The 144179-nt window shown below is 43.5% G+C and overlaps 2 protein-coding genes across 3 annotated transcripts; both read left to right on the top strand.

Annotated features, from left to right (window-relative positions):
• Positions 1-78089: 78089 nt before the first annotated feature.
• On the top strand, positions 78090-83532 carry ATP5MC3 (ATP synthase membrane subunit c locus 3). The gene is made up of 4 exons (XM_056861301.1): positions 78090-78138; positions 80150-80227; positions 80939-81135; positions 83287-83532. Exons 1-4 carry the CDS (start codon positions 78097-78099, stop codon positions 83399-83401), a joined length of 432 nt encoding a protein of 143 aa, XP_056717279.1. The 5' UTR covers positions 78090-78096; the 3' UTR covers positions 83402-83532.
• An 11470-nt stretch (positions 83533-95002) lies between these two features.
• ATF2 (activating transcription factor 2) lies at positions 95003-139428 on the top strand. 2 transcript variants are annotated; one of them, XM_056861083.1, is made up of 13 exons: positions 95003-95079; positions 107730-107801; positions 108124-108193; positions 109317-109413; positions 111053-111171; positions 111725-111853; positions 113455-113633; positions 114262-114376; positions 116279-116365; positions 125281-125430; positions 128646-128852; positions 131249-131354; positions 139050-139428. In XM_056861083.1, exons 3-13 carry the CDS (start codon positions 108146-108148, stop codon positions 139274-139276), a joined length of 1464 nt encoding a protein of 487 aa, XP_056717061.1. In that variant the 5' UTR covers positions 95003-95079; positions 107730-107801; positions 108124-108145; the 3' UTR covers positions 139277-139428. The 2 variants fall into 2 exon arrangements, with proteins under 2 accessions (XP_056717061.1, XP_056717062.1); XM_056861084.1 differs by lacking the exon at positions 109317-109413.
• Positions 139429-144179: the final 4751 nt, after the last annotated feature.

Here is a 144179-nt window from a genome sequence, read left to right as displayed (position 1 = left end):
ACGCAGATGCATCTTCCCCATACATGCCAAAAACCACCTAAAGTTGTGATAAAAACAGCCATTGAACATAGAGAGGGAGGGAGGGTCCACTGTTTCCAGGATGCAAAGCCATGCGGCTGGGAGAGAGGGCCTTCAATGGGCAAAGGGGGCAGGTTAAAAGAAAAATAGAATAAACACATACAGTATGTATGTGTGTTAAGTGCTGTCAAGTTGCTTCCGACTCATGGCGACCCTATGAATCAAAGTCCTCCAAAATGTCCTATCTTTGACAGCCTTGCTCAGATCTTGCCAATTGAGGGCTGTGGCTTCCTTTATGGAGTCAATCCATCTCTTGTTGGGTCTTCCTCTTTTCCTGATGCCCTGAACTTTTCCTAGCATGACTGTCTTTTCCAGTGACTCTTGTCGTCTCATAATGTGACCAAACTACGATAGCCTCAGTTTAGTCATTTTAGCTTCTAGGATCAGTTCAGGCTTGATTTGATCTAGAACCCAGTGATTTGTGTTTTTGGCAGTCCACGGTATCCGTAACACTTTCCTCCACTACCACATTTCAAAGGAATCTACTTTCTTCCTATCAGCTTTCTTCAATGTCCAGCTTTCACACCAATACATAGTAATAGGGAATACGATGGCATGAATTAACTTAATCTTGGTGGCCAGTGACACATCCATATAATCCATATTAAACTATAAATACTAGAGGATAAAGTATAGGTGCAATAGCTTGGAGAAGTAATATTGATAGCTTAATAGTTTAATATAGACGTTTAAGAAAGTTAAGTAAGGTATACTATGAAGTTTTGTTATCTTACTACTTAAGGTGGATTATATAACTTAAAGGTTAAACGCTTGTGTAACAGAATATAAGAGAAAATATTGATAATATTATAATATCGTAGTATTGAAAGTAAGGTAGTAGTAAAAACCGCCTGAACAGTAGGTCAACTTAGGAGAAAGTAAGACACATTTGTTATGTTACGTCTTATGTAGTTAGTATGTATGTTAAAATGTATGTTTTGTTTTATTGTGTATGTTAAGTGTAAATTTAAAATAAAAATTATAATTAAAAAAGTGATAGTATTTTTTAATATGAAAAAAATAAATACACTCCTTTGTTGCAGCAATGCAAAAACCCACAACAGGAGTCATTTTTATGTCGAGCCAACCAAAAATTAGAACATCGCTTGGAATGTCAAAACCTTTTTTTTTTTAACAATCCCACCACCAGTTTCCCTTTAATTGTTTCAAAAATCCTGCAGTCGGTCTGAATGAGGCCACATTCGGACGGAGGGGGAAGATCTTGTCTCAGAATGTTCCGCCCCTGCGCCTCTCATATTTAGCCAATATTTTCCATGAAGCATCAAGCAATCTCTTTGTGGCAATCGGTGCTTGGATCCAAATATTTATGCGGCATAAGCTGAGCTGCCAGTTCAGTAAGGCATTGTTCTGCCAAATGAAGCTTTGCAGCTGTGATGATAGAAGGGAAGTGCTTTTTAACTGGGAAGGCACAATCTGTGAGAGATATTGCCGTCGCTGGCATGCAGATTTGCAGTGGGTTCCGTGCCACCAGTATTCTCTGCTTATTGCTTCATCTAATGCTGAGTAGGTCTTTATCATGTACAGCACTGATCCAAGATGAAATTCTCTATCCATTTCCTTATGTGCATAAAGCCAGCATGGTGTAGTGGTTAAGAGCGTTGGTTTGGAGCGGTGGACTCCGATCTGGAGAACTGGGTTTGATTCCCCACTCCTCCACATGAGTGGCAGAGGCTAATCTGGTGAACTGGATTTGTTTCCCCACACCGACACATGAAGCCAGCTGGGTGACCTTGGGCTAGTCACAGCTCTGTTAGAGCTCTCTCAGCCCCACCTACCTCACAGGGTGTCTGTTGTAGGGAAAGGAAGGTGATTGTAAACCAGTTTGATTCTTCCTTAAGTAGTAGAGAAAGTCGGCATATAAAAACCAACTCTTCTTCTTTCATCTCTGATGTTGAGACCTGGACCCCTTTTGTGAGACATAGTATAAAAATAAACAAAAAACACAACACCTGAGACAGTAGTTTTAAGTTCAGTTCAGTTTATTTACAGTCATTTGACAAGCAAATATCAGTACAAAATTGCAATTTTAAAACCCCAACTGAGGAACTCTATCTTACTGGCTACATAACAGAACTTTGCCACTAAGAGATAAAAGCATCTTTTATCTTCTAATAAAAAATTAACAATATAATCATCCAAAAGGCTAAGAGACATGGTAGTTTTAAGGGATCTGGAAGTGGTTCAAGGGGATGTAAATATTTTAATAAACAATTAAACTGCTTCAGTTCTACCTGCAGGCACAATAGGGGCCAAACTTGGTATGGTGGAAGAAATTGTGTTTTCTTTTAATGCAGGTCCACTCCGGACATTCATACCTGAGGGGGTGGAATCCAGTTTGAAGAGAAAGGGGATCGCGTGGGTAAGGGGTCCTGAGCTTTCCCCCTGCTTCCTGCAGTCTGTTCCCTGGCATCACTCCAACACTTGAAATGAGCCCAGCTGGGACAAATGTCTTCAGTAGAGGGCTTCCTGGTGATTAAGTAGAAAGAGCCACTTGCACACATTCAGCCATGTGGTAAATCATGGATGATTTAAACAAACAAACCTGTGCTTGTAATATCCGAAGTCTTCTCCTTCTCCTTCAGGGTATCCTCCTGGGATGAAATATGTGTGGCCGTTTATGCATGGGAGTTTTACCTGAGGTTCGTTGCTCGCTGGACCCACACTTTCCTGTTGGGAATCTATGCACCAGTAGTCTCCAAGCTCAAATCAAGTTCCCGCCCCTTTAAATGCTGCTTTGTAACTGGCTTACTTTGTAGAGCTTACTGTGAGAGAAAATTGCCCCCCAAAAACCCAACTGCTGCATAAAAAAGCATTTTAAGAACAACAAAACAACAACAACAGAGCAATCTGAAAGAGGGAAAGAGAGAAATTCAAGCCTCCGTTTTAAAAAGGCTTTCTTCTACTCAGAAAGAGCTCTGAGGAAGCAGGAAGCATTTGAATCCCTGCCTTTTTACACGCTGCTTTGTAATTGGCTGTGAGAGAAACCAAGCTTGCATGCCCCGCACTTGTTTTATGCGTGGGGATTTCACCCGGGCTGAGCTCAGGGGAAAAGGAAGAATTGGGTTAACAGGGGAATGGGAAGACCCGGGATTTGTGACAGCTGGCAGTGAGGTCATCTCTAATGGATGGAAAACTCATGCATAACTCCAAGGAACAACTGAGACAGTCCGGGGGAAAAAGTGAGTGAAAGTACCCATGCATAAATTACCTGTTTCAGACTGGATTCACATAGGCTTAATATTGTATACCAACTGGGGTGTCTATTGAAGCCCAGGAAGATTCCTTCCCTCTGTTGTCTGCAGACCTACTTAAACTGGAGAGAGAAGGAAAGGGTAAAACCTAAGACAGCCTTTGAAGCAGGCACAGATAGGAGGGTGGGAAGATGGAGCAGAACAATACAATCCCCTGGGGAAGGAAAGACAGCAAAGGCATTTAAACAAATAATTGCCAGAGGGCATTGGTACGTGTGGGACACTAACCACGCACTGTGCAAGGAGAATGTGCAAAGCGACTCCCTGTGAGGGGAGGAGGGCTCAGCATACCCCCTCAATGTGTCCCAGTTGCTTGTGAAATCATGCCCTCCTGTCTCTCATGCTGTCTGCATGGCCAGCATTTAAGCAGCATTTATCTGCTCCTTATTCGATAGTATCTTTCCCACAAATGGTTGAAGACAGTTTGAAAGAAGGATGTCTTTTCATGTTGCGTACACTCTGATCACTTTTGCACAGGGTTGGCATCAGTGTACCCTGTGTGCAACTGCTGGGGCCCTGGGATTCTGGAAGAGGTCACTGCCACCGACTAACCTCACATGTTCACCCCCTGCCCGCTTGCTTGTGAGCGTTCCACCACCTGTGCTCCTGACTGTACGCTCTTCTCCACACTGCTGGGAAAAGATGTGCAGCTGACCCACAATGGTTCCACTAGTGGCGGGCACAATAGTGGCACTCGCTGCTGCATGCAACACGCAGCACCATCAGGGAAAGGACTATGGGAAGTGTATAGGGTTGCCAGCCTCCAGGTGGTTACTACAAAGAAACAGCACTAATGGTTTAAAGGACAAAAATAAAGTGTTACTAGATCTATATATATATTAATCAGAATTATTTATACAATTGATTTTAGTTACATGGATCCAAGATCCAACAACAGGATACAAAATACACAGTTAACAAGAATTTCAATTGCAAAAAAATTGCAGAATAATTATACAATTGTATTTGTGCATGTAAAAGTTCATTATACCAAAGATGCCACTGGATTCCAAAAAAGATGGGTTTCCGGTATTTCTCTACCCATTTCACCTATTCAGGCTTCATCAATCCACGAAATCCTTGGGTGGCTGCAGGACAAGGTGCTCATCCAACAAATGATAGCATATTTAACTGATTTAAATGGACCTCATTGTAAGTGGTGGCTGGAGATCTCCCGCTATTACAACTGATCTCCAGCTGGTAGAGATCAGTTCACCTGGAGAAAATGGCCGCTTTGGTGATTGGACTCTATGACATTGAAGGCCCTCCCCTCCCCAAACCTCACTTTCCAAACCTCCGCCCCTGAAATCTCCAGGTCTTTCCCAACCCAGAGCTGGCAACCCTAGAAGTGCATGTAGTTGTGAGCATGGGCAGTGGGAAGGCTGATGAGTGGGCAGGGGGAGGATGCACAGACAGGTGGGGCCCCATGGGAAGTGAGTAAGGTTGTCAACCTCCAGGTAGTAGCTGGAGATTTCTCGCTATTACAACTGATCTCCAGCCGATAGAGATCAGTTCACCTGGAGAAAATGGCCACTTTGGCAATTGGACTCTATGGCATTGAAGTCCCTCCCCAAACCCCACCCTCCTCAGGCTCTGCCCCAAAATCTCTAGGTATTTCCCAACCCTAGAAGGGAGGCACAAGCAGGGGCCCTGGAAGATGGCAGAGGAGGAGAATGGGGCCTCTGGGGCCCCCAGAATCTCTGAATCCAGCCCTGATTTTAATCTCTGGAAAGATAGGGTGGGGTGTACTGTTTTGTATTGACCAGAGCAGTGGTCCCCAACCTGACACCTATGGGCTCAATTTTTTTCCCTGGCACCCACTTGCCTCATCCCTCAAACACCTCTTCTCTAAAGCAAAAAGTCAATCCTGGCTTTCCTCTGCCTAAGTTGAAAAACCCAAAGGGCACTACCTTTGGGTCTGCAGGAAGCCCCCATTTAGAACAGCTGCCTCCATCCTGGGAGGAAGTTTGGCTTGAAACCTCCAACTTTTTGTACTGAACCTCTGTAGCAGCCATTTTGTGATTGCTCTTGCCTCCCATGGATGCGATTTTGTGTCGGCACACGCTAATCTGACTCAGAATTCCTAAAGCGCCCACAGGCTTAAAGTGGTTGGGGACAAATACACGTGCACACGCGCACACACAACACAACCTGCATGAGAACTTCTCTGAAGCCACTTTCAGTTCCCCTAAAAGCGGATGTCAGTCTTCAGCCATGGCGCTGCGTGGCCGAACCAAGAACCTGAGAAATTCCTGGGCAGCTGTGCCTGTCTGCTACTACCAGTACTTTCATTTGCCTGTGAAAATGTGCACCGAACAAACACTCAGACAGCCTCATGCCGCATTATGCAGCTTGAAATGAACGGGGTGGGCCCATAGGAGCTCTGCAGTATTAAAGATCAGTAACTACAAATGGCCCTTCATAATTTTTTTAAAAAAAACTTTCTGTACTGTTTTGCTTTCCCCGGCAGCCGAACAGGCTGGCCCAGACGGTCTGCAGCTCATCAGGGAGACATTGCTTTAAGCGGAGGTGAGTGTTAGGCTGCTCCTTCTATTATATTCCCTTTGATCCGTGGATATTTGTTTCTCTGATCCATGTGCTCTGTAGAAACGGGTTTTTATCTCCAGCTCTTAGCTGCTGCTTCAAGAAATTAGTAACTCGTCAAATAAGAAAATGCTATTAAAAATAAAAACAGTTTTCTTTACAAACCGTCGTCTAGTTTTATCGGCGGTGTAATTTTAGTAGCGATAAAGCTAACATAAATGTAGATTAATATGTCTTAGCTACTGATAGTTATAAAATGGTATTGAGGAAAAAATATATTTTTCCATAAACTGTTCTTAAGATAAGAACAGAGGCCAGATTTCCTATCGTGCCCTATCAAAATACAGTCCATATGCCCAACAGCTGCAAGATATCTTGGGGTGGATTCTACTGACATTCCCTGCCTTTCCTCTGTGAACCCTACACAGACAAAAAGCCATGTAGGTCTGGGGCTGCAGTGAGGAGGGGAACCAGGCAAAGCCATCCCTCCTCTCTAGGGTTGCCAACCTCCAGGTACTAGCTGGAGATCTCCTGCTATTACAACTGATCTCCAGCCGATAGAGATCAGTTCACCTGGAGAAAATGGCTGCTTTGGCAATTGGACTCGATGGCATTGAATTCCCTCCCCTCCCCAAACCCTACCCTCCTCGGGCTCCACCCCAAAAATCTCCAGGTATTTCCCAACGCAGAGCTGGCAACCCTATTCCTCCCTCTTCTGTCAGCACTATGTCTGTAGGATCCAACCCCTTCCGCTAAGCTCCCTTCCACTAAGTAAGGAGTCTTGCGCTAGAAGTAGTCTTGTCTGGCAAAGCAAGACTCCTTCCTCTAGAACAAGAATTCTTGCTTTACAGAAAAGAATCATGGGTTCCAACCCACAACGTCCTGACCCATGGAAAATCCTTCCCCTTTGCCCTCATTAAGCAAGTTAAGGCCTTGAATTGTGAACTGGGATGTCTGTGGTTCGAATTTCAATTCAGTGACTGAGAAGATAAAAACATTATTTAAAAACTTAACACTGAAACCATACACGATAGCAACAGAAAAATTAAGCCACTAAAAAACATCTTGCAGTCCCAATACCCCTCCGGCACCCTGTCTCCAGGCCCTTACTAATAAATAAGCACTACTCTTGTTCCTAGGGTTGCCTCTTTGCCACTGGCAGGAGGTTTTGGGGGCAGAGCCTGAGGAGGGTTGGGTTGGGAGAGGGGAGGGGAGGGGAGGGACTTCAACACCATAGAGTCCAATTGCCAAAGCAGCCATTTTCTCCTGGTGAACTGATCTCTGTCGGCTGGAGATCAGTTGTAATAGCAAGTGCTCCCCAGCTAGTACCTGGAGGTTGGCAACCCTACTTGTTTCTTAAGGACAGACGAGATCAGAGCTACTGAGAGTCACCATGGGTCCCAGACAAAGATTTCCTTTAGGTACTTCTCATACCACATCCCTACCCCCCAACCCTGTTTTCAGATATACACATCTGATTAGAACAGGTATACTGCTACTGAGCCCGTGTGACATGTTACCTAGTTCCTTGACCTAAACCCCCAGAGTTTGGCACCCCTGTTTGCCTCATCTTGGCAGCCCTGGGAGAGGCATACAGTGTCATACTTCCTCTGTACCAGGCCATTCTTCTTTCTGCAGGGCCATCTCATGACACATGGCACAAGCAACCTGGGGACTGACATGATGATGGTGTCAGTAACCTTGGGACTGACATGAAGATGGTGTCAGCACTTTCTCAAGGATTGCCAGCTCTGGGTTGGAAAATTCCTGGAGACTTGGTGGTGGAGCCCAGGGAGGGCAGGGTTCAGGGAAGGACCTCAATAGGTTATGACACCATGAAGTCTACCTTGCAAAGCAGCTATCTGATCTCCGTAGTCTGGAAATTATAATTCTGGGAGATGTTCAGGCCTCACCTGGAGGTTGGCAACCCTAACTGTGCCTCTGCCTTCTCTGCAGTTCCACATGTCCCTTGCTATCCAGCTGCCATCTTCCTCTGGCTGTAATTGGAGAGCTATCTTGAGAAAAAGCCACCCCACCTCTAAGAATCATAGTAGGGCACAGCTTTCAGAAGATAGCTAAGTGTCTCTATGATTAGGGGCAGGGAGACAAAAACATAGGGTTGCCTACCTGCAGCTGGTAGCTGGAGATGTCCCGCTATTACAACTGATCTGCATAGGGTTGACAGACCCCGCCGGGGGTGGGAGATTCCCTGCTTTGGACCCCCTCCTCCCATGCCATCCAGCTGGCCGGCAGGGGTCTTACCAGGCTTAAAATGAGGCCTAGGCCTTGATGGCGTCCAGAAGTGACATCATCACACAGGTGATGACAAAGGAGATGCTCTGGTATTTGGACAAAACTCTATGGTAAAAACAGCTTCTACCATAGAGTTTTGGGCTCAATACCAGAGCATCTCCCTCATCATCACCTGCATGATGTCGACACTTCTGGAAGTGTCGTCATCATGCAGGCAACAACAAGGTGTTGTTGCCTGCATTTTAAACTTGGTAAGATCCCCCTCCCCCTCCCCCACCGGTACCTGACTTCTACCTGACATCTGGAAACTAAGGGCACTTTCACACAGCCCAAATAATGCACTTCCAATCCACTTTCACTGCACCTTAACGATGGTTTGCAAGTGGATTTTGCCAGTGCATTATTTGGGCTGTGTGAAAGTGCCCTAATAAGATTCCCAAGCACTGCGGGGTTGGAATCATTACACTTGGAGACCCACTGCAGGGGAAACAGAACCCTCCACTACTGTTTCAGCTTGAGAAAATGCCATGGGATGGAAGGCTGAAGCCACTCCTCACTACCACCCCTCACCACACTCATGAGCTGAATCCAGCATCATAGACTTGGGAACATGAGTTCCCTGATGATGTTTGACATGAGTCAGATCAGGGGAGCCCTGACCCAACTCATGTCATACGTATTGTCTAGTTGAGCCCTAATACAAGAAAAAGGTGTGAGGAAATATTACCAATACTTTGCAAGCAAGTTGCTACTCTCATTGAATACAGTCCCTTAGATCACTGGAGAAATACTGTCAATGATAGCAGGTACTTGTTGGAAAATTCAAGAGCTAATAAGCGCATTGCAAGTGGATTTTATACTGTCAGTTCTGCAGTGAGTGTACTGTACTGTGGTGTGGAGATTTTCTTTGTGTAAACAGCCCTAGACTGACAGCAGAAAATGCATGAGTATTGATTGACACGGTTAAAGCTAAGCTTCAAGTAAAGGTCAATTTCAATATGTCATGTACAGAGTTTTGTGGGCTCTTGTTTCTAAAAGAGGCTACAAAGGAGCATTCAGTCAGATAAAAAAGTATTTTCAGGGAAGTCGCACAAAGGCATATTCTGATACAGACGTATGATGATGAATCAACTCTGAACAATAAACGCTCTCGGAGAGGGATGATGGCTTGCGAATTACTTTGGCAAGCATTCCTTCTTATTACAGGGGCTTGGATCTTTCCAGCAGAGGTCGTAACTACGAGCATTTCTTCCCCCACAATGGATATCGGCATCTCAAGACATGGGACATAATGAAGAGAATAATCCTAAACGGGTCTATTCAGTGCCCTGCTCAGGTCAATCCGGTAGGATACTCCCTGGAAAATGTTCTTAGACTTGCAGTAGAAAGGTGTTAAAGGGCTGCATTTCTCAATTTGCACATCTCTGATGTGAAACAGTTGAACAGGGTATGACAGTTCCATAGGATGAAACAGAAAGGCAGCAGGGATAAACGGATGCAGCTTGGCCCTAAACACCTTTATGCAAACGACACACAATGTTGAGGACATGTGATATTGAGGATCCTTGAGCATGTTGTTCACCTCTATAAAAGGGCTGCAGGAGGGCCAATATGGATCACGGTCATAGGAATGTAAGTCTTCCCCAATTCTATTTCCCTGATCCAAAATGCCTCCCACTAGCTGCTTTAAGGTACAGTTGAAGTAAAAGTCGGCCTGTCTTTATGGCACCTAAGATTCTTAATTTCCCATTGGAACATCCATCAGATATGCAGGGAAGATCACACAACACCTGGCACTCAGCTGGGAAAGGGACACAGATATTCTTTACACTTTGACATCCACAAAAGAATGTCATCAAACAATCAATCAGGAGATTACTAAAACAAGCTGATGCATTCAGACAGAACACCAAAATATCTCTGTTTACACTTCAAACATCTCTATTGCTACTTATCAGTTTCTGTTTGATCAGGACCCAGATAAAGCAAAAAAGATTCCTTGTTTATGGTAATTTTACACTTGCCAGGTCATTTTTATAGCACCTTAGGGACAGTTTTGGGGTATAAAGAGAGTTTCTTTTTGGACCAACGGATGTGTGTTTTCCTGGATCCAAACAGTATACCCTTCCACTTGCATGTGTGTGGATGCATGGAAGTTGCATCCACCCACCCCCCTGCAACTCTATCCAAACTTCCATCCTTTTCCTCCATGGCTCTTGTATGAATTGTGTATGTTAACCTGTGTGCTTGCAATTATTGTTTTTATAGTAAAACCATCTATTTGATTAATAATAGTCTCTTTATTGGAGAGTTTATCCTCAAGTCTATCCCAGTATACATAGGCCTCTGTGGTAGAGCCTCTGTGCAGGGACGCTTCCCCGCGGTCACCCTGCTGACTGCTTTGGGGCTTCCTTTTCATTATGCATGCCTTTTCCTCCTGCCAGAGGTCGCCTCACTCTCCCCATGGGTTTTACCTGCATTTTCAAGATTCTGGCTAAAACAGCATCTGGAAAACATGGGCAAAACGTGCAGGGAGAGTGAGGTGACCTCTGACGGGCAGGAAAGGCATGCATAATCAAAAGGAAGTCGGCGGGGTGACCACAGGGAAACGTCCTGCATAAAAGGCCATAGACCAAAAGGATCCCCTGTTGCCCTCCTCTTGCTTGCCTGTTGTCTCCAGAACTATTCCACAATTCTAATTGGAGACTAAACCATCTAGGTTGATCCTAGATGCAGCTAGATGCAGCTCAAACAATTCTGCTTTTTATTTTTTTGTTTATTTGTTAATCTTCTATTCCGCCCTTCCCAGCAAGGACGGGCTCAGGGCAGCTTGTACAGCATTAATTTCAACACCAACAAATACACTAAAATTACAATAAAATAATGTTTAAAATGCTTATAAATGATTTTGCATCCAAGGAACACAATATACCTGGAACTTTTCCTGCAAGGGCTCTATTGCTTTTGTTCCCATCTTGCTCCCTTTAATTTAAATAATGCTAAGAAAAGTTGAAGGTAATGGTTAAAGAGGACAATCTAACATGAGATGGATTGACTCAGTAAAGGAAGCCACGGCCCTCAGTTTGCAAGACCTGAGCAAGGCTGTTAATAAGTGGATGTTTTGGAAGTCATTAATTCATAGAGTTGCGGTAAGTCAGAAGTGACTTGATGTCACTTAACACACACACAACCAATTGCTTGTGCCCAAAGTTAAAAACTTCCCATTGATTTGTGTTGCTTCATCAAATGTTTGCTTTGACTTAAGTCTATATTCTCACTTAGCCAGATATGCTGATCACTCATTTTGTTTATTTATTTCAGTTGTTTTATACTGCTTTTCTCCCCAAAGATGGCTTACAAAATATGAAAAACAATTAAAGTGATTGAACTGGGGGTGGGGGGAGGTATAAAACAGACAATACCATACCCTGGGCTGATCCTTTCCGCTAACTAGCAATGCACTCCTAAGCAGAGTTATATCCCTCTAAACCCATTGAAGGCTTGGAAGGGTATAACTCTGCTTAGAAGTATACTGTTAACGTCTCAGGCTGTGAGCAGAGGGCTAAAAGACAAGGACCTCCAAGGGGAGGGGCCGTGGCTCAGTGGTAGAGCCTCTGCTTGACATGCAGAAGGTGCTGGATTCAATCCTGGCATTTCCAGTTAAAAGGCCCAGGCAATAGGTGATGCAAAAGACCTCTGCGTGAAACCCTGGAGAGCCACTGCCAGTCTGAATAGACAATACTGACTTTGATGGACCAGTGACCTGATTCACTGTAAGGCAGCTTCATGGGTGTTCATGCGACCCAAAGTTTTTTGGCTCATACCCCAAGCTCAACAATACTGACTTTTTTTTTTTTGCTGTCAAGTCACAGCTGATTTATGGCAACCTCACAGGGTTTTCAAGGCAAGCGATGTTCAGAGGTTGTTTGCCATTGCCTGCCTCTGCATCATGCTCCTGGTATTCCTTGGAGGTCTCCCATCCAAATACTTGCCAAGGTCGAGACTGAGAGTGTGTGACTGGCCCCCAAGGTCACCCAGCAAGTTTCCATGGCAGAGTGGGGATTTGAGCCTGGGTTTCCCAGATCCTAGTCCAACGCTTGAACCACTACACCATGCTGGCTCTCAATACTGACCATGCCCGGGTTTAAATACTTGCAAACAGAGGAGGAATAGAAGCTCAACCCAATCTCATTCAGCTACTGAGTGTTGCGGATACCCTGGAATGCCAAACAAAACAACAAATCAGTGGGTTTTAGATCAAATCAAGCCTGAACTGAACCTAGAAGCTAAAATGACTAAACTGAGGCTATCATACATTATGAGAAGACAAGAGTCACTGGAAAAGACAATCATGCTAGGAAAAGTGGAAGGCAGCAGGAAAAGAGGAAGACCCAACAAGAGATGGATTGACTCTATAAAGGAAGCCACCGCCCTCAATTTGCAAGATCTGAGCAAGGCTGTTAAGGATGGGACACTCTGGAGGACATTGATTCATCAGGTCGCCATGAGTCGGAAACGACTTGACAGCACTTAACACACACACACATGTCTAAACAAGTATATTTTACGAATGGCTATAAACGAATAAATGCAGGCAAAATTCCAGTGATGGGTGTCCTTATGAAAAAGCCTAAGAACTCCTGTGGTGAGAGTATATAAATCCAAAGTAACTATTAGATGCTTAGGAGCTTGATGAAAATGAATACACCAACGGTGGTTTCACCACCTGTAACCTGCACGTTACATTTTGTACCTTTGACAGAACCCTCTGTTTTCACTCCTTCTCTGCATGCACGAATCAGCTAGAAACCCCTGCTTGCAATCTGTCTCGCTAATATTAAAGACGGTGCTCACAGCCCTCAGTGCCTGTACACATTTTAATTACATTCCTTTTTGCGATGGTATTTTGTAAACATTTTTAATGCATCATCATTAATATGCCGAGGAAAGGAATCTATTTCTGTCAGGAAAAGAGGAAATAAATCTTCACTATCTCTTTGGTCCACTAGTTTACATTAAGAATATAACACCTTTCCTCAAAAGCTGTAGGAGACATATGCTCCCATTATTACCTTCCATGATTCATTGCTGACTCTGGAACGAACATCCTATTCAACTTACTGTCTGGTGACGGTCCTTCCAATTAACACTGAAATTTCAAGGAATCCATTATTATTTTGCAAGTGGTCTCCAGTTAGGGCCCTTGCCTGTAGATGGGTGCAGCAGAAAAGAAGAGGAAACTATAATCAACCAGCGAAAATCTCATGAAGAGAAAAATGGAAGCATTGTTCCAATCCAATTAAGAGGTTTACTTTGCTTGCAGCAGGAAATGAAACCATCTTGCAGACATTCCCAGAAGTCAGTGCAGACAATCTGATCTTTCTCTCTCACACACACGCACACTCACATTCACAGCCCATTCCTGAGCTGAGGCCTACAGAGACGGTGGGGAAGAGGCGCAGCGATGCCTCTTCCCAAGCCGTTTCCCCAACCCTGGGGGTTACCGCACTTGTATTCCCAGCGATGTATTAAGAGTCTGAAAATGTTATAAAAAATACGCACTTTCTATGTATTCCCATTGATGTATTAAGAGCTTGAAAACATTATAAAAAATACTGTTCGCACTTTGTTTGACCCCTTTAGCTGTGAAGACATCTTCCAACCATTTATAAGCCGTGGTATCCAAAAACCCTTTTAAAGCGATGTTTTTTACAACATTTTTAAACTCTTAATACCTCGCTGGGAATACAAAGTGCAGTAACCCCTGCAGTTAAACAAAAAAAAGCCGTTTTGCGGGTTTTTTTGTTTAACTGGGGCTTTTCGCCCCATTGAAAACAGTGAGGCTGTTCCAGCCGCCGGCGCAAGTGGCCGAAAGGGGATAGGAGCCACCTAACCGGCAACTCCTCCCCCCAGGCCGCCCCTGGAACGCCCCCCTGCGCCCGCATGGGCTCTCCACGCCGTTGCGGGTACCACGGAGAGGCCGCACCGGCAGAGGGGGGAGGCGCAGTTCCACGGCAATCGGTCGCTGCCAGGACTGACCTGGCTGCCGGCATGAATGCGTGTAATTGCGTGATTACACGCATTTACGCCGGCGGCCAGGTCACACCGCCTCCTATAGACTTTCATCCCCATCCTCAGTAATGGGCTGTCAGTCTTCCTTTGCATTGCTCATAGTTTGTTCTACATTCACCCTTACAGCTCATACAGTGGGCCCAAATTTCTCCTTCAATGTTTCTTGGTATTTTCCAGTCTGATCTTCCTGTGCCTCTCCAGAGGAAGCAGACATATTCCTATGTACTCAGCAGCTTTTGAAGTTGCCCCTTCTACACATTTCACAGCTTGCTAAATGAACACCCAAGTACTATTTATTGATCACAATCTAACAAAATGCAGTCTCACCTAAATCACATTGGATTGAGATTTGCCCCCTGTGGTTTACTTCTGATTATGCATGCTTAGGGTCGCACTGCTTAGCTAGTCTATTTAGTTAGGCTGATTGTCATTATTGCATGCCAGTAGAGCATGAGTCTTGCCCTTAGAATTATAATGGTAATACCAATCTTCAAATGGTATGGAAGGATTTGACACTTCTTGATGAGCTCCAGTAATAATATACAAGCAGATAAATGTATTAGGAAATTAGGTTTATTTACATTTAGAATAACAAGTTCAAAAACACTTCTTAAATTCGTTATGAGTTAAACCAATTTATGCCAAATTTTAATAACCAGAACTACTTTTAAGATCTTGATGTTATTACAGTATATATTCTATTACAGTTTGAAACTTTTCTAGTTTTTAAACAAGACTAGAAGTAATAAGAGTCACTGAGAAGACAAGAGTCACTGGAAAAGACAATCATGCTAGGAAATGTTGAGGGCAGCAGGAGAAGAGGAAGACCCAGCAAGAGATGGATTGACTCTATAAAGGAAGCCACGGCCCTCAATTTGTATGACCTGAGCAAGGCTGTTAAAGATAGGACGTTTTGGAGAACGTTGATTCATAGGGTCACCATGAGTCGGAAGCGACTAGATGGCATTTAACACACACAGAGAAGTAATAATAAAGTTAATTGTGGCAAGAATTTTAGAAATGCTTCTAAGTCACTAAGCCATGATTTTTATTTTTATTTTTGCCATTGTATCATCAGCAACAGGACAGGATTTGTGGTTGGCATAGGACACTTCTATTTTATTAGAATTGCGCATATTCTCTCTGTTTTATGCTTCGTGGGCATATCAGTGCTGGGGAATATTTTTTGTTGTAAAAGTTGCCCTGTTGTCAAAAGTCGCCAAAGTTTGCTAAATGGAATCTTTTTCACATTGTTGTTGTTGATGATGATGGTGATAACAACAATAACAATAACAATATCAAATCAAATTCAAATACCTTTATTGGCATAGTAAATAACGAGATCTTTACCTAGCCTTTCTGCCCCCATAGGGCCACCAAGACAGCTAACAAATTAAAACATACAAGGTAATATCACATATCACATCTTAAAAGCCGTTCCAACCAACACACAAATAATCATTAGAACAAGTTAATACCAGAGCTTAAAATATATACAAAAGATAAAAGCAACAGCTAAAGCATTGGTTAGGAAGGAGGGATTTAACCTCCAAAGAATTCAAGGACTGAACCTTGTCACAAACCCGCCCTGGTTCTGTGTGTTCTCACTTGCATGTTGTGTGTTCGCCTGCATGTAAACACGTGTTCCTCTTCAAGCTACCAAGATATAAAACCCAGCCTATCATGTAACCAGTGCTTTGGAGAGCCCTGGTAAGACTGCCTCTGAGTAAGTTCAAAGGGCAGTTCTTTCCAATGACTAGCTCCCCCCAGGCACACATGTTCTTAGCGTGTAAGAGCAGTCTCCGTAAGTGGGCAGGATTTGAATCACAGTCTGCTTTCTTAAATAAAGAAGCTTTTTTTTTTTACTAAAGATTAAACTGGAGCGCATACATAGAAAATAGCTGTCATGTCTAGCAGATACAGATCTAAGTTCAAGAACACAAACATGAGTCCAGCTAAGCTACAATACAAGGCAATTAGATGGAACAAACACATCCCTAAACTCCCTACTGCCCCTTTGCAGAGGTGTTTGGGTCCCAGCAAATATCATAGCATCTGGATGAAGTATTTGAACCAAGAACAAAGGAAGAATCAGGAGGCTGAAGTTGGTTCCTTATTCCCAGTTCGTTCCCTATTCCCAGTTCCTTATTCACATTTCCTAGTTCCTGAATGATTTTGCGGACATTACAAAAGCTCTACACCCCAAGATATGGATTGGACCACCACATATGATACACCCCCACATTCAGGGGACCGTGCCCTTCGAGATGGCGCATGCTGGGTCCTGGTCCAAAGTTCGGTTCTTGTGCCAGCGGCTCCCAAGTGGGGTGCCCCCAGGACAGATGCCCATACAGGCACTGCACCCCAAAATAATCTTTGGACCACCCCAAATGACACATCCCCACACTCCAGAGACTGTCCCCTCCAAGAAGACATGCAGCGGTGCCCGGTCCAAACACTGGTTCTGGTGCCATTGGCTTGTTTTTGGGTCCCCCCCCCCAGAAACCTGTATTGCCAAGAGGTTTTGAATAAGGAACTGGAGCTCTGCACCCCAAAATATGAATTGGACCACCACATATCATACACCCTCACATTCAGGGGACTGTGCCCTTCGAGATGACATATGCTGGGTTCTGGTCCAAAGTCCGGGTCTTGTGCCAGCGGCTCCCAAGTGAGGTGCCCCCAGGGCCAAGGCACATGCAGACCCTGCACCCCAAAATAATCTCTGGACCACCCCAAATGACACATCCCCACACTCCAGAGACTGTCCCCTCCAAGAAGACATACAGCGGTGCCCGGTCCAAACACTGGTTCTGGTGCCATTGGCTTGTTTTTGGGTTCCCCCCCCAGAAACCTGTATTGCAAAGAGGTTTTGAATAAGGAACTGGAGCTCTGCACCCCAAAATATGAATTGGACCACCACATATCATACACCCCCACATTCAGGGGACTGTGCCCTTCGAGATGACATATGCTGGGTTCTGGTCCAAAGTCCGGGTCTTGTGCCAGCGGCTCCCAAGTGAGGTGCCCCCAGGGCCAAGGCACATGCAGACCGTGCACCCCAAAATAATCTCTGGACCACCCCAAATGACACATCCCCACACTCCAGAGACTGTCCCCTCCAAGAAGACATACAGCGGTGCCCGGTCCAAACACTGGTTCTGGTGCCATTGGCTTGTTTTTGGGTCCCCCCCCCAGAAACCTGTATTGCAAAGAGGTTTTGAATAAGGAACTGGAGCTCTGCACCCCAAAATATGGATTGGACCACCACATATCATACACCCCCACATTCAGGGGACCGTGCCCTTCGAGATGGCGCATGCTGGGTCCTGGTCCAAAGTTCGGTTCTTGTGCCAGCGGCTCCCAAGTGGGGTGCCCCCAGGACAGATGCCCATACAGGCACTGCACCCCAAAATAATCTTTGGACCACCCCAAATGACACATCCCCACACTCCAGAGACTGTCCCCTCCAAGAAGACATGCAGCGGTGCCCGGTCCAAACACTGGTTCTGGTGCCATTGGCTTGTTTTTGGGTTCCCCCCCCAGAAACCTGTATTGCAAAGAGGTTTTGAATAAGGAACTGGAGCTCTGCACCCCAAAATATGAATTGGACCACCACATATCATACACCCCCACATTCAGGGGACTGTGCCCTTCGAGATGACATATGCTGGGTTCTGGTCCAAAGTCCGGGTCTTGTGCCAGCGGCTCCCAAGTGAGGTGCCCCCAGGGCCAAAGCACATGCAGACCCTGCACCCCAAAATAATCTCTGGACCACCCCAAATGACACATCCCCACACTCCAGAGACTGTCCCCTCCAAGAAGACATACAGCGGTGCCCGGTCCAAACACTGGTTCTGGTGCCATTGGCTTGTTTTTGCCCCCCCCCCAGAAACCTGTATTGCAAAGAGGTTTTGAATAAGGAACTGGAGCTCTGCACCCCAAAATATGGATTGGACCACCACATATCATACACCCCCACATTCAGGGGACCGTGCCCTTCGAGATGGCGCATGCTGGGTCCTGGTCCAAAGTTCGGTTCTTGTGCCAGCGGCTCCCAAGTGGGGTGCCCCCAGGACAGATGCCCATACAGGCACTGCACCCCAAAATAATCTTTGGACCACCCCAAATGATACATCACCACACTCCAGAGACTGTCTCCTCCAAGAAGACATACAGCGGTGCCCGGTCCAAACACTGGTTCTGGTGCCATTGGCTTGTTTTTGGGCCCCCCCCCCAGAAACCTGTATTGCAAAGAGGTTTTGAATAAGGAACTGGAGCTCTGCACCCCAAAATATGGATTGGACCACCACATATCATACACCCCCACATTCAGGGGACCGTGCCCTTCGAGATGGCGCATGCTGGGTCCTGGTCCAAAGTTCGGTTCTTGTGCCAGCGGCTCCCAAGTGGGGTGCCCCCAGGACAGATGCCCATACAGGCACTGCACCCCAAAATAATCTTTGGACCACCCCAAATGATACATCACCACACTCCAGAGACTGTCCCCTCCAAGAAGACATACAGCGGTGCCTGGTCCAAACACCGGTTCTGGTGCCATTGGCTTCTTTTTGGGTGCCCCCCCCCCGAATCCTGTGTTGCAAAGAAGTTTTGTACAGGGAACTACTGTCCCCTGCAAAAGGACATACAGTGTTGCTTGGTCCACACACTGGTTCTGGTATCACCTGTTTCTATTTGTGGTGGCCCCTGAAAATCCTGTATTGTGAAGAAATGTTTGTGACATTTGTGAGCCTTCTGCACCCCAAAATTAAGTTTTGAGCACCACATATCATACACCACACATCATACATTCAGGGTACTGTGCTCTTCAAGGGGGTTTGTGCTGGGTCCTGGTTCAAAGGCCATTTGTTCTGCCATCTGCTCCTAAGTGTGGTGGCTCCAGGACAAATGAGTAGTTATCAGCTCCCTTAGCATTTGTGTTAAAGGCCCACTTGCAGGTCACTTTATAACTGACAGCCGTTACCTAAGTAATTAAAATTCTATTCAGGGATCTTGGAATCATTCCTTCTTCCTGGGAAAACTCTCCCCAAAACCATTTCACTCATCTGGAAATGTATAGCGAATACTTAACAGTACTTTTTCCGAATAATCTGGGTATTGTGCCTCTCTATTTCTATCACCTTTCCTTTCTAACTAAATGTTCAAAGGTAATATAAAAGCAATCAGTTCATTGTCCCAAGGTTGTGTTAGAACATTTACAAACAGGTGTATGTATGTGTGTGTGTGTGTGTGTGTGTATATATATTGCTGATTCCCCCAAATTAAGAGGAGACCCATCTAACTGGTGTAACACTGTCATTGTCTGCGGTTTGTTAAAATGCCTTGGAAATCCAGACACAATGATCCTGCCTTTGAGGACAAAATCATAAATGCATTCTTGGAAGAGTATCCTTTGCTACAGAGACAAGGCTATCGAAAGAACACTTCCATCTGGGGAAGGATAGCAAGTAAGTTACATTCAAATACTATACAATTCAGGAAATGGCTGTATAATTTTTGGCATGAAGACAGAAGGGGACTAAGAACTAAAACCATTCTAAAGATTCAAGAGGCGGAAACATCTCGTTTTTTAAAGAAGCCTGAAGTTTCACACTCTTCTGTGCAGTGTGATAAATGCAAAGACTGGTTTCCTACAATTAACAGAAGCCATGAATCTATAGTTAATGTTGCACAGCAAAAACCATGGCTTTGTCCCATCTGTGAGGACACCAAAAACAGTATACTTAGCAATGATAACCTATCTGAAGATAATACTGTTGACCTTCATGATGATCAGCTATCTATTTCTGGAGACAATGAGATGAGTCTCAGCAATGGAGAGGTGGTGGTTAGAAATTCTACCTTGCAGCAGATGCTTTCTACAGAGCTACCTGTTTCCACTTCTGGGGAATTTAGAGCTTCATGTTTACCAACCTTTACAATCACTTTGTGTATAAGTGAATGGAGGAAGATATACTTCAACACATCACAATCTGGATTACAGGCTGGTTGGGCAACTGTGTTGGGGAGGAAAATTCAGGAGTACAATAAATTTTGTGTGTTCACTTTCACATACAACCGCATTAAAAGCAAGAATTCTAGGAAAATAAATGCTCCATTTTGGTATGGCAAAGCAAAATGTAAATTTAACGGGTGCATTATGCTATACATGAGTATTAAGAATAGGCCTCAAAAGGAAGCAAATTCTGTTAGAATCAATATCAATGTGAAAGGAGAAATCTGTCACAAAATTGGCCACGAATACAAAAGACACACACGGCTTCCAGAAAGAATTAAACTAAGAAAAGAACTTAAAGGAGATACTCCAAGTCAGCTGAGGATTAGGCTCATCAATCGTTGTGATCCTAATGCATTAATTGCAGGCAACCACAATGAAATAAGGACTTCTTCAGTACTCCAAAAAATTTCTAGTGAAGGTAATCTTGATGGGCGGACAGACTGCAACATTTTCCAAGACTGCATTAACATACAAGGGAAACAGGATGCTGCTGAACATTTTGTTTATAAAACGGGTCATTCATATGTTCAGTACATTGCTGTATCACCTTTTGCATTACACATGTGTATGGAAGTGCAACTTCACCTGCTGTCAGATCTTCAGAGAGTAGGTTTATGTGAGCTATACCTTGATGCCACAGGATCTGTTGTAAAGAGGCAACCTGCAATTAAACACCAAATTTTATACTATGCCTTGTGCACCAGAGTACCCTCAGACTCATCATGTATACTTCCAGTAGCGGAGATGCTTACCTCAGACCAGAGCACTCCTACTATTTCTCACTGGCTGGCATTACTTTCACGTGATGCATTTCGAATCACGGGACGCCATCTGAAGCCTCAGAAAATAGAATGTGACCATAGCTGGGCTTTAATACATGCTGTCACAGAGGTTTTCAATCATGTGACACCACTTCAGTACCTCTTCATGTGTTATGAAGTCTGTGTTAATGATAGAACAATCAATTTCACAGTAGTACATATCTGTGCAGCGCATATGATAAAACTTATAGTTGGACATGTTAGTAAGTTAAAGCTTTCAAGAGATGTGAGGAATGTTTTCCTATACTCATTTGCACTGCTTCAAAATGGAACAACCATACAAGAATGTGGTGAACTTATTAAATGCCTCGCCATTATTTTTGGTACTAAATACGTTACAGAGGCTTGTAGGGTGGCAGTCAGCACTGTAAAAGAGGCTTTGAAAAACCAAACAATATCAGTAAGTGATCAAGACTCCCATTTGAAAGATGATATCATGGAGACACCGTTGGACTCTATATATCAGGCATCACCATTTGCCAAATTAATTCCACAAGATAACTTTGAAGATGAGGTGCTGAACAGTGCTTTACAGCCCAACGTCTACTACAATACTGAACTTAAGAAACTGCTCTCTAAATACACTCGGACACTGCCATTATGGAGTGGAATTATGCTGCAGGCTAAGCAGTGCCCCCAAACCAGAGACAGTAATTCTACTGCTGAAAATTGGTTCAGAATTGTTAAGAATCAAGTTCTGAATGCCAAGCTTCATCGAAGACCAGCAGAATTTGTTGAGATCATGAAAGATACTATCCAGGGAAAACTACGTGTGGCTGCAATAGGCATCTTCAAGGAAAGCAATCAAAAGAAGCAATTTAAAAAAGGAAGGCCCTCAAAGAACACAGAAAAAATCAAAGATATTCCACATCCATTGACTCTGGAAGAAACTTGGAGCAAACGCCCACAATCAACAGCCAAGAAAGTTCCAAAATACTACAGAGCTCCACCGGTGTCCCTGCACAAAGAAAAAAATGGAGATTCTGACTGTCCTCCTTGGAATGGAACAGCTCGATTACAGAGGAGAAAGATAGTCCTCACAAACACTTGCACCATTGACAATCTTCTGTACATCATTCATATGAGCATGGAACAATACCCACAACTGAAAAAAGAGATCCAGGCATTGCAGAACACTGTGGAAACAGCCAACATTCTTCTCAGAGTAAATGATGCCTTTCAGGAAAAGAAATGGAGTACAGGGAAAATTGAATGGCTGTTGCAATTCGAGAGGTTCAAGGGAAAGAGTTTATGGGACTGCTATGGAACTGAAGAAGAGATGGTGATCTCACAGCTTTCCTACTTCTTGCTTACCATTCAGTACTCCACCTGTGACAACAAAGATTGCTCAAAAAAGGAACATCATGTTACGTCTGCAGAGATGGTTGTGTGGTGAGTATGCATTGCTCGAACGTCAACCAATCTATGAAGTTATGTATGTGATGTCTTGTATCATCATTATTGGTCAGTAAAGTTCTTTTATTGGTTTTATTATTGTGAACATAGTTTGAATGATGCCAAGGAAGTCCAGGAGGCACTAAATTTATTTGATGAACCATCTTCTTTGCCATGTCCCATGCACTTTGTTGTGAAAAAAATGACCATCAATGAACAGAATGCTTGGCTCACATGTCCCCAAGGTAGCAGGTAAGTGTTATATTGTCTATGATGTATTTGTGATTTGACTAATTCAGTCAGATCTTACAGCACATGTGGAAGTCACACAAATATAGATGACAGCACATTGTTCAATCTTTCATCCCTATGGAGGGCAGGTTTTGCAATTTAAATTGGGTTGCAAACCAAACAGAAAAAATGGATTTTCTAGATGTTGGTATGTAACCAGGCCAATTATTTCATTTGTGTATGTAATGTTTTTTCTTGAGATGGGGGAGGGGGGGCTACGTGACAAGGCCAAGTAATCCCCATTTCCCAAACTTGAAATTAGGGTGTGTGTGTGTGCAGCAGTAGGTCTGATCAAGAGTTAAAATGTAGAAAGTGACTTTAAAAATGAAGGATTTATTTTGTCAACTTTATGTTATGAAACTGTGATAAGGACATCATCTGATGACTGAAATCATTCTGATATACTCAAAGCACCCTTTCAATGTCCATTTCAGAATCACTATAAAAAGCTGCGGAGGCACACGCCAATTGGGCTCTCGTTTATTTGCCAATGGACCACCATGTATGCTGCTTATTACTGTTGCAGTCAAAACTCCATACAGAAATACAGACCAATTTGACCCACGGAACTTCCCAGCTGAGATCTCAGTGCTTAGCATTATGTATGTCGCAAGCTCAATTTTCAACTTTAAACACATTATTATGCTTCATTGTAATTGAATATCTATGAAGTAAAAAACCTGATGTCTTCTTTAAATTGTAAGGTAGTCCCCTGTGCAAGCACCGGGTCATTACTAACCCATGGGGTGATGTCACATCCCAGCATTTACTAGGCAGACTTTGTAAATGGGGTGGTATGCCATAGCCTTCACCAGTCATGTACACTTCACCACCAGCAAACTGGGTACTCATTTTGCCCACCTCAGAAGGTTGTACTGCTGAGTCAAACTTGGGTCGGCTACCTGGACCCGACTTCTGTCAGGATCAAACTCAGGTAGTGAGCAGAGCTAGGACTGCAGTACTGCAGCTTACCACTCTGCACCACAGGGCTCCTGATGTGCTTTCTACTTGCTCATAAAGTCAACAGGAAAAAAATTAGACTGCATTCCTCCCATCTCCCCACCCCAACAGTGCAACACATTAACAACTGTATATAATAAACAATTATGTTTTCTCTTGTCCAGATACAAAGTTGTTGGCATAACTTATAACACAGGACAACATTTTGTTTGCTTCCATAAATTTGGAATGAAGGGCCACTGGCATCTATATGATGGACTGAAGGAACTACAGAGCTCAGGACATGGCAACATAGAGGCTACAGAAGCTGTCTTCAGCAATTTTCTCAAACGACATCCATTTCCCAACCACATTGTTGCTATACGTCAGTCGTGCACCTAATGTTCCTTGCCTCACCTGGAGAATAGACTCACATTTCCAGGGACAGTCAATAAAAAGCATCTGAAACAAGTATGCAGTTCCATTTTTGTATGATTTATAATTTCATGGTCCATATACACTAGGATCACAGTTAGCTGTATTGTCAACTTCCTTGGCATCAGGGCCATCAGTGGCCAAGGGCATGTAAATATATTTTCTTGTTCCTTAAACATAAGGGTGTAGCCTCCTTGGTGCATTCAAAGTTAGCTCCCAAGAAAAGTCCCTTACAGTTTCTTATTCAGATTTTCCATGGCTTTGGACAAGGACAAAGCATATGCCCTCTCGGATGCCAGAAGCGGTGTTTGGACCGGGCACCGCTGTATGTCTTCTTGGAGGGGACAGTCTCTGGAGTGTGGGGATGTGTCATTTGGGGTGGTCCAAAGATTATTTTGGGGTGCAGGGTCTGCATGTGCCTTGGTCCTGGGGGCACCTCACTTGGGAGCCGCTGGCACAAGAACCGGACTTTCGACCAGGACCCAGCATGTGCCATCTCGAAGGGCACAGTCCCCTGAATGTGGGGGTGTATGATATGGGGTGGTCCAATCCATATTCTGGGGTGCAGAGCTCCAGTTCCTTATTCAAAACCTCTTTGCAATACAGGTTTCTGGGGGGGGGGACCCAAAAAGAAGCCAATGGCACCAGAACCAGTGTTTGGACCGGGCACCGCTGTATGTCTTCTTGGAGGGGACAGTCTCTGGAGTGTGGGGATATGTCATTTGGGGTGGTCCAAAGATTATTTTGGGGTGCAGGGTCTGTATGGGCATCTGTCCTGGGGGCACCCCACTTGGGAGCCGCTGGCACAAGAACTGAACTTTGGACCAGGACCCAGCATGTGCCATCTCGAAGGGCACAGTCCCCTGAATGTGGGGGTGTATGATATGTGGTGGTCCAATCCATATTTTGGGGTGCAGAGCTCCAGTTCCTTATTCAAAACCTCTTTGCAATACAGGTTTCTGGGGGGGGGACCCAAAAAGAAGCCAATGGCACCAGAACCAGTGTTTGGACCGGGCACCTCTGTATGTCTTCTTGGAGGGGACAGTCTCTGGAGTGTGGGGATGTGTCATTTGGGGTGGTCCAAAGATTATTTTGGGGTGCAGTGCCTGTATGGGCATCTGTCCTGGGGGCACCCCACTTGGGAGCCGCTGGCACAAGAACCGAACTTTGGACCAGGACCCAGCATGCGCCATCTCGAAGGGCACGGTCCCCTGAATGTGGGGGTGTATGATATGTGGTGGTCCAATCCATATTTTGGGGTGCAGAGCTCCAGTTCCTTATTCAAAACCTCTTTGCAATACAGGTTTCTGGGGGGGGCCCAAAAACAAGCCAATGGCACCAGAACCAGTGTTTGGACCGGGCACCGCTGCATGTCTTCTTGGAGGGGACAGTCTCTGGAGTGTGGGGATGTGTCATTTGGGGTGGTCCAAAGATTATTTTGGGGTGCAGTGCCTGTATGGGCATCTGTCCTGGGGGCACCCCACTTGGGAGCCGCTGGCACAAGAACCGAACTTTGGACCAGGACCCAGCATGCGCCATCTCGAAGGGCACGGTCCCCTGAATGTGGGGGTGTATGATATGTGGTGGTCCAATCCATATTTTGGGGTGCAGAGCTCCAGTTCCTTATTCAAAACCTCTTTGCAATACAGGTTTCTGGGGGGGGGGCAAAAACAAGCCAATGGCACCAGAACCAGTGTTTGGACCGGGCACCGCTGTATGTCTTCTTGGAGGGGACAGTCTCTGGAGTGTGGGGATGTGTCATTTGGGGTGGTCCAAAGATTATTTTGGGGTGCAGTGCCTGTATGGGCATCTGTCCTGGGGGCACCCCACTTGGGAGCCGCTGGCACAAGAACCGAACTTTGGACCAGGACCCAGCATGCGCCATCTCGAAGGGCACGGTCCCCTGAACGTGGGGGTGTATGATATGTGGTGGTCCAATCCATATTTTGGGGTGCAGAGCTCCAGTTCCTTATTCAAAACCTCTTTGCAATACAGGTTTCTGGGGGGGGCCCCAAAAACAAGCCAATGGCACCAGAACCAGTGTTTGGACCGGGCACCTCTGTATGTCTTCTTGGAGGGGACAGTCTCTGGAGTGTGGGGATGTGTCATTTGGGGTGGTCCAGAGATTATTTTGGGGTGCAGGGTCTGCATGTGCCTTTGCTCTGGGGGCACCTCACTTGGGAGCCGCTGGCACAAGACCCGGACTTTGGACCAGAACCCAGCATATGTCATCTCGAAGGGCACAGTCCCCTGAATGTGGGGGTGTATGATATGTGGTGGTCCAATTCATATTTTGGGGTGCAGAGCTCCAGTTCCTTATTCAAAACCTCTTTGCAATACAGGTTTCTGGGGGGGGGAACCCAAAAACAAGCCAATGGCACCAGAACCAGTGTTTCGACCGGGCACCGCTGCATGTCTTCTTGGAGGGGACAGTCTCTGGAGTGTGGGGATGTGTCATTTGGGGTGGTCCAAAGATTATTTTGGGGTGCAGTGCCTGTATGGGCATCTGTCCTGGGGGCACCCCTCTTGGGAGCCGCTGGCACAAGAACCGAACTTTGGACCAGGACCCAGCATGCGCCATCTCGAAGGGCACGGTCCCCTGAATGTGGGGGTGTATCATATGTGGTGGTCCAATCCATATCTTGGGGTGTAGAGCTTTTGTAATGTCCGCAAAATCATTCAGGAACTAGGAAATGTGAATAAGGAACTGGGAATAGGGAACGAACTGGGAATAAGGAACCAACTTCAGCCTCCTGGAAGAATCCACCTTTTAAACCTTTCTACCTACTTTGGTGACCCCCCCCCAATCCAGAGTTGGGACTCCTACCCCTCGTGGGAGATACTCCAAGCTCTCCCAATCCAGTTACATGGCACTAGCCCTCCTCTTCCCACACCTTTGGGTTTTTATGACCGGCATTCATCTTCTCTGTTTGACATGCAGGCCTTTTCCCCCCAGTGGCAACCCAATTCCTGTTTTTCCTGACTCTCCCTAGATTATTTTATTGTATTCCTCTCACATGGAAATAAACAGTTGCTATGGTTTCGGGGTCTACACACACAACAAACCTATGTTTAAATTTAGCTCTTTTTATTGAAACCTTAGAAGGTGCCCTTAATTACTTCTAGATGTTGTAAGCTAGACATCCTCTTCCTTTACCCATGAACAGAGGAATTGCTTGGCATTTTCCTAATAATAGCAGTGAGAGAGGGATTTTGTTATTGAAGAAAAGTTATGGTTACTTGGAGTTTTTGCATGAAATTCCAGCTGTTGAAGGCTCTCATAACTCGAGTCAGCATTTTTCACATAGAGAGTTTATATGATTCTTTCTCTGTATTGATTTCTTGCATCTCAGCTGGTTCAGTGTAATTTTTTAAGATTCAGGGAAAACCTTAGCTTCTGCCTCTGTCAGCCTCTTGAAGGACAGGCAGAGTACCTATTGCCAAGGGGAGATAAAGTTCAGATATTGCCCCCCCCCCAATTTGTAATGCCCTGTCTGCCTGCCAGCCCAAAGAAGCAAAATATTTCCTTGGTTCTTACAGGGAACACAGGTCTGCAGGTTCTAACTGTAATGGGAGGCAAGTCATAACCTCTGTGTTTCTGCCACGTCTGCTTGCCAGCTGTGACAGATAAGGGGTTAGTCTGCAGCAAGAGCTGACAGACCAAGAGTGGGCAGAGCCAGAAAGCTGACACTCTGAGAGACAGAAAGCATTTGAAGTTTGGGACCCAGCCTGGATAGAAGGCTGTGAAAGTAGTCGAAGCTTGGGACCCAGCCTGGATAGGAGGCTGTGAAAGTAGTCAAAGCGTTGGGACCAGCCAGAGAAGGCTGTGATAGATTGGAAGCTTGGTAGTGAGACTGAGCGGAAGCCAGACTGTACTCTGTGAACCTGAGGGGTTCTGTTAAAGCCAAAGCTATTGACACACACAACCTGTGGGAGTGACAGGAGTGAGAACTGGGTTAGAGAGGGCCCATTCTCAAGTCACGAAGGGGAATTAGTCTCTGAGGTAGAGCTATTCCAGTAGCAGGGAGGTGTGGAGGATTACAGCCACTGGTGTGGGGTAATCAGAGAGAACTGGAAGAGGGATTTTGGATATTTCCCCAAACGTCTGTGAGTTCTCTGAGGAGGGAAAGGAACTCAGACTTCCTTCGCTCCTGTGAGCTAGGCTGGGGACAGAGTCTGAGAGTCTGAATCTGAGTAAGCGTGAAACTAAGAACTGAAGGAACTTGAGTGAGGAAAACATCTAGGCTATCTCTCTGAAGTAATCTTGTGTAGATAAACCTGACTTTGAGTTTTCCCTCCAATTTCTGCCTTTTCCTTGAAAATCAATCTCTGTGAGTTCTGCTCAATAAACATCCCTGTTTTGTCTGTTTAAGTTAAAAAGCCTCTTATGTCATATTTCTCTCTGAGGTAAATACTGGTGTGGGACTGTAGGAGAAGGAAAATAATCTCCTCTCAAATATACTCTGGCCAACGCTTTTCCCTCAGCATATACAGACGGGCTGAGAGAGTGGGATATTGAAGTGGTTGAAAGGTGGGGTGCGTCATACCAGCAGATGCAAAAAAAATATATAGTCTTAAATAATGAAATAGCTCTGGCAATCAAGCTACATGCCAACCTATTCTCAGAGAGCCTACCTCAAACCAGGTATGATTATCATTTGGGAGTATCCTGTTTGATACGAGCTTTTCTAGTTGGATGGCATTCCTATCATCAGTCATTGGCTGGTGCTGAGTCACTTTTTCTCCTTGCTGCCTCAGCCCTTCCCACCTCCTGCTGGCCTTCAAATCAAAACCAGATGAACCAGCAAAATAACCATTGTATCGGGAAAGTTTCCAGCACCTCCCAAATGTTGGAAATAATTTTTCTTGGGCTAGGCACCTTTCCAACTGCACATCTGTAAGCAAGATATTCTGGCAGCTGAAATTTTAACTTCCATTAAAAAAAAAATCCTGCTCATACAAGGAAATTGTATGCATTCTATTGAATTGCTCATTAAGAGGCAAATTTGCTCCCGCCTTCAATGTTCTGCTCCATTAATGCAAAAGCAATCTCATGACAGACAAGTAAATAAATCAATAATATCCCATTTCATTTCTGTCTGTTGTATATACTAACCAATGAAGGGGCAGGATTTCTGTATTTCCCTGCCATGCCAGTTTTAACTGCTGTGTTACTCCAGCTGACCATAGCTACATTATTCTTTGCTTGTGGTTGGGCAGTGGGCTCATGGTTACATTTATTTCCCTGGCTGTTAGGTAGGCATTGCTTTTGTTAGCTTGAATACAAATTTGTGGGCACAAGTCATTTTTTTAATTATTATTATTCAGGACAGCTTGGTGTGTACTTTGCATTTATTTTTCCTGACTTGAGAACAAAGTGATGGGGACTTTAATTCCCTTAAAAACATTGAAGTTATACACAAATAGTTATTTGCTCTTAATTCAAAAAGATTTGTGCATTTTGCACTGGCTGAAGATACATTACATGCGCCCACGCCTGCTGTCATGTGCTATTAAGCTCAATCAATGCAACTTTTCTGGCTAAGGCTCCAAGTGATTTTTGTGTGTGTGTGTGATACTGTTGACAATGTCTTGAAACTGAGCCTTGGGTTTAAGCAAGAGTTTTGATGTTTTGCAGGTTGTGTTAAGGGATCACTCTAGATTCTGGACACGAGCAAAATTATTCACAAGACCATTGAAGCCTATGGAAGTTCCCGGGGGGGGGGGATCAAATCCTATTGAATTCAGCACACGAAACATTGCTCTAATTGTCCTTCTATGTACTACATTTTTATACCGCCCTTCCTCCAAGGAGTTCAGGGTGGCGTTCCCCCTTTCCCTCTTTCTCTGTGAAATTGGCTGTGATCATTATTCAGTTAAATATACGCACCAGATATATGCAAACCAACATTCATAGTCTAATATGTGCAGAATTCAGCACGTGGTACAGTTCCATACATAGCTGAGCAGGGTTGGCCATGGTGAGTACTTGGATGGGAGACTGCCAAGGAAGACTGGGTTTGCTATGTAGAGGAAGCAATTTGTGCATTTTGCACTGGCTGAAGATACATTACACGAGCCCATGCCTGCATGGTGTTGCAAAACACCTCTGCTCATCTCATGCCTGGAATGCCCCATGGAAGGAGTCACCATGAGTCAGTTGTGACTCGATAGCATGTTTTTCTTCCACATGTACACATGAACACATGAAGCTGCCTTATACTAAATCAGACCATTGGTCCATCAAAGTCCATATTGTCTACTCAGACCAGCAACGGCTCTCCAGGGTCTCAGACAGAGGTCTTTCACATCACCTACTTGCCTAACCCCTTCAACTGGAGATGGTGGGGATTAAACCTGGTACTTTCTGCATGCCAAGCAGATGCTCTACCACTGAGCCATAGCCCCTCCCCTTAAGTCAATATTGTCTACTCAGACCGGCAGCAGCTCTCCAGGGTCTCAGACAGAGGTTTTTCACATCACCTACTTGCCTAATCCTTTCAACTGGAGATGCCGGGGATTAGGGCTGTCAATTCGGTTCGGTCCGAACTGAAAATCAACCGAATTTCCCCTGATTCGGTGATTTTCTGTTCGGACGGATCCGAACTCAAAACTGGCGGGCAACCGGGGGGGCCGAATTCAGCGAGTTCGTGAGTTCGTGAATAAATTCGGCAAATTCGGCCCCCCTTCAGGGGAGCCCGCTGGAGAGGCGCGGGCTCAGTTTAAAGGGCAGCCCACACCTTTCAGCGGGCTCCGGCCGGGAGGCACATATCAGTTTAAAGGGCAGCCCGCGCCTCTCCAGCGGAGCCCGCTGAAGGGGGGCGGGCTGTCCTTTAAACTGATCTGCGCCTCCCAGCTGGGAGGCTCAGATCAGTTTAAAGGTCCCCCGCGCGCCTTCAGGGAATCCCTCTGAAGGCGCTCTGGGGCCGAATTTTCCCCTGAACTCCGGATCCCCCCGAATTACCGGGGATCCGAAGCGGGGGAGTTCGGACTTCGGCACGTACCGAACCCACAAGGGTCAAATTCGGCCGAATCCGAACTGTACCAATTTTTTTTTTTTGACAGCCCTACCGGGGATTGAACCTGGGACCTTCTGCACACCAAGCAGATACTCTACCACTGAGCCACAGCCCCTCTCCAATGTAACCACTTTGAAAACCAGTGGATGGACACACAGAACAGTGTAAAAGGTTGGCAGTCCACTTATGAGCTGGAATGTCATGAAAGATACTGAGGATGCAAAAATGTGCTGTGGATAGGGGGAGGGAAAATGTGCTTGGGAGTAGTTGGCAGGAGCACCAGTCATTGGAATAACCCTGTCATTGGATATCCCGCATGTGCACTTGGCTGAAATGTCCAACAATCAGCAACCAATTGTTTACATTCTCATATCACTCAAAATGACAAATCAGTTATATTAGCCTCATGGGATTGGCCAGTGCCAATCACTGTTAACAGTTTAGCTGATTCTCGCTCAATATCTAAAATACCTTAGTTTTTTTTTCCAGGAAAATAGTGACATTGCGTTTTTTTTATTGTGATTATGGAATATTTCAACTATTGGTCATATAAAACCCTCTTTTTCTTTCTCCTCCTGCCAAACCAATACACAATGGTGTTTATGAAACACTGACGTGATCCCCAAACATCAACCTTCACAGTTAGGATAATGTTATTTCCTGTCCTAATGGCTTAATAAACCTGATGCTGTTTTCCTGCAAGTCCCATAAACCACCAGAGCCTATTTGAACCAATGTGGGGCTGGACAAGGTAGAATCTAATAGAGGGGTCAAGTTGGGTTTATTGTTTTCTATCCCTGCCCATTTTTGACTGGGTTCTTCTTCTCAGTTTGACAAATGGGGTTATGGGAGGGGCTCAGCTGTGGCTCAGAGGCAAAGCATCTGCTTTATACACAGAAGGTCCCTGGTTTAAACCAGCGCATCTCCAGTAAAAAGGACTAGGTGATGTGAAAGGTCTTCATCTGAAACCGTGGAGACTGTCAGTCACAGCAGACACTACTGACCTTGGTAGACCAATGGTATAGGCTTGCCACCTCATCTGGGGCCTGAAGTTCTCTCAGAATTACAAATGATATACAGAGTACAGTGATGGAGGAAATGACAGCTTTGGATGGTGGACTCTATGGTATCACATCCCTGCTGATCTCCTCAAACTCTGTCCTCCCCACACACCACCCCTATATATCCATAGGGTTGACAACCTCCAGGTGGTGGCTGGAGATCTCCCACTATTACAACTGACCTCCAGGCGACAGAGATCAGCTCCCCTGGAGAAAATGGCCACTTTGGCAATTGGACTTTATGGCACTGAAGTCTCTCCCCTCTCCAAACCCCGCCCTCCTCAGGCTCCATCCCCCAAATCTCCAATTTCCCAAGCTGGAGCTGGCAACCCTATGAGGGGTATAAGGCAGTTTGCTTCATGTGCTCAGTGTGGAGTTCTACAATAAAACTTCAGCCTGTTCTTCCCCCAAAATCTGTGATTTTTTGTTGGAGTCCTGCCCCTTAATGTGCTCAACTATAGGAATACATATAAACAGAGAGACCTAATTTTTTTTTTTTTTGGTCAGTTCTTGTAGGTTATCCGGGTTGTGTGACCGTGGTCTTGGTATTTTCTTTCCTGACGTTTCGCCAGCAGCTGTGGCAGGCATCTTCAGAGGAGTAACACTGAAGGACAGTGTCTCCAATTTCCCAAGCTGGAGCTGGCAACCCTATGAGTGGTATAAGGCAGTATCTTCAGTGTTACTCCTCTGAAGATGCCTGCCACAGCTGCTGGCGAAACATCAGGAAAGAAAATACGAAGACCACGGTCACACAACCCGAATAACCTACAAGAACCAATGAACTCTGACCATGAAAGCCTTCGACAATATTAATTTTTTTATTTTTTTATTTTTTTGTTAATTAATGTGCTATATATATATAATTTGACATTTTAATAATTTGACATGTTAATGTTACCATAAAGGTACCATAAATGGAGCTCAAGATGCCGCCAAGACAGCCACTTCCTGGAACAATACTGCACGGTAAATGATGAAAATGAGAAGGAAATGTGTTCACAGCAGGAAAAAAGGCACTTAAGATTTACCAGAGAATGTCAGAATTTTCTGACATTTCTATCTGCCCTCCTAAAATCTTAATAATCAGGAGATGTTAACACACAATAAGTGTGTTTTTTATAGAGAAGAAAATTGACCGTGGGAAGGTAGACATAACAAAGAATCCTGTATTTATTTATTCATATGTAAAACATTGGAAAATGGAGTGTACAGGTAAAGGAAAGTAAAACCTGGCCCCCAACCATGGCCATCTTCTGGGCATGGAGTACGGGTCACTGGGGGTCTGGGGGAGGAGGTAGTTTGGAATTTCCTGAATTGTGCAGGGGGTTGGACTAGATGACCTTGGTGGTCCCTTCCAACTCTATGATTCTATGATTCTACATTGCCCTCCATTGCTTTAAGCATTTTTCTCCAAGTCCGTCCACAATACTATGAGTGAACCAGAGTGGAATAAAGACACTTAAAATGACAGAGCCCATAGAGATAAGGCAGAGTTGATCCCCTTTACCCATCATTGCATCTTCTGTTAAACATAGACATTTCCCTCCCTTTATACACTTAGGAGTATAAAGTGTATAAAGTATATATACGCTCTGTACACTTACGAGAGAATTTCAGAAGAAAATCAACTTGTGTTTCATAGATTACAGCAAAGCTTTTGACTGTGTGGATCACGAAAAGCTATGGCTGGTTTTAAAGGAAATGGGTGTGCCACTACATCTGATCGTTTTGATGAGCAACGTGTACTCTGGACAAGAGGCCACAGTTAGAACAGAATATGGAGAAACGGAATGGTTTCCAATTGGCAAAGGTGTCAGACAAGGATGTATTTTGTCTCCCTATCTCTTCAATCTATATGCAGAACATATAATTAGGAAAGCTTGATTAGATTTAGATGAAGGTGGAGTGAAAATTGGAGGGAGGAACATTAATAATTTGAGATATGCTGACAACACTCATGGCAGAAAATAGTGAAGATTTGAAACGACTACTGCTGAAAGTTAAAAGAGAAAGTGCCAAAGCAGGATTTGATCATCAAGAAAACAAAAGTAATAACTACAGGAGAATTACACAACTTTAAGGAAATTGAAATTGTTCAAGACTTTCTATTCCTTGGCTCCACCATCAACCAAAAGGGAGACTGCAGCCAAGAAATCAGAAGGAGATTGAGACTGGGAAGGGCAGCCATGAAGGAGCTAGAAAATATTTTGAAGTGTAAGGATGTGTCACTGGCCACCAAGACTAGATTAATTCATGTCATCGTATTCCCTATTACTATGTATGGGTTTGAAAGCTGGACAGTGAAGAAAGCTGATAGGAAGAAAATAGATTCCTTTGAAAAGTGGTGAAGGAGGAGAGTGTTACGGATTCTGTGGACTGCCAAAAAAACAAACCAGTGGGTTATAGATCAAACCAAGCCTGAACTGACCCTAGAAGCTAAAATGACTAAACCGAGGCTATCGTATTTTGGTCACGTCATGAGATGACAAGAGTCACTAGAGAAGACAGTAATGCTAGGAAAAGTTGAGGGCAGCAGGAAAAGAGGAAGACCCAACAAGAGATGGATTGACTCAATAAAGGAAGCCACAGCCTTCAATTTGCAAGATCTGAGCAAGGCTGTCAAAGACAGGACATTTTGGAGGACTTTCATTCATAGGGTCGCCATGAGTCGGAAGCGACTTGACGGCACTTAACACACACATACACTTAGGGTTGCCAGGTCCCTCTTTGCCACTGGTGGGAGGTTTTTGGGGCGGAGCTTTAGGAGGGCTGGGTTTGGGGATGGGAGGGATTTCAATGCCATAGACTCCAATTGCCAAAGTGGCCATTTTCTCCAGGAGAACTAATCTCTATTGCCTGGAGATCAGTTGTAATAGCAGAAGATCTCCAGCTAGTACCTGGAGATTGGCAATCCTATATACACTCCATGCTTTTCACATGAACAGGAAAATCTCTGGATCCTCCAATCATGTCATTTGACACTCTATTGACAAGTCCATACATCTACATCAGTAATGCTGATTCTATGGCCTTAGGCAGATCATGAGAGGGAGGGCACCTTGGCCATCTTCTGGGCATGAAGTATGGGCATGAAGTATGGGTCACTGGAGGTGTGGTGGGGAGGTAGTTCGGAATTTCCTGCATTGTGCAAGGGGTTGGACTAGATGACCCTGGTGGTCCCTTCCAACTCTATGATTCTATGATTCCACTTATTTGTTCCATGTGACTATATGTGCATGTTATGTGGCCTAGTGTAGAAACACTGGGTTGGATCCAAAGAACCACAAATGGAATAAAGCTCATTGAGTGGGACGTCCTCGCCTTCACCCTCCTGGGAGTCGAGGGATAGCAGGGGGCCATCAGCCAAAACCATGTCTCCTTCCTCCACCAACAGAAGGGCTGTTATGCAGACAGAATGGCATCTCTGGGTCAAACCTGTTAATTATGCGGTATGCAGAGACGGTTACAGCGAACCCTCTGATCACAGTGGCTGGAACATATGCAACCGTTACAACAGAAGGGCTCTTGGCCATCTTCGTGTGCCTTAATAGATGGCGGCGAATGGAGAAAACAGATGGGGCAGAAACAGAACCCTGAACGATGCATGGCTACACTCTGAAGATAACAATTCGTTGTGGGACCTAGATAGGGCTATTCCTGCAGGAATATTTGGCTTTCTGGCAACCGTGAAATGCTGCTGTAGTGAGGATGTATAGCAACCAGCTATACTGCTGTGGATGAGGTACAATGCTAAAAGAAGCCTTTTACAGAGTATTTGATTTCCTTTACCGAATCCTGATCTTAAGAACTGATCCTCCTTATTGCCAGAATCTTGTTTATCGTCTACATTTATGTGTCGTCTTTCTAATAAATAATATTCACTGGCGACTTACGAATGACGAAACCCAACAACCTATAAACTCATCTTAAGATCTTCCGTGTACCTTTCCCAGTCTATTATTACAAGAAGATTTTATTAGTGGGAGGAGTGGAAAAACCGGGGATTATAAATAATTCACTGTCAGACCTTTTCTTCTGGCTGCCTTTCAGACCACCCACATTCCAGAGGCAACGATCCTTGCAACGCTGAATGTTTAGCAAATTCAAAGAGCACCTGCATTTATTCTTTCTCACCCTGGGCCTTACAGGATTGCTGTGAGCAGATTTCCAAGTGCCATTCTCACGGTGCATAAATATCATGCATATGCCCATTATGTCGTAGAAGGCTTTCCGGGGAAGACTGCCCTTAGCTGCATCGCTTTCTTCGTTATCAGTCAAGCAAGTGACAGAATCCCAGCATATCCACCATCTATATTTCCTTAATGTGCCTTATACCAAGGTCTTTCCACAATGATATTAAATATTAATTCTGCATAGGTTTAATCCCAAACTGGAGCAGGCAGCCTTAAGGTTAATAGTCCTTTTAATTAAGGGATAAGTCAGTTATTGAACAGAGCAGCTAATCACAGAAGGATTACCCGTGAAAATGAACATAGTCTGTGCAATTAGTCTGATAATTAAGACTTAAGTACTGGATGGAGATCAAAGTGCTGGTAATCTGCAATAAAGTTCCTCGAGTTGTAAGGATTTTCAAAATGTTAGCTCATGCTTTATTGCACCTTCCATTTATTGCGTGCCCAGGATAGCAGCAAACACACTCTCCCCGGTGGATGTCAGCATGCCTAACCGCAACAGCTGTTACCACATAAGCCTGGTGTTTCTCACAATATGATTACTCTGTCAACGACGGCCATAAAAGATGGCATCTGTATTCATCAAACAGAGTTATCAATAAATGTAAAGCCATACAACAATTAGAGATCTCCAAGGAAGAACAAAAATCCAACCGGGGGAGAAAAAAATTAGCCAACTACAGGATTTAATTACCAAGATTGTTAATCAATGGAATGCCTTCATAGCTTTTAATTAATTTTTTAAAATTTTTGGACAGAATATTGAGGGAATCCGAAAGGCTTTTGTTTCCATTTCAGGATGTTAGTCTCCCCCCCTCCCACCCCCAAGAGTTGCACTGCCAAAAGATTGGTGGCATCTGCAATCGGCCGCCCGCCCAAGGGAACCCTTCAGGTCTGTAATTGCATTTTGTCACCTACAGAGGGTGTTCAGAATCCTTGTTAAAAATAAAGGAAATAGTTAGGAGACATCTCACCGTAGCCATTACTATTGTGCAAATTACCGGGTAGAGCAATCCAGAATCTGTCAGGAAAGGTTAGTGAGAAAGAGTGTCGGGAAATCAACCATTCAGCAATTCATCATGGCCTAAACACCGGCGCTTTAAAGAAGGCATTGTTTTACAAAGCCAGCAACCGCTATCTTTTAAAATATATGTATTATTATTTTTACAGCCGTGTATCAAGATAACAAGGAGAGGGGGCTTTCTTATCGAAGGAATAATGATGGAAAACACTGATAATCCTATCACTCAGATTTGCTGGCTAAGTGGAATGAGAATGCATTTGTTCAGAATGAGAAGAGTCTCCAGATATATTATGGTTGCCTGGGTTGTAGTTTTACAATCCCTCCCTCCCCGCAGTCCTAAACCTATTACCTGGGAGTGTTTTCCACTGATTTCAGATAACAGCCATGATCCATGGAAACATATTTAGGTATGCAGCTTACTAGCGTATGGACTCTGGGGGGACTTTGCATGCAGGATACCAGGGGGTTGTTGGGTGCTGCCGGCTCTGGGCTCACTATCTAAGCACTGGGTTTGCAAGAGGATGGTGTGTGGTACATTTTCCCAGGCAGTAATGCTTTTACTGCCAGTGTGGCATAATGGTTAAGAGCAGTGGTTTGGAGCAGTGGAGTCTGATCTGGAGAACCGGGTTTGATTCCCCTCTCCTCCACATGAGCGGTGGAGGCTAATCTGGTGAACTGGATTGGTTTCCCCACTCCTACACAAAAAGCCATCTGGGTGACATTGGGCAAGTTACAGCTCTGTTAGAGCTCTCTCAGCCCCACCTACCTCACAGGGTGCCTTTTGGGGGGAGAAGAAGGGAAGGTGATTGTAAGCCGGTTTGAGTCTCCCTTAAGTGGTAGAGAAAGACCGCATATAAAAACCAACTCTTCTTCTTTTAAAAATATGCAACCAGAGACAGATTGTGATATTCAAAAAGAACATTTATCCGGTTCAAAAATCCATGGGCATCCAACATGCAGACCCCAGGGTGTAGCCTGCCTGAGATTTTTAGCAAAAAAGTTTTTTGAGCAGTTTAATTCCACCAGAATTACATCATGAAACTGGGGCATTGTGAAGAATTTCTGAGAAAAGGAATATGGATACAAATAAAGGCTCCAATGCACTTAACTCACATTTGAGTCATGTCCAGTACTTGTATGCCAAGCATGCACCCTCTTGACTCTCACATTCAGTGATGATGCTGTGCTATCGGAGTTATATTATAAAAACGTATTATTATAGTGCCTTATTCTTTAGTCTTTGCTCACATGGCATTTCTAACTCATCATTCCTGTCCCAAGAAGCCACATAATACCCCCTGAGCTGAATATTAATCCTTGCTATACCATTGTATTGTATGCAAAGTGCTTTGTCAAAGTGATCTCACTTGTTCTCACTAAACCACTTATGTAGCTGATTGGCCAATATGTACAATGCAAACTGAGGCTCCGTGTAAAACTGGACTACAATTTCCATATTTTTTTTGCCGTCAAGTCACAACTGATTTATGACGACCCCTTAGGGTTTTCTTTGGTGCCATATTGTGAAATCCTAAACAGAGTTATACCTTTCTAAGCCAACAGTCTTTGGTGTAGATGTGTGTAACTCTCTTTGGATTGCACTGTTTATAACTTTGATAAGTCACAATGGTGATTCCCACCTAACTGAAGATGACACAGTGAATGGAATGGCATTGGAATGCCACATGGCTATTCATATTAGGTTACATGAGTCATGAGGGGATCAATCCTAAGCGGGTCTGCTGAAATTATGTCCCAGGGAAATGTTATTAAGATTGAAAACAAAATACTTTAATGGATCTTGTTTTATTCCTTCCTGAACGTACTATTTTGGAACTGAGCTGAGAAGACTAGGGTGGGAAGAACAAAAATGCATTCATTACTCATGTGCAAAATACACAGAGTCCAATCAGACAGATCATCTATGATGATTCCTTTCCTTTATCCCTGAGAAGCTCTTTGATTCATTGTTCTTGAGCAGTATAGTTTTAAATCTATTGTTTGGGGGATATAAGGACTGAGGTATGATGATTCAGAATGTGAGGCAAGATGGATTTTGTAGAACTACAAGCATAGAGTTTTCTTACAGAAATCTAAGAAGCAATCAAGTTACTGAAACAGTCCATCAGCATTAAAAGCTCAGAGGAAGAATGCATGTCTTTATTTCATAGAGTCCTACTAAAACAGTGAGAAGGAGAGTTAACAGCGCATTCATGAAATGAGCCGGTGGCCTGACCCAAAGACCTTAGGAGGCCGACGAAGGCCTCCGCCAGTGCAGGGGCCCACACCGCCAGCGCCCGGAAGGCGCACGCCAGCATGAGTGGCCCCAGCGCCGGCGTGCAGGCCTGGCCGCCAGTCCCCGGCCACTGCCACAGCCACGCTGCAGCGAGCCGGAAGGCGTTCCAGCACCCCAGGAGGTGTTCCCGGGGCATAACGGCACCCCAGGAGGCATTCCCGGGGTGTAACAGCGCTGGCCAGGGGCGGGGCTGACGTTAGTTGGCCTCCTGAGCCGTTTCGGCTCAGGAACGCCCCTTTTTGTTTTTGTCAAGATGCGACAGCTTTTTGCTAGGGTTGCACGGATTTTTTGCGCCTGGTGGTGCCGAAACCTCCTTAGGAGGCAACGCCGCTAGTTTGCCTCCTAAGCCTGGTTAATGCATAGTTAAATTGTGGAATTCCCTTCCCCAGGACATGGTGATGACTGCCAGCTTGGAAGGCTTTAAGACAGGAGTGGACATATTCATGGAGGATAAGGCTATCTATGGCTTCTAGTCAAAATGAATACTAGTCATGATGCTATCCTATTATATTAGGTGCTTTGGAACACGGGCAGGACAATGATGCTGCAGTCGTCTTGTTTGTGGGCTTCCTGGAGACACCTGATTGGGCCACTGTGTGAACAGACTGCTGGACTTGATGGGCTTTGGTCTGCTCCATCATGGCTTTTCTTATGTTCTTATGTTCTTATCTAAAAAGGCATGACTGTGGATCCACAGAGGCCTACCACTCAAAGTCAGTTTATATCAGTTGATTTGTCTATGCGAGTAGGTGGCCTTATTTTTTCTATATTACGGTATATTCTTTGTTTTATGATCTCCTTAGATTGTAAAGAATTGTCAGAGTCTATCATGACAAACTGGCATCGTTGTCTTGCATTCATTTACTTCAGGAATACTTTAGGTCTGTTCCATTACAATATTTCTTTCCATTGGGTGTGCTTTGGGTAGGATTCCTAGGAAATATATTGTTTTAGACATTCAAATGAGCTAGTGTTTTGTTCAGAGGGACTTGTAATGACTGACATTTCTGCCCTTCTTTCCCCCCTATAAGAAGACTCTCCTTCCTCACTGTAACGGGAAACAAGAGAGGAAAGTGAGCTAATAAAAATGGGAAGGGAATCAAGAAGATTCTATTTCCAGAGTTCCTTTAAAGCTGTGACAGGAAACGGTAACTAATAATTAGCTGAGCAGAGATTTGAAGCAAAGTCTCCTCTCAGATGCAACCCCAACATTCTTGTCATTGGAACAATTAAAAGAAAATACCAACCAAGCATTTCATATTAATCAAAAATGGCACACAGACTTATGAAATATACAAAATCAATTATAGATATAGTTGTAATCTGGATATGCTTCCAATATAATTCTCAACCCATTTACACCAAGGCAATATTAGTGATTTCAGTGTGGGATTGCTCTGGAATAATTGCTTTGAGAATTGTGCTCCTCATTGCTTATTTGCTATGTTGAAAGGTACCTAGTACCATTGATTTGACGGAATTGTGATGCACTGCTTTCTGAGGGTATAAAAAACAATCTTATTTGGTGATAGTAAAATAAATCACATTTATGATTAGATTTCAAGCATGCAGAAAAATCCAGTCAGCCACTTCCAATGCAGAAGTTTAAAAATGGTTTCCAAAATTATATCTACATATATTTTAATCCACAGGAGGATAGATTAACAAAATGCTACCTCCACGACATTTGGGATGAGAATCTATCTTGTTGAAAAGCTAAAAATTCTCAATCCATCAATTAAATGTGGATTCAGGGCACCATCTCATATATCCTTGTCAAATAAATTATGTCTTACATCAAAGACCACACAGATTCCTGCTTAACAAAACAGGGAAATGTCTGAATGCATCATAACTGTGAAATATGAAAGAGAACAAAATTAGACAGCCAATAAAACTGAGGATTTGTTAGTCAGCTAAAAGCTACCTTAGAAATGATACCAGTGGCAATCAGGACTTATGATTAAAGGGATTTTTAAAAAAATCTGCCACAGTTTTGCTGTACGTTGAACAATTTTAAAAGAAAATGACAAAGCCCAAGTTAAATGAATGACAAGATTATTGAAAGCCAAAAAGAATAGCCACAAATTGGTTGTTTCAAATCGGTATCACTACATACACCCTTCCATTTATCACAACTTTGGTCCACTTCCTAACCTTCATGACCCTAAGTCTTTCTGGCTTCCAACTCTTTTGATTAAGTTACCCCCAAATTTCACATCCACAAAATGTTCCTGCTGTCCATTGGAATGTGTTCCAGTCCCATCTGTTTGGTTGGGGGTTCTACTTTCTGTTTGGTTGGGGATTCTACTTTCCCCAAGTCCCTCTCTTCTTTCCTTCAGTCATATGTTTCCACTGTTAAATCTTCATCCTACTCCCTGATCTTCAACCCACAGCTAGCATGTCCTTCCTTTCTTCCATCGCTCACCTCTGGAATTCTTTGCCTTCTGAACTACCTTCTTCTCACTCAGTTTCTTAGCCAACAGAGAGGTTTTTTTGCTCAGAATGCTTTCCTCAGCTCCCCACATACTTTTTATTAGCACATACTTTTTCTATCCCATTGGTCCTTATGATGTTTTCCCTCAGGAGGGTAAGAGTTAGCTGGAAGCACTGGACAATGTGGCAAGCCTAACACAACAAATGTCAGATCAGAGAATCTAAACCAATGTCAAACCAGGAATCCTTCAAGTCAAACCAATTTAGTGAGCTCTGTTGCAAGCACAGCAAATGTCAAATGTTGAATTAAAGGATCCAATGCAACCTCAAACTTAATGCAAAGTAACTTAAGCAGAGGACATAAGAAATTCACAGTTTCTCCTGGGACCATACAATTTTAACCAAAATAAGATCCATTGGTGTTTCTTCGGAGGATTTGGTTCTAACTACTGAAGCCCACATTTTTAAAGTTATTAAACAACTTATTGTTGAAGGCTTTCATGGTCAGAGTTCATTGGTTCTTGTAGGTTGTCCGGGCTGTGTAACCGTGGTCTTGGTATTTTCTTTCCTGACATTTCGCCCGCAGCTGTGGCAGGCATCTTCAGAGGAGTAACACTGAAGGACAGTGTCTCTCAGTGTCAAGTGTGTAGGAAGAGTCACCATAGTGTTTAGGAAGAGTCACCTACACACTTTACACTGAGAGATACTGTCCTTCAGTGTTACTCCTCTGAAGTTGCCTGCCACAGCTGTGGGCAAAACGTCAGGAAAGAAAATACCAAGACCACGGTTACACAGCCCGGACAACCTACAAGAACCAATTATTAAACAACATTTCTTAGATATGGAGTTTCAAAATATGCATCCAATCCAACCTTATGTTTGCTCTTCTGCAATGTTGAGCCTTAAGAATAATTTTGGCAGTACTCCCCATTATTTTTATAATCTGAATATCCCTATCCTTCGTAGAGTATTCTCTCTTGCTAGAGTTAATGCTTTTCCATCAAAGATGCTTCGTGGAAGGTACCATCAAATTCCCAAACAGGAACGGATTTGTCCTTGTGGTTCCAACTCCCTAGATACAATTGAACATATAATGTTTGATTGTTCTTTATATGAAATATCCCATGGGAAATGGTAAAAACCTGGTTATATTCCAAACGTCACTCGTCTAATAAAATAAAATGTCAATTTTTATTGAATGATTCAATTCCAGAGATTACTGAGGATGTTGCCAATTTTTTAGCAGATGTGCTGAGAGAGCAAAATCTTGGAAGTTCTGATCTTTGATCATATTGTTCCTTATTTTATCTACTTTTAAATTATTGTTATTAAGTTTTATGATCCCATTCTTTTGTAATAATTGTTATGCCATTAAAGGTCTATGATGATGATGATGAACTTAAGCAGAGGACACAATGTGGCAAGACCAACAAAACAACCTCAAAAGACAGAATCCAAGCCAAACCAACATGGCAAACTGATACCAAGCCCTGGCAAGAAGACACGTGGTAAAATTAAAAAAACAATAGTCCTGGGAACCTTAAAATGCTGGGTCCCAATATTCCTCATTAACCCCAAATATTTGTGGGATTTTTTGAGACCCATTTCGCAGTATCCCGAAAAATTCTGGATACCATACGAACAATCGAATATATCTGGAAAATATCAATAAGGTGTTTTTCGGATATGCATTAGGCCTGGAAAAATCCAAATACACATGCCTATTGTACGGTGACTAATCTAAAGAATCCATTCAGATTATCCACCTGAATCCATCCATGTGTCTTAATTATGATTTGGTCCACTTTCAGTCCTATTTTTGAGCTGTATCCATCATATACTCCCCATTACAACAAGTGTATATTTAGGATCTTTGTATATTAAAATTTCAGCTCGTTTAGGGATGTGGTTGTGCATGATGCTGAATCCAGTACAGCTGGGCATTTTGCAGCTGCTAAATAAGAGCACAACATGTGCAAGAAATTGTATAAACATTTTATTTGCTCATTCATAATCTTGGATGCTTCCTAGCCTTGCCTGATAAATGTCAAGATTTAGTGGTAACTAATGGAAATGTAGGCGAAACTGGATCATTTATTCAGTATTTTAGATACTTCTGGTAAATATCAGAAAATAATGTGTTTTTCTTTTCTTTTTTTTAAATACCAGAACTATTGATAAACATTAACACTGCTGATAAATTTGAGTAGCCAATGTTGTCCAAGTTTCTGGTATTATGTATACAGTAACATCTTTTCAGCCCAGCTAATTTGTAGTAGAGAGTTTTGATGTTACTAGAACATGTATGTTTCTTTGTGTGCTGTCTGACTTGATAAAGGCCAAATAATTTTTGCTAGCATATCAGCCCAAATGACTCTATAATATTATGGTTTGTGATTCTTTGCAGATGAGTTGCCATGCTATTCTGTTGTATCAAAACCTGAAAGCTTTTTGTACAGCTTTCAAAGCCAGAACTGGAAATTACAGATAGTGCATGTCATCTGCTGAAAGAAGCAGTCCTGCATCTCTGATCTTCCTAAACACTACAGACACCATACCGTGTGCCATCATTGTTCAGATGCAAAATTACTCAAAACCCTGCTAGTTTTGAATGATACACATCTTTAAAACAAGCAGAGGAGATGTTGGATTTGGCACAAAACAACACAATGAGTTCAAACTTTGAATACTTTTTTTGGCGATATTTGCAACATCTGTGCTTCCAAATAAATTTTCTGCTTACAGTGGTTTGTTTTTCATATGTGTATATACATAAATATTCATCAATTGCATGGATTACATATGGCACCGAGTCATCATGTGCAGGTCATAAGTCACTTAAGGAGGAGGAGGAGGAGGAGGAACAAGAACAAGAACAGATTCCCTTCATGGGAAAGATTTGGAAGAATTTAAAACGACATGGTCAAAGGCCTTTGCATATTGGGATAAAATGGTGAAAATGAATTTTACTAATATAGTGAACGAGTTATAGATGCAATGTAGAAATTTGAATTGTTTGTTAATTTTTTTAACTTTAAAATGCTTAGACACTTCTCTGGAAGTCTACCACTGGTGATGGGACACTTGTTAAGGTGGGTGGTGGGTTTTTAAGATACCTCGACTATTTTCATTTTATTATATAAAGAAGTTTTAATTTGTATACTGTCGGTATCGGTTTGTATTTTTCTTTTCTGTTTAGTTTTACGTTATAAAAATAATAAAAATATTTATATAAAAAAAAGTCACTTAAGGAAGAAGAAGAAGAAGAAGAGTTGGTTTTTATATGCCGTCTTTCTCTTCCTTTTAAGGAAAATCAAACCAGCTTTCTCCTTCCCTTCCTCTCCCCACAACAGACACCTTATGAGGTAGGTGGGACTGAGTGAGTTCAGAGAACTGTGACTAGCCCAAGGGCACACAGCTGGCTTCATGTGTAGGAGTGGGGAAACCAAGCCAGTTCACCACATTAGAGTCCGAGGAGGAGTGGGTAATCAAACCCGATTCTCCAGATTAGAGTCCACTGCTCCTAACCACTACACCACACTGCCTCCCTCTTAAAACTCCCTCTTAAATTACATGTGCTTTTGCACCTGTACAGCTGATGTCATCCTTTACCATGCTGGTGCATGATCAGAATGTACGAGATTGAACTACAATCCCACAGTGTTGGATAAATATTTTACAATGGACAGCAACTCAAGCAGACTGGCAAAACAAACTACAGTATTAGAGAGACAAGCCACGTGGTTTTCTTTCCTCCACCACCTCCAGCTGGATTGAGACAACCCAGTAAATCACCGTTTTGTGAATTTTGTCTTTGGGGTCTTTAGGCTGATGGGGAGAATGGACAGCATGGTGTTAATACACATGTTCAGAGACGACAGTCAAGGAAATATGTGAAGCAATGTGAAAACATGGAGGAGATATTTTTGAGATATCATTTAGGGATTATTTGACAAGTTTGAAAAAACGCACCCTTTTTGTAATGTTGGAGGGTGCTGATTGCAATTTGAGATTAAACTGAGAGCTAAACAAAGGAGTAATCTTTCCTCTTCAGTGGAACTGAGAGGTTCTTGACACCTTACAAGGAAGTTGGAATGGAGGGTTTGCAGATAACAAAGGAAGGTTTCTCTGAGGGTTCCTGCCCATTGTTGACTGGAGTATTGTTTTTCAGACACCACACCACAATTTCTTTTTAAGTTATTTTTTATTATATAATAATAGAAACAGCACAAACATCTAGAAAATACAGGAAACATAATACAGATTAATAACATACAAGTGTTAAGTATTAATAACCTAACTGACAGCCTATTCCTCAAATACGTCAGCAGCCCAACCCAAAGGCCTTAGGAGGCCGACGGCCTCCACCGGTGCAAGGGCCCACACCGCCGGCACCCAGAAGGCGCACGTCAGCGTTAGTGGCCCCAGAGCCGGTGTGCAGGCCCGGACGCCTGTCCCTGGCTGCTGCCGCAGCCTCCCACCAATATCCGGCCGCTGGCACAGACTGCGGCGGCGAGCCGGGAGGCGTTCCGCCGCCCCGAGAGATGTTCCCGGGGTGTAATGGCCCTGGCCGGGGGGCGGGGACAACGTTAGTCGGCCTCCTGAGTCATTTCGGCTCAGGATTGCCCCCTTTTTGTTTTGCAGAGATACGCCAGCAAAAAGCTATGAGGGTTGCACGGGTTTTTTGCGCCGGGCGGAGGTTTCGGCACCGCTGGGTTACCTCCTAAGCCCAGCGCAGGCATTCCTTTCAGGAATGCGCTGTGAGTTTGCTACAAAATATACTTTTAACCTAAAATATTATAACTACTTTCATACATTCATTTACTCTGAACAACCTTTACATAACTTAACATCACTCCCAGTACGTTTTAAGATAGTTTAATATTTCTAAAAAAAACAAAAAACCCTTATATAGTCTGTCTTTCTATGTTTAACTCTGATCCTATATGTTGTTAGATTCTTTTAACTTTAACTAATTTATGAAATATTATTTATTGCATAGAACACATAGATTACTCGCACAATTATAACTAATTCAATCAGTTTAACCATCTCTTAATTATACTGGTTAACATCTAATTTCTACATACAACATAATATTATTCTTGATTACGTTTATTCTTATTAACAATTATTTGCCATAGGAAATCATGTTCTCTCCATATGGATGTGCCCTCACCCCCAGGGCACTGCACCACAATTTGTGTGCCGGAATCCGGCTCCAAATAATTCCTGCATCTTCTGTCCTTTTGCGGTTGTGATGTAGTTTGGAGGTGGTATGAGTAGTATTCACATGGCATATCAGTGTGGGTTCATATCCCCATTGTGCAGTTTTGAGCATAGATATGTTCCGCAAGTTGTAAAAAATGCTGTATGTCACTTGCATATTTTCTTATGCATATGATGCTTTCTGGATCCGTACAAATATGTTCGTCTGGATTAATCACTCATCATGGTGATTAATCCACCAAGTTTTTATTGTAGAGGGTGTTATCCTGTTACTCAGTAGTCTCATTTGTGGTTTCTTCGCCCATTTTAACAGGAAGGCTGTTTACCAGATACTTCACCGTAATTCATATGATGGAATAAAAAAGGTAAAGGTAAAGGTCCCCTGTGCAGGCACCTGGTCATTCCTGACCCATGGGGTGACGTCACATCCCAACGTTTACTAGGCAGACTTTGTTTACGGGGTGGTTTGCCAGTGCCTTCCCCAGTCATCTTCCCTTTACCCTTAGCAAGCTGGGTACTCATTTTACGGACCTCAGAAGGATGGAAGGCTTGAGCCAGCTACCTGAAACCAACTTCCGTTGGGATCGAACTCAGGTCGTGAGCAGAGCTTGGACTGAAGTACTGCAGCTTACCACTCTGCACCATGGGGCTCCTGATGGAATAAGGCTCCAAGATATTATCCACGTTCCACAAATGATTAACTAAGAAAACAGGAGAGACAATGCTCAGATCCATGCCAAAGGAGCTCTTTTACAGTGTAATATGCAATGCAAACAACTATGCTATATAAATAGGGAGTATGGGCAGTTATTTAAGAACATAAGAAAAGCCATGCTGGATCAGACCAAGGTCCATCAAGTCCAGAAGTCTGTTCACACAGTGGCCCAACCAGGTGCCTCGAGGAAGCCCACAAACAAGACGACTGCAGCAGCATTGTCCTGCCTGTGTTCCACAGCACCTAACGTATTAGGCATGCTCCTCTCATCCTGGAGATTTGCAGTGTCATTACCAAATGTGGGTATTGAGGCTAAGAACTGTAAAAATACACACTTCCAATTCACCTGGAGGAAGATGCATGAGTTTCATTTGCCTCGATACCACAAAAAATGTGCAAGCCACTACCAAATCCTCTGTTGCCACTCCTTTTAACTTTCTCCGTTTTCAGTCATTACTGTTTTGGTGCTCATCCTTTGCATAAGGGTGAGTAAACATGGTTGTCATTTTGTCTGAATAGCTCATATTTCCCAGCTTCAATACCTGTGATCAAAAGCTCAGGTAACTTGAGGGTACACGTCGAAGCTGGGAAAAGCAACTCATTGCCCTCCTCTCGCCAAATGGTGACCACACATAGCAGGGGGATCGCCGGTGGTGCAGTCTCACCTTATGTGTGATTTGACTGCCAAACCTGTTACAACCCAAAAAGACTTTTGCAAAACTATCCTTAGGATCCGTCTGTTACAGGCCGCAGAATGTGACATAATTAGGACTCCTGCCTGAGGTGAAAAGCTACGGCCCCATGAAACTCTCATCCACTCGGAGTTTTTCCAGCTGAGCTGGACTAGTGGAACAATAAACCAGCAATTAAAAGACTCCGTTTTAAAATATACATTGCATGTCCACCCCCACCCCCACCCCCCTAGTTCTGCTATGGCAAAGGTTAAGTGGATTATGTGGAGATAATTCACTCAGCTCCAGAGAGAAAAGTGCTGACTGCCTTCGTTTGTCGCAGTATTCGCCTCAGTTTTCACTAACTGATAGACTTCAGATGAGAAGGGAATCCCACTGCAGCAGTGGAAACAGTGAAATAATTTTCAGATGGTGGGATGTGTAGGAAAGGCCGGAGAGAGAGCCTGAAAATTACTCCCGGGGGACATTGCATTATGATTTATATAAGGCTGAAGCCACAGAGCAATTGTTGGATGCCTGGCTCCCTCAGGGATATTTCAAGACCTTTCCTTAAATATTTAGCTTTCTTTCTTTTTTTCCCCCCTCTAGCCCTTTCTCTAAGAAAAAGTGAGAAGAAACATGCAGGAAATCTTCTACCCAATGACCTTCTTTCTTCCAGTATTCTGTCCAACGAATTCAAAGAAACCAAATACATGGCAAGCAATAGGTACGCCTATTTTTAATTTATTTCATTTATTATGAATGTTTATAGACCGTCTTTCTACCCCCGTGGGTCCTCAAGGCAAAGAAACAGTAGATTAAAACAGAAAACATTTCAAATAAAACAATCACAGAACATCTAAAACATACCATCCACAAAGCACAGGGAGTATAAACATTAAATAAAATTAAGTTTTATTAATATGTAATGAAATTAAATTTAAACATGTTAGGCTGCTTGGATTAAAACGCTGGCTCTTCTCCACTGATTCACACCCACCCACTGTGTAATGTTTATTCTGCTTGCCCCAAGATGTCTGGAATCGAGCCTGGAAATAGGCAATTTCTAGTTTCCATTTGGGTTATAATTTTGAATTTTGAACTGGAAGTAGAATGCTAATTCTTATATAAACATTTTTACATGTCATGCATATAAGGGCAAACTGGATCTACCATTAGATCCAGGGAATAAAGAGTAGTGTTATTAAAGGAATGTCAGGAGAGAGAGAGAGAGATATACATGTTATATACCGGTACATGTTATATATAATATGTTATATGTGTGTGTGTGTAAAGTGCTGTCAAGTCGCAGCCGATTTATGGCAACCCCTTTTGGGGTTTTCATGGCAAGAGACTAAGAGTGGTGGTTTGCCAGTGCCTTCCTCTGCACAGCAACCCTGGTATTCCTTGGTGGTCTCTCATACAAATACTAACCAGGGCTGACCCTGCTTAGCTTCTGAGATCTGATGAGATACACACACACACACACACACACACACATACACACACACATATATATACACACACACATACACACACACACACACACACACACACACACACACACACATATATATATATATATATATATATATATATATATATATATATATATATATATATATATATATATATATAAAACATGCTCAGGTTTTATCACACTGTGCTAAACTAAATCAGAACCCCCTTTGCACCTCTAGTTGTGTGGCAACACCTACACGGTGTTTCCAATTAACTTTGTACATTTTTAATCAGTGACAAATGTTTTTTTTGGGGGGGTTGTGTTTTTTTTTGGTAAATTCAATTTATCTTTTACTGCAGTCCTCATAAAACGTCTTGCAACATTCCGGAACTTTGCAAGCGTTTTTAACTTGCTACTGACATAATGCAGCTGTTCGACCTACAACAAAGGCTCGGGTTTATGGGCGGCCTGAATTAGGATGTTGGTTAATCAATTAAAGTCCAAGAAGAGAGGGGAAAAGATCATCCCACCCACCCCTCTGACTCTATTGACCAGCATGCAAAAAAACCAAAAGTGTGCCAAAGCGCATTGGGACATTAGATATTAAACTGTTTAGTAATGTCAAGAAAGCCGCTGTTTATTTGAGCATCTTATATGAGACAGTTAGGTAAGTGAAAAGGTCAAGCACGTTTCATTAATAAATCTACCCCACAATTTGTTTTCCTTTTTAATCAAATTCAAATGCATCCTTTTAAAGAACCAAGTGATTAGATCATAAATCTGGATGTCCTTGAAGATGATGAAAGAAATACTCATCTGTAAAGCAATCATCACGGCTGCCTGTTCTATCATCTGCACATTTTTTCAGGTGCAAAGAAAATGGCTTAATTGCCAGCCACTTTCTGTATTTCCCAGGGAATATACACAGAATATCTTGTTTGTGCTTAGGGAAAAAAAGGATGGAATGTGGATCTTGAGATACAACATGTGTTCAACTGTGAGGGTTTTTTAAAACTGTCGCTCTGCAATAATGCATAGATTAATCGGAATTTAATCCATGAATTCCCTAATCACAACACACACACACACAAATCAACATGGTTCTGAGTTGGTGCTGTCCTTCACGAGAGCTACCTAGCCCATCAAGGGAAGATTTTTTTTTCTTCTCTACAAGTTAAAAGAATTGCCTGTTATTTACTCAAGAGAAACCATTATTTGCTGTAACGGTTGAATTAATTGATTTGCCTGTTAAAAGCCAGAGAGTTAATGGACTGTCACCCACAAGCCCAAGGAAGTGTTCTGTCCCATTTTCCTGGAACAGCATGACACTGTAATTTGTAACAAAGCGCTCTGCCCCCAGGAAAGGGACCTAGACCTCTGCATAGATAGATCTGTGCCATAAGATTTAGACTGGGACAGCAAAACCACCCCCCAAAATCACCTTCTAATTGTTAGAGACAAAAAGTTTTTAAAACAAAAAACAAAAAAACTCAGAGATGCTTATAAATGAAAAGGGATCATTTTATTACATACATATCTATTTAGTGCCAGTAGTGAACCTGGCACTTTAGAAAGTGGCAAAAGGGCATGATCCATTTTTGAGACTTCCATGGGCCCAAATAAAGGTAAAGGTCCCCTGTGCAAGCACCGGGTCATTCCTGACCCATGGGGTGATGTCACATCCCGACATTTACTAGGCAGACTTTGTTTACGGGGTGGTTTGCCAGTGCCTTCCCCAGTAATCTTCCCTTTACCCCCAGTAGTAATAGCAGAACTCCAGTTAGTACCTGGAGGTTGGCAACCCTAATACAAACCTTATCACAAACATGAAAAACATCTCTCATTAGCTAAGCCAGTAGGCAAGAATAGTCACACCTTTTCTGAAGGAACTACACATTCCATGTTTTTGTTTTTTAGCTACATTTATTTATTTATTTATTTACTTATTTATTAAAACATATCCCACCTTTCCTCATGACTCAAGATGGCTTACCAATCACAAATTAAAAACATACAGAATAAAATACTGCCGTCCCCCAAAATATCTATAATCTGTACCACATTAAAAGCCCTGACAAATAGAATAGCCTGGCAGCACTCTCAAAAATATCTGGAGATGTCATCCCCCTCATATCCTCAGAGAGCCTGTTCCACAAAGGAGGTGGTACAGTGCAAAAGGAACGAGTCGTGATGGATGCCACAAAGGTAACTTAAGTTGGAGAACAGCCAGTAGGTGAACTGGATTTGTGTCCCCACTCCTACACATGAAGCCAGATGGGTGACCATGGGCTAGTCACACTCTCTCAGCCCCACCTACCTCACAGGGGGTTTGTTGTGGGGAGGGGAAGGGAAGGTGATTGTAAGCTGGTTTGATTCTTCCTTAAGTGGTGGAGAAAGTCGGCATATAAAAACCAACTCTTCTTCTTCTTCTAGGTGACAGCTTGAGATCTGTAGTTGGCACATGGGGACATATGGAAAGAGGTGGTCTTTTAGATATGTGGGTCCTAGGCCTGTCCTGGATGGGCCAGGTTAGCCCGATTTTGTCAAATCTCGGAAACTAACTAGGGCCGACCCTGGTTAGAATTTGTTTGGGAGACCACTAAGGAAGTCCAAGGTTGCTATTTAGAGGCAAGCAATGGCAACATACTTCTGTTCTTCTCTTGCCTTGAAAACCCTACATGGTTGCCATAAGTCAGCTGCGACTTGACAGCACTCCCCACCTCCATCAGACCCCAAAGGGTTTTAAAGGTCATAACCAGCACCTTGAATTGAACAGAACAAGTGCAGTGGAAAGTTTTATGGTGCACCACAGACTGAAGCAATCATCTTATGTCCATGCACAGCCATAATCAAAGCCAGCTAGCTGCAAAGCCATTATCTTTCTTTAGACAAATGCATACTAGAAAACTCTTCACTTCATTTTGCCCTCCTCCAGGTAGTTGTGGAAACAGATCCTAACAGCTTGGTAGCAATGCCAGAGGGGTAGCCATGCTAGTCTCTCGGAATCCCTCGCAGCCGTTAACCGCCTTCAAGCATCAAGCCATTCAAAAGCCTAGAGAGAATATCACATTGCATATCCAAAGAACATTTGTTTATTTGTTTGTGTGTTTGTTTGTAACATTTTTGTCCCACCTTTCTGCCTCTTCAGGGCCACCAAGGTGGCTAACAATGAAAACAACCATCATAAAACCATCATAAAACCATCGTAAAACCAACTAAAAACCAGTAAGGCATGAAAGAGAGACAGAATGAGGCAGCTCCATAATTTTGGTGCCATGACAGAAAAGCCCCCTTTTTCGGGTGCCACCCATCTCAGAGAGCAGGGGCACCCAAAGGAGATCTTCTGAGAATGACAGTATTGGATGGGTAGGTTTGTATGGAAGTAGGCACTGGCAAACCACCCCGGAAACGTCGGGATGTGACATCACCCCATGGGTCAGGAATGACCCAGTGCTTGCACTGGGGACCTTTACCTTTACCTTTAGGCAACAACATTCTTGCATCAACAACATGAAGACCTTTTATGCCTAATAATAATTTTTCCCGTTAACAAAACAATTTATCAAGCATACATCTTTGTCATAGGAACCTTCTGCAGCCCTTAATACAGGTTTTAATGACAGTAAACTCCAAAATGCAAGCGTAATTAAAGGGGCATATCCAGGGTCTATTAGTCACTCTCTATCCATAATTGAAGTTTATAAACTTTGCTTTTATTTGCCTTGCTATAGTTTCTACAGCTTTTTACCCATAAACACAAATATTAACCATAAAACATTCAAGGAGCCATTTGGGAACAGCATGTGGAGAAGATGAAAAGAAACAATTCCCGGCTCTCTCCAGGGAAAGATCAAATGGTTAGTTACTTAAGTAAATGTGACCTAAATGGGGAACTCTTAGCCTGAGGGGAGGTTGGAGAATGGGACACCTATGCTATATTTAACACCTCGGCGGTTGCACTCTAAAATGTTTCAAACACATTTTCCGCCATTATGAGGTGAAGAAAACACAAATTAACAGCTGCTGAGTTCTGAATCCTGGAATTAAAAAAAAGAGAGAGCAGTAGCATAATTAATGCAAGCGTTTAAGAACTGTGTTTAAGAAACAGGAAGGAGATCATGAGGTCATTCCGCATGCACACAAACAGCGCCATGGTTTGGAAGCCGATATGTAGACTGATACACACCGTCCAATTAAGTGCTGGGATTTGGATTTCAGCCAGTTTAAGGAACTGTAACGCTATTGTAATCGCTTCAGGCTAATCGTCTGCCTCCAGTCTTTAAAATCAATCTTAGTCCTTCAGTGTAACAGCATTGTGGGTCAGATTGATGGTAAAAAAAAATGTCTGTCTTTATTCACAGATCCTTTAAAAATATATGCACATATGAATTAGCAAAAGCAAAATTCTGTTTGCAGGAAGGAGAGAGTGGTCATGCTTTTGGTGAGGCAATGTAGTCCAGGAGCATTAGAGAAACTGGCTGTACGAATGGAGCAAGTTTGTGTGAGCAGTTTTTACCGAAATGGTGAGCAGAGCGAGCCGTACAGACCACAGAGCGAGGGGGGTGGGGTTTCAGCCAATCGTTGTTCGGGAGGGTCCCACAATCCTCAGCAGTAGATTGGGGTGGGATGGCAGCAGACTGGTGGGAAAGCAGCAAAATCCATTTTTTTGGGATCTCAGACCATTGGGGAGTCTCGATTCCAGCCCATTACCTCTGCATTTTATTCATTTTGCTGTATTTTAACCTCTTACTGTGTTTTGCTGGATCTTTATTGATTGTTAATGGCATTTTATTGTGTTTTCAATGGTTTGGGTGACTTTTTAGCTGAAAGGTGATCAGTAAATTCACTAACTGGTAGAGTAACTCTTGTTTCTCCGTTTCCAGTTTGATTTAAGAAATCTATTTGCCTGTGACTGATTTGCCTGCTGGGCAGGGCCAGCGCTGTTTGAGCATAATTGTTTTTTTTAAGCGGTGCAGTATAGTGGACGGTGGTTGCCGTGACTGGTAGTGCATCCGGTAAAAGTGATATTGCAAGGCACTACTATGCTCTATTGACATGTTCTATTGAGCATTGCCTCATGGTAGCATTATAAACATCATTTGCACATGCTGTCAATGTACCCAGTTTGCTGTTTGTGCATGGGAACTTGTGCATCAGAACCTGTTGCAAGTACTTGATAGAACAAGGAATCTGAACTGAATTCAGAAATGTTTCCTTTTCCTTATTTTTCCAAAGAGTTGCATTTAAGAACTGTGTTTCAAATTTCTGTTTAATCCATACAAGTTATGTCTGGGTGTTAAACAGAATGGAACGTGCCTTATACTTCCTAACCATGGGCTAATTCCCTTTTTTTTTTTAAAGGTGAAAGTATCAGAATAGTAGGATTCATAAGTTGAATCCTTAGAGCTCCCTCTACTGGTAGTGAGTGAGAAAACTACAACGGAAAGCTTACTCACAAACGAGCTTTAAAGGCTAATTTAAAACCAAAGCATTTCCCATTCAGCTATCAATCTGAGCATATATTAGGAGAGACAGATCTACATTAGTAAAACAACAGATGTGTAAGGCTTCCTTAACATAATAGCAAAAATATCTGTCACTTGAGAGCTGGTTTTCGGGGGTTTTGGTTTGTTTTTGGTGGAACTGGGTCATTTAACAAAGGCTACACTAATGGGGTACCCAGCTTGCTGTGGGGTAAAGTGTAGACGACTGGGGAAGGCAATGGGCCTGTAAACCACCCTGTAAACATAGCCTGCCTAGTAAACGTTGTAATGTGATGTAACCTCGTGGGTCAGTAATGACCCGGTGCTTGCACAGGGGACTACCTTTACCTTTTGTACACTACTGGAAAAGTAGACCTGAGATTGTGCCAAAAGAGGAGTCCACAACAAACTCAGTCCCCTGCACCTTGCATGTCCCATCCAAAGGAAGGACATGAGATTTTCCCCTTCCCACTGCAGAACCTCACACTGTCACCCACATGGTCCCTTTGACACCTCAGGAGCAGATGGGGTCTTCTGAATTGCTTTGGGAAGGGGGAGTATGATAGGCCCACTCTGCAATCAAAGTGATTTTAATGCACTGATTAAGTGATATTGTCATGTCTTTGTAATCTTCTCACTGATTGACTTGTAATCTGCCTTGAGTCCCGGTGAGAAAGGAGGACTAAAATCATTATCATCATCCGCAATCTTCCACTTTTTTTTGCCAAGTCACATTGGACTTATAGTGACCCCTGGTGGCAAGAGACATTCGGAGGTGGTTTGCCATTGCCTTCCTCCATGTCATGCCCCTGGTATTCCTTGGAGATCTCCCATCCAAATACTTGCCAGGGTCGACCTTGCTTAGCTTCTGAGATGTGACGAGATCAGGCTAGCCTGGAGCATCCAGGTCAGGGCAATCTCCCACTACTCTTCCTGCAAACCCAGCAGTTGTATTTGTGAGTGTGGTGTGGCTGTCTATTGAATGGTGCCTGCAATATCTCTGTGAAGTCCCTCCCTGTTCTTCTGCTTTTGCAGCATGATGAAGAACCAGTGTGGTGTAGTGGTTAAAAGCAGTGGTTTGGAGCGGTGGACTCTAATTTGGAGAACCGGGTTTGATTCCCCACTCCTCCACATGTACGGCGAAGGCTAATCTGGTGAACTGGGTTGGTTTCCCCACTTCTCCACATGAAGCCAGATGGGTGACCTTGGGCTAGTCACAGCTCTCTCAGTCCCACCTACCTCACAGGGTGTCTGTTGTGGGAAGGGGAAGGGAAGGTGATTGTAAGCCAGTTTGATTCTTCCTTAAGAGGTAGCAAAAGTCGGCATATTATAAAAAACAACCTCTGAGGGGAGGGGGTGTGGCTCAGTGGTAGAGCATCTGCTTGGCATGCAGAAGGTCCCAGGTTCCATCCCTGGCATCTCCAGTTAAAGGGACAAGGCAAGTAGGTGTTGTGAAAGACCTCTGCCTGAGACCCTGGAGAGCCGCTACCAGTCTGAATAGACAACACTGACTTTGATGGACCAAGGGTCTGATTCAGTATAAGGCAGCTTCATGTGTTCATGATCTGAAAAGTAATCCTGAACATTTTCCTGAAATGGTGTTAGGAATTTGCCTCCTACCTGCCCAGACACTTCACTTGCATTAGGATTCTTTCTGACACACGGAAATTAACCTTAGGGCCTCTTGGACTGACAAGGATTCTGGTAAAGTGACAGGCCCGATTTAGAACATGCACTGACCTCCGTTCTTAACAGCTTGCATAAATATGTTTGGGGAAGAAACATTTGAAAACCAGATTGTTTTTGTTTTACATCAAAGGTGCAAAGGGTGAAATAGGTGGAGGGGGTGAAAGAAGGGGAGACATTTCATTAATATTCTTATTTGTTTTGTGCACTGCTTTCAGCCAGACAGATACCTGATCATGTGGAATGCTGATAGATTTAACTGCAGCATCAACAAAATTACTTTTCTAACACTGCCAGCCTTTGGAGAGTTACTCCAGTGACAGTCTAATCCGACTGAATACAATGGACTTAGACTGGGGTATCTCTGCATAGGACTGCATAGTAAGTGCCCAAAGATTACAGTGTTTGTCCCTTTTTCACTTTTGTCTTCTAATACATTGTTTTGTTTTTCTTTTACATTCAGTTTATGGCCCATGGTTCACTTCCCAGGTCAAAAAGAATCACATGGAGTATTTCTTCATTTTAAAAATATGTCATTTTAATGTTTGTGAAATTACTGCAATTTCTGGCCAAAATTGTTTTTTGGATCTACTGCTAATACTAGGATAATGTATAAAGTTCACATCTGAGAATCCTTCTGTTCTACTGGTACTTTAAGGTGAAGAGAAGCTATGTTCCTTTTTCATTGTAAGTGAAAGAGAGTTAGCATTTCTGACTGTAACAATACAAGTTGTGGTCAGAGATTTGTAAAGCACTATGGGTAAATAATTATGCCTTCTGGTTCAAGGTTTCGGGAAGGATTTGGTCACTCTGTGCTGCTAATGAGAGTCAGCATGGTGTAGTGGTTAAGAGCGGTGGTTTGGAGCGGTGGGCTCTAATCTTGAGAACCTGGTTTGATTCCCCACTCCTCCACATGAGTGGCGGAGGCTAATCTGGATGTTCCCATGTGGACAAAATAATAAATTGTGAATGATTACTATAGTACAAGGATAGCATAAAATCCTGTGATGTGTGAGGGGCAGCCAAAGAGAGGATCATCTGATTCTTACTTCTTTAGTAAACTTTACATTGGATCATTTATACCCGGGGTGTCAAACATAAGGCCCAAGGGCCAGATCTGGCCCCTTGAGAGCGATTATCCGGCCTGCGAGCCAGCTGTGGCAGCCACACACACCCCAGTTACTTGGGCTGGCAAGGCATGGCCCGGGCCGACCAAGTGACATTTATGTCACATCCAGCCCTCGTAACAATTGAGTTTGACACCCCTGACTTACACTTTTACAGCCTATTCAAAGGGTTCAAAACATTTTGCATACTTTAGCTTAGTAATCTTTACAACAGCAGCGTTATTATCTGCTTAGGCCAGCATCGTTACTCTATATAGTGCAAATTGGGGAGCTGAGGCTGAGAGTCAGTAGTGTGGCTAAGTTCCTCTAGTAAATTTATAGCTTGGGTAAGATTTGAATAGAGAAATTCCTGCTTTGCAGCTATCACTACATAACACCTGCTTGTGAGAATCTTCAGGTAATGGCTTGAATCCCACCAATAATTTATGTGGGCACAAGGGAGGGACGATTTTCTCCAATCCTCCCTCTTGTGGGAGACCTCTGATTACCTCCTCAAGCTATTCATGGGTAGCCCTCATGCCAAAGAAGCAGCATTTGGGGGCTGCCATGGGGGGGGAATTGGCTAAAATCATCCCTCTCCCACAGAAGTTCTAGGTGGAATCCAAGCCACTATCTGGTAGCCATCATACATTTTTAGATCATCACTGACATTCCCTCTTTAAATGTACAAAGCAGCAAATCGCTTGATAATGCTGGCTCAGTATCTGGACTGTGTTAGCGTAAATGTGGGTTGAGCTTATGCTTCTTTGTGTTGACTTATGTGCCCTGTACAAGTCCTCTTGAGATCCCTGTACAAGTCTTCTTGTGATCAAGGTACACTCATTTAGAAGTCATATCTTTTAAATGTTACAGTAGCATGGTAGGAGCCTCTTTTCTGTGGGTTAAGGTTGCCAGGCAGGTCCCTCTCCACCACCAGTGGAGGTTTTGGTGGTGGATCCTGAGGAAGGCAGCATTTAGGGAGGGGAAGGGCTTCAATACCATAGAGTCCAATTGCCAAAGCAGTCATTTTCTCCAGGGGAACTGATCTCGATTGGCTGGAGAACGGTTGTAATTGCAGGAGACCTCCAGCTAGTACCTGGAGGTTGTGTAACCCTAAGGAAATAATCTCAGTACACTGCCACAAATTGTTCTCTCTTAAATATATATTTTTTCTCAAGTGTTTCCTTCTCCAAGTATCCCCACAATACTGCCTACTTTGGAGTAAAGGACGTTGCTGCCGGCGTTTGGATTTTCCCGAGGGGTTCTCATCAATGTTAAAAGATTCTGATAAGTGATATGTATAGTGGAGTTTCATGGTAAAATTAACTGTATTTAGAACTTATAATTTTGTTGTTGTACATGTTGTTATAATAAGTTAAAAATTTAAAGAGGATACTTGGAGAAGGAAACACTTGAGGAAAAAAATATATATTTAAGAGAGAACAATTTGTGGCAGTGTACTGAGATTATTTCCTTAGGGTTACACAATTATAAATCAGTACACCTTCTTTATATAGCTAGTACCTGGAGGTTGGCAACCCTACTGTGGGTCCATCCTGCAGGGTACCTCTCGTGTTTAAATCACCTAAACCAGCCATTGTGTGGAGAACCTTAACACAAAATCACCACTCCGAATCCTAGCTGGGTGAAGTTTTAATGTTAAAGGACTCATGGGCCTGGTTTGCCTGTGTGGCTGCAGGAATTTCCAACTCTGGCTTGAGGAATTACTGGAGAAGGCACAGTTTAGGGACAGAAAAGAGCTCAGCATTAGGGTTTCCAGGTCCCTCTTTGCCACCGTAGGGAGGTTTTGGGGGCAGAGCCTAAGAAGGGAGGGGTTTTGGGAAGGGAGGGACTTCATAGACTCCAATTTCCAAAGCGGCCATTTTATCGAGGGGAACTGACCTCTATTGGCTGGAGATCAGTTGTAATAGCAGGAGATCTCCAGCTAGTACCTGGGGGTTGGCAACCCTAGCTGCCATAGGTTTCACCCTCCAAATTTGCCGTTTCCTCCAGGGGGACTGATCAGGGGAGTCTGGAAATCAGTTGTGATTCCTGGAAAACTCCAGGCCCCATCTGGGGATAAGCAGGCTTAGGTTGCCGGCGCTGAAACCATAACAGCCCTGATGGGGAATGAATCCCCAGAAAAGCAGCCCTTATGTCACAGCTGGCACGTTTAAAAAGGGAACCACTATTGTTGAGCAAATTCCCTTCAGGTCAATTTATAACCAGCATGGTAATAATCGTGAGCTTTCCGAGTGAGCATTTCACGAAGAGGAAAAAATTACCTTGCGTTAGGAAGACCTCTCCAAAAACGTTAGCTCGTGCCCATTGTCTAAACTGTGTGTAAAGCTGAAACACCAGTACAACTTCGGCAAATGTAAAGTACAATGCAATTTTTAGATGTTTGCAACTATTGCATGGTGATAGCCAGGCGCTCCAGTCCGCAGGCCTAGAGGTGCATCGGTGCACATACACAGAACCCCCACACATAAAAGATCCCCTTTTGAACAGATTTCTCCACTGAAGCAAATAACAACAAGTATTATTATTATTATTATTTTGATTCAGCAGAGGAAGCAAATCCACAGGCACAAAGGAATATGTGTGGGGATCTGCATCCTTCAGTTAAATGAATGGGGCAGCCCCTAAAAAAGGAACACTGGTTGTTCATCAAAAGATTCCGTGCTTGTAAGAAGTCACTGGATCTGAGTGATAGAATACAAAGCTTGAAATCTGGATGTGATCTCAGGTTTTTTTTTAGCTTTACCCTTTGTGTAACCTTCCAAATTGATAGTTATGAGTGACACACACTGTGGGTTTATCCAATGAAAAACAAAGTGCCCCATTCATCAGAATCAGCTCCTCGGGATAATGGTAGCATAATTTACATTTTTATAATGTGAATGGCTGACGTCTCATATCTGCTGCATGTGTGTATATTAAAAGCTCTATTTTTCTCCAAACTCCAGCCTGTTGTTAACCCAAGAGCTGACAAATGATATTTCCTGGTCTTCCCCCCCTTTTTGTAATGCAATAGGGAAGCCTTTTGAAAATATATATTTAGAAAAATGAATCATACATAGCATCGCTGTACAGATAATTCAATATGTGTGATACAGACTAGTCCCAGAAATAGCTTTGGGGTGGTTTGGTTTTCATTTTATGGCACAACGATACGAGTATTAGTTTTGTAACTAAAACCAAAAGCTCTCAACTCAGAAATTCTCAGAGAACTATTAAAAATCTTCATGGCTAGTATACTTAGCTTTGCTTGAGTTCAAAGGGATTTGTTTAAGTTCTTGCAAGATTATCTTTGGGCATCTGGTGAGAATCATATTGATAACACTTGAAGGACCAGTAGAGGATAACATTACTATTGTAGTCAGGCACTCCTAGGAAGAAGGGCTCTCGGAACATTCACAGCTCTTGAGACTTTGGGCCTTCTTCCTTATCGCTTGTATTAAATTACAAAAAGTAGATAACGGCCAGGCATGAATTGTTACGTACATTCAGGGCCAAACTGCACTTCATGAGTGAGATTGGCTTGTATTTTGTCACGTGATTTCCCATTCACATGTAAAGCAGTGTCTGAGGGTCAATTTAAAAAGCAAAGCAAATGGAGGTTGCTGCTGGGGTGGGGACAGCCTGACACCTCCCTAGGGTTGCCAACCTCCAGGTATTGGAGGAGAAAATAGACACCACTGTACAATTATCCAAGGATTTAGAAGCTAGTACAGGAGCGAAACACTACATAAACAAAGTGCAAATAGATTTATAAATAGCTACGTGCAATTACATACAATATGAGACATTATATACACAAAAAGACCTACAAGAAGTCATTCATAAATATTCATATTTTTAAATGTCCAAACAAGGTACACATTCTTCTTCCACAAGCTAATCTCATGTAGTCCAATGAATGCCAATAGTAATGGAGGATACTGCCGTTTCAAATTCTTGGCAATTTAACAATTCTTCTTCAGTCCTTCAGAAGGCATCTTGCAAAATTTTGTACCAAGCTTTCATTTTCAAATTGTAAGTTATGATATATGTCCCACCACAGGTAACATTCAGATGCCGGTCCCAAGAAGGGTAAAGAAGCTCAGTGTGGGAATGATTTAGCACTTTTCTTCCAGCCTGGTTTACTCTCACAGTCCAAGGCCACACTGACTTGGCTGGCAGGAAGTTCAATAGGACTATGAGGGTTGGGGGGGGGTCACATGCCCTCCATGGGGCACACCCTCCAGTGTCCCCAGCTCAGTGGTCTCAGGTCGAGAGAGGAGGGGGTTTCCGGACACCCTGTTCCTCCTGTTCTTGTTGGCGCCCTTCCTGTGCCACCTGGAGTAAGCAGTTAAGAGTCTCCTCATCAGCCCACCCCCAAAGCTGTTTTGAAGACAACATTGCAAGCTGCTAGGGTTGCAGGGTTGCCTGGTCCCTCTTCGCCACCGGCTGGAGGTTTTTGGGGCTAGCCCAGGGGACTCAAAAGCTGCAGCTGTGTTATATATTCTATTGTAACTGTCAGAATTACACATTTGGAGGGTGTCTTAAGTGTCCCCAGTACAGAGAAAAGCAGGATGCAGGCATCTGGCAAGATAGCATTTCCCAAGAGAGCCATTAGGTGGCACTGTTTATAGATTGCCATTGGCAACACTGGCAGCAAAAAGGACGACTCTATCTCTAGGAATCAATAGCAGAGTACAGAGCTGCAGGGCAGAGATTTAGATGGCACAGCAGCTGGTGTGCTAAATGAGTCATCTTCACAATATGACTCTTCTTCTCTACCAGCTCTTGCTCTGAGCAAACTTTAGCTCACATTGAAGCCAAGCAGAGTCAGTACATGTAGTGTAGCAAAAGGGACTATGGCCTAAAACGCATGGTCACTTAGCCCCGTTCCAGCCCCGTTCCAGCCCAGTTCCCTCCCAGTTTCACCCAGGATCAATCTTCGCAAACGGACGATACTCTTCTTCTTATTTACTCTTCTTTCAGCCCTGTATCGAAGCGAAATGAACCCGCCTTTCCCCATTCCTCTTCTGGGAGAAACAGAAACAGAAACAGGGGAAAACACAGATGATTGGCATCTCCCACAGCCAATCGCGAAGCAGTGTTTGAAGCGGCAGGGATTCGACTGTTTCCTGCCTGCTGCTACTTGGGAGCTTTTTCTGAAGAAAAAAAAAGTCTTTTTTAAAACGAGGCTTGGATTTCCCCCCCCCCCATTCTTTCAGGTGAAGTGCTCCTGTATTATTATATTAGTAGTCAATTATAATAACACAGTAGGAGGTTGAAAGTTTAAAGCAGTGTGTTTATTAGGCCCAATATACATACCGGGTGGAAATTGCCCAGAGCGCAGGACAATTTACACACCTGAACAAAGGATTGTAAGAACCTTTACCACTTCTGGTCAGGGGCGTTACAATTGCGCAGATTCAATGCACATTGGGCGTCTACTCCAATATCTCATTAGGATAGCCTATAGCTATTGCCCGAGGCTGTCTCTAAGCCAGCACTTGGTCTTGTGGTCCATATTCCTAACAGTGATGGTAATTCTGAGCTGTTTCTTGGTGAACGGCTGTACCAGGCAAGCCATGTAATCTGTTGGCCTCTTATAGTTGTGGATGCCAACGTTCCCAAAGCTTTCATGTGTGTGCAGCATATATATGTGGCTGCTGCTATTCTCTTATACCTGAGCATAGCACCTCATCAACCTATGATTGTTCATACATGTGAAATAATATGTTTTCCCATATATATGAAGTTTATAGGCACTTCACAGGTAGCTCTGTTTTTTTGTTTTTTTGTTCTTAAAATGCTTTCAAAATTACAAGCGGGGGGGGGGGGAAAGCCTCCGTTAGTCAATTCGAAAGGACCAATCACCAGGAGCTGGGGTGGGTGCTCGGGCTTACTCAGCAGGAACCCGCATTTTCTGTTTACATGGATCCATTTGCACACAGTTTAGTCCCTGCTCATTCCAGGTAATGCGGGTTCATTTGATCCTGGGTGGAACGGGGATGGAACTGGGCTGGAACTGGACTAAGTGACCATGCATTTTAGGCCTTTGTATCCAGTAGTTACTAGATGAAGTGTCAGCAGTGAGCTTCCAGTTCTTCAGATCTGGCCTAACATAAACATTTCAAAAGCTGTTCTATATTATAACAAATTGTTATACCATAATATTTACAAACTGCAGGGTTTTTTTTCAGTAATTCGAATGGAAATCATTTAATGCGTAGATTTAGATAACTGTGTGGGCCTTTTATACATGGGTTGTTCCCATTGTGGTCACCCCCTGACTATTTCGGGGATTCGTTTTAATTATGTATGAATATTCTGACCATCAGAAGTCACCTCACTCTCCCCTCGCTTTTCCCCCATATTTTCAGGATGATGTTTTACCCTGAGTTTAAAGTCTGCCTGGATCCCAAATTAAAAGCTGGTCCTGTGCATACTTGTCACTTCGGGTTTTTCTCCCCATGCCCATTCTCACTTCTCCCTCCCACGTGTCTGCCCCCCTCATCCAACCCCACCGCTCAAAACCATTATCAAGTGCAATAGTGAGGGAATAATGCTGGAATACCATGAGGCTGCTTATTTGATCAGTTTCACTGCAAGTGTCAGTCAGTTTCAGATAGAATAGTTGAGAGATCGCTGAAATAATCACAAACAATCTATGCAGTCCGTTTCACAGCAAGGGTGGGTCAGTTTCAGATCTTATGATCCCTGCATTGAGTTATGCAGAAATAAATTGGTCGGGGGGGGGGAGTGGTTTTGTCAGGACCTGTCTCTGGTTTGCCTGTAAAATGGCCATCCTTCTGCGGGGCTGGAGAGGGCTGGTGACGTATTTTTTTAAAATACACCATAGCCAATTACAAAGCAGCATTTTCAGGGGAGAGGGACTCATGTGTGGTTCAGAAGCTCTGCATTTTCGCTGGGGATGCATAATTGATCACAAGGTACTTCTGGAATTTCTTTGGGGCAAAAAGCCGCTGTGCATAGCGTTTTGAGAATTCGACTACAAATACTGTGCAGATAGAGAGCAGCAGATCCAGTGGAAAGAGACCATATATAAAAGGCCTTGGTTTTCAACAGTGTGTATTAACTGTGCTTTAGTTTTATCTTATTTATGGACACATGATATTCTTGTGCCCCTGCTGTTTTTGCTGTTTTGTAAGCTGCCTTGAGTCTAAGGTGAAAAGGTGGGTATAATAGTTTTAAATCAATAAATAAACTTAACTTAAAACCTGCCATAACTTTCTGGGATAAATCTCACTGCTCTGTGCCTGTATAATTTGGTACCATTCTTAAAATTCTTTGAGCCTGTTGGGATTGTTTCCAATCTGAGGACAGTACAAATTTTCAAATTAATTATTTCTTAAAATCAAGTTAAGCTCTGTCATGCAGTGCTTAAGAAAGAGTGCATCTCTGAGAATCCCTCTTGTATGCATATATCAGAATGTGTCTATTTCTCACATTTTGTTTGTGTCTGAAGTTTGGTTCATTTCATTTTCAGTGATTGGCTCAGCGTGGTGTAGTGGTTAAGAGCAGAGGACTCTAATCTGGAGAACTGGGTTCGATTCCCCACTCCTCCACATGAAGCCTGCTGGGTGTCCTTGGGCTAGTCACAGTTATCTCCAAACTCAGCCCCACCTACCTCACAAGGTGCCTGTTGTGGAGAAAGGAAGGGATTGTGATTGTAAGCCACTTTGATACTCCTTAATGTAGAGAAAAGGGGGGTATAAAAACCAACTCTTCTTTTTCTTCTACTTCTTTTCCTGTGTTCTCAGTTGTATTCTGGATTGATTAGACTGACCAACTGCTCCCTGACCAACAGGGCTGGTATGACATTATTGCCCAGGCTTCTACAAATCCACCTATGCACCTCAACTGGAGTTCAACTCAAAGAAGACAGGGTTTTAAAAATTCCTTTTTGGCTGTCAATGTGCTGACAGGTTGGTAAAACAAAAAATCAGCTACTAACCTTTGAGAACTTGTTTTAGGCCTGCCGTAATGTACATGGCAGCCACTTTACCAACCTGGAATTAATGTCTTGCAAATCTAAAGTGCCAATTAAGAGCTTTGATGAACTGGAACCTGACGTCTCGGTTGTCTATTAACTTCCCAAGAATTGCGAGGAGTAGAAGCTTGTCAAACGCATACCAAACCAAATGCACACACATATATTCTATAACACAAGATGAGATTAAATGTCACAAGGGACTAGCGGCTTAAGAATAATAAACCAACAGAAATCTATTTATTTAGATTTTTCTCCTTGATGGGGACATGAAATGTCTTATATCATTCTCCCCTCCTCCATGTCATTCTTACAACAACAACCCTCTGAGGTAGGTTAGGCTGAGAATGACTGGCCCATGGCCACCCAGTGAGCTTCCATTGTGGAGTGGGGATTCAAACCTGGGTCTCCGAGATCTGACTCTATCAGCTACACCACACTGGCTCTAAGCCTGCATAGCTGATGGTATTCTGGTATCTTTATCTTTCCCACTCACCTTCCACTGAAATCATGATATGGATGTGAACTTCGAAATAATTATGTTGGTGGTCTCCTCAGGCTTTATGAACAGTTAACAGATTACTCTGCAAGCCCACGTGACTGTTTAAAAGAAGAAAGGGAACTATTTTTTACAGGGGCCATTAAACTTTAACTACCATCTGGCAGAGAATGATTAGAGGAGATGAAAATTAAGGCAGTCAACACAAATACTAGGCATATACCTTGGGGAATTGAAGAGGTTGGACTTGCACTTCTGTTAAGAGACAGTCATAGAAGGAAGTGGTGAACACATCCTTTATGAGTTTTGCCCTAATGGTCACATTCATGGCAGAGGAAAAGGAGAAAGAAAGAAACACCTGGGAATAATCAGAGGCTTGCTAATGTCATTAAAAAGAAGAGGAAAGTTATTGCGTTATCCAAGAGCAACACTGTGTCACATGCCCTAAAAGACAGGAAGGAAATGTTTATTGTTGAGGTGTGTTAAACTTGGCAGGGAATTAATATTCAAATTAGCCCACTATCTTTAAAGAAAGGGGTTTAAACGTGGGGGGGTGTCCTGTTGTACAGCTTTGAGCTGAATGACCTCAGGGAATACAGATCTACACTCAGATCTGAGGTCAACATAAATTTTAAAACACAGAGCAATAATAAAGCAAGATTTCAAAAAAGGGAGTGGTTTTGGTTTAAACCTGTCCTAAACAAGCTTCCTGTCCGGGCCAAACTAGACATTATTCTAACACTATCATTCTACTCAGAGTGACATCCCTTCTAAGTAGGCTGAACATATTTTCTTGAGACAAAATCAGGACATTGGGATGGCAAAAACGGGACAGGGGTTATGTAATATTAGGGTAACCCGATCAGAGCCCTTTTTCTATGAGAATTTACCCAGCCATGCCTACATGCAGCATAAGAAATGTCGGAACTGAAGGAAACAAATGTTGGAAGTGTAATGAGGTGCAAAATGGGACAAAATTGACATTTTAATTAAAAAGACAGGATGGCCGGGAAATATAACTTCCCCGTTCAAAACGGTACGTATGGTCATCCTACTTCTAAGTCTACTGAAGCCATTGAGCTTGGGAGGGGGTGCACCTCTGCTTAGGAGTGCACTCTAAATGTGTGTATCCTTACAGTCTGCCTCAGTAATGGTGGCAACTTCCTCCAGCCCAGTACATCTGTACATCTGTGTCCCCTTATACTTTTACAGCATTTAATATCACTTACTACACATTGTGATGTGACTTCACAACGTTCTGCATTTCCCTGCACCATGTTGCTGCCTGCCACTGGCAGGAATGGAAGCATCAAAACCATGGTAAATTCCACTAGATATTATTGGGATTGGGGGGGGGGGGGTGGTCACAGAACAAGACACGTTTTTGCTTTGGGTGTAGGGTTGCCAACTACCAGGTACTAGCTGGAGATCTCCTGCTATTACAACTGATATCCAGACGACAGAGATTATTCTTGGGTGTCGGCTCTGCTGGGAGCTTAGGGTGCCATCTTACTATTTGTATTTTATGGATTTTAATCTATTTTAATTTTTTCTGTTTTTATTTTTTAAATAATTTTTATTATATAAAGTATAACGGGTACAAAAGGAAAATGGGGAAAGGGAAAAATTTAAACATCTAACGTGGTTAAAAAATTAGAGATAAAGGTTCTAATGCAAATCAGGCAAATAACATTGCTTTGTTTTTCAGTGTTTGGGCAAGTTATATAGATAATATATACAGAGAATAATCACTATCTATGTCTAGTTATTGTGTTGACAAACCTAATAATTATCTAAAGATAAAATTAGAGTTACTACTGACTGTAATCTCATTTTTTACTTTGTTTATTAAACGTGAGCCTCAACATAATTATAAAATGGTTTCCATATCTCATAGTGCTGCTCAAAAGCAGTATCGTCGTTTGTATTTATCATGTCGGTCATTTTTGCCATAATGGCGTATTCCATTAATTTGTCCTTCCATTCTTCAGTATCCCGGATGAGTGATTGTTTCCATTTAATTTTTTCTGTTTTTAAATGTGTTTGACTTGTTGCTACCCTCCCTGAGCCCTGCTGTAGTGGGGGAGGGGCAGGTTATAAACCTAAAATATAAATATATATAAATCTCCAGGAATTTCCCAACATGGAGCTGGCAACCCTATTGTTTCCTACAGCAGTTTAAACATGTAGAGCTGTGCTGAGAGAGGTGTTTAAAAGAGACATGGTGTCCATAGTTATATGCTTGAGATGGGTGGGGTGGCCATCAATACTCTAGCTAATCTTTTTGGCTGGCTTTATGTGGCAAGGTAGCTGCAACACACCCTGACCACGAGAGGGAGAAGTAATCATGCATCATTCAAGCAAGCCCTCCTTGAAACTGCTAAGCATAGACACACTGATGCCCGAATGAAAAATCCTCTCTCGGCAAGTGAAACTCCTCGCTCTTACAAACAGTTGCAGCACATTTCTTACAAAATCTCAGCGTCTGTTGGACCCATGTCAAATTGGTCTATTAGGAAAATCCGCACCCCCAAAGCTGTTTGAGATTTATAAATAACATATGCTGAATCCTCGTTAAGCTTCAGTCTAGCACTGCCTGATGGTTTTTGAGATCAAGCAAGTATCTTGGAAAATCACTCTGCTCTTTAGATCCTCGAGCATCACTTCACAGGTTTTTCTCGATCCTTCTGTGTTTCAGTTCAGCAAATACTCCCCAAAGTCTGAAAGCTCTCTGTCATCGCTGTCTTTCCCTGGAAGATACCTCAGCCCTGGACAGGGGTTAGGGTTGCCAGGTCCCTCTTCACAACCGGCAGGAGGTTTTGGCGGCAGAGCCTGAGGAGGGTGGGGTTTGGGGAGGGGAGGGACTTCCATGCCATAGAGTCCAATTGCCAAAGCGGCCATTTTATCCAGGGGAACTGATCTCTATTGGCTGGAGATCTCCAGCTAGTACCTGGAGGTTGTCAACCCTACAGTGGGTCACTCTGTGGCCCTATGCTAAAATGTAGTAGGCCCTGCTAATGTGCTTTTGTGCACAAAAGCTCCATAAAGGTTGGACCTCTTTATGAATGGTAACATTGGTGAGAGCGTGCAACTTGGGGGGAGGGAGATAGCAAAATTACAGCAAGGTCTCATGGCAAAATTCTAATTTATTTATTTTTAAAAATTGTTAGCCGCCTTTCGGCACTCAACATAAATAAAAAACAGCTCTAAAACACATAAAAGAATGACAGTTCAGAATCTCAATTAGGTCTGCCAATTAAGAAAAACTAAACTAGTCAAACGCAGTCCTAAATACAAACTGTCTTCAGCTGTGTGCTGAAGATTGAAAGTGGGGTCTGGGCACACCTCCCTGGGGAGGTTGTTCCATAATTGCTAAATAGGTGGATATGCACATAATCTGATAAATTAAATCAAGTGAAGGAGTACCTGGGCTAGAAGGAATGACAAAATATCTACCTTCTTGAACACATGAAGATGCCTTATACTGAGTCAGATTATCATTCTGTCAAGATCCATATTGTCTACTGGCAGGAATCTCCAAGGCCTCCACTTTTCATTTACTACGTAATTCTTTAAAATGGAGGTGCCGGGGATTGGATCTGGGACTTTTTGCATGCAAAGCAGATGCTGTACCACTCAGCCATAGCCCCACTCCATCTTTGTGATCATTGTTAAAGCTAAAGGAAATCATGGGTCGTACCTGTTTGCCGTGTTACTAACTTTAATGCTAAAGGTACTGGAACTGGAATGATATGATTATAATGGATTGCAAAAGACACCAACAATATGGAAAGTCAGTGTGTCTGGGGGAAAGCGCTCCAAGGCTTGACTGTTAAAGACTAATTGAGGGAGGTCTTATCCTCCACCTTCAACTCCTCATTCTGCCAAAATAGGAACAGTGGTGTTCATAGGACTATAATGAGAGTGAATGCAAGAACTGTGAAAGATTTGCAAATTGAAAATACTCTGATCTGGTGAACTGGGTTTGATTCCCCACTCCTCCACGTGAGCAGCAGACACTAATCTGGTGAACTGGATTTGTTTCCCGGCTCCTACTCATGAAGCCAGCTGGGTGACCTTGGGCTAGTGACCTTGGGCAAGTCACAGCTCTCTCAGCCCCACCTACCTCACAGGGTGTCTGTTGTGGGGAGGGAAAGGGAAGGTGATTGTAAGCCAGTTTGATTCTTCCTTAAGTGGTAGAGAAAGTCGGCATATAAAAAACCAACTCTTCTTCTGTTGAAATGAATGCGCTTACTCAAAACAGTGAATCTGGATCTGTGTTTTTGTTATGAGATTCATAACAATGCGCATGCCCAAAGACTACTTTTGGGTACAGAAAGTTTAATTCAGGACAAATAATAAGCCACTCCAAATAAAGAAATCTTTCACAATCTCACAGATCCTTTTGGCTATAGCCAGTCAGAGATTCAAAGCCACGTTTCAATTTGCAACAATTACAGTCACCTCTTTCAAATCTCATACCACTTCTAGTGTAATTACAATAGACTATGTGTACCAACAAACAACCTATGGTAGACAAGACCTGCTAGGCTTTGTACCTATATGAATATTATTTTATACAAGTGGTACCAAATTTGCCAGTAAATTATATTAATTATATGGCTCTAGCCATCCCAGCCAAAGATTTGCTGTTAGAAAAGCAATACCATACGCCTCCAAAGTCTGTAACACCGTTGGGCCAATTAAAATACACCAAACGGTGCAAACTCCAAAGGTTTCTTAATTTGAAGTAGGGATCTGTCAAAATGTTTGGAGTATATAAAAATCTCTTGCTTCCAGACTCGGTGTAACTTTCCCATGTGATGTTCCAAATATTGAGCTAGACTGAAAGAGAACTCGGGTAGACATTTGTTGCTTTTATGATGCCCACAAGCACCTACAGATGTGATCTCATGTAATGAAGCATGTGGCCCTAAGCTGGAATTATTTGCAAACAGCAGGATCTCCTGGCAGCAGAATGGGCGCTTGCTGTGTTATGAAGGGCCCCCTCCTCTAAAGCCATGTTTGGTTAACACCTATGCCCTGTTGAAATTGGCACGACACATTTACAATGGGAACAATGCCAAAACAAACAGATGGAAATGAATCTAAGCCATGCCAAAGAACAAGCATGTTCATCAAACGGGAACATTAGGGAGACGTTTCCTTCCAGGAATATAAAAAAAATGGACAAGCAGTATGGACGGCCTTAAAAATAAATAAATAAATATCAGGTTTAAAGTGTGCGCCATCCCCTTTGAAAGTCCAAAATGGATTACTGGTCATGCTTTAGAAGAATAACTTAATTATGTGCTTTACATTATTAATTTGAGGTGGGGGTTTAAAAGTTTGGATAGGGGCTTTGTGGAATTACACCACATTGAATGTGCTCTCTCTCTCTCTATACATACATACGTATACATATATATATACACACACAGTTAGGAAAGGATTGGTCAGATTCCTAGAAAGGGTACATGTGTGGATTAATGTTATTTCTTGAGCTAAAGGCATACCAGAGAGGCAGGCTGCTGTTTTTGTCTCCTCTGCCTGTCTAGACATAGTCTGAAACAGACAAGGTGGACTGGTGGAATGTTGCAGGTAAGTACAGTGGGGTTGCCGCTGCCTGTGGAAAAGGTTGCAAGCTGTTGTTGCAGCACCTTGATTGGAGAGAAACAGAGTCATTGTCCAAGAGTCATCACTCCAACGCAAGTAGAGTAGCGTGAGCCCTAATGAGGGCCAAATGTCCTGGGGCTTCACAGGACTGAGACCACCTTCCCCCAATAGTCTGGTTCATATAACTTAAGGTTAGTGGAGAATGAAGTTGCACTCGTCCAACTTCTGACCTTTGTGGCAGTGGCTCCTACGGCCAAATGGAAAACTCAGTTGCCTGTCTAACAAGTTGACATTCCTAGTTATTAATAAATTTATCATTAAATAATATCTACTGAGCTGTATACCTTTACCTAGATGGGCCAGGCCATCCTGATCTCGTCTGATCTTGGAAGCTAAGCAGAGTCAGCCCTGATGAGTACTTGGATGAGAAATCCAGAATTGCTGCAAAGAGGCAGGCAATGGCAAACCACCTCTGTCCCCTCCCTTGAAAACTCTATGGGGTCGCCACAAGTTGGCTGTGACTTGATGGCACTTTCCATGTTCAAGCTATATGGTTGTGTTGCTGCGGTAGGAGCTCTGAATGGGAGCTCTGAGTATTTTTTTCTTATATTTCATTTTTGGCCGCTGACTTTGAATTAAGTTACAATTGGCAACTTACCTATGGCTTTTTAGTACCCAGAGACTTTCTAGTTTTGTGGTGAGATTGCTCCTTGAAGCTCCTTGAGTGGATTATAATTGAACCTCCCCAAACATTCTTGTGGTCGGCTGCTGTGAATTAATAGTCACAATTGAAGCTTGTCTCTTTATTGTTCTCCTATTCCATCATCTTGACCCTGCCTCAGGAATTCGTCAGGCTCTGTACTGCCACTGGAAGAAGGTAAAGGTAGCAATGGTGGAGATGGCGAGGTTCCTGGCTAAATGTTGAGAAGCTGGACTCCGGTTTCCATCTTTGTGACTATCAGCTCCTGGCTGTTGGCTCAGGGTGGATCCTTTGCAGTTGGCTCTGGGTGTCCTCAAGCACCTTCGGATAACCCTGGTGGTTTCCAGGGGGTGGGGAGGTGAGTTCCAACTGCTCCCCTGAATGCCTCTTAGTGCCTACTCATGCAATTTCGAAGATGGCTGTATCTGAGATTTTGTGAGACTTGCTGGTGATACAACAACTGCATCGTGGGAAGAGTTACTCATGAAAAGCCCAGAGGACCGGATGAGACGGTACCAGAGGACTGCAGGAGCTTTGTAGTTCCACCACTTGGGCAATTTTGGAGTTGAGAGGTTTCAACCTGCAAAATGTCCGTTCTCCAGGGTTATTACAGGATTTTTGTGGAGTGCTGTGGGCTAACTCCACGGGGAGAGAATCAGCCCTGTGGGGAGATGGCCTGAGGGGGCTGCAATACCTTTTTGGATTTTAAAGCTCCCTTTAGCTTCTTTAAGGGAGCTGGCCTTTGGTCAGACTCCCTTTAGGTAAGTGTTAACCTTAAGCCCTGCATTATAGCAGGAGCTTTATTGTACTATATTTTGTTATAATTGGTTGTTTTGCGGGATGGGGAGCAGGGAGAAGATTAGTTTTAAAGGTGGTTATTGTACAAGTAGGTTGAAGCTGCTAAGGGAAATAACATCTGACCATAGTGTGTGGGTGTGGTTATTTGGAGTGAGGGAGGACGGAGGTGGGTGTTGCTTGTGATTGAGAGGCCAGTACTGGGTCAGGGATCCCATAAATTGAGGGGTATGGGAGGCATGGCAGTGGGAGCAGGTGGCATTGTGGAAGGAGGTGGAGATACAGGCAGGTCGGCTCTTTTCCAACCTGCGTCCCATGCCACGACACAATAGTGGTGGGTCTAGGTTATTAAACCCACCTCTGACACTGATGTTGTGCAATGTCATGTCCATTAATAATAAGACCTCTACACTGCAGTTATTTTGCAGCGCATGACTGAGACCTGGGTGAGGGAGAACGAGACAGTCATTGGTATTATGAAATGCTAGGAGATGGCAGTGAAGGCCGCAAAGAAGAGTTACTGTGCGACCTCCATTACATCTCCTAGCTCTTGCCCAGCATAATTGTTCAAAATAATTAGATCTCTTACAGTGAGGGAAAAAAGTATTTGATCCCCTGCTGAATTTGCCCATTTGCCCTCTGACGAAGAAATGACCAGTCCATAATTTTAATGGTAGTCTATTGTAGCTGTGGGAGACAGAATAACAACAGGAAAACCCCCAGAAACCCAGAAGACAAAAGTCAGAGATTGATGTGCATTATAATGAGTGAAACAAGTATTTGATCCCTTTGCAAAAGATGACTTAGTAGTTGGTGGCAAAACCCTTGTTGGCAATTACAGAGGTCAGACATTTCTTGTAGGTGGCCACCAGGTTTGCACACATCTCAGGAGGTATTTTGTCCCACTCCTCTTTGCAGATCTTCTCCAAGTCAGTAAGATTTTGAGGCTACTCGAACCTTCAGCTCCCTCCACAGATTTTCGATGGGATTAAGGTCTGGAGACTGGCTAGGCCACTCCAGGACCTTAATGTGCTTCTTCTTGAGCCACTCCTTTGTTGCCTTGGCCGTGTGTTTTGGGTCATCGTCATGCTGGAATACCCATCCTCGACCCATTTTCAATGCCCTGGCTGAGGGAAGGAGGTGCTCACCCAAGATTTGACAATACATGGTCCCGTCCATCATCCCTTCGATGCGGTGAAGGTGTCCTGTCCCCTTAGCAGAAAATCACCCCCAAAGCATAATATGTCCCCCTCCATGTTTCACGGTGGGGATGGTGTTCTTGGGGTCGTAGGCAGCATTCCTCCTCCTCCAAACACGGCAAGTTGAGTTGATGCCAAAGAGCTCGATTTTGGTCTCATCTGACCACAACACTTTCACCCAGTTCTACTCTGGGTCATTCAGATGTGCATTGGCAAACTGCAGACGGGCCTGTACATGTGCTGTATTGAGCAAGGGGACCCTGCGGGCTCTGCAAGATCTCAGTCCTTCACGGCGTTGTGTTACCAACTGTTTTCATGGTGACTATGGTCCCAGCTGCCCTGAGATCATTGACAAGTTCCCCCCGTGTAGTTCTGGGCAGCTTCATCACCGTTCTCATGATCATTGCAACTCCACAAGATGAGATCTTGCATGGAGCCCCAGACCGAGGGAGGTTGACAGTTAGGGTTGTCACCTTCTCACCAAGCTGCTTGGCAATAGTCTTGTAGCTCAGTCCAGCCTTGTGCAGGTCTACAATCTTGTCCCTGACATCCTTGGACATCTCTTTGGTCTTGGTCATGGTGGCTAGTTTGGAATCTGACGGATTGATTGCTTCTGTCGACAGCAGAACCCTAACCCTAATCTGGCTGGTTGATAGGGGATCAAATACTTATTTCACTCATTATAATGCACATCAATCTCTGACTTTTGTCTTCTGGGTTCCTGGGGGTTTTCCTGTTGTTATTCTGTCTCTCACAGCTACAATAAACCTACCATTAAAATTATGGACTAGTAATTTCTTCGTCAGAGGGCAAATGGGCAAATTTAGCAGGGGATTAAATACTTTTTTCCCTCACTGTACATCCCTATCAGAGGGATTCCAAAATGTCAATAATCTGGTCATTAGCTGGGAGGCCTATGCGAGCTTTTTTGCAGATAAAATCTTGTTGCTCTGCCAAGACCTCCCCATCAACATTGACGCAATAAGTGAACTGGAGGCCCCTTGGATCAATATTGGACCAATTCAGCCAGCTTTCCCAGACCAATGTCAACAGGATCCTCGGTGCTGTGAAGCCCACCACTTGTCTCCTAGATCCATGCCTGTTGCGGCTGGTCAAGGCCAGTGGTGATGTGGTATGGGCGGAGCCTGAGGAGGGTGGGGTTTGGAGAGGGGAGAGACTTCAATGCTATGGAGTCCAACTGCCAAAACGGCCATTTTCTCCGGGGTGAACCGATCTCTGCCGGCTGGAGATCAGTTGTAATAGCAGATCTCCAGCTAGTACCTGGAAGTTGGCAACCCTAGGGTGAGGGGATATGTAACATTAAGGCAGCCCCTAGGGTTGCCAGGCCCCTCTTTGCCACCGGCGGGAAGTTTTTGGGGCGGAGCCTGAGGAGGGCGGGGTTTGGGGAGGGACTTCAATGCCATAGAGTCCAATTGCCAAAGTGGCCATTTTGACGTTGACCAGCTGCGTTTATGCTTCAGTCTCATCATCTTTCTGGAAGAAATAAAAAAAAGTCATTGTACTTACCTTTAAAGGACTTTCCAGGTTGAAACTGACCATCTGTATTGGTAGCTCTTTAGCTACACTGTATCTTTGTATACATTTTGTTGCATGTATCTCTATTATTGTTGGCTTCTTGCACTTGTAAATAATAACATTGCAATATTGTCGAAGGCTTTCACAGTCAAGAGTTCATTGGTTCTTGTGACCGTGTGCTGTGTGACCGTGGTCTTGGTATTTTCTTTCCTGACATTTCGCCAGCAGCTGTGGCCGGCATCTTCAGAGGAGTAACACTGAAGGGCAGTGTCTCTCAGTGTCAAGTGTGTAGGAAGAGTAATATATAGTCAGAAGGGGGTTGGGTTGAGCTGAATCATTGTCCTGCAATGATACTTTTTTTGATACTTTTTGCAGGACAATGATTCAGCTCAACCCAACCCCCTTCTGACTATATATTACTCTTCCTACACACTTGACACTGAGAGACACTGTCCTTCAGTGTTACTCCTCTGAAGATGCCTGCCACAGCTGCTGGCGAAACATCAGGAAAGAAAATACCAAGACCACGGTCACGCAGCCCGGATAACCTACAAGAACCAATAACATTGCACTTTTGCATAATTAGTGTGAGCTGAATACTATTTTTTCACTCCACTAGCCTACTTAGTATCTGGTGCTTATTTTTGCTAAGCGCTACCTGGAGGTTGGCAACTCTAGCTGCCCCGTTGAATGCCTGCCTTCCATGCTAATTGCACGGCACCCACAGCAAGAACACACAAAAAAGCGCTAACTGGAAAAAAAAAAGTCCTGCTTTTCAGAAACAAAACTGCTGGTCGTAAAGGCTTCTAAGATGCTTCTCTCCAGCCTTCCCAAAGGCTCCTCCCGTTTCCTAGCAGCCCTTCTCTCCCCACCGTACTTATAAAGTTATTACAAAGTGACCTTGGGAATGGTTCCTCTCCCCCCCCTCCTCCTCCAGCATCCGGGCACTCGAAGCATTAAAGCGCAGTCACTGCGCCTGCGCGGAGAGCCCGTAGCCGCTTCGACCTCTACCGCTGCCGGGTAAGTAGGTAGGCCGAAGGGGGTCGCCGGGCATCCGTCTCCATCGGCGCCTCCCGCCTCCCTCCCGGGCTCGGCGGCGGCCTCTTTGCAGCGCCCCGACCTCTCCTTTGTCTCCCCGCAGCGAGCCAGGAGGCCCAACCCGCCACCGCCAGACCTCCCGCCGCCGCCCCTTGCAGCCCCCCGGCAGCAGCAAGCCCGAAGCCGCCACCCTCCATTAATCATGTTCGCCTGTGCAAAGCTCGCCGCCGGCTCGCCTGCGTTGGTGAGTTGGGGTGTGGGGGGGTCGCTGCTATGGGGCAGCAACTGCACTCTTGCAATGGGGGGGATATGCCTTGGGGCGCCTCCTCCACCTGCCTGCCCCCTTCCTCGCTTCCTTCTCTCGCTGTTCTCTCTCTTTCCCCTTGGGCTGTGCGGGTTCGGGTTTATGCCTTCCCTGGGAGGCCTAGCGGTTCTGGCTTTGCTGCAGGCCTTTTTCCCGCCCTACCGGACTGCTACGTGTTAAGAGTCTGCTGCAAGCAAAGTCTATTCTGCTGCAAGCAAAGTCTTTTTTATTGTTATTATTGTTTTGTTTGCTCCCTCCCTCTACACCTTTAATTAAAATTAAATCAGGTCTGCTGCAGAAGTGGCGGAGGTTGAGCTCCTGCCACGAGAAGAGGCCGGTGTGGGAATCCGTGACCTTTACCGGGCAGGCAATCCAAGGACGTGAACAGGCCGCCATTCATTCATTCGTTGGGCCTTGGTTAGCTTGCGGGAATCGCAGCCTGTCCGTCTGTATGCCTGTTGGAAGCTATTGAGCCTGCAGCGCTGCACCCTTTAGGGACGTAGAATAGAGCAAGAGTGCAGTGGCACCTTAAAGACTAGCATAATTTATGGCAGGGTATGAGCTTTCCCCTTTGGGGAAGGGTGTTCCTTGGGTGTGGGGGATCCACTTTGCTTTGCCGGTGGTCTGAATTGCTTAAATGAACATTTGGTTGCTTAGTTTGGTTGCTAGTCAAGGATCCTGCTCTACTTGTTTTTGCAAAATATTTTTTTAAAACCCCTGGGGTTAGTATGACCTGAAGGTCATTGAGACAGGCGCCGTGTGCAGTAGAAATCAGGTACCCCTGCTACAGGGACCCATACTTCTCGCCTGTGACATCACCAGCAAGAACATGAGGCTTCCTCTGCAGTGCATGTTTTACAGAGTGTATGTAAAGCTCTGAGAGCCAGCGTGGTGTAGTGGTTAGGAGAGGTGGAGTCTGATCTGGAGAACTGGGTTTGATTCCCCACTCCTACACATGAAGCCAGCTGGGTGACCCTGGACTTTTCAGAGTTTTCTTAGATCTCTTTCAACCCTGCCTACTTCACAGGATGTCTGTTTTGGGGAAGGGAAGGTGGTTGTAAGCCGGTTTGATTCTTCCTTGAGTGGTAGAGAAAGTCGGCATATAAAAACCAACTCTTCTTCTCCTCTAATGTGAGGTACAGGCTTGCTTGTAGGAAATGTTAGCAATCTCTGTTGGGAAACTGACAATATTTGTATGTTTCCTGAGAAAACTATTTAACCTTTCTAACATAAACCTGTGAAGATTGGTATCTCAGCTCCTTATTACAGATCTCTTATGGGAAAGGAGAGAGGTAAGAGCAGAATGTGATTTGTTTTAAGCACATTTGCCCCCAGCAAAAGCTCAATATGCCTATGGACTGTGCTTTTTTTTTTAACTTCCTGTGGGGACAAGAAGTTGCAACTGACCTGTAGAAGAAGTGTTCTTGTCAACCCATAGTTGCCAACAAGGAATGTCAGACTTCAGAGACAAGAGGTCTTAATGACTTGAGAGCCAGTGTGGTGTAGTGGTTAAGAGTGGTGGTTTGGAGCGGTGGACTCTGATCTGGAGAACCGGGTTTGATTCCCCACTCCTACACACGGAGCCAGCTGGGTGACCTTGGGCAAGTTACAGCTCTGTTAGAGCTCTCTCAGCCCCACCTACCTCACAGGGTGTCCGTTGAAGGGAAGGTGATTGTAAGCTGGTTTGATTTTGCCTTAAGTGGTAGAGAAAGTCGGCATATAAAAACCAACTCTTCTTCTTTTGCGCTGACATTAACCGTGTCCAGTGTAGTTAAGCTGTCTAGAGGTAAAAATGTCCTCTTATCAAATGTAGGGGGGGGGGTTGGTTATGAGGAACAAGGATTGTAATCTGTGGGTGGAATCGCTGTTCTGTGATTCTATAGAGCATGTCACTGTTCTTGGAAAACTGCATAACTGTGGTCATATCTTGGTGTGCTTTCACTCTTTTCAGATGCGTGCGGGGTCAAGAATCCTGTACAGACCAATTTCTGCCTCGGTGTTGTCTAGGCTGGAAACCAGGACTGGCGAGGTACCTTAAAACAATTCTGTAGCTTCCAATCCTTAAAACTATCTGGTGAGCTTGTGTGTTCTTGTCCTAGTTACCATAATTCACAACAAAATATCAAACTAGCTCTGGTTGAGGCCTTATGTTGAAAAGCTAATTTGGGGAGAGGGGATTTAACTGTACATGTTTCACTTATTATTGCAATAAGGTGTCTAAAAGAACTTTAGATGTAGGCTTGTAACTGCTGTTCAAACAACTAGGGTTGTATTAATGCTCTAGCATTTCTCCAAGGGACATGGAACTACTAATGTCTGATTCCTAGTCAGCCTTTCATCCAGGTACATTGCCAGGGGACAACCCCCAAGTTCTTATGTGTCTCCAGGCCACTTAAATAGAAAGTTATTTCTAAAAGCCTCCTGCAAACTAGAGAATTATAAATGGTTTTCCTGTTGTAAGTGCTGTAGAAAAATGTGAAGACCATCATGGAGGAGGAAATAGCTTTCTCTTAGTAGCTCCCAGCACTGAGGAGGATGATTTCAAGCTGATAAAAAGCTGTCAGTCACAATAATAACTTCACATTTCATACTTCCTATTTGCAGGCTTGCTTGCCCTTTAGCCAGAGTTTCAAGGTATCTCCTGGAAGAAAATGGGACGAGATGAAGTTTAAGTCCTTTTGTTATTGACAAACCGTGTAGAACTCTGGACTAACCTTAATTTTCCTCTCTCCTTTCGAAGGGCAACACGACTTTCCTTACTGGACCTCAGGATACCAGCAGTCAGTTAGCACTAAGGAAGTTTCAAACTAGTGCTGTCAGCAGGGACATAGACACGGCTGCCAAATTTATTGGTGCTGGTGCTGCTACAGTAGGAGTGGCTGGTTCTGGTGCTGGTATCGGAACAGTCTTTGGGAGTCTAATCATAGGCTATGCCAGGTAACCCATCCTTGACTTCTAACTGCCTGTATTTTTTTGCGTAGACGGATGTTGCAGTTACTGTGCTAGGTATTCAAGCACTGAATTGCTGGTGATGCCACTGGACTTTCCAGTCAACTGTACTCTATGTAGTGTGGTGTAGTGGTTGAGAGTGGTGGTCTCTGATCTGGAGAACCGGGTTTGATTCCCCACTCCTCCACATGAGTGGTAGATGCTAATCTCGTGAACCGGGTTGGTTTTGCCACTCCTACACATGAAGCCAGCTGGGTGACCTTGAGCTAGTCACCGCTCTTAGAGCTCTCTCAGCCCCACCTACATCACAGGGTGTCTGTTGTGGGGAGGGGAAGGGAAGGAGATTGTAAGCCGGTTTGATTTTGCCTTAAGTGGTAGAGAATGTCGGCATATAAAAACCAACTCTTATTATTATTATTACAACCTCTCTTTTGCTACCTCTTTTGGCCTTGGCGAAGCTGATGGGTAGAGAGAGCTAGAAACAACTGTGCAGAGCTATGGCAATTCCATGTATTTGCCTCTTACATGACAGCAGTTCAGATGTTGGTGCTTTGGAATGGTATGGAAGAATGCAGGTATTGCTTACCTGGGGACAATTCCCTTATTCCGCTCCATTAAGCTTGGTAAATCTTAAAACAGGTCTACACAAAAGTACACCCTGTTTTGTTCTCTGGGGCTTACACCTAGGGAAGTGCACTTAGGATTGCACTGTAAATCCCAGGCAGGTGTGAGAAACTTTGCATCTTGCATGAAGTCAATTACAATAATCTGTTGCGTATATTAAGATATAGAGTGGGTTCCATCCAGCTTTTTGCTCACTCTCCCCCAGTTCCTTTAGCTGGCCTTTGCTTTTGTTTCCCCACACACACACACAAACACACACACACACTCCTTCTTCTCCACCCCTTACCTGTTTGTCTATCCTCTACTGAATTTTAGAATGTATAAGGTTTTAAATATCATGGTACGTATTTTAAACAATCAATTTATCTCTTGGGAGCCGCCGTGAGCCTGACTGCAGTCAGGAAACAGCGGGGTATAAATTAATAAAATAAAAATAAATTAAAATGAAACAGCTGGTTGGATCCACCCCATTGGCACTAATGAACAATGTAGGCTGCTTTGGGGCTCCCTTGGGGAGAAAAGGGGGTATAAATTCAGGCAATAAAGGATTTTTAGAAAATCTTTTGCTCTATCCGGCAGAGTCTTTAGAACAGAAACTCCTCCAGTCTTATATGGATAGTTTTTGCAGACTTTGAGGCTTCCCCTAATATAGTAAAGGGAGGCTTCTGTTTGAGAAGATTCTCCATGCATATGCAAATAGGAATAATTGATGGGTGTAACAGTGGCACTAGATAGTCTAAGGAAATACCTAGAAGTTTGTTTTCAGTAGCTTTTCCACTCAGTCTCACCTAATCTTCCCACACACACACACACATTTTCCACGTGGTTTTATTCATGCAGGTCCTGCCATTGCCCCAGCATAGCTTTTTGGGCAGTCGGAAGGGACCCTGCTCTTTCTTTTTCTAACAGCAGAAAGGTTGGTTGGGCCTGTGTTTTGCATGCAGTTCAAGCTTCTCTTGATTTTTGCACAGACATAATAGTGAAACATTTGAATCTAAAGTTGTAGACAAGTGCTGCATCAGGAAATTGAGCGAGAACCTCACGGTTCCATTTGAGAGGGGGATACACAGGGAATTACTAACCTCTTTGTAAGAGACCCTGAATACTTGGTAAATAGAAGGGTGGGATGTAATTCTAAGTGTACCCACCAGCTTCTTCCCCAGATTTGAGTGGGTTTAGGTTGGTTTGGGGTTTACAATTTTGTCTTATGCTTCTTCATACTTACCAAATGGAAGCTTTGAATGGCCACCATGTACTTTCCAGTCTGTTTCCTTCCATCTCCTAGGGAGTTCTGAATGTTGCAATTGTGATCTTGTTCAGACATGTGTTGAATTATCACAGCTCTGTGATCCAGCCCTGCATGGGGCTTCTGATTAAGCACGTATGTAATTGTTTTGCTCTGTAACTAAAGGCGACTTGGGCTTTTCATTGTGAAGTTACTAAAATCTAAACGGATACATCCACTTCCTTTTACTGTTCATACGTTAAAATGTCTCATACACTTTTCTGTTCTAGAAATCCTTCTCTGAAGCAGCAGTTATTCTCGTATGCTATTTTGGGATTTGCCCTCTCAGAAGCTATGGGTCTGTTCTGTCTGATGGTTGCTTTCCTGATCCTGTTCGCCATGTGAAGAGAACTGCTGAACCTCTGGCATTAGTGAACTACCAATGTGATTCTGTGTACTCGGGCTCAGAAATTGTTTATCATGGAAACGTATGCTACGTCCAAAGCAGTTTAATTAAAGATGGTAACGAGTTTAAACTCGGGCTGTGGCCTGTAATTGACTGTTGGCTTCTTTCTTTCCTTCCCCCTTGAGCAGCAGAGTGTGGATGGTCTGTCCAGAGAATTCTAGTTCTGTTTTGCCTTGAAAGCTTTTAAAACCCAGGTTAGGAAAAATCCTGTGCTAGTAAACTTTAATGGAGCAGCATTATAGATGTTGTCAGTTCACCCTGGGCTTATTCATGTGTGGCTTTAAAAGGCAGTGTGACCCAGTGAACCTGGCAGCAAAAGCTGTAAGTAATGTTCCTGGTAGGAGTATTCTCAGCTTAACCCTGCCCCCCAGTCCTAATTAATGCTGAATTACAGCCTATGTTATGCTTTATCAGAATTGTGAGTATAAAAGGGTTAAATCCCTCTGCCTACACATCCCTGATTGGAAGTGGGAGCCCCCTGGATTGCTGTGACTCTGCTCTTAAAGATAAATTTGTCTAGTTGGATCCTAAGTGGATTTAGGAAAGCTGCTATTCTCTCAGGCACACAACTAATCCTCCATTTACAATACAGTCACTGGAATAAATACTAGGGAGTATGCACTATTGAATGTCCTGGCACTGTCAGTTCGAAGACATAGGATTGTGCTGTTAGATAAAGGGAAAGACTAAAGTGATGCACAAATATTTGGTAAGAACTTAAAAAACAAATTTCAAGAATTTGATACCTAGTGTTCAGTGGGAAAAAACAGATATGTCTGTTTTTTAATAGGAGTATGCTGTTCACAGGAATGGCTGGCCTTTTCATAAATGCGTGTACACATGAAATTGCTTTATTCAAAGACAGTGTCTACTCTGACTGGCAGCTGCTCCCCAGGTTCTCAGGTGGAGGTATTTCATGTGGTTTACTAACAGGAGATGCTGGGGCTTGAATCTGGGACCTGCATGCAAAGCAGATACTCTACCCCTGAGCCACAGATTCTCCCCATATTTACCATCCAAGTTAAAAGCTATGTCTGTGTAAGGTAAGGGGCATAAGAGAGGAATGGTCAAGTATAGGTTCATAAACCCTGAAATTGGTAAGATTGAATTAAATTGAACATTTAAGAGTTTCATGACAGAACTATCAAAGCAGCAGAACAGGTCTAGTTTTCATTTGTGAAGCAGACCATTTTTGCTTAATTTATACTGCACCTTTCTCAGTGGGGACCTAGAGCAGCTTACATCATTGTGGTATCCTCAATAAAACCTGTGAGGTAGGTTAGGCCCAAGACGGAATGAGAATTTGAACTTGGGTCTGCCAGATCCTAGCCTGCCATTAGTATTTACTCCTATCCATGAAACAGATGCCAGAAAAATTTCCCATTATGTCTAAGCTCTTGCCTTAGAATTCTTATTTGGACCCAAAGAATAGGATGGCTTAATTGTATATGGTAGACTGATAAAACGGTCAGTGCATGCTCTGAGGTAAAGGGGGATCCTTTAAATAAAACAGTTCATCGTTGTGGTCTTTGTGCAGTCCCACATGGGACTGCAGGCGTAGGCCTGCTGCGGAGAAGGACTTTCCAAAACTTTATAGAAGATTCATGAAACGCAGTACTCCCCCCTCCTCTCCATCTCGCGCTAGCGTTTTCCTGCTCAAATGGGCACATGACGGGGATGGGGAGAGCACTCATCCCTCAGTTCTCTGCCACCGTGAGGAGAGGAACTTCTCTGAAGCTTTTTTGATAATTTTTACCTCAAGAGTCCGGATTTTGGCATAGTCTCTGGTAAAGATGCCTTTGTTTTGAAAAATGTACCGAATGCGGTACAAAGATGGCGCAGGCCACGATTCCTGTCTGTTTTGTTTGGAGGAGGCACGTAACACGGGAGCGTGTAGTGCCTGTAAATCTCATGCCAGGAGCCCAGCATGAAAGGGCTGCGCGTTTAAAGGCAGCTCTGTGGGAACATGCCTTGAAGGTCCTCAGCAGGAGGAACACCAAAATCTGTCTGAGAAAAGGAGTGAAAGCTCCATCCGTTCTGTCCACCCCACCTCCGCTTCAGCCGAAAAGGCTTCCCTGGCTCAGGGCAGGCCTTTGTCTGCGGAGTTCCATGCATGTTTGCACAAAAGGCCATTAGATGAACAACAGTTACAGCAACAGTGTTTTATTTTCTCTTAAACATAAACGAGTTTATTTAATACTGTAACAGTTTCAGTGATGTTCATAAGCGTAATGGTTTCAGATAGGTACAGTTCTTTTTCTTACTGTAAAGTGTGAGGGTCTCTGTCTTTGTGTCTCTGCTTTCCATCACCTGCGGTGTTATCAGTGAACTCGTAAAAGCAGTTCACACCTTCTGGTCTCAGGCGCCAGGCCTGATGGCCCATGTATCTTCCCCCCCGCTGTTCTTCCTGCCAGTACTCCCTCAGGCCGGTGCGGCCTTGGAAGTGTGATAGCCGCACCAGACTTCCTGGGATCCGTCTGATGTTTTGTATTATGCCAAGCTTGTAACTTCCCATAACAATAAGTGTGAACCCCAGTGCCCCAGTGCCCTGGAGTCAATATATTCTGTAAACCCGTATAGCCCCTCACTTGCAACTTTCTACCTGTGCCTGTCTCATCTCCTGAAGGCTTCAATAAATCTATTGTTTCTGTATCAACGTCTGAGCAACTGATTTGGAGAAGCAAACTCAGAGAGGGGGATCTCTCACATTAAGTTGCAAGTCCTTGCCTCTCGGACTGCAGCTGTACCGCTTTGGACAGAATGTCAGCCGACGAGGACACCACCCCTATCCCCGATGCCCCCAAGGAACCGGACGAGCCGGAGAAGCCGGACCCGAAGGAGGAGGGAGCCAAGCCAAAGAAACCGAAGGGTCGTGCCCCCGACCAAGATCGGGACGAACGTCCCCGGGGGCTTACTTATTGGCTGGACTCTCCCAAGGGCTGGTCGCTCTCGCGGACTGCGGCGAAGGATCGCCGGTTGGCCTTCCCCAGCACGGGACTCGAAGGGGACCCGGCCCGCAAAGAGGCCCTCATGGAGGAAGAACGAAAGCAGTGGCAGGAAGACCGCCGGGCTATGCAGGAGCAGATGGAGATCATGCAACGCGTAATGGGTGAGATGGCCACGACCCTAGATGCGCTGAAGTTGCAACCTCCAGCCGGTGCTCCCCCAGACGGGGCGCCGGTAGTTCCGCCCGCAACCCCTGCCCCCCCGGCCCGTCGGGACCTGAAAGTCACGTATGACGGGTCGGGAGACCAGTTGACCTTTTTTATGGTCCAAGTAGACATTTTTATGCGGGAACAAGGCCGAACCTTCGTTTCTGAGGAGTCCCGGGTGCAGTACGTGGCTTCCTTACTGCAAGGGGAGGCGGCTGCCTGGATGGTGTTGCAGTATGAACTCCGCTCGCCGGTGCTGCGAACCCTGGACGAGTTCATGGTAGCACTCCGAAACCGTTTTGAGGACCCGACTCTGGGTGAGCGGGCTAAAGCCTCCCTGATGCAACTGCGCCAAGGGACTAAGTCGGTGGCGCAGTATGCAAGTGAGTTCCAGTCACTGGCTAGCCGAATTCTGGACTGGAGTGAAGCTACCTTGGTACAATGTTTCAGGGAGGGTCTCAACCCAGACCTCCAACATTGGGCCTTCATGCAAGGGAACCCCCCGGATGTGGAAGGTTGGGTTCGCCATGCTGCTGACATCGAGAATCGCAAACAACTCCTGAACTTGTCCAAGCAACGGCTTGGGCGAGACCCCAGGCCCCGAGGTGACCGTAGCCGGGAACTCCGGCAAGGGGGTGGCGGGGGTCTCTCGGCCGCGGAACGCCGCAAGCGGTTCGAGGCCGGCGCCTGCCTGATCTGCGGGGGAAAGGGTCACTTTGCATCGCAATGCCCCTCTCGCTCAGGCCGTCCGACCCCCCCCCGCCAAATCCAAGCCGAGCCGACGAAACCGGCCGCCGACAGCCAGCCTCGCCGCAGAAGTGGACCACTGAGCCGGCGCTCCGGCGCACCCTCCGCTCTCCACGCGCGCCCCCAGGATGGGGCATCCGACTCTACGGGCCCATCGGGGTCTCGGATTACAAATACCGTCTTTGATTCGGACGGCTCCCCGGAAGCCACCACCCCGTCCCCCTCTTCCAGCGAGGAGGAAGAGTGGGAACAGCCGGCAAAAAACGCCGTCGGTCTGCTGTAGAGGGGGCTCCGCAGCAGACCGTCCCTATCGTTGTGCAAGGAGCTCCACCGATGGTAAGCGCCCAAGAGGACAATGTATTTGTGCGTGTTCATCTGTCCCTACCCAAAGGGGGTCCCCCGTTAGAGGTCCCCGCGTTGGTCGACTCGGGGTGTGCCCGCACCATGATAAATGAGGAAACTGCTAAGAAGTTGGGTGTCCGGCGCAAGCGGCTTCCGGGACCCCTCCGTTTTTCCCAAATGGACGGGAGTGACTTTAAACGGGGCCCTGTGACCCACAGAACTGCAGCCGTGATTATGTCCGTGGGGGAACATTGGGAACGGTTGTATTTCACCATCGCCCCTATTGTGACCCCTGTGGTGTTAGGGATGAACTGGTTAAGGGGACACAATCCCTCCATTGATTGGGTTAAACGGGTGCTTTCCTTCCCCGAAAACCCCTGTGGGTTGCATGACAAGGAACGGGTACTCAGAACTCCAGCCGCCGCACTGGTAGGGTCCCCCGCCCCAGTCGCTCCTCAATTACCCTCTGAGTACTCGCAGTTTACTGATGTTTTCGATGTTAGAGAGTGCGACGAACTGCCTCCCCACAGAGAAACGGACTGTGCCATCGAGATTGTAGGGGAAGGCAAACTGTCTAAGGGAAAGGTTTACCCCATGAGCCCTAGTGAAAAGACTGTATTGCGAGACTATCTGGATGTCAATCTGGCGAGGGGTTTCATACGCCCCTCCAAGGCTCCTTATTCAGCCCCAGCTTTCTTTGTAAAGAAAAAGACGGGAGATTTAAGACTGTGTATTGACTTTCGCAGACTGAACGCAGTCACCCAGTCTAATGCTTACCCCCTCCCTCTTATTCCTGACCTTCTAGCACAATTAAAGGAGGGCCGAATCTTCACCAAACTGGACTTGGTAGAAGCCTACCACCGCATTCGCATCAAAGAAGGAGACGAACCCAAAACGGCCTTTTCCAGTTGTTTTGGGATGTTTGAGTACCTGGTCATGCCGTTCGGACTTTCGGGGGCTCCGAGTGTCTTTATGCAATTAATTAATGAAGTGTTGCATGATTTACTGTTTCGGGGGGTGGTGGTATTTCTCGATGACATTCTTATTTACTCTGAGACCATGGAAGAACATGTGCGCCTAGTGCGAGAAGTGCTCCAGCGGCTGCGGGAGCACAAACTGTATGCTAAGGTGTCCAAGTGTGAATTCCACCAACCTTCTATTACATTTCTGGGGTATGTGATTTCCCACCAAGGGTTGGAAATGGACCCCGCCAAGGTCCAGGCGGTGCGGGACTGGGAAACCCCCACTACCCGCCGCCAACTTCAACAGTTTTTGGGGTTTGCCAACTTTTACCGGAATTTCATTCCCAACTTTGCCCAAGTTGCGCTTCCCCTCACTGCCCTGTTGCGTACCAAGGACAGGGGGGCTAGCGCCGCACTCCCCTCAGCCCGTCTGCAATGGTCTCCCCAGTGCCAGCAAGCTTTTGAACGTTTAAAGCTACTTTTTTCATCCGAACCCGTTTTGGCTCACCCGGATTGCACCAAGCCCTTCGTGGTGCAGGTGGATGCCTCGGATGTAGCCATGGGCGGGGCCCTATTGCAGAGGGATGAGGGGGGACGGTTGAGGCCATGCGCCTACTTCTCCAAGAAGTTTTCCCAGTCCGAAATCAACTGGGCCATTTGGGAGAAGGAGGCAGCAGCGGTCAAACATGCCCTTACCATATGGAGACACTTCTTGGAGGGGGCCGAGCTGCCGTTCGAAGTGTGCACTGATCACAAGAATCTTGAGGCTCTCAAGGGAGCTAGAAAACTCAATGCCAAACAAATTCGGTGGGCCCAATTTTTTGCAAAATTCCGGTTCACCCTCAAACATGTCCCTGGCAAAGAAAATGCCCTAGCTGATGCTTTGTCACGACTTCCCCAGTATCGCAACGATTTCGATCGCCCCGTCGACTCCCTGTTCACTCCCGAACAGCGAGGGGAAGTCCCTGGCTTGGCCGTCACCACCCGATCCCAAGCCCGCCAGCCGGAGACCCCCCCTACGCTCAAAGGTATCCCGGAAGCTTTCCAACAGCGACTCCGGGACGCCTCCTTACAGGAGGAGGAGCACCATCTCCTCCCCACTGGCTTGGAACGAACCAACACTTGGTGGGTGCAAGGGGGGAAACTCTATGTCCCATCTTCCCTTCGCAAAGAAGTATTGGGACTTGTACATGGGGCCAGGCTAGCGGGTCATTTTGGTTTCGTAAAAACGCTTCACCTGGTTCGAAGGCAATTCTGGTGGCCCGGTATGAGATCTGATGTAGAGTTGTATGTGCGCAGCTGCCCCACCTGCGCCACAGCCAAGAAACGGATGGGAAAACCCCCGGGGCTTCTCAAACCGCTTGAGAACCCCTCCCGTCCCTGGGAAGTCATCGCCATGGATTTTATCACCGACCTACCTCCAAGTCGGGGGAAAACGGTTCTCTGGGTTATCACAGACCTCTTTTCCAAACAGGTTCATTTCGTTCCATGTGCAGGTCTTCCTTCAGCCCAGGGCTTAGCTAAACTGTTCATCACGCACGTCCTCAGGCTACACTCGATCCCGAGGAAGGTCCTCTCCGACCGGGGGGTCCAGTTTGTTGCCAAATTCTGGCGGGCTTTCCTAAAGTTAATGGGAGTGGAGGAACAGGGCCTTTCTTCCGCCTATCACCCCCAAACGGATGGTCAAACGGAACGAGTAAATGCGGTAGTAGAATGTTATTTGCGTTGCTATGTAAATTTCCACCAGGACGACTGGGTCGACCTGCTGCCATTTGCCGAATATGCGTACAACAATGCGCCTCATTCCTCTACCGGCTTTAGTCCCTTCCAAGTTATATACGGGACGGATTTTGGCCCTTTCGGTTCTGCCCCCGTCTCGCCAGAGCTCCAGTCTACCCCTGATCTTCAGGAGTGGATTCAGGTGGTTAAATCCACCTGGCCATGGTTGCTCAAAAATCTGGAAAGGGCAAAAAGCAAGTACAAGGAACAAGCAGACAAACACCGGTCTCCGGGATGGGAACTCAAGGTGGGGGAGCAAGTCTATTTGTCCACCAAAAACCTCCGCTCTCTTCGCCCCTGCAAAAAACTGAGCGACCGTTATGTAGGACCTTTCCCCATTACCAGAGTAATCAACGAGGTTACCGTGGAACTGGGTCTCCCTAAGACTCTCAAGGGAGTTCATCCAGTTTTCCATATAAGCCTCCTCAAACCTTATGTAGCAGCTCCCCAGTTCCACCCCCCTCCCGCTCATGAGATTCCTACCGTAGTAGGAGGGGATACCCATTTGGAAATATCCAAGGTTTTAGATTCCAAATGGAAGAAAGGGAAACTGTTTTACTTTGTTCGCTGGAAAAACCTTGGCTCCGCTCATGACGAATGGGTGGCCGCACCCCACATGGCAGCTCCTCGCTTGGTCCGAGAATTCCACCTCGCTTATCCCGATAAGCCTCGTCCTCTCGGAGGGGGGCCTTAAGGGGGGCAGAATGTGAGGGTCTCTGTCTTTGTGTCTCTGCTTTCCATCACCTGCGGTGTTATCTGTCTTTGTGTCTCTGCTTTCCATCACCTGCGGTGTTATCAGTGAACTCGTAAAAGCAGTTCACACCTTCTGGTCTCAGGCGCCAGGCCTGATGGCCCATGTATCTTCCCCCCCGCTGTTCTTCCTGCCAGTACTCCCTCAGGCCGGTGCGGCCTTGGAAGTGTGATAGCCGCACCAGACTTCCTGGGATCCGTCTGATGTTTTGTATTATGCCAAGCTTGTAACTTCCCATAACAATAAGTGTGAACCCCAGTGCCCCAGTGCCCTGGAGTCAATATATTCTGTAAACCCGTATAGCCCCTCACTTGCAACTTTCTACCTGTGCCTGTCTCATCTCCTGAAGGCTTCAATAAATCTATTGTTTCTGTATCAACGTCTGAGCAACTGATTTGGAGAAGCAAACTCAGAGAGGGGGATCTCTCACATAAAGTTTGTTAAATAGACCTAGCCACAAAGCCTTATTTTCTCACTCGCCACTTAGGCTGATAACTTCCACACAGTTTAATTTCCTAACCTACTACTTAGGCTGATAACTGTCCCTCACGCTCTGCAGCACCTCACTCAAGGATACAGCTACCATCCAGCCCCCCTCTTCCTTACCCTACAGGTCTGCATTTGAAATCACAGCAACATACATATAAAAGCACATTAAAACCTAGAAATAAAATATTTACATACTGAAAACACAGATAGAAATCAATTACAAGCCAATTGTTCCATGCATATTAAAAGGGCAACACAACAGGTGCAATGTGTCAGGATCAGAGGAGCATGCCTATTAGGTGCTGTGGAACACTTGCAGGATGCTGCTGCTGCAAGTCATCTTGTTTGTGGGCTTCCTAGAGGCACCTGGTTGGTCACTGTCTGAACAAACTGCTGGACTTCATGGACCTTGGTCTGATCCAGAATGGCTTTTCTTATGTTCTTAACGCCACCAATGACTGACAAGGGGAGCCTGTGTATGCCAAGGCAGTATACCTGTGATCCAGAGTGCCAACTCTGGCTTGGGGAAACGATTGGAGATGTAGGTGGGGCGCTTAGGGAAGTGATGGAGCTCAACAGGGATGTGATGCCAGAAGGAGGGGCCGTAGCTCAGTGGCAGAGCATCAGCTTGAGCATGCAGAAGGTCCCAGGATCAATCCCTGGCATCTCCAGTTAAAGGGACCAGGCAAGTAGGTGATGTGAAAGACCTCAGCCTGAGATCCTGCAGAGCCGCTGCTGGTCTGAACAGACAATAATGACTTTGATGGACCAAGGGTCTGATTCAGTATAAGGCAGCTCCATGTAAATCCACCCCCACCCCCCAAAAAACTTCCATTTCCTTCAGGGGAACAGGTGTAATTCCAGTTGCAAACGGACCCGCAATCCGTTTGTGAGCATTTCAGGTGAATCTGGGGGAGCTGCTCCCACAAAAGTTTCCTTACAGGCAGTGACAGACTTGCCAGGGTGTCAGCTAGCCCAATGGCAAGTGGTCCCCTGATGAAATGGGCCCCCTTAAACATTAGGCAATATGTTTAAAATGTTAATGACCTTTTAATAGCTTGAAAATATAACTGATTTATTTAAAATTATTTATTTTTAAAAAATTAAAATTAAAAATTATAACAAATTGTCCAGGGATTTGTGTGAATTGTTCTAGTTCATGAGAATCTGTATGAACTGTTTTTTGTACTATGCCTATTAAAGGTTATTGAAAAAAAACTGTATTTACATTTAGTATCTACTGTATACTGCCAGTAATATGTACACTGTAAAGGTAAAGGTCCCCTGTGCAAGCACAGGGTCATTCCTGACCCATGGGGTGACGTCACATCCTGACGTTTACCAGGCAGACTTTGTTTGCAGGATGATTTGCCAGTGCCTTCCCCAGTCATCTTCCCTTTACCCCAGGGGTGGGGAACGTCAGGCCCAGGGGCCGTTTAAGGCCCGCGAAATCATTTGGTCTGGCCCTTCATGGGTCCTGGCAGATCTCTAGCTCAGAAGGATCTAAGACTGGTGATCCACCCTCTCCAGCGGACAGGAATAGCCTCTAATCAAGGCAGATGTGAGTTTGTTTTGCCAAGAAAAGGAACCTTTTCCCCCCTTGCAGAAGAGTCGTTAGCTATGGAGCTGCTAGGACTGCCCAAGAAACTGTGCTAACCCTTTCCCACCCGGGCCAGGGAGAAACGTATTCCCTCTGTACTACAAGAGGGCTGGGGACGGAAGTGGCGACAATGGAGGGGTTAAAGGGGGCAGGGCCAGAATGTGGGGGGAGGGGTAAATTCTTAGCCAGTGTGTCCTCATTTCATCCCTGCAGGTGGAGGTGCTGGCTGTAGAATCTGGTCCCAACCATATGGAGCAGGAGCAACTCCGGCGTGGGGCTGGACGGCTATGCCCGGCTGGTGCAACAGACCATCCTGTGCCACCAGGTGGACAAGTGCGCCACTGGTTGGATGCCTGCCTGCTTGCCCACTTGGGGGGGGTGGTCATCTGGGGCAGAGCTGCCTGCTTGGGGCTTGGCCGGCTAATTTTTAAGTTGATAATTTTGTATGGCCGGTGAATGATGTTATAAATATCCAAATGGCCCTTGGAGGGAAAAAGGTTCCCCACCCCTGCTTTACCCCCAGCAAGCTGGGTACTCATTCTACCGACCTCGGAAGGATGGAAGGCTGAGTCAACCTTGAGCTGGCTATTTGAAGCTGACTTCCATTGGGATCGAACTCAGGTCGTGAGCAGAGCTTGCACTGCAGTACTGTAGCTTACCACCCTGCGCCACGGGGCTCTTATGTACACTGTAATAATGTGACAGCCAGATAGATTTCCGTTGAATATGGAAGATCCATTTAAGCAGTCTGATTTAATAAGTTTGTAATAACCTATTTTCCTTTCTGTAAGTGTATTGACAATGTATTAGGACAGCAAGAGATTAGCTTGTTGCTGGGCAGGATAACTCTGTGTGTGTGTGTGTGTTGAGTTACTAGGGGGAAAATGTCTGCCTGGATACTAGCTAGCAGAGTGTGTGTGTAAGTAGAGGAAAAGTCATGGAAAGTCATGTTGAACGATAAACAAGAGCTGAAACCGGGGAAAAGCTGTTGCAGCTCTTGAGGCTCCAGACAATGTTAAACAACCAGATAGGCGTGGAATGTTGACACGTCCTGTCAAAGCATGGAAATGTAATAAAAGTTCTCGCCCCAGTATAGTCGGGGCCCAGTTATTTTGCTTGCTAGATCGACTGGGTGTCCGGCAGGAATAAAACTGTTTTTCTTGATAACGATCTCTGGGTCTCTTCCCCCACCCCACGAACCCCGGTTTCCGCTACAATAACTAAAAATATATATACATTTATTTTGCTAAAATATTAATTGTACCTTTTCCCATTTACATATTTTTGAAACTTTTATTTACTTATAAAAATTAAATGGTAGCCTTATGGTTGTGGGTCTCCTGGCAACCGATATTTTTAGACCCGGCCCGCTACTGCTTACAGGCTGAACGTGCCCTCTAAACGTTTGGGGCTATAAATCCGGTTTATGGGATTTCCCCCCGCATCCATCCGTTCCCCGCCGCAGGCTCTGAGCGCAGCCGCAGCCCGTTCGGTGATTTCCGGACGCTCTAAGCCTCTTCGGCTCTTTCCGACCCTTCCAGGGCAGCCGGCGGCCCCGCCCCGCGGACGCAGCCCTGTGCGACCACGTGTCATTCCCCTCTTCCTTCTCGCCTGCCCTCCCTCGCTCCTCTCGCGTCACGTGACCGTATCGTCTCCTTCGCCGGGGAGGAGGGGGGGGGGAAGATGCGAGTGGGAACATCAAACGAGATGTGTCAGTGAGTTCCCGCGAGATGTGACGGAAGCCTGTGGGGGACGCGGGCTTTAATGTGCGGTTCGGCCGGCGGTCGTGTGAGGGGTGAGTGAGTGGCGGTTCCCCTTTCCCCTGTGGTGAATAACGGCAGAGGCGGGGTGAGGTCGGCCCTCTCGCCCGGTCCGGAGGCTCAGGCCGGGCGTGGCCGGAGCCTTTCACCGGGACGCGGCCTGAAGCGCAAGCAAGACGGGGCCCTGCTTGGGCAGGAGGAGAGGTGGGGGAGGCTGGAATATGGCGCCTCCGGTGCTGCCGTCAGAAGGCTTTTTTTTTTTCCCTCCACCCTGCTAGCCGTGCAACGGTTTGCGGCCGCGGGGAGCCCCGTTATGCGGCCCGCCTGGCTTGCCCGTGCAAACCCACGCCGCCCTTGGGCCTCCACCCACAGCATCACTGGGAGGAACCGCATGGAAGGACAGGATCCCCCCACAAGCCACGGGCTGTAGGAAGGGAGGCGGGGAAGCGCCTTCTGGTCCGTGCATGCATGGCTTGCTTCCCCCCCTCCTCGTCACTGTATCAATAATTTGCTTCCCCGTCTTTCCCCCCCCCCCCAGTGTTAACATCAAAGAGAGAGGAAAGGCGCTTCCCTGTTTTATTCTTCACCTCAATGCCCTATAGTTCTATTGGTTGTAGGGATTTTTCTCATGTATACTGTAGCTTTGGTTGTGGGGATGCTCGCCCCAGTGATGGTAGCAATAGAAGGTGAGCATCCCCACAACCAGTGCTATAGTGTAGGAAGCCATCACTTCCGTCCTTCCCTCTTTTCATTGTATCAATAATTTGCTTCCCCATCTTTTTTCGCCCAGTGTTAACATCAAAGAGAGAGGAAAGGCGCTTCCCTGTTTTATTCTTCACCCCAATGCCCTATAGTTCTATTGGTTGTGGGGATTTTTCTCATGTATACTGTATCTTTGGTTGTGGGGATGCTCGCCCCAGTGATGGTAGCAATAGAAGGTGAGCATCCCCACAACCAGTGCTATAGTGTAGGAAGCCATCACTTCCGTCCTTCCCTCTTTTCATTGTATCAATATTTTGATTCATCTTTTTCCCCCCAGTGTTAACATCAAAGAGAGAGGAAAGGCGCTTCCCTGTTTTATTCTTCACCCCAAAGCCCTATAGTTCTATTGGTTGTGGGGATTTTTCTCATGTATACTGTAGCTTTGGTTGTGGGGATGCCCGCCCCAATGATGGTAGCAATAGAAGGTGAGCATCCCCACAACCAATGCTATAGTGTAGGAAGCCATCACTTCCGTCCTTCCCTCTTTTCATTGTATCAGTAATTTGCTTCCCCATCTTTTCCCCCCCAGTGTTAACATCAAAGAGAGAGGAAAGGCGCTTCCCTGTTTTGTTCTTCACCTCAATGCCCTATAGTTCTATTGGTTGTGGGGATTTTCTCATGTATACTGTAGCTTTGGTTGTGGGGATGCTCGCCCCAATGATGGTAGCAATAGAAGGTGAGCATCCCCACAACCAATGCTATAGTGTAGGAAGCCATCACTTCCGTCCTTCCCTCTTTTCATTGTATCAATAATTTGCTTCCCCATCTTTCCCCCCCCCCCCAGTGTTAACATCAAAGAGAGGAAAGGCGCTTCCCTGTTTTATTCTTCACCTCAATGCCCTATAGTTCTATTGATTGTGGGGAGTTTTCTCATATATACTGTAGCTTTGGTTGTGGGGATGCTCACCCCAATATTGGTAGTGTAGCGGTAAACGGGTTCGTGGGGGAAATAGAGACCCGAACCGTTATTTCAAGAAAACAGTTTATTCTGGCAGCTGCGACCCAGAGGCCCTAATGGGCAGAAATCTCTGTGTCCCGATTGTACTGAGGAAAGGATATTTATCCAAATTCAAGTTATGACGGTACATCAACATTCTGTATATATCTGATTGTATTACAGACAGAAAGGCGACTCAGTACAGTTGCAGTTTCGTCCAGTTTCTCCTATCATTGTTTATAGTTCACTCTGACACTCCATGACTCTTAACCCACTTACTTAAAGCACACAGAGAGCATGCCTGTATTAGGTAGACATTCCTTCCCCCAGCTTCCCTAGCAGTCTGGATGCCAATTATTACCGGGAGATCTTTTGGGCCACTGTTACATTCCCCCCTTGTGAAGAATGTCCCTGCTAAGGGCATATTAATCACACTTACACCTTTAAATCATCATGACTATACAGAGACATAAGAGCAGTGACAGCTTTCCGTTCCACCATACTTTCTATCACAAAATACACATTCCAGAAGGTGAGCATCCCCACAACCAATGCTATAGTGTAAGAAGCCATCACTTCCGTCCTTCCCTCTTTTCATTGTATAAATAATTTGCTTCCCCACCTTCCCCCCCCCCCCGTGTTAACATCAAAGAGAGGGGAAGGGTGCTTCCCTGTTTTATTATTCACCTAAATGCCCTATAGTTATATCAGTTGTGGGGATTTTTCTCATATATACTATAGCATAGTGTACATGAGAAATGCTCACCCCCAATGCTGGTAGCAATAGAAGATGAGCATCCCCACAACCAATGCTGTAGTGTGGGAAACCGTCTCTTCCCTCCCTCTTTTCCTCTGTTATACTTGCAATGCAGACAGTGTATAAATAGATGGGGGGGGGGGGCAGAGAAACAGTATGCAAGCATCCTTCCCTCCATTCACTTTAACTTCCTACAGTTAATTTGATTGTGTGGTTTTTTTCTCTTCATAATGTTCCCCTTATCAATACTGGGGATGGAGGAAGGAAGTGGAGCGGTCTAGAACAAGGGTATGTGTAGTACACTGAATGAGGATGATGAGTGGAATGAATGTAGAGCAGTAGCCGTGTTAGTCTGTTGTAGCAAAATAAAAGTACAGTGACATCTTGAAGTCTTAACAACATTAATTTCAATATGAGGTTTCATGAGTCCCAGCTCATTGCCTTAGACTTGAGTGCAGTGAAGCCTGAATTTTGTACCTTCTCTGTTTCCTGCAGAGGGCTTGGGGCTGAGAAAGTCAGATAACTCTTGTTTCACCTACTCTGCTGATTTTTTAAACTGGAGATATGAGAGATTGAACCTGGTACCTTCTACATGCAACACAGGTGTAAATTGAACACTGGTATGTGGAGAAAGATGAAACATTCCCCCATCTATTTGGTGCAGATGTAGGTGGAGAAAGATTAAACATTTTCCCCGTCCATTTGGTGCAGATGTTTATGCCTACTTACATGTATTGATTGTGGGAAGATGAACAACGAGGAAATACAGAGACAACTTCCCTGCAAATCTGAGACCAGTACATCAAGGTGGTGAGGACATAGATTGTGACAATAGCACCTGCTACCTTTTTGTTCTGTCACTGCTTGGCTCATTAATTAAGAGAAAACCATTGGTTCTCGTAGGTTATCCGGGCTGTGTAACCGTGGTCTTGGTATTTTCTTTCCTGACGTTTCGCCAGCAGCTGTGGCCGGCATCTTCAGAGGAGTAATACTGAAGGACAGTGTCTCTCAGTGTCAAGTGTGTAGGAAGAGTAATATATAGTCAGAAAGAGGTTGGGTTTGAGCTGAATCATTGTCCTGCAAAAAGTAACAAAGGTAATGTGCTAACCATTGTCCTGTAAGTATCAAGATAATGTGCTAATGAGGGTATGGTATGTTAATATGGAACCAATTGTATCCTGAAGTGATCTGTTAATGTGTGAAATCCAAAGCTAATCTGCATGGCTATTGTTGACTGTAGTCTTTGTTAGTCTGGAGGTTTTCAAGACAGGAAGCCAAGCCTTATTCATTAGACTGTGAAAGCCTTCGACAATATTAAGAGAAAACCATTTCTATAAGTTACAGTTCCTGTAAATATCTACCACTGTGATAAATTCAACTCATGTGGGTTGTATCTTTCAGCCTCCTGTTGCCCATTGTTAATTCTGTATCTTCCTTCAAATAACCTCTGAGGGCTTTTCTTAGGCTTGGCTTTTCTTAACCTGAAGTTGCCAGGTTCTGTTACGTGTTCTTTTAAAGAGTTTTAGTTTGGTTATGTTCTATGAAGCTTTGGTGGTCTAGGCAAAGAATGCTCCCTTAATGCAAGATACACTGGGGTGCCTTCTTCAGATGAATTTTTGGAATTCCATTGTCAGTTTTTCTTGCGATGACCATATAATTATAGATAGTAGCTATTTCTAAAGCTGCTTTCTTATCAACATTACACATGGGATGTGAGGGTGATCTGGCAGCGACATCTGTCACCCCATTGATCGCCAGGGTTGATTCGGCTGATCTGGCTGGCTAGGCGGGTGTCCCCTACCTCCCTCACCGCTCCATGTGCGTCCCTCCCGAAGCTGCGCACTCTGTGGAAGAGGACGAACATCCCAGATAGGAGTGTACCGTTCTTCGGTCAAGGGTATACGATAGCTGCGCTCCCCTGCTAGAACCTCCAAACAAGAACATTACACGTGCGTTGATATTTCCATCCACCATTGTGATTGTGGAGAACATAATGTAAAGTAATTGTACACTTAGTGCAGTAATCACTCCTAATGCTGTGAAGAAGACGTTCTCTCTAGATCCAGATAATTTGGTAACTAGCTAAATGTCTGAGAAGTTGATGTATTAAAACCATGCAAAAGAATCTGGCAAATACTCTTGTCACACCCTCCTCCCTAAGTGGATGAGTTAGCGTTGCAAACAGTGGTGTTTTAGACAGAGGAAAGGTAACCTTAGTGTGAGGTGTGAAGGAGAGCATTGTTCAGCTTATGTATTCAGTTGCAACAACAGCTCATATGCTGACATGTAAGGGGACAGGAGACAGAGTAAGTTTGGAAGGGATTTCTTGTTTGAGAAATCCTGACAAACCAGATAGTTTCTTATGGCAAGAAATGTTGTAGACTGTTTCATCAAATGGACTGACACCTGCAGTATCTTGAATACGGACTGTTGGAGAAAAGACATTAAGGAGAAAATACTGTTGGAGAAAAGACATTATTTTGTAGTAATAAAAAAACTACTAACATGCTTTTTTATAAATAAATGTGGCACTGTCAATGTCATGGAATTGTCACATCTGGAGAAAAAACTGCCATCTGAAATCGAGTGCTCTTTAATAAACACCAGAATTTGTATACTACCAGTGTCATAGTCTTTGAAATTCCATAAGTTTCAGAGGGAAAGCGCTAACGTGCTAGTTGCCTGACTGAAATTAGAGTGATGAATGTGCTTAACTGTCGCTAGATTGTATCCACAAGAAGAAGGAATAGCTCCAAAAATATATTAAAAAGTGACTGGACTATGCTACTTGAGACCTCAGGTGTGGGTAAACATGACTGTGGAGGAGCCTTAAAAAACAACAACAGCCCTACACATAGAAAATGAGCCACCCTGATAAATGTCAGCTAACCTACTGTGAAGCAGGGCCACCAAGATGCTGTCAAGTGGCTCTCCCCACCCACTCCCAACCATGGCAGGTATGTGGTATTTGCTGTTTTTAAAAACTGCCACACTGCTTTTCCCCTTCTAGGTGGAAACTCGCAACCCCCGCAGAAGCACATAGGTAAGAGAGCAGTGAGGGCAGCTGGATGCCATTGCAATGTATTCTTTTGCCTGGGCATGAGAGTGGCATGATTCTTAACCACTCCTTGCTCACTTGCTTGTCACCTTTGAGGCAGTCTTGGCAGCTGCGAAATCCCTTTAGGAGGCCCACCACTGCCCAAAAGGAGAGAGGCAGGTGAGCAAGCAGAGGAAGTAGATCCTAGCTGCTTTGCCTTCTGCTTTGGCAGAGGAAGAAGATAGGTAGCGCTTTGCCATTGTTGCTGGAGGAGGAGCCAGTTCAGCCACTGTCCAGAGGGGTCATGGGTTGGTGCTGCTGCATGGTGTCAAGTCATGTATCAGCAGTGGGCCTCATGAGGCCTGTAACAGCTGCCTGGCGATGTGAGTCCCTGTGTGATTTTAAATGATAAGAACATAAAAGCCATACTGGATCAGACCAAGGCCCATCAAGTCCAGCAGTCTGTTCACACAGTGACCAACCAGGTGCCTCTAGGAATCCCACAAACAAGACGACCGCAAGAGTATTGTCCTGCATGTGTTCCAAAGCACCTAATACACTAGGCATGCTCCTTTGATCCCGGAGAGAATAGGTATGCATCATGACTAGTATCCATTTTGACTAGTAGCCATGAATGCCCCTCTCCTCCATGAACATGTCCTCTCCCCTCTTAAAGCCTTCCAAGTTGGCAGCCATCACCACATCCTGGGGCAGGGAGTTCCACAATTTAAACTATTCATTGTGTGATGTGGCAGAGGCCTATATGGAATTGGTAGGTGCCTCTTAAAGGGCTTTTGAGCCTTGCTTGCACTGTTGCTTAGCATGGATGAGTTTTAAAGGTTCTTCTGTCAGGTTTCTAAATTTATGCTCATGCATTAAGGTTGACTGACTAGCACCTTTCAGCCTTTCTGCATTTTTGGACTCACCTGTGAACGAAGGATTCTATGTGAAATACAATTTTAGTCCCCTCCTCACCATTTTTTACATATACATATCTGATACCTTTTTTCCACCTCTCTCCTTCATATATGGAGGTTTGTTTCAATTATGGATTCTATCGTATGTTTCACTGATGAAATTATTTAACCTGATCCTCTGCCAGCTTTTTGCCAAAAAGGCGGTATGTCAAACTTTCTAAAATAAAGAAAATAGTGCTTCCTTGAAAGTTTCATTTCAGAGCATGTGCTATAGCGAAATAGCATAATTGACCATTAATTAAAGGGCTGAGAAGCTGCCTCTGAAATTCATCAGGATGTTAACAAATAGCTAGCAGGATTGGGTGAAGATGTTTGAAACTGAATAGAATGTTGCCACTTTAAAATCTGAGAGTAGTGAGGGAAAGTTAGGAAAGAAAGCTTCCATTGTCTGCCCTTTCTGGTAGATTTCATAAAAGATGAATGATTAAAATGTGCTATAACTGGAAATGGGAAAGATTCTGCAGTGATGCTTAAGGTGCTTTACAGTATATGTTTGATTTCTGCATCAACATCAATGCCTTACTCCAATGGTTCCCAAACTGCTCCACGGAGCACTTGGTGCTCTGTTAAACACTTCCTAGAGCTCCAGGAAGAGATTGGGGGGAAAAAATACTACTGTCATTCAGATTAGTATGTAGGTGCTAGGTGAAAATTAGTGCTCTGTGACAAAAATCTTTCCTGAAAAGTGCTCCATGACTCAAAACGTTTTGAAACTTCTACACCATTTGTATAATAAGAGAGGGGCCACCAGCAACTTAGATACTTTGGGTATCGTACGTTTAATTCCTTGCGTATAGGACATTGCCAATTATGCTATATGTGAAATGCATTCTGGTAGTCACTATAACACCTACAACAACTGCAGTGTTGACTTCAGACTGTGTTGGCATTAATAAGAGCTCTGACCATTTATAACGCCTTTAGATGGAACGCTTAAAATTCTAATCTTAAATAAATTGTTGCTTAGTTGCAAAAAAAGGATTTGAAAGTCTATATGATAATTTATAGCATTTATTTTCAAAGTGTGTTTTAGGAAAATCTGAAGGTTTCTTGCAAGCTTATCGGAGTCTTGTCATTGAGAAGAACACCAATAATGGATAACCTTCTCTGAAAGACAAATTGCTTACAGCTGCTGTTCTGCTGTTGCAGTACAGAATTCCAAATGCTTTGGGTGTGTTTTAGTGCTCGCTGGCAGTTATGTGGGATGAGAGTGAGGCCCACGAAAATTAGTACGTATCCTGAAAAATAACACTCCTCTGCAATATGCAGGGGGTTCCTCAACAGAGAGAAATTGATCTGGGAAGAGCTGCAAACCCTTGTCCTACTCTGTTGTGAGCACCTAGATCATGGGTTCTCAACAAGGGGGGAATTCCCCCTAAGACGAAATTTAGGGTTCCTGGGGGGGGGGCAGAATTGGGACCACTATTCAGCAAAGTGTGATGTCCTGTAGATGATGTACAATCTGTAAAATTGTAGTTTGTTTCTTTGAGTTACACTATCTTGGGAAGGGGGGAATTATATTCTGAACAATGGTGAAAGGGGGGAATGGAGCAAAAAAGGTTGAGAATCTGTGGCCTAGATTATTGGAAGTAGTTTAGTGCATTAGTAGGTGTGAGTATAAAGGGCGTTCTTGGTCTGGATGGGAGAAGCTGTGTAATTGTAACCCATTTTTACCAAATTTTTGAGGAGTGCATTTATTAAACTAGAGGTACAGGCGGAAAATATTGAACAGCAAAATGTATCTTATTACTATTAGCGATACTTGTATCAGCACTGTTGTTGCTGAGGCAGCAATTTACAAATACAGATTTGTTTTTGTTTTTTAAGCTTTTGGATTATATTGTGACTAAATGGTTCATGAATAGGCAAGATGAAAATTTACCGTTATTGTTGTGAAAAAGAACGGTGACAACTCTGGGTTTTGACTCAGTGACGGCTCCAGTAGTCAGTGCTGCGATGACATCCAAATTCAATTACTGCAGTGCACTCTGCGTGGGGCCTGCCTTTGAAGACTGTTTGGAATCTCCTGCTAGTACAAAATGCTCCAGCGAGGGGTTGGTAAAAAAGAACATATCACACTGGTTTTTGGAAGAGTGTCATTGCCTGCCTATTTGTTCCTGGGTACTATTCAAAGTGTTTGTTGCTTTTATATCCATAAGTGGCTTTATGAGCAAGGTAACTAAAAGTCTACCTCTTCCCTTCAGGATTATTATCTCAAGTCCTGCCCTGTATGCCCCACCTACATAGATAAAATGTGTGGCAACCGGAGACAGGGCTTTTAAAGTGGTTGTTCTGTGCTTTACTCTCTGGAAGTTTCCCTGGCACCAGATTATAGGCACCAGCATGGTGTAGTGGTTAAGAGTGGTGGTTTGGAGCGGTGTAGTCTGATTTGGAGAACCGGGTTTAATTCCCCACTCCTCCACATGAGCAGCAGAGGCTAATATGGTGAACTGTATTGGTTTACCCACTCCTACACACGAAGCCAGCTGGGTGACCTTGGGTTAGTAGTCACAGCTCTCTTAGAGCTCTCTCGGCTCCACCTACTTCACAGGGTATCTGTTGTGAGGAAGGGAAGGTGATTGTAAGCTGGTTTGAGTCCTCCCTTAAGTGGTAGAGAAAGTCGGCATATAAAAACCAAATCTTCTTCCTCTTCCTCCTCCCCCCCCCCCACCCGTCCCAGGACTATTTTATTTGCCTGGGGATTTAGATGAGTTTATTTTTTCTGACAATTTTGCCCTCAGTTGTTAAGTGCTTGCTCTTTTATTTGTAGTTGTTTTATTTATGGCCAATTTTATGTTTTAAGGCTTCTGTGGTGAAGATACCTTCAAACTTGGCTTATTGTTTGTTGATTTTTCTTTCTTGCTGCTGTTTGGTTAACTTTAAATTGTTTAATACTGTATTAAATTGGTTGTGAATAATGTCAAGCAGTGCTCTGGAAAGCTGCTAAGAAGTCTTAAATAAATTCATGCTGTGGTGGTAGAAAGTGCTACCAAGTCACAGACAACTCATGGCAATCCATAGGGTTTTCAAGACAAGAGACAAACAGGGATTTTGTCACTGCCTGCCTCTGCGAAACAACCCTGACTTCCTGGGTGGTCTTGCATCCCAACACTAATCAGAGTTGACCTTGCTTAGTTTCCAAAATCCAATGAGATTGAGCTATCTAGGTCGTGCTCAGAGCAAATGCATAATTATCTGGAATTGGTTTGATGTAGAGTAGGTGGGAGGGTTGGTGTGTTGGGCTCTGCCAGTGTGGTTTAGTGGTTAAGAGTGGTGGACGCTAATCTGGAGAACTGGGTTTGATTCCCCACTTCTCCACATGAAGCCTGCTGAGTGACCTTGGGCTAGTCACAGTTCTCTCCGAAGTCTCTCAGCCTCACCTACCTTGCATGGGGTCTGTTGTGGGGAGAGGAAGGGAAGGAGATTGTAAGCCAGTTTGAGTCTCTGTAAAGGTACAGAAAATTGTGGGGGGGAACCAACTCTTCTTATTCGCCTCCTCCTCCCTTCTTTCTTCTTCCTGGCATCAGTTCTCCACTCTGCTTTGAAGCTCAGCGATCAAGGCTGTGAAAGAGAGTGACGGGTCAAGCTGCTTCTGCAAAGTTGTTGAGAGAACAGCTAGCCCTCCCCCCCCCACAGCTTCTCAAGGATAGGTAGGGTTAGGGTTAACAAATTAACAAATGTTAATGAGTGAGGTCGAGTTTTAGGACTAAGATCTATATAGATTGGTTTTAGCTGCTGTCATTCAGACATTAAGTCAGATGGTGGCAATTGATGCTTAGCATGTGGTCATAATTCTCTGCCCATCCAATACCTTTCATTGTCCTTCGTATTAAAACCATGTTTTTTTGTGTGTGGATGGGTTCTGTCTCCCCCTCCCAGTTAGTTCTAAAGCATGAGTTGTGCTACAAATTTTTCTATTAAACTGACAGAGTAGGAAACGAGGAGGGCATGTTGGGACACTGAAGCATCCTTTCTTATGATGACCGGCTGCAGCTTCCCCGTTGTATTCTTTTGTATTTCCAAGGAGCTTTGTACTTGAAATACTTCCTATATCTTAGGGCATTAGTTATCAAACTTTATATTGGTTTTCTCTTATATATTTCGTACTGAATCTACATGAGAGTGGAGAAATAGAATTATTCAAGCCTTTTCTTATGTATTAAGGGGGGTTATTTTGCAGTATACATTGTTGTAAGTAGTGTCACCATTTTGACTGTAACCAGCTCGAGATCCATTGTTTTCTCGTATTCCTGTTGAGCCTCAGAAGTGCCCTGACCTGGATAGCCCAGTCTGCTCAGATCTCAGAAGCTAAGCAGGGTCAGCCCTGGTTAGTATTTGGATGGGAGACCACTAAGGATAGTCCAGGGTCATGATATAGAGGCAGGCCAACCATCTCTGAATATCTCTTGCCTTGAGTACCCCACGGGATCTCCATATGTTGGCTGTGACTTGATGGAACTTTCTACTAGAAGAAGAAGAGTTGGTTTTTACATGCCAACTTTCTCTACCACTTAAGGGAGACTCAAACCGGCTTACAATCACCTTCCCTTCCCCACAACAGACAGCCTGTGAGGTAGGTGGGCTGAGAGAGCTCTAAGAGAGCTGTGACTAGCCCAAGGTCACTCAGATGGCTTCATGTATTGGGGGGGGGGACAAATCCAGTTCACCAGATTAGCCTCCACCACTCATGTGGAGGAGTGGGGAATCAAAGCTGGTTCTCCAGATCAGAGTCCACTGCTCCAAGCCACCACTCTTAACCACTACACTACGCTGGCTCTCCTACCCCAGAAGTGCTTTTATAAATAAATGAATGTTTTCTTAAGAAGCAACAGTTTAGAAAGGCATTGTGGTAAGAGTCTCAGCAATCTTTATGACTAACTTAATTGAGTTCTTCTGGTAGCTCAGTAGTTCATTGGAAGAGTAGCCTAAAAAGAAGTCTTCCAGAAAAAAACCCTGATGTGAGCAAACCTAAAAAAATCTTAATATAACAAATATTAAATGTACAGATCATTCATGTTATAATTAGGACAAAGTTATTTAAGGTCATTAAACAATTGTATTGCCTTAACCTGGCAAAGCTAAACTTGAAACAGACTTAAGTTAACAGAGATTACAAAGCACAATTCTATACATTTCTACTAAGAGCTAAGTTATGTTATGTTCAATGTAGTGTCCTCGCAGTTTCAGCCTTAGTCATAACTGATTTTAGGGGGCTTAGGGATATTTACAGTACTGAATGTTTCCTTAGACTTCTTCAGCTTCAAAAACATATGCAGCTGTAAATGAAGACAATCCATGTCAAGAAAGAAGTGTAATTGCATCATTCAATTAACGGTTTTAAAACCACGAACTTTCATTACCATACATCTAATGTTGACCCCCCAGGGTGTGGATTGAAAAACCTGGAGGTATTGACTAGGGTTCTACTTATGCACAATTCCAAAGGTGCCCACAGGCTCAAAAAGTTTGGGACCCCTGTTGTAGCACAACAGGAGTGCAATATCCAATGAGGTGTGGTGCTGACCTTGTCTGTTTATCATTTGAGAAATAAAATAGACTCTTTTCTCCCCTCACAAACCATGGATGTATGGGATAAAATTGCGTACTGTGATGGTGGAAAGTTCTGTCAAGTCACAGCAGATTTATGGCAACCCCGTAAGGTTTTCAAGGCAAGCTATGTTCAGTGGTGGTTTGCCATTGCCTGCCTCTGCATGAGTTGAGAGAGTTCTGAGAGAACTGTGACTATCCCGAGGTCATCCAGCAGGCTTCATGTGGAGGAGTGGGGAAATCAAACCTGGTTCTCCAGATTAACCAATACACCATGCTGGCTTGCATTTCTAATTTCTAAGAATAGGTTAAAAATTAACACAATATATTGGGGAGGGGTCTGATGAATGTGGACAAATGGGATGTCTCAAAACAACTGTCCTGGAAATAGCTGAAAGCAATTCATGTGATCTCAGTGGTTGGGGAAAGTGCTGTTATCAAAAGATCTTTCACTCATGTCCTAGCTTGCCCAAACATTGTGGTTGTCTATCTGAACACATCCCCAGGGATGGTTAGAGAAGCTTGCAGGGTCAAAAATGTATTTTTGTACTCAGTGTAACATACTTCTGTTACTATGAAAATAGATTAGGTAAAGATGTATTTGTAACCCACCATAGTCTGCCATATAGAATAAGAAAGAAATGACATGTTTTTTTCTTGAATTACAGGACCACTGTCATGAAAAGGAGGTTATAATAAGTTCACCTTATGAAAATCAGCTTACATGTGAAATTTGCCAGGTACATGTGTATATGTTATGCAATATTGCTTTCTGTTTTTAAGCAAAAAGCATTTTTCCATATTTTGTGGAAATTTCACTGGATAGACATCCTTGCACAAATCTGTTTGGAGTTTCTGTGTCTTCCTCACATAATTTAGAAAAACGTAACCTTAGAACTGTTAATCTGCTTGTTGGAATATTTGCTCTTTTGGAGCTAGTTCTTACAGAGGCATTTCTGTACAGGGGAAATACCAGCAAATGCATGTTGGGGTTGTGCAGGGTGTCTAATGACTTGGGCATATTGTTCTGAATCATTAGAATTGTTTATTATTCCAATGTAGGTAATACAAGGACCTGTGGAATATGAGTGATGACAAACCCTTTTTATGCACTGCCCCTGGATGCGGACAGGTAAGATATGTTGGAATTATCCGTGCTAATCAACAAAGAAAAAGCTGTTATGATGGAAGATGGGGTTTTTTGTTGTCTTGACTTTTACTAATTGTTTAAGGTAACAGCCAAGGCAGTCATCCTAAGGGGGTGACAACTGCATGTACTAACGTCTGTCAGGATAATCAATGTTGTCATTTCTAGTGGCCAGACTTGCCTGTTTGGTAGGGGCGACAGTTCCCACGCAGGCTAAACTCTGTGCTCTCAGTTCACAATAGCCAGCATTGACAGCTCCCATCTTTTGTCTGGGGATTCTTACTGTCTACTTACTGATGGGCCCTTGAGTAATACACAATAGTTGAGTAGCTCTGCAGCAAGTATCTGATAAAGTATTGATAGATGTAATTTGAGTTTACTTTTTTTGGCATTATATGTTACTGCCTACTTCAGCCTTTTGTTAAACAGTATACTTATTGTGTCACTAACCAGGATAACAGGTTGTGGTTTTTTTAAAAAATAACCAGAGATGTTAATGATATTTTTCCAAAGGTAAACTATCATTAAAGTGTTAGAATTGATTTATCGGAAGAGAACTTGTTTCATCCTTATTATGGTCTAGGAGACTTCATGAGCAATTTTGTTTAAAGCAGTTTTGGATTTATGTCCCTGAAGGGAAAAATGTGGCAGTGCTACTGTGCTGAAAATCGTAGCTGTGGGTTTAGAGAGGCTTGCTCATGTATTCCACACTCGCTCGTGTTTCATAACCTGGCAAATTGTCTTGACAGATTACTAGATTTCTTGCTGTAGGTATGGTGCTACAATCATTGCTCAGCTACTCATCAAAAAGAGATGCGTAGGTGGTGTGAAACCTTTGTTTAAAAGGTTGTTGGCTCTGGAATTACTGAAGGCCTCTTACTATTTTACTTATGAAGATTCATCTTAAATGCTGAGAACACACAGAAGCTTTTTTCTTTAAAAAAATCTTTTTGTGCAATAGATGGGAAATGTGTTTTGGTGTACCACCAGTGTTTTCGGGGCTTAAAAAAAGAATCAGCTGTAACCTGTAATGAAAATGATTCTCCGTGTTGTTATAATTTGAGTCAAAATTCAATTTTTAACTATATTTTAAAACTTTTTGCCACAGCGTTTTACCAACGAGGATCATTTGGCTGTCCATAAACATAAACATGAGATGACACTGAAATTTGGTCCAGCTCGTAATGACAGTGTCATTGTAGCTGGTTAGTATATGTTTTTTATTAATCCATCTTCTGGGATGTGCACACATTTTTTGTGTATTTTCTACATATGATTTGTCTCAATTCATAGGAAGCAATATCAAAGATTCCTTTACTGATAAAATGTTTGTGGCATATTTGGCCATTTCTTTGCTTCTCAAAGTAATGTGCCATGCCAGTTTTGTCTTCTTAACAATAATAACAGTCCAGTTAAATGGAACTTTGGTCTAGGCCAATGCAGCAGACATCAGCCTTACTCTAATAGTGTGATCCTAAGAACACTTTTCTGAGCATAAACTGCATTGAGTAAACTTGAGTAGGATGTTTAGGTTGGCACTGATCCTAGAAAACATTTACAGGCGGTGGTTACACATTACATTGCAAAAGCAATATAACATGACCTCCTGAATATCTTTTTTTCCCCCTATGACTGAATTTCAGGTGATATAGCTGGATACAACACACAGTAGTGTTCTATCGCTAGCATTCCCTATAATTCAATAGTAGAAAAGGGCAAGAGTCCAGTAGCACCTTAAAGACTAACAAAAATATTTTCTGGTAGGGTATGAGCTTATACCCTACCAGAAAATATTTTTGTTAGTCTTTAAGGTGCTGCTGGACTCTTGCCCTTTTCTACTGCTGCAGACAGACTAACACGGCTACCCGCTGTGAATTACCTATAATGCAAGTTAATTGCTAACTGAGATAATATTTTATTGTGTGTTATATTAGGTGCAGTGGCTATCATGCTGGAAACTAAAGTGTATTTTAAGTAGTGTGTGAACTGATGATGGTTGCCCTTCTTTTCCCACTTGCTTGGAAATAAACCCCTTTTGAACAAATGGAAATAATTCCCCAGGGAATGAATAAAGAATTGCATTCACTGAGCAGCATTAAAAGTTTTTAAATAAGACAAACTAACCCTGGTGTTCAGATCTTATTGCATTTTTTTACCCCACCTTTCCTTCAGAGAGCTCAGAGCACATACATGGTTCTCCCTCCTCTGTTTTATCCTCACAATAGCCTTGTGAGGTAAGCTATGCTGAAAGAAAGTGACCGGCCCAAGGTCTCCCATCAAAGTTCATAGCAGAGTGGACATTTGAATTCTGGTTCCCTCTGTCCTAGTCCAACATTCTGTGCCATACTATTTCATTAAGTTCCAGTTGTTCAATCAATAAACTATGGAATTACAAATAATAGAATTGCTGACTGTTTTAAATAACTACTGGATTTTTCTGTTTATTTGGGTGAGGCCACCAGCTAGCAGTGAAGCAAGCAGTTATGATTATCTGTGCATTTTACCTTAAGCTGAAGATTATAACATAGTGCCATATATTTCTAAAAGTATTCAAAATATTTTAACATTTTTGTTAACCTTTTCTTAGATATCTTTAAAGTTCTTCTATATAGGTAGCACCAATTTTTTTAAATGGGGTTAGCTAAAAGGTAGCATTCTGGATATATTTTTAATTTTTAAAAAGGGCGAAGTTTTAATTTGTTTTTTACTGCATTTTTGTTAGTATCTGTTCTGTACTGAGACATTAGTAGTAATGGTGACTTGATTCTGCAGATATGTATAAATATGAACATGTGGCTAAGTTGAGAGTTAAAACAACAGCATATACTTCACTTTTCTTTTTAGATCAGACCCCAACACCAACCCGATTCCTGAAGAATTGCGAAGAAGTGGGTTTATTCAATGAACTAGCAAGTCCTTTTGAAAATGAATTCAAAAAAGCTTCTGAAGATGATATTAAAAAAGTATGTTAACAATATAGAGGTTTAAAGCTAAATAATTTTGTGCAGAACAACGGTCTTGGAAACCACCCTTGTAGGAAGTTATTTCTGTGAAGGGTTCTGGTACTACATGTAATTTGCTCTTTATAAATATGTTCTGACAAGAAACCCACACCCGAGGAGTGCTAGAAGTAACCCTGTAGAAGATACCAAAATATTAATTAATACTATTGCTTAGTTTGAAAAGGAAGTATTTTTAACTGCTTTTTGATGTTCATATTTCTAGTTTTTGCTTGGGATGAACTTTTGTTGCTTGTGTTATGAGTAATATCTTTTTAAGGCTGGAATGTGTGGTGCCAGCAGAACATAATTTCCTTTCATTAGACATTTTATTACTGCCAAAAGTAACTGAAAAGAGATGCTACAGCCAAGACATGAGCTTCTTTATTGGGTTGATCCTAATAATAGTATTACAAGGATTGTGTTTTCATTGTAAGTTGGCCACATGTTAAAAAGAGACCTGCTCTATTGAGTTGATGTGCAACTGATTTTTGTTACTTCCTGCTAATTTTTCCAGATGCCTCTAGATTTATCGCCTCTTGCAACACCAATTATAAGGAATAAGATTGAAGAGCCTTCAGTTGTTGAGACAACTCACCAGGATAGCCCTTTACCTCATCCAGAGTCCACTACCAATGATGAAAAGGTCAGCATCTGTTCAGTTGAACTGTTCATGTGTGAGAGTTTTGGAAATACATTCCCAGAAGATGTGGAGGCCAGGCCAGTCTTCCCACACATGAGTAACCTGAACAGAAAAGAGAATTACTGTTCTGTTCAAGGCCTGAGATGTAGGAGTCAAGTAGCTGGAGCCAGCAGAACTAGAGTTTAGATGCTGTTCCAGAAAAGGCTGAGGGTGAACACCTTAAATTCTCCTGCAAGGAAATGGTGTGCAAACCCCACCCTTCCACAAGCAGGCTACCAGTTCTTAAACGTGCCACGCCTGATTATGGTGGCAAGTATTCCAGTGGGGTTGGGGCAGTTCAGGGCTTTATGAGGCTTTAGTTGGGGAGAGATGTCAGATGGGGAAGTTCAGGGGCGGAGTCAGAAGGTAGGTCTGTATCCCAAAGTGAGAGCACTGACTCCTGAGACTTCTCTTGCACATCAAAAGGGGCTCTTGAAGATGTCCGAAATGCCTCTTTCTGTGCTCAGCCCCCTCCTCATCTGAGTCTTCTGCCTCTCTGTCTGTTGAGGTGGAGTCCGTACTCTGGTACATAACTCTTGGCTCTTAAACTTTATAAAATTGTCTGGCTACTTGAAGGGCAGTTCTTACCTTGTCTAATCCGTGTGGCTGCTTACAAGGAGTGTGCTATGAGTGTGCACGAATATGCACATGCTTTACATAATTGTGTTTGAATTGGTCAGATGGCTGCTTAATTCTACTAATGAAGCCTAACGAACCCACTGCCATAAGGTGATAAATGTACGTAATGTACAGTGTTCAATTTGTTGAAGCAAGAACGTTGGTCAGTTTTGCTGTGTTTTATACAATATCAAGGACTCTGTGATGCAAAACTTTCAAAAGCCCCTCCCCCCACCCACCTGGGAAAAATGCACAGCATGTGAGATTGCGTGTTCTCAGGGTCACGCAAGTCATGTATTTTCTGGAAAGTCTCCATCCCGCACTATGCTACTACAGGATTATGGAGTTCTGGCGTGGAAGTTCTTTGTAATGCAGCACACTTTGTGAGATGCCATTTGCACATCAGCAGCCATTTCTGCAGAGAAGAGTTGGCGGTATCCCTACCGTAGGAACTGGCCCAGGGAATATTTCCATTGAGTGGGCTTAATGTAAGAACTGTCACAGATGCAATGGGGTGGGGAACCCTAAGGATTTTTAAATCAGTGAAAATAATTGTAAATAATAACTTTATATCAATAACATTTTATTGTAAAGGGGCCAACGTGGTGTAGTGGTTAAGAGTGGTGGTTTGGAGCAGTGGACTCTGATCTGGAGAACCAGATTTGATTCCCCACTCCTTCACGTGAGCAGCGGAGGCTAATCTGGTGAGCTGGATTTGTTTCCCCACTCCTACACATGAAGCCAGCTGGGTGACCTTGGGCTAGTCACACTCTCTCAGCCCCACCTACATCACAGGGTGTCTGTTGTGGGGCGGGAAAGGGAAGGTGATTGTAAGCCGGTTTGATTCTGCCTTAAGTGGTAGAGAAAGCTGGCATATAAAAAACAACTCTTATTCTTCAGTGGGGGTCAAAGTACAATGATAAGTTTTCCATTCTCCCCCCCCATAGGAAGTGTCTCTGCAGCAGACCGCGCAGCCGACATCAACGATTGTTCGTCCAGCTTCTCTACAGGTTCCTAATGTGCTGCTTGCGAGTTCTGACTCGAGCGTCATTATTCAGCAAGCCATACCTTCACCAACTTCTAGCACCGTCATAACACAGGCGCCATCCTCCAACAGGTCAATAGTGTGAGTTTTTTTTTTTAAGTTTTAAAACTTAATTTTTAACACACAAACCTACATACAAGCTTTGAAGCATAAGCAGCCATAATATAGCAATATAAGTGGAGCTTACTGTTCCAAATTACAATTCAATTATCAACTTCTTTGAATTACATTGCTTTGTATTACAGTACTCTTTGTTCTCCATATCTTTTTTCCATATCTGATAACATCCTTATTATTTATTACACACATATTACCTAAATCTTTCTTATTCTGTTTTAACTCAGTTTTGTTCTTAATTTTTAGCTATATGATTAAAGCAATTGTGTGAGTTTTGTGTATATGCGCACACACTAAAATATTGTAAAAGGCTTATTTCTAAACACCTCCTTTTACTCACCTCATTTTACTCTTTAAAACATTTGGTATGATTTGGAAAGATCTTGTTAAAGTTGCAACAGATTGAATAAAGTATTAGCTGCTAGGGTGGCATTTGTCCTAGATATATCATCTGTCAACCTCTGATACCTGTCTTTAAAATAGGCAGTGGTTTGTGCTCCATTGCTGTCAGGTTTTTAATTATATACAGTGTAAAAACATTTTGTGTGAGAAGTGCGCTGTAGTTTTCTTTCTTTGTTTCTGCTTCTCTTAGACCAGTGCCAGGTCCTTTCCCTCTGCTGTTACATCTTCCTAATGGACAAACCATGCCTGTTGCTATTCCCGCCTCGATCACAAATTCGAACGTGCATGTCCCAACTGCGGTTCCGGTAAGTGTGTGTAAATGGCATGTTTTAGCCCGTCGGCACATTCTGGTTTTCCAAAAGGCAAATGCAGACACCCCAGCCCCGGTACTGGGAAACAACCGGTGTGCTGTGGTACCTCTTAATCCAAGACAGCGTATGTGAGCGAAGGCGATCTGGAGAATTCCCAGCTAGATGGAAGAGAGGCTGGCAGCACAGCATGCTGAGCTGGGAGACGGGAGCTGAAGAGTGAGCTTCTGGATCCAGTGAGAAGGAAAGCTTAAGGGGGAAGCGCTTGGGAAAGGGGAAGATCTCCAGATCAACTGATAGGGGTGGGAGAAGCACTCAGCGTCAGGCTCTTGCCCCTGGCTCTTGCCCCCACAAACCAGGCAGTCATCCAGCCTACCTCCCAAAGCTGCTACACTCTCCACTTGGTGGATTTAAACTACTTTAAGTCCCTGGTCATAAACATAAAAATGTCTATTGCTAAGTAACCTCCATCCTGGGCCTGTAATCTGCGTGTGTGTGTGTTTAATTATTCCACCTTTCTTTTGTTAGAACTGTTAGATTCGAATCCAGTAGCAGCTTAGAGGCCAACAAGATTTTCAGGGTATAAACTTGTTCAGAAGTGAGCTGTGGCTCACGAAAGCTCATACCCTGCCAGAAATTGTATTAGTCTTTAAGGTGCTACTGGACTCTTGCTCTTTTCTGCTGCTAGTGACAGACTAAAACGGCTACCCATTGTAGTGAATGACTAGCATGCTCATCTATCCAAAACCAACAGTGAGATCACTCCCTGACGTCCTCTTCTCCCCCGCTTAAACTGAGCCCTGTGGTATACCATGGAGCTCCCAGCAGAAAAAGCAGGAGTTCAGACAACTAGAGCGAGTTTGGCATTGAGCTCGTGACAAAGCCGCGAGAACATCTCATTGGATGCTTATGAGATCCTGTGAGATGGCAATGAAAGACGTGAAGAAAACTTCTCAGCCTCCGTTGTGTCTGCTGTTTCTCACGTGGCATAGTTGTTTAGGGTGATTCGGTCTTTAACGTCCCTCACGGAGGGATCCCAAAGTATAGTTCATTCGGCCATTAGCTGTGAGGCTTTTGCGAGCCAGGCCTATAACTGAGGACAGCAACGTTCTCCATCAAAGCTGACCTTTCTGTTCCTGCTTTTTTGTAAAATTAAGCATGGTCCATCTTGCCCACCCACCTTGTCTCTCCTGACTGAGGGTAGATACATGATTCTATTGACCCCTTGGATTGATAACATATAAATTGTGGGGTTTTATTGGATTTTAATAGAAACTCACAGGTATTGTTGTGTTTCTAAACTGATTTGTACATGATTGTAATTATATTGATGTAAGCCATCCCAACGCCTACCTTGGTTGGGGAGGGCAATACATTTAATAAATAAATAAAGAACGATAAATACAATTACTAGCCTTTTCTGTGGCAGTACAAGTTGGGCCTTACTGTGAAGCTGAGTTGTCTTGGAGCCTTTGACTAGAAAGGAATAGCCAGTCCTGGCAGCTTATGAAGTAGGACAGCGGTTTCCAAACTGTGCTCCACGGAGCACTTTGTGATCATACGATCATACGAAAGGCCCTGCTGGATCAGACCAAGGCCCATCAAGTATAGCAGTCTGTTCACACAGTGGCCAACCAGGGATCTCTAGGAAGCCCCCAAACAAGACAACTGCAGCAGCATTGTCCTGCTCTGCGAAACATCTCCTAGTGCTCTGTGAAGAGATTGGAAAGAAAAATACTACTGTCATTCGGTTTAGTATATAGGTGCTAGGTGAAAACTAGTGCTCCATGACGAATTTCTCTCCTGAAAAGTGCTTTATGACTCAAAAAGTTTGGGAACCGCTGAAGTACTGGTAGGATGTGCTCTTCCTTATGTATTAACTCTGACTTTCTTGGACAGCTTGTTAGACCTGTCACCATGGTGCCTAGTATTCCAGGAATTCCCGGGCCTTCTTCCCCACAGCCTGTGCAGTCAGAAGCTAAATTGGTAAGTAAGCATTCCACAATTCTTCACTGAAACGACTGTGCACAAAAAGGCTAAAGATTATTTGTGAGTGGATCCTACTATAAATGAGCCTCATGGCGCAGAGTGGTAAACTGCAGTACTGCAGCCAAAAGCTCTGCTCACGACTGTGTTTGATCCCGATGGAAGTCGGTTTCAGGTAGCCGGCTCAAGGTTGACCCAGCCTTCTGTCCCTCTGAGGTCGGTAAAATGAGTACATAGTCTGCCTAGGAAACGTCAGGATTTGATGTCACCCCATGGGTCAGTAATGACCCGGTGCTTGCACAGGGGACTACCTTTACCTGCTATAAATACAGATGTAAAGCAGGCTGTTGCTTTTTAATTGCTAGGGCGCTATACAAATCTTTTGTTTTATATACTTTTAACTTTATCAAGCTACAGCAGTTGTCAGCAATCCTGAAGGGAAAGGAGAGCAGTGAACACCTTGTTTTGTTGTGGAGTACATTTACATCAGTTCAGCTGACATCTAAAACAGCCTTTTACATTGGATAATAATAATGATGCTAAGCATTTTATGTAGCATTTTAGACAATGGTAGACGTTTCCCACAGATCGTCACAGCAGTAGTGCTCAGCTGTGAGATGGGCCAACGTATTTCTATCGTTTTCTGTGCAAATATTCTGGGTGTTCCCTATAGGTAACTATTATTTCTCTTTTGCAAATGATGGAGAAATTTATAGTTTAGATTCTCCACAGCACTTCAGTCTTCATTACTTATTTTTAAAAAGGGGGGATATGATTGCTCTCTTTAAGTGTTTGAAGGGCTGTCACTTTGAGGAGGGCAGGGAGCTGTTCCTGTTGGCAGCAGAGGATAGGACTCGCAATAATGGGTTTAAATTGCAGGAGGAAAGGTACTGGCTGGATATTAGGAAAAATCTTTTTACAGTAAGAGTTGTTTGGCAGTGGAATCAGCTACCTAGGGAGGCGGTCTGCCTCCCCCTCACTGGCAGTCTTTAAGCAGAGGCTGGACAAACACTTGTCAGGGATGCTCTAGGCTGATCCTGCATTGAGCAGGGGGTTGGTCTAAATGGCCTGTATGGCCCCTTCCAACTCTGTGATTCTATGAAGTAAGAAAAAATGCCTGATAGCCAGCAGATACTGTGTTTGGTTATGATAAAGGGCATAGGAAACCCCTGCATCCCATTCATGGTGATCCCAGCCAGCACATTTGTTGTACACGCTGCTCTGACTACCACGATAAAAAGATATATAGAAAACATGGTATCAAAAACGAGCAGTAAAATATACCGCTATGCAGTTACAGGGTTGTAATTTTTTTCTTGCTTGAATCAGTTGTGGGGTTTTTTGTGTGTGTGTGTACAGTGGGTGAATTCTTTCAATGAGTTCTTTAATCAGCTTGCTTTGTTCCATTTATTATTGTAAAATGGAGGAGAACATGTGCAATAAATAAACTATAGAGATACCATTTTTAAAAAAAATCTGGCAAATCGTATGCATTCAGGGTTGCTTTGAGCGAGACTCTGAGCACCCACTCTTTTGTTTAACAGTGGAAAAGGGAACATGTAGTTTCTGTTACTGCACATTTCATGAACAAGCACAATGAGACGACGTGAGTATAAATGTTGAGTATCTGTGATATGTGGTCAGTGGAAACCTTGTGAATACCCCCCCTACTGTTCTTTAAGCTCAGTTCAGAAAGTCTTGAAATATTTTCGGCGGTGGCATGGATTATTTCAGAAACGGGCTCTGGCATGGGTGACCGACTTACACAAAGCAAGGTTCTGATATCTTTAATACTGTGCAGGTGGGAACATTTTGGCAGATGTGGATTCTCACTGTTGCAGCTCTAGGGTGGAGCAAAGCAACGCCCGCTGACATTTCTCCATCTCTTGACAATGTTAAGGTTACAAGGACCCTGTGCCATAATGAGCACTATCCTGCGTTTTACACTTAATCATAGGAAGTGTCTTGTGCTTAGCAGTCAAACCAAGGCCCAGGATACTTGTCGGATTTAAACTCTAAGAGAGGTGTGGAAGAAACAGGGTTGCCAGCTCCAAATTGGGAAATACCTGGAGATTTTGGGGGCGGAGCCTGAGAAGGGCGGGGTTTGAGGAGGGGAGGGATTTCAATGCCATAGAGTCCAATTGCCAAAGCTGCCATTTTCTCCAGGGGAATTTAACTCTGTCGCCTGGAGATCGGTTGTAATAGTGGGAGATCTCCAGCCACCACCTGGAGGTTGGCAACCCGAGGAAGAAGTGGTAATTACACTGAGTTGTATCTTAACCACATCTAAGGATGGTGCATTCTGTTGGTGCACAATGCATTCCATGGGTCAAAAGCGCCACCTTTATAAGCTGTATGAGGTGGCAGGATACAACCCATTAGAGTAGGAATTTCGTTAACTTTGCATTGGCGCATGGCTTCATATGGCTAGGAACTATTCAGATGACTTTTGTGTAATTATGGATGGGGCCAGTTTTAGAAAAAATAATAATATAACTGTGTGTTTAACGAAGCTTTATATTTGTAAAATGCTAAAGGCTTTTGATTGTACAGGTGAAAAACAAGCCATTCTTGAAGGCACAGAAGATAAAATCACGTAATTTAAATTTTAACCATCTTGCTAGTGTATAAAATTTGTTGAGTACTTGCATTTAACTTTATCTTTCAGTTTCATGATGAATAATTTTTAAAAACTAGACCTCATAGCCTTAGCGTTCAGGTTTTGCAAAAGGCACCCATACAGATACTGGGCAGAAACTGAGCAATTCAGTCTGACTGGAATTGCCATGGGGTGGGGGGGAATCATGAGCATGGGCCTGATTTTTCTACTGGTTCAATAAAAACGTAGTACTATTACTTTTATTAAAAAGCCCTAGATTTTCAATTTTAATATTGTAAGAATAAGATTTGGGTTTGTTCTTAAATGGGATTTCAGTGGGGGTGGGGTGGGGGGTGGCGTTCACTGATTCCCCCCTCCTGTGGCAGCTGAAAATGCTGCTCCTAGGAAATGGGTGACCCCAGAAATAGTTTTTTTGGGGGTAGGGGAGAAATCAACTGGAGAGGAGTTGGTGAAAATTGGTACCCCTCGTACCTGCAGAAATTCTAGGCCATCGTTCATAACTATATTTTAGCTGTGAGTTATTTTTTAAACCATTTAACAGGCTTTATGTGATTTTAAATGTGGTACTTATTACACTTCCTCCATGCAAATGACATAATTAGGAAATTTTGACTAATTATCAGAGCGATTGGGAAATGCTCAAGCACACAGTGGGATCAGTTACAACTACTCTAATATATATATTAAAAACCTTTTTACTAATAGGTTAATCAGCTGCTTTCAGTTCCAATCTTAACATGTGTACAGATTTTTATTTACAAGTAGGCAATGGCTGCCCTGGGACTTAGGGTTTAGTGAAAAAAGAACTGCTGAATTAAACAGATATATAAGATCTCTGCATACATCATGATTAAAATTTAATTTTGCTTTCTTTCACCTTCTAGAAGCAAGGAAGGGTAATTTATCTTGTATGCCAAATTTGCATCCATGGCTGCATTCATATAAACAATGTCCTTCTGCCCATTATGTACATTCTAACTGCCAGCAGCTCCCAGAGAGTTCCTTTTGGTTTGGAATCCGCTCTGTGCTCTCTAGTGGTGTTTCTGAATGTTACTCGCTTCTAATTGTGCATCTTGCCCGAGAGAGCTGAAACATCTCCGGGTTGTATGGCGTTCATGAAGAGGTTGCAGTGAGATGCGGACAAAATCATCCCAGCCCACTTCTACGCCGGTGTTTTATTATGCTTCTTCCACCTGCAGAGGGAAGGATAGAATATGTTGTTACAACTGCCTTGGGTTCGATTTCATAGGCTCTTACATAATTATCCGTGGGACATTGCATCTGTAAAACAAACCAAATGCTAGTTAGGGTTGTCAGGTCCCTCTTTGCCACTGGCGGGAGATTTTGGGGAGGAGGGCGGGGTTTGGGGAAGGACTTCAATGCCATAGAGTCCAATTGCCAAAGCAGCCGTTTTCTCCAGGTGAGCAGATCTCTGTCGGCTGGAGATCAGTTGTAATAGCAGGAGATCTCCAGCTAGTAACTGGAGGTTGGCAACCCTAATGCTAGTTAATAAAGCTACAATATTGTGAGATGTTTCATTAAAGGAGAAAAAATGTGGAAGTGCACATGAAAACTGGTTTTACACATTCCACAATCCATGCACAGATGTCTGTGCCTTCATGTTGAACAATGGAATTGCCCACTTCCCAACAAACATTTTCAAAAATCCTTTCTGGATTGTGTATAAGTGTCATAAAACGAGAGGAGCCGTGTTGCAAAGGCAAGTTTGTTTAATAATTGCCCTGATTTGTTTGAATTGAAGTGTTGGATTTGCAACCTGTAACGAGTTAAGCTGTTTCCAGATAAAAGCAGAATAAAAAGCATTTGAAATTGTCTTGCTTAAAGAAAAAAGAAAAGAAACTTCAAGCAGTGTTTATTCCAGAATTCTCCATTTACCATTTTTGGTGACAAACTGAGAAATACCTGAAGCATCCTGGGTAGCCAGTAGGTTTTCTGCAGGGGTTACTACTGAGAGTTGACAGAGGGCAGCTTGGCAAATGTTCAGAAACTCACATTAACTTTGTTGAGCCCGGCATGGGACCTCATGTTCAGCAGAATTCTCCTGACCTGCCTCTCTGCATGCCGAGCTAATCAGCAAACACCTAATGAGCCTGCTCTAAAGAAACAGACCCTCTCCCAACCTACTTAATTTTCATACATCCTCCGGGGGGGGGGGGGACAAGACTTCATGAGGACTGATGATGCTGCAAAGACCACAATAATGATAATTAACTTGCTGAATTTAGAAGATTATGCTGTTAATTAGTTGCAAAATAAAGATAAGTAATAGTGCAGCAGATGGTAGGATAACACCCAGGAGGAAGAGGGTTATTACTCTGATGAGGTTTTGTGGCAGATATGAAATATGGATCGGAGTCTTTCATAAATTGTTTCTAGAGTATTTTCCCTTGTTTTTATGAACCCATGATGGAGTGATCGATTCCTACCAAATCTGACAGATGTGATGGGGAGTTGGTTTCAAGGGTAGACATGTGGGTTTTTTTCCCGGCACCCTTGCAATTGAAGAGTGCAGCATTTCAGCTGTATTGCAAATAAGCATCGACTTCCTATTACTGTATTATTTATAGGCGCTAATTGCAAATTTTGTGTCACCAGAAAAGAGAGGTAAAAACAAAAACAAGTACATCAACGTTGTGCAACGCACTGGATAGTGTGTTCCACTGCGAAGCTTAATAGGTGATTAGCTAGAACGCGTTTTACCTTCCAATTTAATATACTTTGTAGGGTTATTGTAAAATAGATACTGGCCTGGAGGGAGAGCAGAACACAAGCGGATGTGTTAAGTTTATGCATTGTGTGACAACTGCAGTTGTTTTCTTTCACTGGAAACATGGCGCTTCAGACAGAACATTAAAGCATACGGCATTATTGAGTCATTTCAGGTTTATTCATAAGTTTACAGAATTACATTTTCATAGCTCTTTGACCCTTGTTTATAAAAAAATCTTCATAACCTCATATTTTAAATGCCTGCCTAGCGAAGACGCATTGCATTCATGTAGTGAAATGGGCTCTAATACACAAAAGCCCTCATGCAGGAATAAGAATGTTAGTCTTGAAGGTGCCAGAAGACCCCCTTTTTTATTTTTACCCCTGCAGACTAACACATCTTCTCCTTGCAGTTCAATTCTAAGGCTGTTTTTTCAGAGCTGATTGAGCAGGTGCAAGTGGCGGTGCTGTAAAAAATCAGGGCAGTCAAGCTCATCCTCAGCACTCTATTTGTCATTCATGGATGTTTGGTTTGCTTGTGATAATGATTTCTATTAGTCTTAATGTGTACGAGTGGCTGGAAAACCATGTTTGTAAATTAAACATCAGGCTACATAGCCTCCGGCCCAGGGTATGCGAGAGAATCCACCTTGGTTGCCCTGGTTGAGCCAGCGTGGTGTAGTGGTTAGGAGCGGTGGACTCTCTTCTGGAGAACCGGGTTGGTTTCCCCACTCCTGCACATGAAGCCATGAGCCCAGTGGCGCAGAGTGATAAGCTGCAGTACTGCAGTCCAAGCTCTGCTCATGACCTGAGTTAGATCCCAACAGAAGTCGGTTTCAGGTAGCTGGCTCAAGGTTGACTCAGCCTTCCATCCTTCCGAGGTCTGTAAAATGAGTACCCAGCTTGATGGGGGCAAAGGGAAGATGACTGGGGAAGGCACTGGCAAACCACTCCATAAACAAAGTCTGTCTAGTAAACGTCGGGTTGTGACGTCACCCCATGAGTCAGGAATGACTCGGTGCTTGCACAGGGGACCTTTACCTTTACACATGAAGCCAGCTGGGTGACTTTGGGCTAGTAACAGTTCTCTTCGAGCTCTCTCAGCCTCACCCTACTTCACAAGATGTCTGTTGTGGGGACAGGAAGGGAAGGAGATTGTAAACCGGTTTGATTCTCCTTAAAAGGTAGAGAAAATTGGTGTATAAAAACCAACTCTTCTTCTACACCAGTCAGCTGAAAGAGGCAAATGTATCCCCACTTTTTCTCCTGGACCCTTCAACTTCTTTCGATGCTATCAACCAAGGTATCTTTCGCAGTGTTTGGCTTTACGGGCTTGCCAGCATGGTTTTATTACGGTTCTGCTCAGTAGTAGCAAATCACTACTTTGGCCCACAGCCATTAGGCTACAAAGTGCCACAGGGTTCTCATACTATGTGAAACCACCGAAAGAGATCGTTTGGAAATTTAGAATGAGATGTCATCAGTACATTGATAGAAGAAGAGTTGGTTTTTATATGCTGACTTTCTCTACCACTTAAGGGAGACTCAAACCGGCTTACAATCGCCTTCCCCTCCCCACAACAGACACCCTGTGTGGTAGGTGGGGCTGAGAGAGCTATAACAGAGCTGTAACTTGTCCAAGGTCACTCAGCTGGCTTCATGTGTAGGAGTGGGGAAACAAATCCAGTTCACCAGATTACCCTCCACCACTCATGTGGAGGAGAGGGGAATCAAACCCGATTCTCCAGATCAGACTCCACCACTCCAAACCACCACTCTTAACCACTACACCACGCTGCTCCCACCCTATTCCAGGAAGGCAGTGAATACCCTGAACTGGTCCGTGGAATCACTGAGAAGCTGAATTAACTGTGAAACTTAATCGAGACAAAAGGGAAGTGCTATGGCTGGATAGGGTATCTCTACCCTTGCAAGCTAGCTCTTTTGGAGTTCTCTTGGTTCCATCACTGTCCAGATAAGCAGATAGTGGAGATGGCCAGGAATACGTTTATGGGAGTAGCTGGTTAGCCATTTCCTGGAGGAATTAAGCTAGTAGCTGTGATGCATGCTTTACTGGCAGCCAGAATGGAGTGCCATTTTACATTGGACAGCCCCTGAAACCTATCTGGAATTCCCAGTTGGTGGCTATGAAGTTAATAAGTACCTGCCATGATAAACATAGCCACTGCTTTACCAGCTACAGTGGATTCTGATTTGTTTCTGGGCTCAGTTCCAGGTGCTGGTTTTGATCTTTAAAGCACTAAAATGGCCTTGGTCCGAAGTATCTGAAAGATTCCCTCTGCCCTAGTGAATCTTCCTAGGGCTTATAATCAGCTGGTGATTTCCTTTTGCAAGAACCTGTATTTTTAACTTCTGCTACGGTTGCTGTGTTTAATTCGGTTTCATTTTTACATTTTATGCATTAGCGATTTTATCGTTATCCCTGATCATGTTTCTGATCATGTTGTTTTGTCTGCTCAGTGTGTAAGCTATCTTGGGTACACTAGAGAACAGAAAGGCAGGATACGAATTGTCTAAACATATAATATTTATAAATGTACTGGGGCAGGCAATTAAATATGATTTTGGCCTTGTAAATATTTTCATTTTGTGGGTATGTGATTTGATATATGTGTGGGTTTTGGTTTTTTTTTGGGGGGGGGGGTTAAGTCAAACTTTATAACTGCAATACTTTTCAGCTGTTTTATTTTTGATGTCATTCTTGTGTGTGTGCGTATTACACCTTTAAAATAAATTCCGAATTGATGAGTCATCTGTCAGTATGATCCAAAGTATGGCACTGTTTTAAATCTATAGCACTCTTGAACTGGGGGAAAAAGCATGATTTGGCTCATATCAAGAGGGCTAAGACATTCAAAGGCATTGTAATTCATATTCTTGTGAAGAGGGAGAGAAGTCTTGTGTTCGGGAGCAGCAACAGCAATGTGTCCTTGGCTAAATTTTTCACAAATTAAGTGCAGCATTCGTGGGCTATTGTGGCTTGTACTCAGATGTGTAGTGTTTCATTATGTGAACGCAGTTCCCATTAAGTAGACTTATGATCACCCGAGCTGATAATTTGAAATGCAAGCATTTTAGGTGCATAGGTTCGTTCTCTTTAACATAAAAGTCATGATGTCATTTGTCTCTATTCAATGGCATGTTACATTGTAGTACCAGGAGACAGCCAATCCTTATTTCTCAAGGGTCTCTCTTTGTAACTGTGAATATAGTTAAATGCCATGTATAGCTGCACTGACAAAAACATGACTCCCTTGCATTTTCTGATCATGTTGTTTTGTCTGCTTAGTGAACCTAACTAGTGATAGCTGATGCTTTGAGAACAAAAGGTTTGTGTTCTACCCTCTCCTGTACAGTTTGAATACTTCTTGACTTTGCCAGGGGTGAGTTCATTTGACCTTTTGGAAAAGTACCTGTAGCAGTATGAAATGGTGAATTGCAGAGTAACTACCTTGTCATACTGAATGTGGCTCATTATGGACATAAACACATGCGGTTTTCTTTCTTTTCTTTCTCCCCCCCCTCCTTTTCTTTCTCCTTTCAGAGATTAAAAGCTGCCCTGACTCAGCAGCACTCTCAGGTAACGAACGGAGATACCGCCAAGGGACAGACGAGCGGGTTGGTTAGGACTCAGTCCGAAGAAGCACGACCGCAGTCGCTACAACAGCCTGCCACATCTACTACTGAAACACCGGTAGGAGGCCTGGGGTTCCACCTCTGTTTTGCTATAGCGCAGGACTCCCTATGACTGTTTGGTTTTAAGACAAAACTCTGAAGATGAGTCAGGAAGAGAAGTTGCTAGGTGCAAATTCCATTCATAGTTTGTGACCACAAATGGGTTGGGGATCGAATGGTTTTGGATCCGTTCGGCACAAGGAGTCCTGCTGCAGCAGAAGAGACGTGTTGTGCTGACAAAGGGTTCCTTGCATAAAAAGAAAGCTCTACCACTAGTGGGATGGAAACTGTGGATCCAACACGTGGATTTCCCCCCCTAATTCAATTAATTTTATTACGATCCTAGATCAGCTGGCAAAATATAGTCAACAGAATCGACAACACATAAAAGAAGATACATACACAGAGTAGAAATTCATAGCCTCGGTAATCTAACTTCCACAGTACATGCATAGTTAATAAAAAAGATTTAACAAAATGCTTCCTTGTTAAACAGGCCGAAGCAAAGAATTTGTCTGACAGGAGAAGGGACATATAAAATTTGTCAGATCTGTCTGGAAAATTGGATGTGATTGGAGTGATATATAATGCACAAATGTCCTTGTACTTTTCTTTTTTTACAATATCATGCGTTTAGCTGTTTCAACTGCATTTGATCGGCAAGGAGAAACATGCTGAGACCAGGGGATACATAAGTAACTTCCTCCCAGAAGAGCTGAAGGTAGAACTTTAAAGCAGGCCAAAGAGAAGTATGTTAGTTATTTGGGGAATTCTAAGGCATAAAGATATTCTGCTAGGACAAAATATTTTGCCGTGGTTCCCTGGTGCTGGAAGAAGAAAAAGGAGAGTTGGTTTTTATATGCCGACTTTCTCTACTACTTAAGGGAGAATCAAACCAGCTTACAATCACCTTCCCCTCCCCCCCAGCCAAATTCTCAAAACTCAACAATAAGCTCCCATGCAGAGTTTTGAGAATTCGGATGGGGAAAATGTGCATCTAGAGCACTGGTTCCCAACCAGGGGTCCGTGGACCCCCAGGGGTCCGCGAGAACTAAATTAAGGTCCACGAAACAAAGTTATAAACCCATAATAAATTAATATTTTCAATTAAAAGTTCTCTATTATAAAATATATATATTCAAATATTATTCTAAGTTTAATGTTTAACTAACAGTTATGATTAAAGTTTATTTTCAAATTCTCAGAATTTTTATTTTGAACCTTGGGGTCCCTGCACCGAACAAAAAAGTCCTAGTGGTCCCTGGTCAAAAAAAGGTTGGGAACCACTGATCTAGAGAGTGGCAAATCCAAGGCAAAACCTCCCATGCGTTTTCACCCATAGTGTTCTAGCAAAGCCTCTGAAAATGCAGGTTTCATCTTGGAGAGGATTTTTCTAGCCCTCATGTTGATGGAGAATAAATCCAGTAGTCTTTTGCTAACACGTAGGTACTAAAGCAGGAGTCCCTATCGTGGTGCCCGTGGGCGGCGTGGTGCCCACCGACACCTTTTCTGGCAGCCGCCAAGTGTTTTTTGGAAAGTGAGCCATTGGAGATTTCGATTGGCTCTGCAGACTTTTTAAAAAAAAGTTTTAAAGTTTTGGCAGCAGCTGCTATTGCAGCACAAGGATCTTTACTGTGTGACTGAGGGTAAACTGGGGCAGGTCTTTCGTGGCTGCCAACTGTTTTGGTTGCTTCCGATTGCCTGTGCAGGCTTTTAAAAACATTGCTTTGGCAGCAGCTGTCACCGCATTGCAAGGATCCTCACTGTGACTGAAGATAAGCTGTGGCAGCCATTGTACGGCTGTCTCCACCTCCTGCAGCAGCCATTTTTGTGACTGCGGCCCCGGCGCTGCATCAGAATTCCAAAGGTGCCCTCAAGTGCAAAAAGGTTGGGGACACGCTTAGAAGAGTGTCTGTTTGAGGCTTCCAGTAACCACGTGTTAGTGTCAAATGAAAGATGCAGGGATACAAGCAGCTCGCAACAATAGAACCAAGCAGACAGCAAACATCAGTCATAGCAACGCAAGCATATCAGCAAGATGTAAGAATATAAGAAAGGCCGTGCTGGATCAGACCAAGGCCCATCCATTCCAGCAGTCTGTTCACACAGTGGCCGACCAGGTGCCTCTAGGAAGCCCATAAAATAATAGGCATGCTCATCTGATCCTGGAGAGTATAGGTATGCATCATGATTAGTAGCCATTTTTACTAATAGCCGTGAATACAACTCTCCTCCATGAACATGCCCACTCCCCTCTTAAAGCCTTCCTAGTTGGCAGCCATCACCACATCCTGGGACAGGGTTTAACAAGACAGTTGAAAGCATGTCAGTAATAAAGAAGTCAATAAAAATTTATTTTACATTAGGCTAAATGTTTTGCTGTGTATAGGAAAGTGCCACAATTTAAACACCCACGTATTTACAGGCGAAGGATCTCCTTGGCTATCTGGTTGAAATCCTTCCCTGAGCGTCTTTCACTGAAACCTGTTCCAAGGTGTCTTGAAAGGCTTTTAAGGAAGGCACTGCCAAAACCTCTTTTGTTTGTACAATTCTTTTGCTACTTTATGTTGGGATTTATGTGCATGGTGTTTTTTTATTTTGTTTTTTTTTAAGATGAGGAAGTTAAAACAGTATTTTATGTGCTTTGATCGCCTGTAATCTATACCATGGTGATTTGACCCATTTTACTTTAATGATCGAAACAGGCTATTAGATTGTTGTGGTTTCCCATCGCACTGCCAGCTTATGTTAAGTGTACCCAGAATGTTCACCATGTCAGCTATACATACTGTTCATCTGCGTGGCTTCTATGCAGTCCCAATGTGTGCCTGCATAGAAGACCACCAGATGAACAACAGTTACATGTAAGTGAAACTCTGTTTTTCATCTGTGTGGCTTCTATGCAGTCCCCAATGTGTGCCTGCATAGAAGACTACCTGATGGACAACAGTTACATGTAAGTAAAACTCCGTTTTTCTTGTTTTTAATTTTTTAAAAAATCTCAGGATTCTGTGTGTAGCAGTATATTCTGTACTAGCTGAGCCATCTGTATGTTCATTTTATTTATTATTTTATTTAAAAAATTGTACCCTACCTTTCCTTGTGGTTCAAGGCAGAAATTCAGGTTAAAAACAGATTTAAAAAAAAGACATCATATCTTCCCCTCCCCTGCCACCATGTTCATGAGCGTTTCCAGATTCCCTTTTGAATCACAAGTTTCCTCGGTTCCCACAGGCTTCTCCAGCTCAGCCTGCACCTCAAACTCCGAGCACAGGCGGTCGCCGAAGAAGAGCAGCAAACGAAGATCCTGACGAGAAGAGGCGAAAATTCCTAGAGCGGAACAGAGCAGCCGCTTCAAGATGTAGGCAAAAAAGGAAAGTCTGGGTACAATCTTTGGAGAAGAAAGCAGAAGATCTGAGCTCATTAAATGGTCAATTACAGGTATTTCCTCTCTCCCCCCCCCTTGTTTGCTTCTAGTTTTAAAACAAAATAGTAGCCTGACTTGCTGTTTAACTGTTCTGGAGGCATTTCGTCTGGAGCTTTATAAAATGTATTAGAACTGATCGCATCAGTTATCCAGTGTGTTACTTACTTGGAAACACATTATACATATCAATATGTCTGTCTTATGAAATCAACTCACTAAGAAGGTCCCTTGGTGGTGAACTGTAAGCCAAAAAGACTGGATGACATTGACATAAGAACTTTTACTTTATTAACAAAGCTCCTTCGACCAGAAATCTTGAGCCGTGCAATAAGATTAAAATTAATTAATTATAAAATAACACAATGTTGTTACACCACACTATAAAACATGTACAACATAAGATAATAACTAACATTCTTCATTCATTTGAGCTGGAGGGGGCTTTAAAAATATTACAGCAGACAGAAACTTAGTTACAGGTCTAGTAGCTTCTTAATGTCATCTAGTAGAAAATAGACTACCTTTGGCTCAAAAGCAAGTTGATACTTTCTCAAAATAGGGGTAATCCACAATTCTCTGAATAAAGCCCATTTTGCACAGGATAATAACACATGGTCAATAGTCTCATTGTTACCAGTAGAACAACTACGTAGGCGGTCAGAGAATGGAATTTCCCTGTAGCGCCCATTCAGTTCTGCTGTCGGTAGAGCATTGAGTCTGCCTAACATGAATGCATGATGGGTACTCGGTACAATAAAGTGTCTTAGATATAGCAGAAGGTGAACAGGAGGGGATTTCCCAAGAGCCAAAAGAGAACAAACACACCGAGCTAATTTCGGTGCTAATTTTATCACATTGAAGTACCTCTCCTTTCTGAGGCCTCAAATTTAGACACATTAATTTTTTAATTTTATTTTATTGGTATTTGCCAAATTTCACAGCTTGTTTTAATGCACTTTTTTAAACCATGGCCAGGGGCCTCAAGAGCTGGATGCAGCCCAGGCCCCTCCAGACATCTGAGAGGGCCTGACTGGTGGATGCATGAACAGCCTGTTCTGGATCAGACCATCCATTCTGCCACTCTGAGTCAAGCCACCTCCTCTTCCTTGCCCCCAGCATCTAGTGGCTAGAGAGACGTCACCTCTGATTATAAAAATTGAGGGAGGGGAGGGGCTGCGGCTCAGTGGTAGAGCATCTATGTGATATGCAGAAGGTCCCAGGTTCAATCCCCAGCATCTCCAGTTAACAGAAAAGGAAAGTAGGTGATGGGAAAGACCTCTGCCTGAGACCCTGGAGAGCCACTGCTGGTCTGAGTAAACAGTACTGACTTTGATGGACCAAAGGGTCTGATTCAGTATAAGGCAGCTTCATGTGTGTTCATGTGTTGTCCACATGCCCTCCTGTTTGGGTAGTAGTAGCTGCTCTGGGGCATGGGGGAACGAATTTTGGCTATGCAAAGGTGCTTTTAAGGTGGTGGTGGAATGAAAACTGCCAGGGTCCCTTTAAGCTCACCTTGAAAGATCCATCGCTGTAGCATTGGTAATCCTGTTCATAGCAGTGCAACAGAGCAGGCTTATTTAAAACAAATGAAGAATTGTTGGCTGTGCTCATTTCTCTTGTATCGTTCCAGGTGGTAAGCTGGGTTTGTCTGCAGTGGAAGAACAAAATTCATGTCCAGTTGCACCTTACAGGCTGCCAAGATTTCTAGGGTATAAGCTTTCAAGAGTCAAAGCTCCCCTTGCGCAGATACCTGACCAAGAGAGTTTTGACTCTCGAAACATTACACCCTAGAAATCCTGTTGGTCTTTAACGTGCTACCGGACTCGAATCTTGCTCTTCCGTAGGACGCTTCTATAACTGTTACAATGGACTCCTTTGCTTCGGACTCCAGTAGCTGAGGTGGAGGATAGGATTGGGTGGTTTGAGAGTTGTTGGGGGGGAAATCAGTGGAATTATTTCTGCCATATTTCACAGAGACTGCTTCCTTGATTTCGCAGACAATTGCCCTAAGGATGCCCTCTCCGAGCAATTGTGTCCCCCCCTTTCTTTTTGTTCTTTCCCCCCCTAATAATGGAAACATAAAAATGTTAGCCTGCAGAACTTCTTAAAAGATTACATCCAACAGAAAGTTTGGAGGTACATATAGAAGCCAGAGTTTGCAAACGCCTGAATGTAATATACTCAGTGTAAGGTGATTTACAATATTTTCTTCAAAGTGGAAGATGGAAAGTTGAGCTGTTAAAATGCACAGCGTTCCGGTTCTAACGTTGATTCTTGTTGTGGTAACATACATTTTTTTAAAAAAGTGTCTGCTGTGTCTTTTATTTGCCTTTACAAAGCCTTGTAAAACAAAGTCTGAAATGTATGCAACTTGATCCTGCTTAAAGTGCATAACTTTCTTCTCCTTTAGAGTGAAGTCACCCTGCTGAGAAATGAAGTGGCACAGCTGAAACAGCTTCTTCTGGCTCATAAAGATTGCCCTGTAACCGCCATGCAGAAGAAATCTGGCTATCATAGTGAGTAATGTTCCATTACCTATAGCCTTAGGCTGCGCCAGTGAAAAACTGCCAAAGCAAATAGAGAAAGCATTAAAAACTGAGAAGTGATGTTCAGCTGCTTCTCTTTCAGCGTAACCGTTTCCACAAGGTGACTGCAAGACAAATGCAATAATGAACTCTGAAGATCTTTCTGAACTCCTAGAAATTCTCAATTGATCAAGTTCAGATTCTTAATTGATCAAGTTCAGGTTCGTTGAAAAAATTACCCCTGGGTTTACTAATACCGTCACTTGCAAAGAGCTACCTCTGCAGCAGACGGGGGCAAAACCGTGAAGACAAAGGGGCAGTTGGTTAATTGTCGGATCAGTTGGGCAGTGCTATTTAAGATAGTAATCTGTGACTATTCCATTAGCATATGAATGAAATTATATAGCGTGTAAATAGTCATATTCTGCCTTGAGTGTTACCAGCTCTGTTTTATAAATCTTATCTAAATTTGCCTGAAAGTTATATTTTAAAAGCTGTACACCTGTTTTTGTTACCTAGTTATAATGTAGCTATACTGATATTGGAGGGATGCATGTTCTTTGGATATAAAAAATGGTAAAGGTCCCCTGTGCAAGCACCGGGTCATTCCTGACCCATGGGGTGACATCACATCCCGACGTTTACTAGGCAGACTGTTTATGGGGTGAAATATTGTCGAAGGCTTTCACGGTCAGAGTTCATTGGTTCTCGTAGGTTATCCGGGCTGTGTAACCGTGGTCTTGGTTTATGGGGTAGTTTGCCAGTGCCTTCCCCAGTCATCCCTTTATCCCCAGCAAGCTGGGTACTCATTTGACTGACCCCAGAAGGATGGAAGGCTGAGTCAACCTTGAGCCGGCTACCTGAAACCGACTTCCGTTTGGATCGAACTCAGGTTGTGAGCAGAGCTTGGACTGCAATACTGCAGCTTACTGCTCTGTGCCACAGGGCTCATTCTTTGGATATAGGTAGTACTTAATTTTATAATGTTTTTTTTTTAATTAGCTACAGCGGAAGTTTCCCCCCCCCCCCTTCTATTTATCTCATAAAAAGGTTGCAATCAAGATGTGGTGTGTGGGAAGGTGTATGACTCTTTGTGCAGCTTGCTCATCTTTTCATAAAGCATTTGTTTACATTGCCACTGTACAGATAGCAGTTTGAAGGAAAATATGCTTTAATATTTATGGATTCAGGGATGTACAAGTAAAGCTGAAGTGTTAAAAAATGAAGCGCTTAGCTTGTTTACCTTTTTCAGCAGTTTAGAGGTTAATTGTGTGTTTCTTTTTTGGCACTGTTATTTTTTGGAAACAATACACAGCCCTAGAACCAGCTGCTGTTGTAGTATAAATGGCCAATTTTGTCCATTGTGCACAAATTTGTTACAAATAACTGAGCTGGGAATGCATTAGGCAACATTCATAATATATAACCCACAGCTTTCGTTTTTATGATTTAGTGATATTTCAGGATATTTGTAAATGTGAAGATTGTTTCTGCCATATGTAGCCACTTCATTTTAATTTGCCAGTGTCAGTAATTTAGGAGAATAAAAGAACATTTTGTATTGCATGCGAACGGTTCCTCAGGTGCTTGCGATAAAACTTAATGGCCACCATCTTTACTTGTAGTCACTGTAAGCAGTTTCATCAGAACGGGCAATATTTTTTAATTTAAAAGATTCGGGAGATTTAGCAACTCTCCGTTGCCGTATATATTTAGGACACTTGATTTTTGACAGTTTTGAGCTTATAAATCTCAGTCCTTTTGATCTCCAGTCATTTTGACAGGATGGAAAGCGGCATCTTGGAGCAAATTGAAACCGTGCAGAAATATGTTTTGAATGTATATTAACAATGATTGTCGCAGGGATGAGGCCATTATGGCTCCCACCTGACAGACCGACGTGATTTCATATAGAAGCTGCCATAGGAGAACATTATGCATGCATCGTTTCTTGAATGAGCCTCGCTGCCTTGAATTTGATATTGTGAAAGAGAACGATCTTTCTAGATGTATGTTTTAAATACCTGAAACGTTTAAAGCACTTCAAAATGCATGCATTGTACTCATAAATCAACAGTCTTTTGTGAAAGAAGTGGGCAGTGCAGCCAGTAGTGTTGAGAATTGCCATCCATGGCAGTTAGTTATCGGATTACAGTTTGCATAAACAGCTGTACTTGCATATGGTAAATATGTAATAAAGAATGTATATTGAGTCAGATTTATGGTCCATGGATTATAGGACTCTCCCATCCTAGATGCTTAGGAATATTCAGAGCACGCGCTCTGTAATAACTATGGTAACATTTTGGACTTGGTGCAGATTCTTAATTGATCACGTTCAGGTTCATTGGGGGAAAAAGCACCTGGATTTACTAATACCTTCACTTGCAAAGAGCTACCACTGCAGCAGACAGTGGCAAAACTGTGAAGACTAACAACCCATTCCTGAGCTTTTGGCATGCAGGGATAGCGGGGAGGAGGCGCTGCTGCGGCACCTCCTAAGAAGTTCCCCGCATGCCGAAAGCACGAAAAAAGCATTTATTCAGCTTTTTCATGTAAAATGGGGCAAAAAGCCCCATAGAGAATAGCAAGGCTGAACCTGCAAAAAAGCAGGCGCAGCAACTCCATTCTCAGTGCCAGTGTCTGGGGCTGAAGGGGATAGGAGGCTGCCTAACGGCAGCTCCTCCCCCCAGAACACCCCAGGAACGCTTCCCAGGACACCGGAACAAACCCCCCCCCCCGTAACGTCGGCAGGACACCAGTGGAAGGCTCCACTGGTGTTCTGGGGCGGTGCTGCCATGGCAGCATCCAGAGACCAGCATCCAGTCCTCCACACCGGCGCTGGGGCCACTAACGCCGGCATAAGTAGCCCAAGCTCGGGGGGGGCCCGAACGCCAGTGCGGCCCCTTCCTGGCCTCCTAAGGGCTTTCTCCCTTGAAGGTCAGGAATGTGCTATAAATGGCAGTTGGTTAATTGTTGGATCAGTTGAACAATGCTATTTAAGATAGTAATCTGTGACTATACCATTAGTATATGAATGAAGTTATATAGCATGTAAATAATGAGTCATATTCTGCCTTCCTCTGTTTTATAAATCTTATATAAATTTGCCTGAAAGTTACATTTTTGCAATAGCCTCTTCTAGGAAGCCACAGAAACATAAAACTGTTGAATGGCTTCTTAATTTTCCAGCGTAGAGAAACTATGAGAGGGTGTCTTTTTCCGGTCTAACTTGATAACATTTTTAAACACCGTTTAAGGCTTTGAGGCAATTCAGTTCCCAAGTAATGAGGTCTGGATTAAAACAAGGTTAAATAAACTCAAGCAGCCAAATGATATTATCAGAGTTTTCCAGATAGGTGGCAATGCCCTCTAGCTGCATAAGCGTGTAGAAAGTGTGAACTAGTATGCCAGAAAACACTGAAATAATATTGAGTAGAACAGATTTCACTTGTGTGATCTGTTGTGTTTTCCTTAGATACCATGTCATGCAGGATCCTGAAGATGATAAAAATCCTTCACAACTTTGTCAACCCAATGAAAGTTCCCCACATCTTAGAAAATAAGTTGTACTAAGAGAGCAGAATAGTTTTATCTGAACAATGAATGAGGATATCTTTTTTAAAATTAGGATTTGGATGGATGTTTGTCCATTACCATGGCCCTGAAGCCTCAGGCCATGAGTTCCAGAAGCAACGCTCAAACTGAAAGAAGTTCTGCAGGATTTTATTATCTTTAGTGGTAGCTATTAACATCTATTGGGCACCCTTTGTGACCCATTGTGTCACAGGCGTAGATTGATTTCAGCATCTGATTCAGCAGCTAGTTCTCAATAAGATGTTGGCGTTTTCACTGCGCGTTAAACTTTTCTGAAAAGGGCTTTTAATGTGTATTCGGGTAGGTTTTAAGAGATCATCAGAGCATGCTAGATGGTCTAAAAAGTTCATCTAGTATCTCTCACCTTCACAGTCTCTTGATTCTTATCTCTTTTTCCAACATTCTAGGATGGGAACTCTGTTGTTGGAATATTTTCCATTATCTATTAAGATATTTCTCTAAATATATATAACTCAGTTCCGTATATTCTGCCTTCAGTGATGTCACCATGCTCATGGCTTTTATCTGTTAGCCTTGTCTTCATAGGCTAAATGTCTGTTTCTTCTCCCCAAAAGATGTAAATACTTTGCCCTTTGGCAAGTCTTTGTTGTTGTTTTTTCTATAGAGCCAAGTGTTCCATCAGACCTAGAAAAAGTATTTAAACACCTTCTCTGTATAGTCTAGGGTTGCCAGGCAAGGGATGGGGAGACTTACTAGCTGTAAATGGAGGCCAGCGGGTTTTTTTTTAATTTGTAGTTTTTTATTTTTTTTAACTTGCACATACAAACAAACAAATACAATACAATTTGTAACTATTCAACATCACACATTATGATAAATTGGATCAAGAGGTAATGACTTTAAGAATAATAGGTTAAACCTTTACCCATTGGAACGTATTGAGTAGTTAAAACAGGTATTTAAAATTGGGAAAAGCCAACATATCAAATTTTTCTACAATTGGAAACCATGTTTCTAAAAAAAGTGACTCGTGGTTGGGGTTTTCCATTTGCTGTACTTTTTTTGATATTTTTTCCATCATCAGGATGTCTTTAATACGATTCAGCCACATAGAAACTGTGGGAGGATTTTTGTTTCTCCATTGTGATGCTATTATTATTTTTGCTATAGAAATAAGAATTTGTATGAGCTGGATTCTAATCTTGGGAATTTTGGGATCATATCCTTGATTTAGTTCTGGTTGTTTTGGTATGGAATAACCTGTGAGTAAAAGGATTTCTCTTAGAATATTGTCCCAAAAAGAATTAATGTGTTTGCATGACCACCAACAATGTAGGTAGGTACCCAGACTACCACAATTTTTCCAACACTTGGAGAGAAGGAGTTATTAATATGGTTTAATTTCACAGGGGTTAGATACCACCTTGTCATCAGTTTCACCATTTGCATCTTGACAGAAACTATTCTTGATGTATAGCTGTATGATTTCCAAGTTTGTGACCAATGTTTGTCTAAAATTATTTTTCCACAATCTTTGTTCCACTTAGTTAAGTAGGTAATAACTCCTTTTTCTCATGTTTTCCCCAGTAAAATATGATAAAGTTTTGAGATTAGGCCTTTTTGTCTATTGGTATATAATTTAACCAGAGTTTCAAAATCAGTTAGGGGTTTTTTAAAAGCTAGTAAAAATTGTTTATTATTACATAAATGTTTTAATTGGAAATATTGAAACCAGGGTAACTTAGAGCTAGTACCAGCTTCAATCCTAGATTTATCTAAAAGATGTCCTGCTTTGATGATGTCTTCAAAAGTAATTTTCCCATTTGTCCTCCACCAAGTAAAGTCATTAGTGCTAAAAGCTGGCTTAAACCATTTTTATCCTGTAAAGGGGGATATTCTAGATGGATAGGGCGCTAAAGTTTGTCGATATTTGTCCCAGATCTTTATACTGAAATTAAGAATGGAATTCTGAGTTGTTCTACTTGGTCTATCAGTGGGATTATTCCAGAGGAATTCAAATATTGAGATTTGTGTTCCGCCAGAGAATTCCTAGTCTAACCAGTCCGGGGCAGGCTTATCTTTCATTAGTACTATTATATTTTTGAGGTGAATAGCCTCATGGTAGAGGCGGATATCCGGGACATCTAGGAAATGGAGGCCAGCGTTGATGTGTTGACATCACTTCCAGAAGTGACAACATCACGTCTCTGACAGCTTTGGAGAAGCTCTGGTATTTGGGCAAAAACTCTATGGTAGAAGCCGTTTTTACCATAGAGTTTTGCCCAAATACCAGAGCATCTCTATGGTCATTGGTGATGTGATGACATCACTTCTGGAAGGGGTGTCAATGTTGGCCTCCATTTGCTCCTAGCAAGTCCCCCCACCTGCTGGCTGAAGGGCGCCAGGGGGGAGCTCGGAGCAGGGGATCCCCCACCCCTGGCGGGGGTGGGGGAGGAGCAACGCTAGTATGGTCAGGTTACATTACTTACCAATGTTTGTTATTTTAAGCTGATTTTTCCCAGATTTCTGTTTTATCTGTTATATGGTGGTTATTGTGATTTCAGTATTTTATTTTGCTCCTTAATCACTTGCATGCCACTTTGTGCACTGGAAAAAGCAGCAGATAAATGCCTTCAATAAAACCTACCCGCATACCTCATCCCTTACTTCCTTAGATATACAACCAAGCTTTCTGTCTGTAAGTAAAGAAGAATGATAGAAGTGATAGCCTTTAGGGAATCCTTGGAATTTCCTCTACCCTATTTTAAGGTTAGGTTGAAAGACACCTGGCAGTTTATAATGGAGATTTTAGGTATAATGAAACTGTGCCCCAGTTTGGATTACTGGCTGTTGAGGCTATCTTGGCTTGTTCTGTTGCCGTAGGGTTTTTGTTGATTGTTACCTACTAGTGCTTTGTTCTTATATATATATTCATATCCCACCTTTCTCCACAGTGGGGACCCAAATCAGGTTATGTTGTTCTCCTCTCCTCCATATTTTTATGATACTAAGAAGTACTCTGATTAAAATACTGGCCAGCTGTAATATCAGGTTGGATTCCAACTCTTCTTCCAATCCTGAAGGATTTCTGCCAGTTCCCCCTACCCACACATACACAAAAAGAGTAGATTCCTACACAACACCTCATGGTGTCCCCAAGATCCATCAAACCCAGAGGCTGTGTTTCAGAGAGCTCAGTGACTTCATTCTCTGTAAGCAGCGCACAGGGCCCAGTGCATTAATTTTAAGTCCAGCTAATTCCTGTAGTAGTTGGCATTGCTTATTTTTATGTATGATTACTAACAAAATGGGTACGATCATCAGTTGTGACTGGAAAAATCATCTCAGCAACTTGGCGTCAAATGAATTACTTAAGTGCCATACTTACAGCTTTCTTCTATAGGCATCTATTTTCAAATTAAAAAGCAAACAACTGATGTACATTGGCACACTAGTGCAGTCTAGTGTGTTTAAGAAAATTAGCTGTGAAGCCCTGTGTTCAAGTTACCTGTCAACAATGAACTCATATATAGCCAGATGTCAAAACAGTATTGTTGCTAACAAGAAAGCAGTTGGGTTGACTTCAATGTTGGTTCTGTACTTTTGGTCGGGCACAGACAAGTGGTTCTAAAAAAAAGTTAAGCATCACATAAGTACTATATTGGTAACTGATTTGTCTGTCTTGCTATTCCAGTTTCACTGAACAAATTAGGCTATGCCAAAATGTCATAATATTAGCTAAACACAAAACATGCTAGGCAGAACCTGTTCAACTAGGCTTGTTTTCTGAATTTTGACACGGATCATTATTCAAAAAATATTCTCACAACTGTGCCTGGTTTAGATGCCAGTAGTGGTGCTGGTGTCTGGAAGCAATTGTACTATTACTTTTTTTTTTTTTTTACAGAGAAAACTTGGCTATCTTACATCTGTAAACTTAAAATTAATCCTACTTTTGGTTACCCGCACTTTTGCTTATACAAGGACATCTTTGAAACCAACTCCATTTCTAAAATGTCATTCTAGTTCAGGCAGTAAAGATCCCAACCTCAGTTGTGTTTAGAGTGCCCTTACAACAGCATCATTAATGTGAATATAATTGCATTCTGGGTTTTTTCCCCCCTTCAGCTGCAGATAAAGATGATAGTTCTGAAGACATTTCCGTGCCAAGCAGTCCACACGCAGAAGCTATTCAGCATAGTTCTGTCAGCACTTCCAACGGAGTAAGTTCGACCTCCAAGGCAGAAGCAGTGGCAACATCAGTTCTCACCCAGATGGCAGACCAGAGTACAGAGCCGGCGCTTTCACAAATTGTCATGGCTCCTCCGTCCCAATCACAGCCTTCAGGAAGTTGATTAAAAAACTCGCATTGTTTTCTTAGATATTCCTTAGCAAACTTCAAAGGGAAACCAAGGAAAAATCAGCCTTCACCTAGGAGAATTTCTGTAGCTTAAAAATTATTCACCTGTAAAATTCAAACTTGAATTTGGCTTTGAAAGTTGGCAAACAAAGGGGAATTGCACAGCCGGTTCTGGTCTCTTAGTAGACACCCAGGTCAGTTTTTTTCATTTCTGATTAGGATTGCTAGTTATTTTCAGTGCTCGTTGTGTAAAGTGTTGGTACCGTCGAAATGTACGTGCTTCTCTAGCATTTGGTGGTATTCCAAGAACCATTGAGATCAATTATTTAATGCTTGTCCCCAAAACTGTGATAGTAATCATTTTATACCAAAGTTCTGCATAGATTCCTGTTGACTTTATATAGTCGACAAGACCATAAAGCACTAGGCAAGAGGGGGGGGGCGGGAGAGGAAGGAACAGTAAATTTGCTTTCAGTCTTTTTGCCTTTATATTGTTTTGCACATTATGAGAGGAAAACAGTTGGGAGAATATGTTCGATTATATTGTGTAGCCTTTTCTTTGGCTTTTTACTGTTTGGGTTTGTTGTTTTTTAAGAATTTTGTTTAATAGGGCCAGTACGGTATATGATATACAGTACTTTTTATGCACATACGTAATCTTGATCAGGGTCATTACTAGCTAGATTTTCTTTTCTTTCTTTCTTTTTAAACTGATGTTGGCTTAGTTAGCACTTCCATTTTCAAAAACAGGAGCTTCATTTCTGCAGCTACTCTTGTCTCACTAGACTAACAAAGAACAGCAGACAGATACTCTACAGGGTTATGAAAGATGGAATACTTTTTCAACATCAACTTGACGTTTTGTGGATTCTTGAGTCTTTAAAGCGAGGCTCATATTCATGCACCGATATGGTATGGATGCCGGGGAAGTTTTTCAGATTAAGCAACTCAAGACTTTTTTCTTTTTCTTTTTCTTTTGGCTTTTTTCGGGGGGTGTCATTGTCAAGTATTTGCAAGGTAACTTGTACTTTATTCTTGTGTAAGCACTGTCACCCTTTAGTAGCAAAATTTTGATAACTTTCTTGTGGAAAAAATAAAAATCGATATCTACCGTTCCGTGGAAACAATGTAATTATAGCGTGAAGCGTGTCTGTGTGTGAGAGACAGGGAGAGAATGCTTCTGTAGTTTATGCCAGCGATCTGTGGTTGAATGTCTAAAGATGCCTTCAGTGTGATGCTGGCTTCATAGAGGACTGAAGTTTTGAAATGTTATTTACTGTGTGAACTTGGATAACTAACATTCCATGATGTAGTTTGTTTCTGATGAGATGATTGTAGGTACACTTTTCCTCATTATCCAATCATCTATAGGATACTGAGTTGTTTTTTTAAATGTGCCATTATCTATTTTAATTCTGTACTCATGTTCAAGATACAGTATAATATTTTATGATTAAGTTGTAAAAGAACAAAAAATAGGTGTGTTCTTTCACATTTTAAAAAATACACCTTTGTATAATAGCAAAGTAAATTACACAGTAGCAACATCTGGCAGTAAAACAGAACTCTATTATGTATATAACAGAACACTTTACTGCATTTATTGTGGGTTGTGTAACTCATTTGTTCTACTCTGTCCTGCGCTCTGTTTTTAACCTAGGTGCCATCAAAGCTCTGAAATGAGGCATTCAGTTTTAAATCATTGGATTTTAATTGGTGGTACTGGCAGAGGACAACTCTTAATTTGTATGATGTACAACCAAACAAGAATGGAAGCTGGACAAAGTCAGCTTAAATTATGTACATACCATTTCAGTGCTTTAAGTCTGAAAATAAGAATTTAAATATTTTGTGTAATTGAAAAATGTAAGGATACAAGTTTTTGCGTAGCTTGCAAAAAGTATTCTAAATGTGTTCATTTTATCAGGATTTCTTTAAAAGGAATTTAATTTTGGAAAACAAGTTTTCAGAACTCTTGTTTTTTTTAAATATCACAAGTACAGTGAGAGAATCTCAGGCACAAGATGTGAATTCTGCAAGAAAATTCTACAGATAATTGTCCTGATCCCAGCTCTGGTCGTACCAGAATATGTGTGTGTGTGGAGATGCATTGTGAATGTGCATCAAATGGAAAGCAACGCAGTGCAAACAGAAGGCGCACTGTTATGCTTATATGTATCAAATTTCCACACATACATCTCTATTTTGGATCAGGACAAGCGTCTCCCATTGTGGATTGGGCAAACTAGATGTGGACCAATGTGGTTACGTTTGCTCCCCTAAATATTATGGGCATAATTCACCAGACGCTGCTCTACTACCTCCCTTCATCTCTGTTCCTAAGCAACCCCTTGAAATGAATGGTGTTTCCGCAGTAGCAATGCCTGACGCGGTAATATGGCAGTCCTATTTTAAAAATCTTGTTTAATATAAAGTTGTTTTGGTTCTTTTCTTTTTTTGTAATAAAGCTGTTGCTGTTGTAAAGTAAATCTAAATATGTGTGAGGAAACATGTAAATGATTTTAAATGGTAGGGTTAGTAAAAAAATCCTATCTTATGTTCAGCAAGCAGGAAAAAAAACCCACCAGTTGTACAACACATCAATTCCGTTTTAAAATGTATGTCACACTACTTCTGTACATCACATCTGAGATCTTTGCATTTGACATGTTTCACAAACTGTACTGTTATCTTCCGTGTGCAGTTTGCATGAGTAAATCATCAGAGAATAAAATCTATCTTTAAATTGTACCTATTTTATTGTAAGAATAACTTCTGAAAAGCTGAGATGGCACCAGATTTCTTTCCTGCTGTGAATCCCTTTTCCACTTCTGTAGCAAATTGTCACATTACCGGAAAATAAGATTCATCTGTTGTACAGTTCGATTCGAGCCATGCTGATCTTAATACCCGTTCTAAAAGCAACTGTGCTAGAGAGTATTTTTTGCTATTAGGGGAAGGATGTTGGGAAAACGAGTGTTTTGATCTGTAAAGTGCTTCAAGACTCTGTTGTGTTTGCTGCAACAGACTAGCGTTTATGACATGAGCTTTTGTTGGTGAACCCACCTCAGGTGTATGTAAGGTAAGAATCATCGTGAACAATTCTATGTAAAAACATAAAGGAAACAAGTGTCATGCAATACTTTTATCCAGTATTGAAACAGATTTTCATTTACGTGGATTCAGTTATCCCAACAACAGTAGCACATTGAAGTAGGGTTAACAATTTAAGTATATATACATATACATTCCATTGTTTTGGATGGAGACGTGGGGGTCTTTATTGGCTCCTTCTTTCTGCAGTTTCTTGCATCCTATCCTCCCTTCCTAACGTGCCCTTCCAGATAGGTCGAGATGGTTTCTGCTATGTAGAAAACCAAGTTTATTCAGGAAGCGAGCAACATTTTAGAAAGTAAACCAACAGTGTGTGTGCCGTCAAGTCACAGCTGACTTATGGCAACCCTTTAGGGTCTTCAAGGCAAGAGACATTTGGAGGTGGTTTGCCATTACCTGCCTCCGTGTGGGCTGAGAGAATTCAGAGAGAACTGACTGGCCCAAAGTCGCCCAGCAGACTTTGTGTGGAGGAGTGGGGAATCGGACCCAGTTCTCCAGATTAGAGTCCGTTGCTCTTAACCACTACATCACACTTGTTCTCCAACAGCATTTACCTGCATAAATACAGCCTTCAGCAAATAATTACAATCTAACTCCTCAGCAAAAGGCCTTCTCAAACCATTCGGTCTTGCTATCAAAAGACTGGGAGACACACAGAAGCCCCTTGAGTTGAATAGGACATAATTCCCAGTTAAGTATATATAACCTGCAGACCAAACCACACAATGTATTTAGGAGGAGGTGAAAAAATATTTGATGGTGCCTTAAAGCTGTATATAGCCATTCAGTACTCAACATGCTATCACTTCCGCATTTGTCCAGGAATTTAAGCGATTCTTTTATGAGGAAGTTAATTATAGTTTCATAAAATTACACTGCTGTAAGGGTGTCTGTCCACCGGTGGGATCGATTGCTTGTAAGAGCTGAAACATAGGGAGTGGCAATGGTAACCACCCCTTCTCCCCCTCCCATGCAAACACCCTTGACCATCATTAGTATATCTCCTCCATTCTGCCTGTGACACATAATGAAGACTTGTATTGGTGCAAGAGGATATTCTAGCAAATCTGAAAATTTGAAAGAAAGTTGACTTTGTGTAATCACTAGTACTCAACCACCTTCTGACAACATGGAAGTTATTCTACGGGCTAACATACAGGGAAGTTCCTGGCCAAGTTACCATAGCAAGACCTTTCTAGAATTTTTTTTTATCAAATTTGTATCCCGCCCTCCCCAGCAAGCTGGCTCAGGGTGGGTAACATCATGAAAGCATAACATGCAATCCATTCAAACAATAAAAGCAGCGATAAAATCCTCAGATCCCCATAACAGACCCCATAACAAAGATGGCGTGCAAATTACTAAATTGTGGGCACCATATAGGTGGTACCCCTTCCACTCACGTTGGAAGGTGGGGGGGGGGAGGCCAGTAATGATGGTATCTGTGGCTGTCCTCAGTTGTAAGTCTGGTGGAAAAGCTCTGCTTACAGGCCCTGCGGAACTCTTTAAGGTCCCACAGGGCCGTGATGTTACTCAGCAGAGCGTTCCACCAGGCCGGAGCCATTCCACCTCTAGTCAAGGATAGCTGCACACTCTTAGGGCCGGGGACCACCAGCAGATTCTCATCAGATGATCTTGGTGTCCTTTGGGGGGTATACCAGGAGAGGCAGTCCCGAAGATACTAGGGTCCTAGACCGTATAAGGCTTTAAAGGTCAAAACCAGCACCTTGAACCTTATCCGATCCTCCAGCTGGAGCCAGTCCAGATGGCTTTATATGCTCCCT

This window comes from Euleptes europaea, chromosome 15, assembly GCF_029931775.1.
Source record: "Euleptes europaea isolate rEulEur1 chromosome 15, rEulEur1.hap1, whole genome shotgun sequence".
NCBI classification, from domain to species: domain Eukaryota; kingdom Metazoa; phylum Chordata; class Lepidosauria; order Squamata; family Sphaerodactylidae; genus Euleptes; species Euleptes europaea.
The sequence above is the reverse complement of the archived record's forward strand: the minus strand, read 5'-3'. Positions and strand labels throughout refer to the sequence as shown.

What these genes read in the sequence shown, in the direction of transcription:
- ATP5MC3 (XM_056861301.1), top strand. Translation starts at nt 78,097, where the DNA reads ATGTTCGCCTGTGCAAAGCTCGCCGCCGGCTCGCCTGCGTTG. An exon ending in CCGCCGGCTCGCCTGCGTTG is followed by an intron (nt 78,139 to 80,149) that starts GTGAGTTGGGGT and finishes CACTCTTTTCAG; the next exon opens with ATGCGTGCGGGGTCAAGAAT. An exon ending in TGGAAACCAGGACTGGCGAG is followed by an intron (nt 80,228 to 80,938) that starts GTACCTTAAAAC and finishes CTCCTTTCGAAG; the next exon opens with GGCAACACGACTTTCCTTAC.
- ATF2 (XM_056861083.1), top strand. Translation starts at nt 108,146, where the DNA reads ATGAGTGATGACAAACCCTTTTTATGCACTGCCCCTGGATGCGGACAG. An exon ending in CCACTACCAATGATGAAAAG is followed by an intron (nt 111,854 to 113,454) that starts GTCAGCATCTGT and finishes CCCCCCCCATAG; the next exon opens with GAAGTGTCTCTGCAGCAGAC. An exon ending in TCCTCCAACAGGTCAATAGT is followed by an intron (nt 113,634 to 114,261) that starts GTGAGTTTTTTT and finishes TGCTTCTCTTAG; the next exon opens with ACCAGTGCCAGGTCCTTTCC.